The 112,444-nt window shown below is 40.9% G+C and overlaps 3 protein-coding genes and 27 non-coding genes across 30 annotated transcripts; 29 read left to right on the top strand and 1 right to left on the bottom strand.

Annotated features, from left to right (window-relative positions):
- The first annotated feature begins 36,124 nt into the window (after positions 1-36,124).
- Positions 36,125-44,470, top strand: LOC120062800 (28S ribosomal protein S27, mitochondrial-like). The gene is made up of 11 exons (XM_039012872.1): positions 36,125-36,210; positions 36,533-36,610; positions 37,046-37,116; positions 37,532-37,590; positions 37,973-38,087; positions 41,244-41,322; positions 41,868-41,983; positions 42,308-42,410; positions 42,663-42,805; positions 43,536-43,706; positions 43,910-44,470. Exons 1-11 carry the CDS (start codon positions 36,135-36,137, stop codon positions 44,150-44,152), a joined length of 1,254 nt encoding a protein of 417 aa, XP_038868800.1. The 5' UTR covers positions 36,125-36,134; the 3' UTR covers positions 44,153-44,470.
- Positions 44,471-55,533: 11,063 nt separating this feature from the next.
- trnal-caa lies at positions 55,534-55,645 on the top strand. The gene is made up of 2 exons: positions 55,534-55,571; positions 55,600-55,645. It is a non-coding gene; the product is annotated as a tRNA-Leu (tRNA).
- A 348-nt stretch (positions 55,646-55,993) lies between these two features.
- Positions 55,994-56,105, top strand: trnal-caa. The gene is made up of 2 exons: positions 55,994-56,031; positions 56,060-56,105. It is a non-coding gene; the product is annotated as a tRNA-Leu (tRNA).
- Positions 56,106-56,909: 804 nt separating this feature from the next.
- On the top strand, positions 56,910-57,021 carry trnal-caa. Its single transcript has 2 exons — positions 56,910-56,947; positions 56,976-57,021. It is a non-coding gene; the product is annotated as a tRNA-Leu (tRNA).
- Positions 57,022-57,368: 347 nt separating this feature from the next.
- On the top strand, positions 57,369-57,480 carry trnal-caa. Its single transcript has 2 exons — positions 57,369-57,406; positions 57,435-57,480. It is a non-coding gene; the product is annotated as a tRNA-Leu (tRNA).
- Positions 57,481-57,827: 347 nt separating this feature from the next.
- Positions 57,828-57,939, top strand: trnal-caa. The gene is made up of 2 exons: positions 57,828-57,865; positions 57,894-57,939. It is a non-coding gene; the product is annotated as a tRNA-Leu (tRNA).
- An 804-nt stretch (positions 57,940-58,743) lies between these two features.
- trnal-caa lies at positions 58,744-58,855 on the top strand. Its single transcript has 2 exons — positions 58,744-58,781; positions 58,810-58,855. It is a non-coding gene; the product is annotated as a tRNA-Leu (tRNA).
- Positions 58,856-59,202: 347 nt separating this feature from the next.
- Positions 59,203-59,314, top strand: trnal-caa. The gene is made up of 2 exons: positions 59,203-59,240; positions 59,269-59,314. It is a non-coding gene; the product is annotated as a tRNA-Leu (tRNA).
- An 804-nt stretch (positions 59,315-60,118) lies between these two features.
- On the top strand, positions 60,119-60,230 carry trnal-caa. Its single transcript has 2 exons — positions 60,119-60,156; positions 60,185-60,230. It is a non-coding gene; the product is annotated as a tRNA-Leu (tRNA).
- An 804-nt stretch (positions 60,231-61,034) lies between these two features.
- Positions 61,035-61,146, top strand: trnal-caa. The gene is made up of 2 exons: positions 61,035-61,072; positions 61,101-61,146. It is a non-coding gene; the product is annotated as a tRNA-Leu (tRNA).
- Positions 61,147-61,494: 348 nt separating this feature from the next.
- On the top strand, positions 61,495-61,606 carry trnal-caa. The gene is made up of 2 exons: positions 61,495-61,532; positions 61,561-61,606. It is a non-coding gene; the product is annotated as a tRNA-Leu (tRNA).
- An 804-nt stretch (positions 61,607-62,410) lies between these two features.
- On the top strand, positions 62,411-62,522 carry trnal-caa. The gene is made up of 2 exons: positions 62,411-62,448; positions 62,477-62,522. It is a non-coding gene; the product is annotated as a tRNA-Leu (tRNA).
- Positions 62,523-63,333: 811 nt separating this feature from the next.
- On the top strand, positions 63,334-63,445 carry trnal-caa. The gene is made up of 2 exons: positions 63,334-63,371; positions 63,400-63,445. It is a non-coding gene; the product is annotated as a tRNA-Leu (tRNA).
- An 804-nt stretch (positions 63,446-64,249) lies between these two features.
- trnal-caa lies at positions 64,250-64,361 on the top strand. The gene is made up of 2 exons: positions 64,250-64,287; positions 64,316-64,361. It is a non-coding gene; the product is annotated as a tRNA-Leu (tRNA).
- Positions 64,362-65,166: 805 nt separating this feature from the next.
- On the top strand, positions 65,167-65,278 carry trnal-caa. The gene is made up of 2 exons: positions 65,167-65,204; positions 65,233-65,278. It is a non-coding gene; the product is annotated as a tRNA-Leu (tRNA).
- Positions 65,279-66,085: 807 nt separating this feature from the next.
- trnal-caa lies at positions 66,086-66,197 on the top strand. The gene is made up of 2 exons: positions 66,086-66,123; positions 66,152-66,197. It is a non-coding gene; the product is annotated as a tRNA-Leu (tRNA).
- An 807-nt stretch (positions 66,198-67,004) lies between these two features.
- trnal-caa lies at positions 67,005-67,116 on the top strand. The gene is made up of 2 exons: positions 67,005-67,042; positions 67,071-67,116. It is a non-coding gene; the product is annotated as a tRNA-Leu (tRNA).
- An 806-nt stretch (positions 67,117-67,922) lies between these two features.
- On the top strand, positions 67,923-68,034 carry trnal-caa. The gene is made up of 2 exons: positions 67,923-67,960; positions 67,989-68,034. It is a non-coding gene; the product is annotated as a tRNA-Leu (tRNA).
- An 803-nt stretch (positions 68,035-68,837) lies between these two features.
- Positions 68,838-68,949, top strand: trnal-caa. Its single transcript has 2 exons — positions 68,838-68,875; positions 68,904-68,949. It is a non-coding gene; the product is annotated as a tRNA-Leu (tRNA).
- Positions 68,950-69,753: 804 nt separating this feature from the next.
- On the top strand, positions 69,754-69,865 carry trnal-caa. Its single transcript has 2 exons — positions 69,754-69,791; positions 69,820-69,865. It is a non-coding gene; the product is annotated as a tRNA-Leu (tRNA).
- Positions 69,866-70,669: 804 nt separating this feature from the next.
- Positions 70,670-70,781, top strand: trnal-caa. Its single transcript has 2 exons — positions 70,670-70,707; positions 70,736-70,781. It is a non-coding gene; the product is annotated as a tRNA-Leu (tRNA).
- Positions 70,782-71,585: 804 nt separating this feature from the next.
- Positions 71,586-71,697, top strand: trnal-caa. The gene is made up of 2 exons: positions 71,586-71,623; positions 71,652-71,697. It is a non-coding gene; the product is annotated as a tRNA-Leu (tRNA).
- Positions 71,698-72,044: 347 nt separating this feature from the next.
- On the top strand, positions 72,045-72,156 carry trnal-caa. The gene is made up of 2 exons: positions 72,045-72,082; positions 72,111-72,156. It is a non-coding gene; the product is annotated as a tRNA-Leu (tRNA).
- Positions 72,157-72,503: 347 nt separating this feature from the next.
- Positions 72,504-72,615, top strand: trnal-caa. The gene is made up of 2 exons: positions 72,504-72,541; positions 72,570-72,615. It is a non-coding gene; the product is annotated as a tRNA-Leu (tRNA).
- Positions 72,616-73,419: 804 nt separating this feature from the next.
- Positions 73,420-73,532, top strand: trnal-caa. The gene is made up of 2 exons: positions 73,420-73,457; positions 73,487-73,532. It is a non-coding gene; the product is annotated as a tRNA-Leu (tRNA).
- An 805-nt stretch (positions 73,533-74,337) lies between these two features.
- Positions 74,338-74,449, top strand: trnal-caa. Its single transcript has 2 exons — positions 74,338-74,375; positions 74,404-74,449. It is a non-coding gene; the product is annotated as a tRNA-Leu (tRNA).
- Positions 74,450-75,253: 804 nt separating this feature from the next.
- trnal-caa lies at positions 75,254-75,365 on the top strand. The gene is made up of 2 exons: positions 75,254-75,291; positions 75,320-75,365. It is a non-coding gene; the product is annotated as a tRNA-Leu (tRNA).
- Positions 75,366-76,170: 805 nt separating this feature from the next.
- trnal-caa lies at positions 76,171-76,282 on the top strand. The gene is made up of 2 exons: positions 76,171-76,208; positions 76,237-76,282. It is a non-coding gene; the product is annotated as a tRNA-Leu (tRNA).
- Positions 76,283-77,279: 997 nt separating this feature from the next.
- On the top strand, positions 77,280-81,543 carry LOC120063393 (prostaglandin E2 receptor EP4 subtype-like). Its single transcript, XM_039013753.1, has 2 exons — positions 77,280-78,359; positions 79,739-81,543. The coding sequence occupies exons 1-2, from the start codon at positions 77,580-77,582 to the stop codon at positions 80,312-80,314; spliced, it is 1,356 nt and encodes a 451-aa protein (XP_038869681.1). The 5' UTR covers positions 77,280-77,579; the 3' UTR covers positions 80,315-81,543.
- Positions 81,544-91,431: 9,888 nt separating this feature from the next.
- On the bottom strand, positions 91,432-99,891 carry LOC120063392 (60S ribosomal protein L37-like). The gene is made up of 4 exons (XM_039013752.1): positions 99,786-99,891; positions 98,999-99,134; positions 98,540-98,624; positions 91,432-91,535 (listed from the first exon to the last, which is right to left on the bottom strand). The coding sequence occupies exons 1-4, from the start codon at positions 99,786-99,788 to the stop codon at positions 91,469-91,471; spliced, it is 291 nt and encodes a 96-aa protein (XP_038869680.1). The 5' UTR covers positions 99,789-99,891; the 3' UTR covers positions 91,432-91,468.
- Between the last annotated feature and the right edge of the window lie 12,553 nt (positions 99,892-112,444).

Genomic DNA, 112,444 nt, shown 5'->3' with positions numbered 1-112,444 from the left:
GTGAAATGCTAACGAGCCCCTAACCAACAAAGCAGTTTAAAAAAATATGGATAAGAATAAGAAAAAAAGTACAAAGTAATTAAAGAGCAACAGTAAAATAACAATAGTGAGACTATGTACAGGGGGGTACTGGTACAGAGTCAATGTGTGGGGGCACTGGGTTAGTTGAGGTAATATGTACATGAAGGTAGAGTTATTAAAGTGACTATGCATAAATGATAACAACAGAGAGTAACAGCAGTGAAAAGGGGGGGGGGGGGGGAATGCAAATAGTCTGGGTAGCCATTTGATTAGTGGTTCAGGCATCTTATGGCTTGGGAGTAGAAGCTGTTTAGAAGGCTCTTGGACATAGACTTGGCACTCCGGTACCGCTTGCCGTGCGGTAGCAGAGAGAACAGTCTATGACTAGGGTGGCTGGAGTCTTTGACCATTTTTAGGGCCTTCCTCTGACACCGACTGGTCTAGAGGTCCTGGATGGCAGGAAGCTTGGACCCAGTGATGTACTGGGCCGTTCGCGTTACCCTCTGTAGTGCCTTGTGGTCGGAGGCCGAGCAGTTGCCATACCAGGCAGTGATGGAACTGCCAGTAATCTACCAGTAATGTATCCACATTTGCATTCTATAGCAACTACGGTATGGCTGACGATAAAAGAGAAAAATGACAACACTGGAATAATGAATAGTGAATTTCCATTTCTAGCCTGTCATGTGAAACAGCATAAAAATATATACAGTACCAGTCAAATGTTTGGACACACCTACGCATTCAAGGGTTCTTCTTAATTTTTTTACGATTTTCTACATTGTAGAATAATAGTGAAGACATCTAACTATGAAATAACACATATGGAATCATGTAGAAACCAAAAAAGTGTGAAACAAATCAAAATATATTTTATATTTGAGATTCTTCAAAGTAGCCGCCCTTTGCCTTGATGACTGCTTTGCACACTCTTGGCATACTCTCAACCAACTTCACCTGGAATGATTTTCCAACAGTCTTGAAGGAGTTCCCACATATGCTGAGCACTTGTTGGCTGCTTTTCCTTAACTCTGCGGTCCAATTCATCCCAAACCATCTCAATTGGTTTGAGGTCGGGTGATTGTGGAGGCCAGGGCACAGATTCACAAAACACTTCTTATGCAAAAACTTAAGAGAAAAAATAAGAAGTTCATAAGATAGTTCATAAGTGTAATTCCTCAACAATATCTTAAGATTTTTTTGATTTTCTCACTAACTTTTCAAATATCTTCTTACAAATCTTCTTAAGATGTTTGTTGCTAGGCAAACATTTTAGCTAGCTATCTAGCTAGCTATGGCAATCATGTTAGCATATTTCTTACTGAGATTACTGTTCTAAAACATGTTCTTGGGGTTAAAATAATCAATACTTTCAGATTAAGTTTGTGAGTAAATGAACATGTTCAGTTGCTTTCATTAGCTTTTTATCTAACTGCCCTGAGTTTAAAACAAGTGTTTAGCTATCTTGGAATTAAGAACATTTCCAATAACCTTATTTTGAAGAATCTAATTTCTTCTTAACTTTTTTCTTAAGGAGAAACATAAGAAATAGCACAATAAATGTTCAATAACCTTTAGGAATAGCAACTTTGCTTAACTTTCTTCTTAAATCTATAGTTAAGGAAAATATGGCAGTTAAGAAAACATTTCTTCTTAAGAAGGTTTTGTGAATCTGGGGCCGGATTCACAAAACATTACTTACGAAAAAACTTAAGAAGTTTCTTAAGATAGTCCGTAAGTGCAATTCCTCAAAATGTTCTTAGGAACTCATAGTTTTCTTAGGAACTTTGTAAATATCTTTCCTAAGAACTTCGTAAATATCTTCTTAAGTGACATTGACATTGGTGACGTGCTTGAAACCAATAAATAACCCTTTGTGACAGGGATGATAGGATTTGGACCACTACAATAAAGTGTTGATATTTCTATTTGATTACATTTATTTATCTGCTTTATGTCTCAAGATAAAAACAAATGTTTGCTCGCGAACCTTTTATGCACAAAAACAAATGTTATTGTTTCACACATTATAGCCATCAGACTAGCTATGTCAAAAACAGAAATGGAAAAGATTGCTGTGATGGTGGAGGAAATAGCAGCCAGGAAAAGGTTGCTGTTGGGGAGACTCAAAAACTGTGTGGGCACTGCCGGGACCAAAAAGAGAGGATGGGAGCGAGAGTGGCTGAGTTTGTCTCTGCCGTATGGGGTATGGCAAGGGACAGTGACACCATAAAAAATAGTGGTCAAACATCAAGTCGGCTGCTAAGAAGGGCAAACCGGATGGGATGGCGTATCGCTGCAGAATGCTGTGGTAGCCATGCTCGTTAAGTGTGCCTTGAATTATAAATAAATCACAGACAGTGTCACCAGCAAAGCACCCCCACACCCTCACTAATCCTCCTCCATGCTTCACAGAGGGAACCACACATGCGGAGATCATCCGTTCACCTACTCTGTGTCTTACAAAGACACGGAAGTTGGAACCAAAAATCTCAAATTTGGACTAATCAGAACAAAGGACAGATTTCCACTGGTCTAATGTCGATTGCTCGTGTTTCTTGACCCAAGCAAGTCTCTTCTTCTTATTGGTGTCCTTTAGTAGTGGTTCCTTTGCAGTGTGACCATGAAAGCCTGATTCACGCCGTCTCCTCTGAACAGTTGACGTATCTGTTATTTGAACTCTGTGAAGCATTTATTTTGGCTGCAATCTGATCTTCAGTTATTCTAATGAACTTATCCTCTGCAGCAGAGGTAACTCTGGGTCTTCCTTTCCTGTGGAGCTCCTCATGAGAGCTAGTTTCATCGTAACGCTTGATGTTTTTTGCGACTGCACTTTAAGAACCTTTCAAAGTCCTTGACATTTTCTGGATTGACTGACCATCATGTCTTAAAGTAATGATGGACTGTCATTTCTCTTTAGTTATTTGAGCTGTTCTTGCCGTAATATGGACTTGGTCTTTTACCAAATAGGGCTATCTTCTGTATACCACCCCTACCTTGTCACAACACAACTGATTGGCTCAAACGCATTAAGAAGGAAAGAAATTCCACAAATGAACTTTTAACACGGCACACCTGTTAATTGAAATGCATTCCAGGTGACTCCCTCATGAAGCTGGTTGAGAGAATGCCAAGAGTGAGCAAAGCTGTCATCAAGGTAAAAGGTGGCTACTTTGAAGAATCTCAAATATGAAATATATTTTGATTTGTTTAACACTTTTTTGGTTACTACATGATTCCATATGTGTAATTTCATAGTTGTGATGTCTTCAATATTATTCTACAATGTAGAAAATTGTAAAAATAAAGAAAAACCCTGGAATGAGTAGGTATGTCAAAACCGTTGACTGGTACTGTATATATATATACAGTTGAAGTCGGATGTTTACATACACTTAGGTTGGAGTCATTAAAACTTGTTTTATAACCACTCCACCATTTTCTTGTTAACAAACTATAGTTTTGGCAAGACGGTTAGGACATCTACTTTGTGCATGACACAAGTAATTTTTCCAACAATTGCTTCCAGACAGATTATTTCACTTATAATTCACTGTATCACAATTCGAGTGGGTCAGAAGTCTACATACACTTCGTTGACATTGCCTTTAAACAGCTTGGAATATTCCATAAAATGATGTCATGGCTTTAGAAGCTTCTGATAGGCTAATTGACATCATATGAGCCAATTGGAGGTGTACCTGTGGATGTATTTCAAGGCCTACCTTCAAACTCAGTACCTCTTTGCTTGACATCATGTGAAAATCAAAAGAAATCAGCCAAGACCTCAAGAAAAAAATTTGTAGACCTGGATCATCCTTGGGAGCAATTTCCAAATGGCTGAAGGTACCACGTTCATTTGTACAAACAATAGTACGCAAGTATAACACCATGGGACCACGCAGCCGTCACACCGCTCAGGAAGGAGACACGTTCTGTCTCCTAGAGATAAACGTACTTTGGTGCGAAATGTGCAAATCAATCCCAGAACAAAAGCAAAGGACCTTGTGAAGATGCTGGAGGAAACAGGTACAAAAGTATCGATATCCACAGTAAAACGAGTCCTATATCGACATAACCTGAAAGGCCGCTCAGCAAGGAAGGAGCCACTGCTCCAAAACAGCCATAAAAAAGCCAGACTACGGTTTGCAACAAAGATCGTACTTTTTTGAGAAATGTCCTCTGGTCTGATGAAACAAAAATAGAACTGTTTGGCCATAATGACCATATGTTTGGAGGAAAAATGGGGAGGCTTGCAAGCCAAAGAACACCATCCCAACTGTGAAGCACGGGGGGTGGCAGCATCATGTTGTGGGGTGCTTTGCTCCAGGAGGGACTGGTGCACTTCACAAAATACATGGCATCATGAGGTAGGAAAATTATGTGGATATATTGAAGCAACAACTCAAGACATCAGTCAGGAAGTTAAAGCTTGGTCGCAAATGTGTCTACCTAATGGACAATGACCCCAAGCATACTTCCAAAGTTGTGGCAAAATGGCTTAAGGACAACAAAGTCAAGGTATTGGAGTGGCAATCACAAAGCCCTGACCTCAATCCTACAGAAAATGTTTGGGCAGAACTGAAAAAGTGTGTGCGAGCAAGGAGGTCTACAAACCTGACTAAGTTACACCAGCTCTGTCAGGAGGAATGGGCCAAAATTCAACCAACTTATTGTGGAAAGCTTGTGGAAGGTTACCCGAAACGTTTGACCCAAGTTAAACCATTTAAAGGCAATGCTACCAAATACTAATTTAATGTATGTAAGCTTCTGACCCACTGGGAATGTGATGAAAGCAATACAAGCTGAAATAAATAATTCTCTCTACTATTATTCTGACATTTCACATTCTTAAAATAAAGTGGTGATACTAACTGACCTAAGACAGTGAATTTAACTAGGATTAAATGTCAGGAATTGTGAAAAACTGAGTTTAAATGTATTTGGCTAAGGTGTATGTAAACTTCCAACTTCAACTGTGTATATATATATATATATATGTATATATATATATATATGTATATATATATGGGGAAATACTGTCAGTGTGCATATATATATATATACGTATATATATATATATAGATATGCACACTGACAGTATTTCCCCACTTAGGCTTTGCAATGGTGCCAGTTTGTTTCTGCTTTAGACAATTCATAGTTGTATTTATTGGCTAGGCAATAGCGTAGCATTGTGACATCAGAAACAGTGAGACACCCATAATAGGAGGTGTACTTAGGAGACTAACAGACATACGAATGTAAGACTCATGTCTCCTGTTCCCCCCAGGCACTAAGTATCATCCACCTGCCACATTACCTTCTCTCTGAAACTGAACAATACAGAACCAGAGTTGATCACAATGACTTTCAAATTAGTTGCCTTTCTTCTCCGGGAACAGAGATCTCTCACTTCTCTCACAAAGGAGAGGAAGAGGAAGAGAAAACATCTCTTCTCATACCTCTTTTAGGTCCTGATCAAACAATTGTTCACTAGACTCTGTGGGTGTCCCAGACAACACGTCTCCAGAACTCTTACGTGATTCAGAATAAAGCATTTTGTTGTTGATTGTAGGAAAAGGGGAGTGTGTGCATTGTACTTGTGAGTTTAACTTAGTGTTATTTTGAAAGTCAAGGCCAGTTCTTGATCACTAACATGTTGATCATTGGACATTTGGAACAGCCAAACCACCATTTGTGATCTCAGGTCATTTGCTTGACAACGAAGTATGAATGCTTCCCTATTCTATCAAGAGAGACCACCAAATCCCAGGGATGAAACTGCAAATGGTAAGAGGAACTTCTCAGATCCTCCTCTTCTTCTCTTCTCTCTTGACCTAAATGTTTAGATCCCAACCACCAGCTAAACGACACAGAAAGGAAAGGCAGAGAAGGTTCTGGGTAGAAGTTAGTAGGCACAGATCTAGGATCAGCTCAACCTCCCCCAATCTGAACCTTAACCATGAGAGGGAAGATGCTAAACTGACATTACATCAGCAGTTAAAGTAAAGATCCACTCCAAAACTATTTTGTCATTGTTTTCATTAGTCCACTGTTGATACAGTCCCAAAATGTTTTGCATGTCAGCAGTCAAGTTTTCAAGATATTGGACTTTTAAAAAGCAGTGTGACATACCACATCATCATGATGATGTGTTTTGCATCATATGATGCATTTTGCACTTTGCTTCTTGAAAGTCCAAGATCTTGAAAACTTGACTGCTGACATGCAAAACAGTGTGGGGCTGTATCAACAGTGGACTAATGAAATCAAATCCCAAAATATTGTTTTTGAGTGGAGTTTTCCTTTAAGGGCAACTTCTTGCTGGTCCAGATCGACCACAGAGAGAATACCTCTGAAAGAGGTAGTGGGGTTCACTCTAGCTCAGGTTCTGCAGAAGTGAAACTGTTGGGGGAGTCAGGACAAAGGCATTCTGGTAAATGAGTCACTCACTCTGACTGGAAAAGGTGTCCTGTCGTTGAAGAAAAGTTAATGTGGCCGTTAGTGATAGGCCCGAAAGGGTTCTGTTTTGACCTTACCAGGCCTTACCTTACCAGACCTTATGGTGTTTGTCTCATGATCACTAACGGCCACATCAAACCAGGATCAATCAACATAACAAAGCTGAATTCCATTTCAAAGCCAGATATACACACAGTGTACAAAACATTAGGAACACATTCCTAATATTGAGTTGCACCCACCTTTGCCGTCAGAAAAGCCTCAATTAGTCAGGGGATGGACTCTACAAGGTGTCGAAAGTGTTCCACAGGGATGCTAGCCCATGTTGACTCCAATGCTTCCCACAGTTGCATCAAGTTGGCTGGATGTCCTTGAGGTGGTGGACCATTCTTGATACACATGGGAAACTGTTGAGCTTGAAAAACCCAGCAGCGTTGCCGTTCTTGACACACTCAAACCGACACACTCAAACCGCCGTTCTTGACACACTCAAAACTTACCCTCTGAATAGCACACATACACAATCCATGTCTCAATTGTCTCAAGGCTTTAAAATCCTTCTTTAACCTGTCTCCTCCACTTCATCTACACTGATTGAAGTGGATTTAACAAGTGACATCAATAAGGGATCATAGGCTTCACCTGGTCAGTCGATGTAATGGAAAGAGTTCCTAATGTTTTGTACACTGTGTATTTTGGTGAATGTATTGAACCACAGCAGCTAGAGCTGTAGGCAGTTACTGTCACCATTTTGTGTTTTTCTACTTAATGTGTTATCGTTCGATTGCATCTGAAATGATTGATACAACCTCTTCTGTTTTCAAATACAGACACTTCCGCTGCCTTATTCAATGTACATTTCTACCATTCCTTTCTTCTCCCCTGGCCAGACCTTCTGTCTGTTCTCATGGGGAGGATCGTGTCCTTGCAACTTGGTTATAATTGTCATCAGAGCCCCAAACTGGGTTGTAGAGTTCCAAACTGTTATTAGAGTCCTGAGAGTGTTTCAGTGTGCAGTTTAATGTTAAATTTGGACAATATGTAATAATAGATGAGTGTATTATCAGTAAACACCATGAATGGCTCAGTTAAACTATACAGATTGTGGGGATAGATTGTACACACAAATCAGGCTACATTTAGCTTGGAATAAAGAGGAACCAGTTTACGGGATGAAAGCCACTTAAGGTACTGAAAAAGATTACTTCTGGATTCGTATCACTGCCTCACAGTCACGGAGAAAACCTTTTTAGACTTGGAAGGTCAATAAAAAATAAGAGTTTGTGACTTGAATCAATGCATGTGTAGAGATATTTCTCACAGGCCTTTATAAAATGCCGTAAGACATTTAAAGTTGGGTGTGTAGCTTCTCTCCCTCTTTGCATTCACTATTGCCAGGAACACACAAAGTTTCACAGAGGCAATAGTGTTTGTCTCTGGATGAGGGACAGCATTCTGTCTGCAGCCCCACTGTTGTGACCGAAACGGTTCACTTCCTGTGTGTTCTCTTTGGCACGTTTCTCAGGTAAGGACTTCCTGTTTCAGTGGTCACTGGACTAAAGTGTACAGAAATTATTCCCTCTTTTGTTTAATAACAAAGACCCACCCAGGGCACGACCTGTCACCCCCCTAGACCAAGAAGTTCACATACATCGGTCATGGTTTCCCCAAGTAAGAAAACATTCCACTGTTAGTTTACACCTGTTGTTTACAAAGCATGTGACAAATCAAATGTTATTTGATTTTGTTAACAAATAGATTACACTATGTTTTGAATATTAAAACATTGTCTCAAAGTCAAGGACTGTGATCTGACACAAATACCTTAGACTACTTTAGTAGCTATATGGTCTTTGGTTAGAAAGGCCTGCTCTATGCCTTACCTTTGGTAAATTAATTTATTCAATTGATTCAGAGAAGATTAAGCCATTAAAGTTCTCTTGAATTTGAGGTAGCCTATATGTGAGTGGTGGAGTCAGGGTGGGATACATAGCAGTTACACTAACTTGTGTCAACTGCAATTCAGTTAGGGCAATGAACTAACTATTATCCTAAATTGGCTACAATGACTGGCACAGTAAACAGTCAAAAATACTTGCACTTCAGAATCAAGAGGACCATAATAGATGGAAGTACTTTACATGTATTGAATGAAATGGGTTTGTCTCCCTCTCGTTAGCTTCAAGTTTGTGGAGAGGTGGCAACTGCACTTAAATAAGTTAGTACTGATACAACTACCTTCTGGGTCCTTTTTTTTTTGCAGGGGAAGAAAAGTTTTGTTAGGGCAGCTGAGATCCACAGGAGAGCCTGTCGTTTCATTGGCTCATCCGCAGCCACAGTACTTGAACAGGTGACAGAGGGCAAGGTATGACATCAAGATCATAAATAGATCATAAATAGCACACAACGGAACGGAAAAGAAAAACACGCATTTCTTCTTTTTTTTATATTACATTTTTAATTGTGTTTCTCCAAACAAACATCCACATACAAACAACAATTTATTGTATCAGTGTAATGTTTATATAATAGCCATCATATAGAAGTACATTTAGAGTCATGTGATGATATGGTGTGGGGTCCTCCCACTATGACTCAGGAAACCATGCAGTTTATTAGGTTACAGAATAAATAAATACACTTCACAGGGTGCTGAAAGTGCATGGTGATGAGCTTGATGCTGCTTTCCAATAAATATTGAGGGTCTTATTCTGATGACCTGATCGATACTTGACTGCTGTTTGACAAATATTCTCTAATTGGCTATCCATAACAATCTCATGTAGACTAGCCAACCAGCACTGTATATGCGAGCTGTTGGCCAGAGCGCAGGTGCCTATTTAATGCAACGGTGTGACAAAACTATTGGTAGAGTTGAAAATGCGATAGAAACACATTGAACTTTCGATTTTTATTTGGGTACATGAAAACTTAAGCAAAAAAGTACATTGTGTGCACTGTCATCACGCACTGATTTTTATTGCAACAAGTCCGCTTAGTGGGGTTGTTGCAATAAAGGGCAGCCCAAAGGTGGTGAAGGTAGGAAACAACATCTCCACCCCGCTGATCCTCAACACTGGGTCCCACAAGGGTGCGTTCTCAGCCCTCTCTTGTACTCCCTGTTCACCCACGACTGCGTGGCCATGCACGCTTCCAACTCAATCATCAAGTTTGCAGACGACACTACAGTGGTAAGCTTGGTTACCAACAATGATGAGACAGCCTACAGGTAGGAGGTGAGGGCCCTCGGAGTGTGGTGTCAGGAAAATAACCTCTCACTCAACGTCAACAAAACAAAAGGAGATGATCGTGGACTTCAGGAAACAGAGGGAGCTGTTTCGACAGGACAACAGTGAAGAAGGTGGAAAGTTAGGTTCCTCTGCGTACACATCACGGACAAACTGAAATGGTCCACCCACACAGACAGCGTGGTGAAGAAGGTGCAACAGCGCCTCTTCAACCTCAGGAAGCTGAAGAAACTTGGCTTGTCATCTAAAACACAAACTTCTACAGATGCACAATCGAGAGCATCCTGTCGGGCTGTATCAATGCCTGGTACGGCAATTGCACCACCCTCAACCGCAAGGCTCTCCAGAGGGGAGTGAGATCTGCACAACGCATCACCGGGGGCAAACTACCTGCCCTCCAGGACACCTACAGCACCCGATGTCACAGGAAGGCCAAAAAAGATCATCAAGGACAGCAACCAACCGAGCCACTGCCTGTTCACCCCGTTATCATCCATAAGGCGAGGTCAGTACAGGTGCATCAAAGCTGGGACCAAGAGGCTGAAAAACAGCTTCTACCTCAAGGCCATCAGACTGTTAAACAGCCATCCCTAACATAGAGGCTGCTGCCAACATACAGACTCAAATATCTGGCCACTTAAATCAACGGACTTAATAAAGGTACCACTAGTCACTTTAAATAACGCAACTTTAACAATGTTTACATATCCTACATTACTCCTCTCATATGTATATACTGTATTCTACACTATCTATTGCATCGTGCCTATGCCGCACGCCATCATTCATCCATATATTTATATGTACATATTCTTCCCTTTACATTTGTGTGTATAGGGTAGTTGTGAATTTGGTAGATTACTTGTTAGATTTTACTGCATAGTCGGAACTAGAAGCACAAGCATTTCGCTACACTCGCATTAACATCTGCTAACCATGTGTATATGACCAAAAACATTTGATTTAGTGGAAACAGTGTGGAAATGGTGTCACCTGGATTGAAATTTAGCTATAGTCTCCCATCCTAACATTGCAATCGCTTGTCTAAAATTGAAATGGTGTGTATTTTTTTCCAAACATTGCTTTTTTGTGTCAGCAATTAGATTTTACATTTACATTTAAGTCATTTAGCAGACGCTCTTATCCAGAGCGACTTACAAATTGGTGCATTCACCTTATGACATCCAGTGGAACAGCCACTTTACAATAGTGCATCTAAATCTTTTAAGGGGGGGGGGGGGGGGGGGGGGTCAGAAGGATTGCTTTATCCTATCCTAGGTATTCCTTAAAGAGGTGGGGTTTCAGGTGTCTCCGGAAGGTGGTGATTGACTCCGCTGTCCTGGCGTCGTGAGGGAGTTTGTTCCACCATTGGGGTGCCAGAGCAGCGAACAGTTTTGACTGGGCTGAGCGGGAACTGTACTTCCTCAGTGGTAGGGAGGCGAGCAGGCCAGAGGTGGATGAACGCAGTGCCCTTGTTTGGGTGTAGGGCCTGATCAGAGCCTGAAGGTACTGAGGTGCCGTTCCCCTCACAGCTCCGTAGGCAAGCACCATGGTCTTGTAGCGGATGCGAGCTTCAACTGGAAGCCAGTGGAGAGAGCGGAGGAGCGGGGTGACGTGAGAGAACTTGGGAAGGTTGAACACCAGACGGGCTGCGGCGTTCTGGATGAGTTGTAGGGGTTTAATGGCACAGGCAGGGAGCCCAGCCAACAGCGAGTTGCAGTAATCCAGACGGGAGATGACAAGTGCCTGGATTAGGACCTGCGCCGCTTCCTGTGTGAGGCAGGGTCGTACTCTGCGGATGTTGTAGAGCATGAACCTACAGGAACGGGCCACCGCCTTGATGTTAGCTGAGAACGACAGGGTGTTGTCCAGGATCACGCCAAGGTTCTTAGCGCTCTGGGAGGAGGACACAATGGAGTTGTCAACCGTGATGGCGAGATCATGGAACGGGCAGTCCTTCCCCGGGAGGAAGAGCAGCTCCGTCTTGCCGAGGTTCAGCTTGAGGTGGTGATCCGTCATCCACACTGATATGTCTGCCAGACATGCAGAGATGCGATTCGCCACCTGGTCATCAGAAGGGGGAAAGGAGAAGATTAATTGTGTGTCGTCTGCATAGCAATGATAGGAGAGACCATGTGAGGTTATGACAGAGCCAAGTGACTTGGTGTATAGCGAGAATAGGAGAGGGCCTAGAACAGAGCCCTGGGGGACACCAGTGGTGAGAGCGCGTGGTGAGGAGACAGATTCTCGCCACGCCACCTGGTAGGAGCGACCTGTCAGGTAGGACGCAATCCAAGCGTGGGCCGCGCCGGAGATGCCCAACTCGGAGAGGGTGGAGAGGAGGATCTGATGGTTCACAGTATCGAAGGCAGCCGATAGGTCTAGAAGGATGAGAGCAGAGGAGAGAGAGTTAGCTTTAGCAGTGCGGAGCGCCTCCGTGATACAGAGAAGAGCAGTCTCAGTTGAATGACTAGTCTTGAAACCTGACTGATTTGGATCAAGAAGGTCATTCTGAGAGAGATAGCAGGAGAGCTGGCCAAGGACGGCACGTTCAAGAGTTTTGGAGAGAAAAGAAAGAAGGGATACTGGTCTGTAGTTGTTGACATCGGAGGGATCGAGTGTAGGTTTTTTCAGAAGGGGTGCAACTCTCGCTCTCTTGAAGACGGAAGGGACGTAGCCAGCGGTCAAGGATGAGTTGATGAGCGAGGTGAGGTAAGGGAGAAGGTCTCCGGAAATGGTCTGGAGAAGAGAGGAGGGGATAGGGTCAAGCGGGCAGGTTGTTGGGCGGCCGGCCGTCACAAGACGCGAGATTTCATCTGGAGAGAGAGGGGAGAAAGAGGTCAGAGCACAGGGTAGGGCAGTGTGAGCAGAACCAGCGGTGTCGTTTGACTTAGCAAACGAGGATCGGATGTCGTCGACCTTCTTTTCAAAATGGTTGACGAAGTCATCTGCAGAGAGGGAGGAGGGGGGGGGAGGGGGAGGAGGATTCAGGAGGGAGGAGAAGGTGGCAAAGAGCTTCCTAGGGTTAGAGGCAGATGCTTGGAATTTAGAGTGGTAGAAAGTGGCTTTAGCAGCAGAGACAGAAGAGGAAAATGTAGAGAGGAGGGAGTGAAAGAATGCCAGGTCCGCAGGGAGGCGAGTTTTCCTCCATTTCCGCTCGGCTGCCCGGAGCCCTGTTCTGTGAGCTCGCAATGAGTCGTCGAGCCACGGAGCGGGAGGGGAGGACCGAGCCGGCCTGGAGGATAGGGGACATAGAGAGTCAAAGGATGCAGAAAGGGAGGAGAGGAGGGTTGAGGAGGCAGAATCAGGAGATAGGTTGGAGAAGGTTTGAGCAGAGGGAAGAGATGATAGGATGGAAGAGGAGAGAGTAGCGGGGGAGAGAGAGCGAAGGTTGGGACGGCGCGATACCATCCGAGTAGGGGCAGTGTGGGAAGTGTTGGATGAGAGCGAGAGGGAAAAGGATACAAGGTAGTGGTCGGAGACTTGGAGGGGAGTTGCAATGAGGTTAGTGGAAGAACAGCATCTAGTAAAGATGAGGTCAAGCGTATTGCCTGCCTTGTGAGTAGGGGGGGAAGGTGAGAGGGTGAGGTCAAAAGAGGAGAGGAGTGGAAAGAAGGAGGCAGAGAGGAATGAGTCAAAGGTAGACGTGGGGAGGTTAAAGTCACCCAGAACTGTGAGAGGTGAGCCGTCCTCAGGAAAGGAGCTTATCAAGGCATCAAGCTCATTGATGAACTCTCCGAGGGAACCTGGAGGGCGATAAATGATAAGGATGTTAAGCTTGAAAGGGCTGGTAACTGTGACAGCATGGAATTCAAAGGAGGCGATAGACAGATGGGTAAGGGGAGAAAGAGAGAATGACCACTTGGGAGAGATGAGGATCCCGGTGCCACCACCCCGCTGACCAGAAGCTCTCGGGGTGTGCGAGAACACGTGGGCAGACGAAGAGAGAGCAGTAGGAGTAGCAGTGTTATCTGTGGTGATCCATGTTTCCGTCAGTGCCAAGAAGTCGAGGGACTGGAGGGAAGCATAGGCTGAGATGAACTCTGCCTTGTTGGCCGCAGATCGGCAGTTCCAGAGGCTACCGGAGACCTGGAACTCCACGTGGGTCGTGCGGGCTGGGACCACCAGGTTAGGGTGGCCGCGGCCACGCGGTGTGAAGCGTTTGTATGGTCTGTGCAGAGAGGAGAGAACAGGGATAGACAGACACATAGTTGACAGGCTACAGAAGAGGCTACGCTAATGCAAAGGAGATTGGAATGACAAGTGGACTACACGTCTCGAATGTTCAGAAAGTTAAGCTTACGTTGCAAAAATCTTATTGACTAAAATGATTAAAATGATACAGTACTGCTGAAGTAGGCTGGCTAGCAGTGGCTGCGTTGTTGACTTTGTTTGAAAGTGTAGCTGGCTAGGTAACCTCGATAGCTGGCTAGGTAACCTCGGTAACTGGCCAGATAATTAGTCTAACTACACAATTGTCCTAGATACAAGGACAGCAAAGACAACTATGTAGCTAGCTAACACTAGCCAGCTAACACTACACTAATCAAATCGTTCCGTTGTAATGTAATAGTTTCTACAGTGCTGCTATTCGGTAGAAGTTGGCTAGCTAGCAGTGTTAGCAGTGTTAGCAGTGTTGACTAGCAGTAGTAGTTAATAGTAGATAATAGTTATTAGGGGGGCTAGTTAACCCCTAGTACACAATATGAGACGTTGGCTAGAGCCTACAGTATGAAGATGGGCAGAAACTTCTTCTCCAATAGAAATCCCCGATCACATTTGTAGGCATCGTCATGGCGACATTGGCTAGCTAAACTCATGCGCAGAAACAGCTAATCGGATCCAATGGTTGTCTCGCGCCAAACTGTGCATGTGCAGGTCGTCAAGTGCACTCTGTATAACGTTGTTTACGAAAATGACAGTGTCAGTTTGTCACTTTCATGTTCAACTACATAAGACTGGCTTGAATCTAGGGTGCGATATTTGGAAGAGCACCACTATTTCCTCCCTTAGCTATATTGGCATCGAACACATCCTCCCTAGGAGGGGGTGACCTTGACAATTTGTTAAAATTAGGGGCTGTCTGGATCTTTAATTTAAAGACCCGTGTTCCCTTCGGTCTCAATATAGAGTTAGAGCTGAAGCCATTTTTGTGATTGTGTTTTTTGCTATCCATTGTAAATAATGTGTAACGGTTGTCCTCCTCCTCTTCGTCCGAAGAGGAGGAGTAGGGATTGGACCAAAGCGCAGCGTTGTGATATGACATAATGATTATTTATTAAGGAAAAAATGAATACGGAAAACACTCGGAAAATACAAAACAACAAAACGAACGTAGACAGACCTGAACTAGAGAACTTACATATACACGAAGAACGCATGAACAGGTACAGACTACACAAACGAACGAACAAACGAAACAGTCCCGTGTGGTGCACAGACACAAACACGGAAGACAACCACCCACAAACAAACAGTGTGAACAACCTACCTTAATATGGTTCTCAATAAGAGGAAACGTAAAACACCTGTCCCTGATTGAGAACCATATCAGGCTAAATGACAATGAACCTAAACATAGAAACACATAACATAGAATGCCCACCCCAACTCACGCCCTGACCAACTAAACACATACAAAAACAAGAGAAAACAGGTCAGGAACGTGACATAATGTTTGTAGGCCTATGTAGCAATTCATGCTTTTTATAGCCTATGTTCTATTTATAAACTCAGCAAAAAAAGAAATGTCCCTTTTTCAGGACCCTGTCTTTCTAAGATCATTCGTAAAAATCCAAATAACTTCAGATTTTCATTGTAAAGGGTTTTAACACTGTTTCGCATGTTTGTTCAATGAACCATGAACATGCACCTGTGGAATGGTTGTTAAGACACTAACAGCTTACAGACGGTAGGCAATTAAGGTCACAGGTATGAAAACTTAGGACACTAAAGAGGCCAATCTACTCACTGAAAAACACCAAAAGAAAGATGCCCAGGGTCCCTGCTCATCTGCGTGAACCTGCCTTAGACATGCTGCAAGGAGGCATGAGGACTGCAGATGTGGCCAGGGCAATAAATTGCAATGTCCGTACTGTGAGACGCCTAAGACAGCGCTACAGGGAGACAGGACGGACAGCTGATTGTCCTCACAGTGGCAGACCACGTGTAACATCTGCACAAGATCGGTACATCCGAACATCACACCTGCGGGACAGGTACAGGATGGCAACAACAACTGCCCGAGTTACACCAGGAATGCACAATCCCTCCATCAGTGCTCAGACTGTCCGCAATAGGCTGAGAGAGGCTGGACTGAGGGCTTGTAGGCCTGTTGTAAGGCAGGTCCTCACCAGACATCACCGGCAACAGCATCGCCTATGGGCACAAACCCACCATCGCTGGACTAGACAGGACTGGCAAAAAGTGATCTTCACTGACGAGTCATGGTTTTGTCTCACCAGGGGGGATGGTCGGATTCGCGTTTATCATCGAAGGAATGAGCGTTACACCGAGACATGTACTCTGGAGCGGGATCAATTTGGAGGTGGCGGGTCCGTCATGGTCTGGGGCGGTGTGTTACAGCATCATCGGACTGAGCTTGTTGTCATTGCAGGCAATCTCAACGCTGTGCGTTACAGGGAAGACATCCTCCTCCCTCATGTGGTACCCTTCCTGCAGGCTCATCCTGACATGACCCTACAGCATGACAATGCCACCAGCCATACTGCTCGTTCTGTGCGTGATTTCCTGCAAGACAGGAATGTCAGTGTTCTGCCATGGCCAGCGAAGAGCCCGGATCTCAATCCCATTGAGTACATCTGGGACCTGTTGGATCGGAGGGTGAAGGCTTGGGCCATTCCCCCCAGAAATGTCAGGGAAATTGCTGGTGCCTTGGTGGAAGAGTGTGGTAACATCTCACCGCAAGAACTGGCAAATCTGATGCAGTCCATGAGGAGATGCACTGCAGTACTTAATGCAACTGGTGGCCACACCAGATACTGACTGTTACTTTTGATTTTGACCCCACCTTTGTTGAGGGACACATTATTCCATTTATGTTAGTCACATGTCTGTGGAACTTGTTCAGTTTATGTCTCAGTTGTTGAATCTTGTTAAGCTCATACAAATACTTACACGTTAAGTTTGCTGAAAATGAACACAGTTGACAGTGAGAGGACGTTTCTTTTTTTGCTGAGTTTAGCTGTAAATAGACCAATGAAAACAGACATCTGTGTGTGTCCTTTAAAACTATAGGCCAATATCTAGTGACCGGCGGTGCTTGTCATTATACGCTGAGGAAGAGAGGTTTGCTGTCAAAGCGTTAGTATTAAATTACTGCATCTCAGCACCTAGTGTGCGGCTCTCTTTTTCTTTTTGGAATCTAGTGTGTGCCTTCAGATTGAGAAAATTAACAAAGTTAGAATTTCTCACCTCTCCCATTGAATTCCCAAACCAGGGCCTGGTCTGCTTAGTCTGATTCACAAGCGTTCCCAGAGGTTTCGCAATGTTGCCGCTCGGGTTAGATGCTGGTTTAGGGTTTCCCCAATTCTGTTTGATTCAGTAGGGTTATGGATCAATGTTGCCATCTACTGGAAGAGCCATACATTACACAGGAGTGAAGCCATAAATCTTAGACTCAAAATAGCTAGACTTTGATTTCATTAAATTATACTGAACGAAATATAAAACATATGTAAAGTGATAAAATAAAGATCCCAGAAATGCTCCATAGGCATGAAAAGCGTATTTGTCAAATTCTTTGCGCAAATGTTTACATCCCTGTTTGTAAGCATTCCTCCTCTGCCAAGATAATCCATCCACCTGATTGATGTGAAAATAAAAGGCCACAAAATTAGCGGGGTGGTCAAGGCCACAGATGTCTCAAATTGAGGGAGTGTGCAATTGGCATGCTGACCGCAGGAATGCCAATCAGAGCTGTTGCCAGATAATTTAATGTTAATTTCTCTACCATAAGCCTTTGCCATCAATTCGATAATTTGGCAGTACGTCCAACCGGCCTCAACTGCAGACCACACGTAACCAAGCCAGCCCAGGATCTCCACATCCAGCTGCGTCACCTGTGGGATCATCTGAGACCAGCCACCCACACAGCTGATGAAACTGGGTGTGCACAACGGAAGAATTTCTGCATAAACTGTCTCAGGTAGGCGCATCGTCCTTACCAGGATCTTGACCTGACTACAGTTTGGCGTCGTAACAGACTTCAGTGGGCAAGTGGTCACCTTCAATGGCCACTGGCATGGTGAAGCGTGCTCATCATGGATGACTCCCAGTTTCAACAGGCAGATCGTATGTCATGCGGGCGAGCGGTTTGCTGATGTCAACGTTGTGAACAGAGTGGCTTTGGCATGGGCAAGCATTAGCTACAGACAAGTATTTTAAATCAATGTCAATTTAAATGCAGTGATCCTTTGAGATTTTGAGGTCCATTTATGTCATCCATCCACCACCATCACCTCATGTTGCAACAATGCACAGCCCCATGTCATAAGGATCTGTACACAATTCCAGGAAGCTGAAAATATCCCAGTTATGCCATGGCCTTACAGATGTCACCCATTGAACATGTTTGGAATGCTCTGGATCAGTGTAAGACAGCGCATTCCAGTTCCCACCAATATCCAACAACGTCGCACAGCCATTGAAGAGTGGTACAACATTCCACAATCAGCCTGAGCAACTCAATGCATAGGTGTCGCACTGCATTATGCAAATGGTTGTCACACCAGATACTGACTTTGCTGCTCCATGCCCCTACGTTTAAGTTATCTGACCAACGGTCATGCAAAATCCATAAATTAGAGCCTGATGAATTTATTTGACTGATTTCCTTATAACTCACTCAGTAAAATCTTTGTTACATTTATATTTTTGTTCAGTCTAAATTCATTGGATTTTCACATTTTGCTTCCAGTCTTAGACCAAGCTGCAACATTTTATCACCAAATGTTCAAACAAGGTAAGATATTACATTTAACTCACAGGAAGGTGTAGTTCAGTGGATTATTTCTTACTTTTATTGACATGTGTCAATAATCTGTGTTCATTAGATTTCTCTCCTATTGCGTGTGCGGGACTGTCGCCATTGTTGCTGACCAGGGGGCTGGAACTAGCTATGTTGCGCAGGTTCACCTCCTTGGTCCCCCTACTTTTGCCATGGTAGCCGATGTCATCCGTTTTCCTGTAGGCATAGATCAGCTTCAATGGACTGTCCTATGAGAAGGGGAACGAACAAAACATACAAGAGAAAAGTACAGGAAAAAAACAGGTTAAGGACTGTTTAGAAAAGTCCTAGTAAGCACTAAGTAGCGCCTACATCAGGCGTCATCAACTAGATTCAGCCAAGGGCCGATTTCTCGAGTGGATGATCAGGGGACGGAACATCACAAATAATCTGCATGTTGACCGCATGAAGCCCAAACAGATGTTTGACTAAACCACACATTTCAAACCTTGCTTACATTTATATACGATCTCATGCGTCTATGCGTGGGAACAGATTATTTAAATTAGTCAGTTGGAACTGATTTCCCAGCGTTTAATCTTATGTTCAATGAAAATATATATTTTTTTTTCTCTGAACTTGAGGCCAAATAAAACCAACCCGGGCCAAATTTGTCCTGCTAGTGGGGGAACCGTGTCCTACAGTACATAATGTTGTCATTGACATTATGACACCATCGTCATTAATAATGCCATTTTAAATGCTTAGTGAATCCCTGTGAACCATGTAGGGTTACAACAGCCTCTGTGTTTATGCAGTTTGTGGTGAACTACTCAATAAAATAACTAGTAAATGGATGTAAACAGATGTCTAGCGCAGGGTTTCAAACTTAAATCACGGTCATGTGGAAGTCATTCTTGTCACATGTCTGGATGGCCCTCCAGAAGGTCATGGTGGTTTGACAGTCTGCCTCAGTCAGGAGGGTGTAGTTCTGTTTCTCATCCATCAACTACCACTACTACTACTACCAACACCAAAAGGTCCTGAATGCCACCGGTCAGGTTGCTTGAAGAAACTGCACTAAAACCATATTTGCATGACTCCCAGTGCATTCCAGGTGCCAGGGAAATAAATGGGGAAATTCTGGTCACAGCTTCGTTTACACAGGAAGCCCATTTTTTTCATCTTTTCCAATCAGATTTTCCCCAGGTCTTTTTCAGAGGTGATCTGATCAGTCAAAAGACCGATTAGTGAACAAAGACCAGAATTGAGCAGTATGTGTAAAAGCAGAAAACTTCATCTTCAACTGTTTCCGCTAGAAACCCCATTCAAACTTTAATGTGCAAACCAGTCTGGAATACTGTGCTTGTATACTGGCCACAACCAGAACTACCATACCTTTTCTAGTTATATTTAAAATTTTGTGGAGTTTTCATTTCTTGTCTAAAACTTGACCAGGTGCAACACATTCACGTGCAACTTAGTCATAGTTTGCCAAATGTTTGAGGTGTTGAAAACCACTACACTACTCAGTCACAGTAGCCCATTGCTAACACCTACAATAGAACTACCAATACCTAATAGCTAGGATGCAGGGTCATATATTGGGCAACACCTACAAGAAAAATTACTACATTACCACTGATACTTGTCTAATTGTAATGACTACAAATTGGGTAATTATAACAGTTTAATGATTTCAATAATTTGAAGTAGTTGGCTTTTGGTCCGACCCCTCCGATAACAAAATCCGATCCAGCCATGTCTCCATTTGGGCTGAACCCAAAACCCACCCAGCCAGTGGTCTTGAAGGTCAGCTGGAACGTGATGGCGCCCTGGACCTCACTGAACCCCCACTTCAGGATGACATTGTTGTCCGTGTCAAGGTGCTCCATGAAGGGCATATGGATGTTCGGCTGTGCCTCGGTCACTGGAGTCCATGTCAGGAGGAGTAGAAGGATCATCCTGTTTGTCACCCACAGACCCTGAGAACTCAACCAGCTTAGAGACAAACACTCCAGTCAAACAAACAGTTATCTAGATACGGAGCACCGCTAAGATTCTGATACACACTCACTGCTTGTGTCCGAATACCCGTACATACGTTCTAAAAAGTTCGTAAGCTTTTTGAGTACACGCAATTACAACGTTTTATAGTATGTGAAATTCCATGACTTTAGATCCAGTTGTGTTTGACAGCAGCTGATAATCAGAGAAAGGGGAAGCAATTGCGTTATCTCCCACTATAAGTTCATTTAGGCAGTCTCCTTCTCTGATTATCAGCTGTTGTCAAACACACCCAGGGTTCATTCAGTTCAATTCAACATTTGCTAATTTGTAGGGCTACTGAAAAACAACCTCAATTCCTTCGGCATGGACTCTACAAGGTGTCGAAAGCGGTCCACGGGGATGCTGGCCCATGTTGATTCCAATGCTTCCCACAGTTGTGTCAACTTGTTGCAGCGTTGCAGTTCTTGGCACACTCAAATTGGTGTGCCTGGCACTACCATAACCCATTAAAAGGCACTTAAATCTTGTGTCTTCCCCATTCACCCTCTGAATGGCACAGCTACATAATCCATGTCTGAATTATCTCAAGGCTTAAAAACCCTCTTTAACCTGTCTCCTCCCCTTCATCTACACTGATTGAACAAGTGACATCAGTTAGGGATCATAGCTTTCACCTGGATTCACCTGGTCAGTCTATATCATGGAAAGAGCAGGTGTTCCTAATGTTTATGCACTCAGTGTACGCTGTCTTTCTCTCTATCCCTCTCCTATGAGCTATGGGCCAAGGCACAAGCTATGGATTATTTGTCTTTCTCGCCCTGTCTGGTCATGCTTAGATGCTTAATGTTTTGTATACTCAGTGTGTATGTACAGTATATACTGTATATATATATATACTGAACAAAAATATAAACACAACATGTAAAGCGTTGGTCCCATGTTTCATGAGCTGAAATAAAATATCCCAGAAATGTTCCAGACACACAAAAATATTATTTCTCTCAAATTTTGTGCACAAATTTGTTAATAACATCCCTGTTTGTGAGCATTTGTCATTTGCCAATTATTTGTTTATGGCTTTAATTAAATCAGGTTTTAGAATTGGGTGTGGTACCTCCGTTACCTCTATCTCCATTACTGAAAAACAACAAAAGTTTATTTTTGGAAAAAGTATCCAACCTAAAAACATCAAAATATCTACAAATAAATTATATTACTATGTACTTTAATATTACTGGTAACATAGCTACAAAATGTTCTCAACATAAGAATGTGAAAAGTTTTAGAATTGTAGGTTTCTGCTAATGCTTTTAAAATAGGCAGGTATACACAAGGGTAATTTGACATAATATGAATAATGAAAGGTAGACTCAGCGACATGATGTTGCCAGGAGCAGCACCGCAGATATTGAGATGAGTGAGAAGCAATATTTGCTGTCACACAGTGTCTGAGCATGTGCACAGGTTCGCTTTACGCTGTTCACAGAGTGGCAGCCACAGGACCAAAACAGAGGAGAAGTTGTGCATCACGCTTCAACGCTCTTAGTTGTTGCAGAAATTGACCTACTATGCTGTTTACTTTCTGCATCTACTTCATATTGCGTAATCTACCTTTATTATAAATAATATCAAGCTTGCGGTGAACATAGCTAAGCCCAGGAGCAGTATCCCTCTCTGGACTTCCCCCACAGATATAAATACATATATACAGTGCGGTCTAAAATTGACACCTAGATGAGCAATAATGACTGTATAAAATAAATAATTCAAATACTGAGCTACAGTGACTTCAGAAAGTACTCACACCCCTTGAATTTAAAATGCACAATACAGCATAAGGTGAAAAAGGAATTATGTTTTTTGAAATGTTTACAAATGAATTAATGAAAAGCTGAAATGTCTTAAGTCAATAAGTATTCCAACCCTTTGTTATGGTATGCCTAAATAAGTTCAGGAGTAAAAATTTGCTTAACAAGTCAATGAAGTTGCATGGACTGACTCTGTATGCGATAATAGTGTTTAACATGTTTTTAAATGACTACCTCATCTCTGTACCCCACACATAAAATAAACTGTAAGGTCCCTCAGTCGAGCAATGAATTTCATTCAACCACAAAGTCCAGGGAGGTTTTCCATTGTCTTGCAAAGAAGGACACCTATTGGTAGATGGGTAAAAAACAGACATTCAATATCCCTTTGAGCATGGTGAAGATATTAATTACACTTTGGATGGTGTATCAATACACCCAGTCACTACAAAGATAAAGGTGTCCTTCCTAACTCAGTTGCCGGAGAGGAAGGAAACCACTTAGGGATTTCACCATGAGGCCAATGTTGACTTTAAAACAGTTACAGAGTTTAGTGACTGTGATAGGAGAAAATTAAGGATGGAGCAACAACATTGTATTTACTCCACAATAATAACCTAATTAACAGAGTGAAAAGAAGGAAAACTGTAAAGAATAAAAAATATTCCAAAATATGCATCCTGTTCGCAACAAGGCACTAATGTAATACCGCAAAGAAAATTTGCCAAAGCAATTAACTTTTTTGTCCTGAATACAATGTGTTATGTTTGGGACAAATCCAATACAAACCATTACTGCGTATCACTCTCCACATGTTCAAGCACAGTGGTGGCTGCATGATGTTATGGGCATGCTTGTAAACGTTAAGGACTGGGGAGTTTTTCAGGATAAAAAAGAAACGGAACGGAGCGAAGCACAGGCAAAAATCCTACAGGAAAACCTGGTTCAGTCTACTATCCGCTAGACACTGGGAGATTAATTCATCTTTCAGCAAGACAATACCCTAAAACACAAGGCCAAATATACACTGGAGTTACTTCCTGAGTGGCCGAGTTATAGTTTTGACTTAAATCTGCTTGAAAATCTATTGCAAGAACTGAAACGGGTTATCTAGCCATGAATAAAACAACCAATTTGAAAGAGGTTGAAGAATTTTCAAAAGAATAATTGGCAAATGTTGCACAATCCAGGTGTGGAAAGCTCTTAGAGACTTACCCAGAAAGACTTACAATTGTAATCGCTGCCAAAGGTGATTCTAACATACAGTATATTTACTAAGGGGGTTGAATACTTATCTAATCAAGATATTAGTATTTTATTGTTCATATTTGTTTTGACAATATACAGTATTTTGTGTAGATCATTGACCAAAAATTGTAATCCCGCTTTGTAACACAACAAAATGTGGAAAAAAGTCAAGGGGTGTGAATAATTTCTGAAGGCACTGTATATTGTATACTAAAATAAATTGGGAAATTATATTATTTTATACTAATACAAATGCTCAGAGAAATAGATTTTGTTTAACATGTACATATTTTTTCTCAAAGGTAGGATAAAAATGATTGACACCCGTAAAGATTCTTATGAATAAAGTAGTCAAAGGTTTAGTATTTTGTCCATATTCCTAGCATAAAATGACTACATCAAGCTTGTGACTCTACAAACTTGTTGGATGCATTTGTCGTCGTTTTGGTTGTGTTTCAGATTATTTTGTGCCCAATGGAAAGGAATGGTAAATAACGATGTATTGTGTCATTTAAATAATTTTGGAGTATCTAAACACTTCCACATTAATGTGGATGCTACCATGATTACGGACCATCCTGAATGAATCGTGAATAATGATAAGTGAGAAAGTTAGAGGGTCAAAGATCATACCCCCAAGACATGCTAACCTCCCCTGTCATTTTTAATGATGAGAGGTTAGCGTTTGCAAACTTGGTAGAATCTTATTCCAAATGATTCACAGCTTAAATAGCTGACAAAGCTGCTTCCACCAAGTATTAACTCTGGGGTGTTAATACTGGTACTGAAAAAGATTACTTCTGGATTCTTTATCACCACCTCACAGTCATGGAGATTAAACATTTTTAGACTTGGAAGGTCAATTTTTATTTAAAGAGTTTGTGACATGGAATGGTACAAATGAACTGGTAATATATCAAACTCCAAGGATACATCGTATACTGAACGCAACATGCTACAATTTCTACGATTTTACTGAGTTACATTTCATATAAGGAAATCGCTCAAACGAAATAAATTCATTCGCCCCTAATCCCCTCAAACTCAACTCTGGACCTCAAAGTCAGTTCCACTGCATTTTTTCATTGTTCCCCTCTAATCAGCAACTGACTTAGACCTGGGACAACAGGTGTGTGCAATTAATGATCAGGTAGAACAGAAAACCAGCAGGCTCCAGACCTCATAGCTCATAGGGTAGGAGTTGAGTAACCTTGCCCTAATCTATGGATTTCACGTGACTGGGCAGGGGCGCAGCCATGAGTAGGACTTGGGAGCCAGGCCCAGCCTATCAGAATTAGTTTTTCCCTTACAAAAGGGATTTATATACAGAAATACTCCGTTTCATCAGCTGTCCAGTTGGGCTGGTCTCAGATGATCCCGCAGGTGAAGAAGCCAGATGTGGAGGTTCTGGCGTGGCTTCACGTGGTCTGCGGTTGTGAGGCCAGTTGGCTGTACTGCCAAATTCTCTAAAACAACTTACGGTAGAGAAATTAACATTTAATTATCTTGCAACAGCTCTGGTGGTGTCACGACTTCCGCCGAAGTCGGTCAATCTCCTTGTTTCGGGCGGTGTTCGGCGGTCGACGTCACCGGCCTTCTAGCCATCACTGATCCAGTTTTTCATTTTCCATTGGTTTTGTCTTGTCTTCCTTCACACCTGGTTTCAATCCCATCAATTACATGTTGTGTATTTAACCCTCTGTTTCCCCTCATGTCCTTGTCGGAGATTGTTTGATTGTGCTAGTATGTGTTGGTGTGCGTTGTTTTGTATGTTTTGGTTTTTGTAGTTTGGTCAGCACTTATTAAACGACTCCGTTTTCTACCAAGTTCGTTCTCCTGCACCTCTGCACCTGACTTCCCTGCCACCAACACGCACCCATTACAGGTGAACATTCCTGCAGTCAGTATTCCAATTACACGCTCCCTCAAAACTCGAGACATCTGTGGCATTGTGTTGTGACAAAACTATACATTTTAGAATGGCCTTTTATTGTCCCCAGCATAAGGTGAACCTGTGTAATGATCATGCTGTTTAATCAGCTTCTTAATATGCCACACCTGTCATGTGGATGGATTATCTTGGCAAAAAAATAAATGCTCACTAACAGGGAAGTAAACAAATTTGTACACAAAATCTGAGAGAAATAAGCTTTTGTGCATATGAAACGTTTCAGAGATCTTTTATTTTAGCTCATGAAACCAACACTTCACATATTGCGTTAATATTTTTGTTCTGTATATGTCTGCCTGAATCAATGCATAATGTGTAGACTGCCGTCATGCTTTTATATAAAATGCTGTAAGACTATTGAAGTTGGGTGTGTAGCCTCACCCTTCACTATTGCCAGGAACACACAGCTCTCCATGCTAAGTTTCACAGAGGTACTAGTGTCCATCTCTGGATGAAGGACAGCGTTCTGTCAGCAGCCCCAGTGTTGAGACTAAAATGGTTCACTTCCTGCACATTCCCTTTGGCACGGTTCTCAGGTAAGGACTTCCTGTTTTGGTGGTCAGTGGGCTAAAGGGTGCAGAAATTCTTCCCGCTTTTGTTTAATAAAAGACCCACCCAGGGCACAACCTTTCACCTCACTTGAGAGAAGAATTTCACATAAAATTGGTCAAGGACTGTCCTCAAGTAAGGGAGCATTTCACTGTTAGTCTACACCTGTTTACAAAGCATGTGACAAATAAAATTTGATTTATTAAACATATTACACTGTTTTGTATATAAAAACTTTGGCTCAAAGTGAAGAACTAAAATCTGACAAGTAAATTGGACTACTCTCATTGCCATATGATCTGGTTAAACTTCTTGACACTAGGGGGGCGCCATTTCGACTTTGTAAAAATTCGTTCCCAAATTAAACTGCCTCGTACTCAATTCTTGCTCGTACAATATGCATATTATTATTACTATTGGATAGAAAACACTCTCTAGTTTCTAAAACCGTTTGAATTATTTCTCTGAGTGAAACAGAACTCAATTCTGCAGCACATTTCCTGTCAGGGAGTGAGATTTCAGAAATCGAGGTCCCTGTTCTGAGGTCAGTTTATAAGTCCCCATGTAAGCCATCGGGCTACATGCACTGCATACGCCTTCCTCTAGATGTCAGTAAGCGGGGAGAATTTGAATGGAGTGGATTGCGCAATCTGGGGCCCTATATAAGACCGTGAAACGGAAGTACCGTTCTTTTCAACGGTGCGCCTGGCGCATCAGGGACATCACAATGGCCTCCTGCAAAGCTTTCGTTTTAGCAGTTCTGTATCTCCGGTCATGTTTTTATTCGTTATAGTTGTTAAAGACATCATAAGGTAGTTAATTTAAACCGACTTATAGCAGTTTATATCAGTTTATTGCGATTTTCCTGGATTTCTTTGTGATGCGCTTTCACGAGTTGGACACCTCTCCAGTGGGTGGCTATCGTTAGCTGCTTTTTCCACATGAGAAGAGGACATCTTTCAACCAAAAGACGATTGTTCTGGAGAAAGGACACCTTGCCAAAGATTCTGATGGAAGCTCGGCAAATAGTAAGCAATCTTTATGTTGTTAATTCGTATTTATGTTGACAAATGTCAAATAATAATTCCGCCATGAATTTCGGTGCGGTCTCGCTTTAGCGCACGCTGTATGCTTGAAGTAACGTTAATTTTAAACGTTAATTTTAAATGTAACACAGCGATTGCATTAAGAACTAATTTGTCTTTCATTTGCTGTCCAACTTGTATTTTTTAGTCAAGTTTATGAATAGTTTTCGATTAGAATAGGTGCCTCTCCAAGATGGCGCCGGACAGATTGCTTGAAGTTTTGGCCACTAATCACATTGTATAACCACGATTTGTGCCGCTAAATATGCACATTTTCGAACAAACTCTATATGCATTGTGTAATATGATGTTATAGGACTGTCATCTGAAGAATTCTGAGAAGGTTAGTGAAAAGATTAATATATTTTGGTGGTTTATACGTTATCGCTATTTTTGCCTTGAATCAATGCTGTTGTGATGTTTGCTATTGTGGTAAGCTAATATAACGCTATATTGTGTTTTCGCTGTAAAACACTTAGAAAATCTGAAATATTGGCTGGATTCACAAGATCTGTGTCTTTCATCTGCTGTACGCTGTGTATTTTTAAGAAATGTTTTATGATGAGTAATTAGGTAATACACGATGGTCTCTGTAGTTATTCTAGTCGCTTTGGTGAGAGTTGTGATGGTGGCTGCAATGGTAAACTATGATTTATACCTGAAATATGCACATTTTTCTAACAAAACATATGCTATACAATAAATATGTTATCAGACTGTCATCTGATGAAGTTGTTTCTTGGTTAGTGGCTATTTATATCTTTATTTGGTCGAATTTGTGATAGCTACTGATGGAGTAAAAAAATGGTGGAGTAAAAAAGTGGTGTCTTTTGCTAACGTGGTTAGCTAATAGATTTACATATTGTGTCTTCCCTGTAAAACATTTTAAAAATCAGAAATGATGGCTGGATTCACAAGATGTGTATCTTTCATTTGGTGTCTTGGACTTGTGATTTCATGAACACTTTATTATATGATATCCCTGTGGCTTTAGGCTAGGCTATGCTAGTCAGCTTTTTTGATGGGGGGGATCCCGGATCCGGGTTTGGGAGGTGTTAGAGGTTAAAAAGGCCTGCCCTATGCATTACCTTCAATAAATTAGTTCAAATGACTCAAAGACTAAGCCATTATAGGGAGATTTCTTATGGATTTGAGGTAGCCTATGTGAGTGGTGGAGTCAGGGTGGGATACAGTTACAGTAACTCTATTGCCCTTACTACCATCCTAAGCTGGCTACAATTACTGGCACAGTAAATTGTCAAAACTGCTTTATACACAGCAATTAGACCCTAATAACTGCATCAGTCTCCAATCCTAACATTAACATGGCATGTATTTCTCCCCAAAGTTTAGTTTCCTCATTTTGTTTGAATCAGCAGGGTGATGCCATAAGTCTGCATGCCCATAATAGCTAGACTTTATAGTCTAGTTAAATTCATTGATGGTTTTGTTCAGACAAGCCCATATAAAGAAACTATTGATTCTGTCTCGATAAAACCAAGGTCCAGTTGACCTAGCGGGTTTTGTAGACTTGAGCTGCAACAGATTTATAAGATTCACATTTTGCTTCCAATCTAAGACCAAAATGATACATCTGTCAGTGTATAATGTTCAAACATGGTAAGACATGTAATATCTTACTATTATTATTATTATTATTATTCCTTACATTTATTGACCAATATTTTCATTTTGAATAAATACAGATTTACACTTCTCCTATCACGTGATCTGGGCATGAAGTTTAGCAGGTTTACCTCCTTGGTCCCCGTACTTTTACAATGGCAGCCAATGGCAGTTTTCCCATAGGCATAGTTCAGCTTCACTGGACTGTCCTATGAGAGGGGATAGAACTAAACATCAAATCAAAAACACATACAAGATAAAACAAAAATCAAATCAAATCAAATGTATTTGTGACATGGGCCAAATACAACAAGTGTAGACCTTACTGTGAAATGCTGACTTAAAAGCCATTAACCAACAGTGCAGTTCAAGAAGAGTTAAGAAAATGTTTACCAAATAAACTAAAGTAAAAAATACAAATAAAAAAATTATAAAAGTAACACAATAACACAATAACACTGACTCTGTACCGGTACCCCCTGTATATAGCCTCATTATTGAGGCTATATATTATTGACTATATACTATATATATATATATTATTGAGCCTCATAATGAGGCTATATACAGGGGGTACCGGTACAGAGTCAGTGTGCAGGGGTACAGGTTGGTTGAGGTAATTTGTACATGTAGGTAGGGGTGAAGTGACTATACATAGATAAACAGTGAGCAATGTACAAAACAAATGGGGGGGACAATGTAATAGTCAGGTGTCAATTTGATTAATTGTTCAGCAGTCTTATGGCTTGGGGGTAGAAGCTGTTGAGGAGCCGTTTGGTCCTACACTTGGCACTTCGGTACTGCTTGCCGTGTGGTAGCAGAGAAAACAGTTTATGACTTGGGTGACTGGAGTCTCTGACAATTTTATGGGCTTTCCTCTGACACCGCCTATTATATAGGTCCCGGATGTCAGGAAGCTTGGCCCCAGTGATGTACTGGGCCGTACGCACTACACTCTGTAGTGACTTACGGTCAGATAACGAGCAGTTGCCAGACCAGGCGGTGAGGCAACCAGTCAGGATGCTCTCGATGGTGCAGCTGTAGAACTGTTTGAGGATCTGGGGACCCATGCCAAATCTTTTCAGTGTCCTGAGGTGGAAAAGGTTTTGTCGTGCCCTCTTCACAACTGTCTTGGTGTGTTTGAACCATAATAGTTTGTTGGTGATGTGGACACCAAGAAACGTGAGACTCTCGACCCGCTCCTCTACAGCCCCATTGATGTTAATGGGGGCCTGTTCGGCCCGCCTTTTCGGCCTGCCTTTTCCTGTAGTCCACAATCAGCTCCTTTGTCTTGCTCACATTGAGGGAGAGGTTGTTGTCCTGGCACTACACTGCCAGTTCTCTGACCTCCTCCCTATAGGCTGTCTCATCGTTGTCAGTGATCAGGCCTACCACTGTGGTGTCATCAGCAAACTTAATGATAGTGTTGGAGTCGTGTTTGGCCACGCACTCGTGAGTGAACAGGGAGTACAGGAGGGGACTACGTACACACCCCTGAGGGGCCCTAGTGTTGAGGATCAGCGTGGCAGACGTGTTGTTGCCTACCCTTACCACCTGGGGGCGGCCCGTCCGGAAGTGCAGGATCCAGTTGCAGAGGGAGATGTTTAGTCCCAGGGTCATATTCAGCCTTTCAAAGCACTTCATGACTACAGATGTGAGTGCTACGGGTCGGTAGTCATTTAGGCAGGTTACCTTGTTGTTCTTAGGCACAGGGTCTATGGTGGTCTGCTTGAAACATGTAGGTATTACAGACTCAGTCAGGGACAGGTTTAAAATGTCAGTGAAGACACTTGCCAGTTGGTCCGCGCATGCTTGAGTACACGTCCTGGTAATCCATCTGGCCCAGCGGCTTTGTGAATGTTGACCTGTTTAAAGGTCTTGCTCACTTTGGCTACCGAGAGCGTTATCACAGTCATCCAGAACAGCTGGTACTCTCGTGCATGCTTCAGTGTTGCTTGCCTCGAAGCGAGCATGAAAGGCATTTAGCTTGTCTGGTAGGCTCACGTCACTGGGCAGCTCGTGTCTGGGTTTCCTTTTGTTTCCCTTTGTTAAGGACCATTTAGAAAATTCCTAGTAGTGTCTACATAATGTTGAGTCATTGAAGTTATGACGCCACCGTCTTTAATAAGGCCATTTAAACTGCATAGATTTCTGAATACCTCGGGAACTATGTAGGGTTACAACAGCTCACTTTTGAGAATGTTTGCAAGCGTCCCTGTGTTCATGCTGTCGTTTTTGGCAAATTACTACAAATAAAATAACCAGTAGGTCGATGCAACACTAGCACAGTCCCCCCCTCAAACTCAGTCCTGTGTCCCAGTTTTTACCCTAGCACTACAGCCGATTCAAATAGTCTAAGCTTGATTAGTTGGTTATTTGAATCAGTTGTGGATTTCTAGGGCAAAAATCTAAACGTGAACCCAGGAAACAATGGTCCAGCGCAGGGCTCTCCAACACTGTTCCTGGAGAGTACCCTCCTATAGGGTCACTCCAACACTGTTCCTGGAAAACTACCCACCTTTAGGGTCACTCCAACCTCTTATAACTCACCCGATTTACCTTACCAAACAGCTGATTAAAAATGCATGATGGATAAGGGTTGGAGTGAAAAACACTACAGAACGGTAGCTCTGTAGGAAAAGGGTTGGAGATCCATGGTCTAGTATAAAAGGCCATGCCATTATTACCGTGGAACAAATTTCCTCCTGGGGAAGGATATTTTGGTCCATCCTCCCTTGAGAAACTTATCTAACTTCGTTCTGCAGAATACATGCATTTAGGTAAAAGGGCAACTACTCAGCAGGCTTTAGGTTGAGTCGATATTAGCAAACCTTTTCTGAATAGAAAGTCAATGATAAGGGAACATGATGTTCCGCTTTAATACTTTTAGCACTGTTGTGGAAATTCTTACACAAGGACACTTGAAGTCAATCTTGGTTATAAGAACAGCACATGAGTAGAACACAGAAATTAGTTATAAGAAAAGCACAAACATTACAATTCCCATTACAGCGCTTTCAGTTCGCTTTACTTTTTAACAGTTTGTCTGCGAAACAGTTGACTCGCAGTGATGCGGAAGTTTTCCTCGTCACATGATTGGATGGTCCTCCAGAAGGTCAATGTGGTTTGACCATCTGCCTCAGTCAGGAGGGTGTAGTTCTGTTTCTCATCCACCAAGGGGAATCCATTGCTTGTGGCATGATAATCCTGAAGGAGAGAAAATAAATACTGATGTTATCTGGAGTATGTATAAATAGAGCCTACCAGAGTTCTGTGTTATAAGGTGTGCTTGGTGAAAGCAAAGCACAACTTTAGACAGGCCACAATCAACAGCCTGACCAACTCTGTGTGAGGCAAATGGTGGTCACACAAGATTCTGATTGGTTTTCTGATCCACACCCCTACCTTGGTTTTATGGTGTCTGTGACCAACAGATGCATATCTGTATTTATTTCAATTGATGATTTCCTTATATAACTGTAACTCAGTAAAATCTTTCAAATTGTTTCATGTTGCATTTATATTTTGTGTTCAGTGTATACAATGAGAAACTGCTTTTTACCATTAATTTTTTTTTAATGATTTGACCTTTATTTAACTAGGCAAGTCAGTTAAAAACAATTTCTTATTTACAATGACGGCCTACACCGGCCAAACTCAGACGACGCTGGGCCAATTGTGCGCCGCCCTATGGGACTCCCAATCACGGCCGGTTGTGATACAGTCTGGAGTACACCTAATTTTGTTTGTAACTGGATCCTATCAAAAGTTATGATGGTTTGTTTAAACAGTGTTACTTTGTACAACATAAAGCATGACTGTTGTAAGTTTTCCCCTTTTTTCTACAGCAAATGGCATCTCCAGTATGTACATTAGAAACATTATTATCGCTTATACTTTATGATTGGACATTACTTTAAAATATTGAATGTGTACAAATTATTCGTTCATGGGTTTAATTAAAGTAAATCAGGATTTAGAATTTGATTTGTGGTACTTCCGTTACCTGTACCTCCATTATCAACAAAAGTACTTAAAAAAAGCATCCTACCTAAAAACCTGGAAAAATATTAAATAAAGCATATTTGTATGTAGTTTAATTCTGATACTTTTTTCAATTATTTGTGTTTTTCCTGTAATTGGTCTTTTGACCATTCAGATCTAATGTGATAGATCTAATGTGAAAAGATCTGATGTGATTGGTCAAAAGACCACTTAGTGGAAAAAACATCAGAAGTGGGGTGCATGTAAATGCAGCCTATGTCAGTTTCTTTTCAAGTACCTACATTATTTAACATAAGAATGTTAGCAGTTCTAGGTTTCTGCAAATGCTTTTAAATCAGGCAGGTTTACACAAGGTGAACAATACAAGATAATTAACATGAATTAGTCTACCTTTAACATTGATCAGATCAAGCTTGCAGGGAACATAGCTCAGGCCAGCAACTGCCTTCCTTTCTGGACATCCTTGGCTGCTTTTACGCAGGCAGCCCAATTTTGATCTTTTTTCCACCATTTTTTTTTTTTTTTTTTTTATATAGAAAAACGTATTTCCACTTTGACATTATAGTGTATTGTGTGTTGGCCAGTGACAAAAAATATATATAAATGTAATCAATTTTAAATTCAGGCTGTAACACAACAAAATATAGAAAATGTCAAGGGGTGTGAATACTTTCTAAAGGCACTGTATCTAAATACCGAATACCGACCGGTATGTGCTCAGAGGCCCTGACCTCCAGGGGGCCCCCATTGATTTTCTTAGTCATTCTCACTCAGATATCATATCAACATGGCATAAGTCATTAGAAAATATGTAGAATTGCAGGAAATTAACTTTAAAATAGCAAACATTTCACTTAACCCCATGGCAAAATGTGTAGAATTGTAGAAATCTTGCTTTAAAAGGCAACATTTTCTCTACACCCGCATGGAAAAATTATTATATCGCAGGAAATTAACTTTAAAACTAATTTTAGGGCCACTAACATTTTTGGCGTGAGGTGGGGCAACCAAATCTCACTTAAGGCCCCCAAAAGGCTAGAACCTAATCATGAAGATTGGAGCAGGGTAAGCACGATGATCCTATATCAGTGGTTTGGAAAATGTTTCTTATTACCAGCTAGTAGCTAGTGAAATGGGTTGTTGGGCTGGGTTGCTGTAGTAAATTACCAGCCTGTAGAAGTCATCATAATCCTGTCCTCCAATAGGGATGCCAGCGAATTTCTGGAAGATCGAAAGCCTGGAATGGAGAAGACACTGAAGAGACAGAGCTCAGACAACATGCGTGTGGATGTGTGTTTATGCATGCATGTGTGTATGTATTAATGTCCCCATAACGGGGCAGTCTCTTACCCCTCCTCCCACACCCCAGGCAAACACCACTCTGAAGCATTCGTCCGCTGGTCCCCCCGTGAAGCATTTCTGCACGTAGGTCTGGTTCAAAGACAAGGGGCAGCCATAGACCAGCATGTGGTGGACCAGGTCCAGGTGCTCAATCTGAGATCGATAGAGAGAGAGGGAAACATGGGAAGGAGCAGGGAAAGGTAAGAGATTTCAGAAATCTTTAGGGATAAACGTATGACATAATTGTAAATTGCTTAGACCATAAAATGAAAGAGGGGTAATTTACACAAATGATGTGATTTTTCCTGTTGAGCTTTGGCACCTTTGTGACCTTGCAGTGGTAGTATGTACTGTATGTTCGACAGGGACAGTAACTGGCAATGGAAGAGGAAGTACTGTGTTAATACTATGTGTTGCCAGTCCATTCTGTTCCAGTCACATGTTGTAAGCTAAGGATACCACCACCCAATACCAATATCAAATCAATTCCATTTCATTCATGTTTGACCCGTTCCTGCCCAAGAGTAAAGTAAAATACAGTACTTTACTTCAAACTAAAAGTCCTGCTGTGGCTGACCTAGAGGGACAACATGATCCTTTTACAGGACATCATGTGCGTGAGGTCATTCTTACATTCTCCCCAACAAATTCCAGATAATTGATGTCCAGGAGCCTGTATCTGGGTATGAACTTGAGCAGGTTCACCTCCTTGGTCCCCCTTTTGTCATCAGTTTCCCCAAAGGCATTGATCAGCTTCACTTAGGGTTGCCAACTTTCTCACTACCAAATAAGGGCCAAAAGGTGGCGTGCCAGTGCACGGTGACACGGCGGTGTGGGTATGGTGTTATGGGAATTAATATACAGTGTATATTCATAGTCTTATTCAATTGGAAAGGCAAAAGGCATTATGAGTTATGTGAGCTGGGCAATTAGCTTTCAGAATGCGCAGATATTGCTAGCACCTTTAGCTAGCGTGGCCTTGTGCATTTCTGTGGATGCATGCTGAGTTTGGTCACTCTCCCCTCCATGGCCAATTGAGAATTCCTGACGGCATAAAGTACAGAAAGCTGTCGTCGAGTCACCACTGACAGCCTTAACCCACGTCTTTTTTGCTTCCCATTGTTTGCTCAAGTTCATACCCAGATACAGGCTCCTGGACTTTTCTTTTTTGCAGGTGTATCCATATTTCCTTGATATGCCAAACAGACCGAACAACAGAAATTACTTTGCAGGAATTGGCGCGTTTACGCTATTACTGTGATTGGATGAATATACTGGACAAGGGAGATCCCGTATGGGACAAACCAATTTAGCCCAATATAATGGACATCCCGGCTAGTACGGGACAGTTGGCAACACTAGCGTCACTGGACTTTCCAATAAGAGGAGGGGGGATAGAACAATTTACATAAACATACAAGAGCATAGAAGAACAAAAGACACAGATTGACGACTATGTGTGAAGAAAAAGACTAGTAGACAGAAGGCACTAAGTAGGGCCTACAAACTGCTGCTACACACTTGATATTACCAATGAATTAGCCACTGGGGCAATTGACATTGGATGTTCACGACAACAGGCGCTTGAGGCCGTACCAATACATAGAAAGGTGTTCATTCAAATGTTATGTTTGATATCTTAAATTAAACGTACATAATTACAGTATTTAGAAATATTAACGTAGTTTCTATTTCATTATTATATATTCCGTTTTTTATGGTGTTACAAATGTATTACAAATGTATTTGAGCACGGCTCTTTCTCTCACTCAAAATTGTTGCCCCCCTCTGTCATGGTGGTATCGTCCCAAGATGGCAGCCTCCCTGTTGCAACGCTGTTTAGGAGCTGTCAAAGTGATCCATAAATGTGGGACTTACAGTTTTATAGGTACATATTTGTATATGTAAAATATAAGTATTTAAATCAGTAACATTTGCTATCATTGATTCATTCATTTTTCCCCGAACTATTTTTATTTTTCCAAGTGAGTAGCTATATGGCTAGCCAGCTAATGCTAGCTTCCTAAAATTAATCCATTCTGACATAACTCATAACTGTCTAAATAAGATGCATCTTCTCCCGTTTGTTCAATGATTGACCTTAGTATTTGCTTGTACTGAAATCGCAATTAATTGCATTGTGCTTGTTACCTTCAGTTCCAGCAAGTTACCCAATGTAACTTGTAATCATTATTGTTTATATCCTACAGACAGAAGATGTCTACTTTCAGCAGCATACACAGACACCAAATTATGGGAGGAGAGAGAGAAAGATCATCAAAATCTGGGTAAGCTGGGTAACCCAATACACTCATTACCAATTATGTATTGTTCATTACTAACCATCCCCTTTGTCACTACCCATCACAACTAATAAAAAGTGGATCTCAAACACATCTGTCACACATTAGCTGTCAAGTAAGTGGACATGCCATCAGTTGTGTTTTAGTTTTCTGAAACCCATCTGAATATAGAATAGACATTCTGTGCATAAGTACCCGAAGACATAACAACTGTAAGTCGATGACAATGTCTGTGAGTGTCTGCACCAAATGAACACAGGAGGGCAGTGTTAGCTAGCTACATATTGACAGTTACTATACTGTGTCATTCATACTGTAAAATGTTTCAAGGGTTGAAATCATATTTTTAAATGGCAGAGAGTTTGAACTTGGACTAGTTGTTGTGAAAGTAAAGCTTAATGTGAGTATGCTATTCTACAGCATTGATGGCCGCCTTGATGGACAGGATTTATGACCGAAATTTCCCTGTCAGCTCTCTGACAATATCACGGGTAAGAGCATGTTAGAGTGCAGAGAGATTACACCCTTCTAGCCCAGATGTCAGCCTGTTTCTCCTTTAGAAAACTGCTTCATTGTCATATCTAGTACATTTAGGCTAAAACAGAATCCGATATGTTGGCTAAAACTAGGGTTGCAAAATTTCAGAAACTTTCAATAAATTCTGTCTTTTTCCCGAAATCCAGGTTGGAGGATTCCTGGAATAAGGGGGGAATAAGAAAGAAATCTGAAATCCTCCCAACTAGAATTTCTGGAAAACCAATTTATTGAAAGTTCCTGGAATTGTGCAACCCTTGCCAAAACAGAATCTAGTGGGCACCCTAGCTAATATGATTTATGTTCTGATCAACCTGTAGTCAAATTAGTGAAATATTAATCCATAATTTCTCTGTGTATTTTCTTTTTCAGTTTGTTGACAACATATCGTCAAGAGAAGAGGTTGATCAAGCAGAGTACTATCTTTATAAGTAAGCCTCATTTGCACGCCCTGTAAAATTATTTATTTGTTAGGGTGTTCACTTTCTGGTCTAAATTGCTGGCTAATCCTCTATGTTCAGACCTCTGTTTTGTCCTAGTCTTTTTGGGCGTGTTTATGTTCAGTCACATGCATGTTTCTTTGTTCTGTGCTGTGTTAGAGCTTTCCTGTTTTCCACTTCTCTGGAATCTGTTTCTTATGTGATTAAAAGATTTACATGAATATTGTGTTGCAAGCCTATGGATTAAGAAGCAATTACACTTGACTTGACCCATCTATCATAAAGGCATCATAATAATTACATAACAGAAGTCATAAACATTCATGTCTTGTTTGTTGTTGTTTTTTAATGTTTGAACATTTCTCTCCTGTAGATTTCGCCACAGCCCAAACTGTTGGTACCTCAGAGACTGGACCGTCCACAGCTGGGTGAGACAGTGTCTCAGATATGGGGCCAGAGACAAGGCCTTACACACCCTCAAGAACAAGGTAGTTCTACATTATGCCGAGCAGAGCCATAGAAACAAGGTTCCACAAACTGTCCTCCATTGTGGCACACAACCTTCCATGTGTAACGGATGTGAAATGGCTAGTTAGTTAGCGGTGCTGCGCGCTAATAGCGTTTCAATTGGTGACGTCACTCGCTTTGAGACCCTGAAGTAGTGGTTCCCCTTGCTCTGCAAGGGCCGTGGCTTTTGTGGAGCGATGGGTAACGATGCTTTGTGGGTGACTGTTGTTGATGTGTGCAGAGGGTCCCTGGTTCGCGCCCGGGTCTGGGCGAGGGGACGGACGTAAAGTTATACTGTTACATTGATGCTGTTGACCCGGATCACTGGTTGCTGCGGAAAAGGAGGAGGTCGAAAGGGGGGTGAGTGTAACGGATGTGAAATGGCTAGCTAGTTAGCGGTGCTGCGCACTAATAGCGTTTCAATCGGTGACGTCACTCGCTTTGAGACCCTGAAGTAGTGGTTCCCCTTGCTCTGCAAGGGCCGCGGCTTTTGTGGAGCGATGGGTAACGATACTTCGTGGGTGACTGTTGTTGATGTGTGCAGAGGGTCCCTGGTTCGCGCCGGGGCGAGGGGACGGACGTAAAGTTATACTGTTACACATGGCCATACCATTCTTTAAAAAATATATATATATTTAGCCTTTATTTAAACAGGGAGTCACATTGAGATTAAAAATCTATTTTACAAGAGAGCCCTGTATACATTACAATAAAAACAGAGTAATAAAACATACACTTCAATATGTGTATTTATTTATTTATTTCACCTTTATTTAACAAGGTAAGCCAGTTGAGAACAAGATCTCATTTACAACTGCGACCTGGCCAAGATAAAGCAAAGCAGTGCGACAAAAACAACAACACAGAGATACACATAAACAAACGTACAGTCAATAACACAATAGAAGAATCTATGTACAGTGTGTGCAAATGGAGAAGAGTAGGGAGGTAGGCAATAAATAGGCCATAGAGGCGAAATAATGACAATTTAGCATTAACACTGGAGTGATAGATGTGCAGATGATGATGTGCAAGTAGAACAATGTATAAAACAATGTAATTCAGCACACAATAACAAAATAAACATATTTAATAAAAGCAAACACATTCAACTACATAATCAATAATGTAAACTGCCTGAGTGACACCAGCACATCTAACTGCAGTGAACTCTGCAGATTATTCCACAAATTAGGGGCAAAAAAACTAAATGCAGATTTTCCTGAATCTGTGGGGACTGAAGCGATCTCTAATATTGTCCATTCCTGAGAACGGGTTTGGTAACTTATGAGTCTTAACTTAATTAAGGAAGTTACATATGTTTGGGGGTGGCAGGTAGCCTAGTGGTTAGAGCGTTGGACCAGTAACCGAAAGGTGCTAGATTGAATCCCCGAGCTGACAAGGTAAAAATCTGTTGTTCTGCCCCTGAACAAGGCAGTTAACCCACTGTTCCTAGGCCGTCATTGTAAATAAGAATTTGTTCTTAACTGACTTGTCTAGTTAAATAAAGGTTAAATAAAAAAAATATGGAGGCAATTTCTGTAAGATTGATTTGTAAATAAATAAAAGAGAATGTAGCTCTCTTCTTACAGACATTTTTATACAGACTAAAATGAGTCCTAAAATTGTCCCCTGTGATAAAACGTATTGCGGAATGGTAGACTGCGTCCAAGGGTTTCAAAACAGAGGTTGCCGCATGCATGTAAACAATATCACCAACATCCAATACAGGGAGAAGCGTTGTTTGAACAATCTTTCTCCTATTTTCAATACTGAGGCAGGATTTATTTCCATATAAAAAAACTATCTTGGATCTAAGCTTCTTAGTCAGATTTTCATATGCGTTACCAAGGACAACTTGTCATCAATCCAGACACCCAGGTACTTTGGGTTAGAGCCAATTTGGGCACCATTTGTTGCGCAAATATGCAGGTCCTCAGGGTCAACATTTCGTGACCTAGAGAACAGCATGAGCTTGATTTTACTTGTATTTAACACTAATTTATGATCTGTAAGCAATTTCTGAATTGAATCAAGTCATGCTGAAGTTCACGAATGGCCTCCTGCACCAAGGTGGCACAGGACCACAAAACTGTGTCATCTGCATAGAGATAAATGTTACAAGTATTAACAGTGTTTCCTATGTCATTAATATACAAGGTGAACAATAATGGACCAAAAATCGAACCCTGAGTTACACCTTTTTGAATCTCAAGAAATTCAGATTTAACTCCATCTGTCAAGATGGCCTGAGGTCTGTCGCTAAGATCATTTTGAAACCATGAACAGGCTGTATATCCCAGGTCTATTTTTGATAACTTCTTCAGCAAAACAGAATGATCAACAGTGTTGAACGCCTTTGGCAGGTCAATGAACAAGGCAGCACAGATCTTTTTAGCATCCAAGGCATTGACAAGATCATTAACAACTAGCGTGGTTGCTGTGGTAGCACTATGCCCAGGCCTAAACCCTGATTGGTTTATATTAAAAATACAATTATCAGATAAAAAGGAACAAAGTTGTACATTAACCAAGGATTCAAGAATCTCAGCTAAAGAAGGTAGTCTTGAAATGGGGCGATAGTTGTCAAGATAATTTTTCCCCCACCCTTATGGAGTGGTAGCACATATGCGGATTTCCATGCTTTTGGAATACTTCCTGATTACAATGTTAAATAAAACATGTGGGCTACTGAGCCAGCAATAAAGGGAGCTGCACGCTTAAGCAGACCATGCTTCAAATGATCAGCCCCTGTGGATTTTATTTTGTCTAGTGTTAGCGAAGCATCCAGGACTTCATTATCAATGAATTTCCCAAAAGAGAACTCCTGACCAGCATGTTCAGTATCATTCAATAGATTTTCACCATCAACATCCAAACTACACTTTTAAAGAGCTGGCTTTGAAATACATTCAAATATATAGCCTGCAGAGATAAAATGGTGATTAAACGCATTAATGAACATAAAATCATTTGTATTCTAACTACAGTTGTATTGTCCAATACATGGTGCCTGTTGAAAACCTACATTCTAAAGAGTTTGACAACCTCCATTTCTGAGGTGGACTATAATATTGCCGGGGGTATTTTTATTTATTGATTTTTTTTAAATTAACATTCTCTGTTTCTGTATTTAGGTGCAATATGGAATGTTCCCAGATGATTTCACATTCAACCTGCTGATAGATTCATTCATTAAAGATGAAGACTTCAAAGGTGAAGAGTCTATGACATCTGAAATTAGTATTTGTCAAACTGTAAAGTTATCCCAGGACCCCTTTGGAAAAACTCAGTTAAACTCAACGAAACCAATAATGTACACTAGCGTTCAAAAGTTTGGGGTCACTTAGAAATGTCCTTGTTTTTGAAAGAAAAGCTATTTTTTTGTCCATTAAAATAACATCAAATTGAGCAGAAATACAGTATAGACATTATTAATGTTGTAAATGACTATTGTAGCTGGAAACGGCAGATTTTTTACATGGAATATCTACATAGGCTTACGGAGACCCATTATTAGCAACCATCACTCCTGTGTTCCAATGGCACGTTGTGTTAATTAACTAATCCAAATTTATAATTTTAAAAGGCTAATTGATCATTAGAAAACCCTTTTGCAATGATGTTAGCACAGCTGAAAACTGTGGTGCTGATTTAAAGATGCAATAAGTGACCCCAAACTTTTGAACGGTTGTGTATATTCTATATTCACACACATAATATCTACCTTAAAACCTAAAAAGGTTGGTCCTCTTCTGTAGGTGCCTGTTCTGTCGTGGAAGAGGTGATGCTTCAGGAGTCTTTTGATCTACCATCAACACAGATCCTGTCCATGTATGCACTGAGCAGTTACCTAGCAACCAAACCAGAGCTCAGTGTAAGTAAAGTAGAATTCGCTGCTTGGTACTGTGTGTGTACCAACATGTTTGGAGAAGTTATCGTGCCAAAGTACATTTGGAATGTTTGAATTGTGTAGAACTGAACGATTGTTGGAAACTTAAGGAGGACATAATCCTATTTGTGTAGAGAAGTTAAGTCTGATCCCAGCACAACATCATTCCCATAAAAAAATATGCATATGCCGGAGTTTGAATTCAGCAGCCACAGTTTTTTTCTGTATAAATTAGTAATTATGCTTTTTGTAAACGTTGTGCTAGTGCTGTCTGAAGTGTGTGTGTGTGTGTGTGTTGGTTCACTACAGGTGTCAGAGCAGAGGGCTCTGGGAGCAGCACTGCTGATATGTGGTCTGAAGCAGGACAACTCTACAGGCCTCAGCGCTCAACTGTTGGGTTGTGCTCTGCTAGGTATGTGTTCCTCCAGTCATACCACAGACCTGGGCCTAAATCAAGCCCTTCCTCATGTTCCTAACCCTTTGGTGATGGCAGGAGGAGGTTTTTTCTCCATTTCTCAAGAATCCCTTCTCTTCATCTTCTTGTCAAACATCATTGAAATCAACCTCTCTCTCTCTCCATGCCACATGGTCTTTGCCTCATGTTGTGCTGATCAAGTCTCTGATAGCTTCCTCTCCCTGCTCCTCTCTCTTTGTCTGTCTCTAGGTAAGGTGGAGATGGCGGCTGGGATCCATGCTGTGTTCAGGGGCATGCCTCTGATGTGGAACCCAGGGTATCTGGGCCGGGCCCTGGCCATTATGGAGAGAGTAGCTGCCGCTCCTGGAGATAGCAAACTATCAAAGGATGCCGTACGTTGCCTACTTACCAATACATGTCTCAGTGCTGTACTTTCTGCAATTGTTCAATTACTGTCTCACACTAACAACATTGTTAGTAACACATTACATTATAATAGTAACTCTTTGTAAAGCATGCACCACGAGTAAGAAGCATGCAGTTTATACTGCTACAGAGCTTATCGTTAGCAATTTCAGTTAACTCATCAAATAACACAGTTACCATATGACACAAACATGGTGGCAGTGGAAAGCTGTTACTGTCCAGGTATGATGTATGACGCAGTCTGAGTCTTTCTCTGCAGGGCTTAGTGTTGAGATGGAGCGACACTGTCATGTCTGTGTTATTTATACCCTGACACACGTCAGTGCAGCACTCTTCTAGCCCTGTCTAGTTAAATAGTTCAACTCTGAACAAAGTAATATGATTTATGGGAGTCTGGAGCCCAGGGGAAATCTGTAAGAATCTGTCCTTTGGGCACCAAACCAGGTTTGCTAGAAAGCAGGACAGTGTCAGACCTGATGCCTCTGTGTAGGTCAGGACAGACAGGACCTATTAATTGTGTGTCATTGTCTGTTTGCGTTTGTTTGTTTTTATGTCTGTCTTTTGTCCTGATGGACTTCTGAGAGGATGCTCCAGTGTGGCTTCGCTTCGCAAGTTATTGTGTCTGTCTGAGTGCAGGTCTGGCGGTCCCAGTTGTGTTTTTCCTTACATCTCTGTGTGTGTGTGTGTTTCTCTTAGGTTGATTACCTGGAGGGCCTGCTACAGGACCTCTCCTCTGCCTTGGACTCCAAGTCCTCCTCTGGTAAGGACGAGTTAGGAGGAGAGGAGGAGGAGGGGAAGAAGGAGGAGGAGGATGAAGACGACCAGGAAGAGAGAGAAAAACTACCGCTCTATGCCAGCAGGTTCAAGGTAGGCAAAGATCAATCAGTCAAACAGGGAAAGAGTGTGTATGGACAGTACATGTATGTTGTGTTATGATTACAGATTTCTCATTTTGAGAAGGTGAATATATTGCTATTAAGCACTCTTAGTCTATAACAACAGTTACACTTAATCGCTCCTTTTCCCTAGACCCCATTTCTAACCACCTCCTCTCCTCTGACCGTGTGTAGGAGCTGAGTGGGCAGCTCCAGTCTCGGGGTAAGGTGGACCCCAGTCCCCTGCAGGTGCTGGTCTCCAGCCTGGTCCAGCAGGGCCTGGCCTCAGCAGAGGGCCCTGACATGGAGCAGTACCAGAGGAAGGTAGGGGAGTGGGAGGCAGAGAGGCAGCAGCTCATCAGAAGAGAGAAGGAGATGAGGGAGAGGGCTGAGGAAGAGAGACAGGCCCGTCAGGCAGCCAAGGCAGCCGCACAATAGCGCTGAACACACAGCTAGAGGGTGTTCATGGTGCATTCCTTGCCGTGTATACCACCACAAAGCATCAATACATATTACTGGTACTTTTTCATAACCTGTGGGGTCCCTACATCGTCTGCAGTGAAACATACATGAAAAGTGAGGGTCGTTTTTGAAATATATAATATAATCTGTTGTCTCCTGAAATCAGTTTATTTCATGTAACCTTTTTGTTTGTGTCTTTTGTACAAATGCCATTCACAGTTTAGCAATGTACCGTGAACAAGATGTCAACTCCCCATGATAGAATTTTGTCTGTATTAAATTATCATGATCAACAAATAATGATGATTCTTGACTTGCTTTATACTCAAATATGAACAAATCAGAGAGCTTAGTTTATAGTTACATGCATTGTTACACATAAGACTCGTAACCTCTATTTCATCCTTAGCTTAGGTTTCTTAAGATTTCTGAGTTTTCTTTGAAAATATGTTGTATTTCCTGTTGTGGACAGCAACTTGATGTTTTTGGTCTAGCTCCAGTCTAGTGATTGTTAAGCCTGATGGCCACTATGACCTCATGTAAGCAGAAAAGGAGGAAAGCGGGGGAAATCATGGCTTCACATCCTCCCACTCCCTTTCCTCTCTTCTCTCAGAAGGAGGTGTTTGTGAGAGCACATGTAGACCTTTGTGTGTGTGGGGGGGGTGTTATACAATCCTAGGGGAGCTGATGACTGATCTAGGGAAAACAAAGTTTGTTCTTTACACGTGCATGAATACAGTTGAATTTCTTAGCCTTATCCTGTCGGCCATTGCCACAAAGAAAAACACACCGTCACAGATCCAGATCGGAGGTGAATTGCTTGGCCCTTGTTTAGAAGTTGACAGGTCTTTCTTTATGTGTCGTCTGGAAATCGACAGTATCAACAGTGGCATAACAGTATAGTAAGAAGACTAAAGTATCTTAGTAAACTTTAATAGACATCAACTAACTGCAACAGGCTACTCAAATACCACAGGTGTAAATATCTCAGGCTAGCCTATCACTGTTATTTTTTGTTTGAGGGAGATAAGTAATCAATGAGGAAAAAGATGTGGCTCACAATGTGTTCATTCCACATTTAGCTATTGCCCATTCATGGCATGGGCTTGGGAAACTGCCTGCTATGCAGACTAAGATGAATATAAGGCACAAATACTTTGTCACAAACAAGAGCCATTGTTGTCTTGAGGCTGTTGTTTTGAGGCTCCACATTGACTCCCAGAGAGTTGGAATGTCTCTAGTTAGAATGATCTTTATTTGCTAAAAATAGTTATATTCTACTAGAGCAGAATTTGCCATTTGTAAATGGCCATGTCTCGGATCTGTTCAATTTAAGTTAAATAGAAAAGTAGAAAGCAGACTTGCTTTTATTGAGAGCTGAGAGAATCTGAAAATGTATACTAAATATTCTACTAGGTTTTCAATGTATCTTACAAAAAAAATACAAATCTGCACTTTCTCATATATGCTAAATAGATCACCCATGAATGTAAACCTTGTCCCAAGCATCCCTCATCTCTATCAGAGTATATATTGATCTTTAGATTTCACCCTTCCTACGTGCAATATGTGCTCTCACATTTAGCCCTTTTCACAAAAACAGTGTTACATCTAATCATGTTGAAATGTCCAGATGACCCTGTCTTCATGTGATAGGGTTAGGCATAATCAATACAGTGAGAATAGAGACCTCACTGATTTCCTGGCAATGTACAATTTCTGCTTTGATCACCATGACTTTAGAGGGAAATTATGGCCAGGTCATCATGGTTAGTTGATGGTTCATTATATTTTAGTGAGGATGACTAATATTCTATCATAGCTTATCTTATCTCACAATGATACCATTTCTTCCTAACCTAAGGCCTACAAAAGACTCCTTTTGGGAGCATCCGTCATTTCTGTTTAGAAGTCTTTTGTATTTAAAAAAAAAAAGATTTTGGCTCAAAGTATAGGCCTACTATGCAACAATATTTTTTTTAACTAATACTTGTCAAACACAATTTCCAAAATAAATGTGACATTTGGGTCTCGGACTGTCCTTCCACCAGGTGTGCAAGCAGCGAGTGAAATGAAGCCAATCAGCATGTCTGATAGTCAGGAAGTTTCTTATTCAGGTCACTGGTTATTGGAAGCTCTGACTGCGATGGTTAAAGTGCACTAAAAGCCTCAGGTTTGGGGTTGTGTCTAATTTGGAACGGTAATGTAGTCCCAAATAACAGGCCGTACGTGGCTCAAACTCTGTCATGGTCTGTTTGAGATCACTAACAGCAAATTAAGTAGAGAGGATTGCCTAGGAAGGAGTAACCATCAATAATGTTCCATGTTTGAAGTGTGACGCTGATATACAGTACCAATCAAAAGTTTGGACACACCTACTCATTCAAGTATTTTTCTTTATTTTTACTATTTTCTACATTCTAGAAAAATAGTGAAGACATCAAAATTATGAAATAACACGTGAAATCATGTAGTATCATGAAGAGCTCCCGAGTGGTGCGGTGGTCTAAGGCACTGCATCTCTTTGCTAGAAGCGTATTACAGACCTTGGTTCGAGTCCAGGCTGTATTACGATTGGCCCCGTGTCGGCCGTAAATGTGAATTTGTTCTTAACTGACTTGTCTGGAAATTTAAAGTGTTAAACAAACTAAAATAATTTTTGATTCTTCAAAGTAGACACCCTTTACCTTGATGACAGCTTTGCACACTCTTGGAATTCTCTTAACCAACTTCATGAGATAGTCACCTGGAATGCATTTCAATAAACAGGTGTGCCTTTTAAAAGTTCATTTGTGGAATTGTTTTCCTTCTTAATTAATGCGTTTGAAACAATCAGTTGTGTTGTGACAAGGTAGGGGTGGTATACAGAAGATAGCCCTATTTGGTAAATGACCAAGTCCATATTATGTTATGAACGGTTCAAATAAGCAAAGAGAAATTACAGTCCATCATCACTTTTAAGACAGGAAGGTCAGTCAATCCAAGTGCAGTCGCAAAAACCATCAAGCGATATGATGAATCTGGCTCTCATGAGGACCACCACAGGAAAGGAAGACACAGAGTTACCTCTGCTGCAGAGGATAAGTTCATTAGAGTTACCAGCCTCAGAAATTGCAGCCCAAATAAATGCTTCACAGAGTTCAAGTAACAGACACATCTCAACATCAACTGTTCAGAGGAGACTGTGAATCAGGCCATCATGGTTGAAATGCTGCAAAGAAATCACTACTAAAGGACACAAAAAGAAGAAGAGACTTGCTTGGGCCAAGAAACATGAGAAATGGAAATTAGACTGGTGGAAATCTGTCCTTTGGTCTGATGAGTTCAAATTTGAGAGTTTTAGTTCCAACCACCGTGTATTTGTGAAACGCAGAGTAGGTGAATGGATGATCTCCGCATGTGTGGTTCCCACCGTGAAGCACAGAGGAGGTGTGATGTTGTGGGGGGTGCTTTGCTTTTTAGATTTCAAGGAACACATAACCAGCATGGCTACCACAGCATTCACCACTGGGCTCCCGAGTGGCGCAGTGGTCTAAGGCACTGCATCTCAGTGCAAGAAGCATCACTGCAGTCCCTGGTTTGAATCCAGGCTGCATCACATCAGGCTGTGATTGGGAGTCCCAAAGGGCGGCGCACAATTGGCCCAGCATTGTCCGGGTTTTGCCGGGGTAGGCCGTCATTGTAAATAAGAATTTGTTCTTACCTGACTTGCGATACTCCATCCCATCTGGTTTGCACTTAGTGGGACTATCATTTGTTTTTTGACAGGACAATGACCCAACACACCTCCAGGCTGTGTTAAGGCTATTTGACCAAGAAGAAGAGTGATGGAGTGCTGCATCAGATGACCTCGCCTCCTCAATCACCCGACCTCAACCCAATTGAGATGGTTTGGGATGAGTTGGACCACAGAGTGAAGGAAAAGCAGCCAGTAAGTGCTCAGCATATGTGGGAACTCCTTCAAGACTGTTGGAAAAGCATTCCAGGTGAATCTGGTTGAGAGAATGCCAAGAGTGTTCAAAGCTGTCATCAAGGCAAAGTATGGCTACTTTGAAGAATCTAAAATAGAACATTTATTTTTTGTTTGTTTAACACTTTTTGGGTTACTACATGATTCCATATGTTATTTCACAGTTTTGATGTCTTCACGACTATTCTAGAATGTATAAAATTGTAAAAAATAAAGAAAAACCCTTGAATGAGTAGGTGTGTCCAAACTTTTGACTGGTACTGTATTTCCAGTGGGGTTTTAGAACAATGCAGATAAAAATGTAATAAATGAGGTGTCAAAATGCTCTATAGCACACAACATAAGATCATCCATGTTCTATTAAATACATTTCTACTGTATCTGAACTAATATACATTATAAAACATACTGTACATTAACTGCTTGTCTAAAGGAATGTTATATGTCATCCTGTTTAAATATGTTTTCTGATATGACACATTAATGAGTGATGGCTATTTAGAAACTGTGAGAAAACCTCTTGACTTCAGAAGAGTGTTCCATCACCCCTGTAGAAAACTCAGTGTTCCCTCAAACGACTGTAGTGCGGGTCCTCAAAAATGCTTGATCAACAAATGCTCATGTTATTCTATTCCTCCCCTGTGCTGCTTGTTTTCTGGAATTACAAGTTGAAGTTCCCAGAACTCTTCTCTATCTTGATTTCTAGATGTGACGTACAGATTTGTATTTGTATTTACTAAGGATCCCCATTAGCTGACTTGGCAGCAGCTACTCTTCTTGGGGTCCAGATGTAATGGGAAGAGAACATTTTCTGCAGCTTGTGACATGACAGCATCTCCCCTGTGTGTGCTGTGTCTGTAAATACTTTAGGATAAGATGCTGCAAGGGTATGTTTTTGTTGGCTCATCATCTCGCAGCACTGGTGTCTCTGGAGAGAAGTGTTTATTAATCTAAAGTAATTCATCAAGAAAAATGCTGCATATTTAACCAATTAAAGCCTGCTAAAAGATTCATGAGAGCAAATAAGATCAAATTGATTTGTTTTGAGGGTTTGCAGACGTGTTATGTTTTTACAGAATATTGCACAAACATGGCAAACGTGAAAAAATACAATCTGCATTTACAAATGAGATTACTCTCATTGCTCTCTAATTTCTCTCTATATTCACTTTCTTCCAAAAACAGTAGCCTACATAAACAGTATCTCCTGACTGGTAGTAGGATCTGACAGAAGTTCCTTCAGCTTCCAGACATGGCTTGAAATTAAACACATACCTTTGAAGTCATTCAATTCAAACCAATGAATAACCTACTACTTCTAAGCCTGTATAGCTATAGCTTTAATAACTGGATATACAAACAATGGTGTGAAAGTTGTGAAGAGAGAGCTTTGATGTAGATACTGTCTGAGTGACCCTACAGTAAGTATCAGTTACGAGGGAGCCCTCAGACTCTGTGGACACAGCAATTCTACTGCCCTCCTGACATGGTCATGATATACAGTACCAGTCAAAAGTTTGTACACACCTACTGATTACAGGATTTTTTCTTTATTTTTACTATTTTCTACATTTTATAATAATAGTAAAGACATCAAAACTATGAAATAACACATATGGCATTATGTAGTAACCAAAAAAGTATTAAACAAATCAAAATATATTTTATATTTGAGATTATTCAAAGTAGCTACCCTTTGCCTTGATGACATCTTTGCACACTCTCACTGGGCAACATTGAGAGAGAGAGGTAGGGCTACAGTACCGTAGCAGTATGTAAACAAATTAACCTTTTTACGTTTGATGAAGTAGAGTATAATCACAACACTCAACCTGACTAAGAGTGGAACTAGCAAATATAGTTGAATGAAATAATCATAAAATGATTTATAGACAAACTAGACATACTGTACAACCTGTGAGATGGGAATGAAAGGGAGGTAGTGCTGGGTCTAGATAAGAGACTTTATTGAAAAGGCTTACTTACTTAACCTGATTAATGGGTTTATTAAACTAAATGATTCACATATTAGAATGGCGCCGAAGGAGATTGTTGCCGTTTTACGATCCCGTAACCAATTGTGCTATTGTGTATGTTTTTCACGTTATTTGTAACTTACTATGTACATAACGTTTCTTCCACTGTGTCTTATGACCGAAAAGAGCTTTTAGATATCAGGACAGCGATTATCCACCCTGTACTGGAGGAATACATTTTCTTCAACGAGTCGGACAGATGGGAAGGATTTACTTCAGTCGCCCGACAAGGCCCTCGTCCCCGTCATTCGCAGGAGAAAGAGACGGAGGTATCGGGGACGAAGGTCCGGGTGCCTTGTAAGGATCCTTTGCCGAGAGGGTAATCTACCGTTACCATCGGTCCTATTAGCCAACATACAAACAATCGATAATAAAAATAGTCAAACTATAATCACGTATATCCGACCAACGGGACATTAAAAACTGTAATATCTTATGTTTCATCGAGTCGTGACTGAATGACATGAATACCATACAGCTGGTGGGTTTTAAGCTTGTTCGGCAGGATAGAACAGTCTATGTATATTTGTAAACGACAGCTGGTGTACGAAATCTAAGGAAGTCTCGAGGTTTTGCTCACCTGAGGTAGAGTATCTCATGATAAGCTGTAGACCACACTATTTTCCAAGAGAGTTTTCATCTGTATTTTTCATAGCTGTCTATATACCACCACAAACCGATGCTGGCACTAAGACCGCACTCAATGAGCTGTATACGGCCATAAGCAAACAGGAAAACGCTCATCCAGAGGCGGCACTCCTAGTGGCCGGGGACTTTAATGCAGGGAAAATCTCATCCGTTTTATTTCATTTCTATCCATCATGTTAAATGTGCAACCAGAGGGGAAAAAAAACTCTAGACCACCTTTACTCCACACACAGAGACGTGTAAAAAGCTCTCCCTCGCGCTCCATTTGGAAAATCTGACCATAATTCTATCCTCCTGATTCCTGCTTACAGCAGAAAGCACCAGTGACTCTGTCAATAAGAAAGTGGTCAGATGAAGCAGATGCTAAGGTACAGGATTGTATGGTTAGCACAGACTGGGAATATGTTCCGACATTCTTCCAATGTCATTGAGGAGTACACCACATCAGTCACTGGCTTCATCAAAAAGTGCATCGATGACGTCGTCCCCACAGAAACTGTACATACATACCCCAACCAGAAGCCATGAATTACAAGCAACACCCGCACTGAGCTAAAGAGTAGAGCTGCAGCTTTCAAGGAGCGGGACTCCAACCCGGAAGCTTACAAGAAATCCCTCTATGCCCTCCGACGAACCATCAAACAGGCAAAGCATCAATACAGGACTGAGATCGAATCGTACTACACCGGTTCCGACACTCGTCGGATGTGGCAGTGCTTGCAAACTATTACAGCCTAAAAAGGGAAGCACAGCTAAATTACTTCTATGCGCGCTTTGAGGAGAGCAACACTGAAACATGCATGAAAACGTCAGCTGTTCCGGACGACTGTGTGATCATGCTCTCCGTAGCCGATATGAGTAATACCTTTAAACATGTCAACATTCACAAGACCGCAGGGCCAGAGGGATTCCCAGGACGTGTATTCCGAGCATGCGCTGACCAACTGGCAAGTGTCTTCACTGACATTTTCAACCTGTCCCTGACTGAGTCTGTAATACCAACATGTTTCAAGACCACCATAGTCCCTGTGCCCAGGAACACTAAGTTAACCTGCCTAAATGACTACTGACCCGTAGCATTCACGTCTGTAGCCATGAAGTGCTTTGAAAGGCTGGTCATGGCTCACATCAACACCATTATCCCAGAAATCCTAGACCCACACCAATTTGCATACCGCCCCAACAGATCCACAGATGATGCACTCTCTATTGCACTCCACACTGCCCTTTCCCACCTGGACAAAAGGAACACCTATGTGAGAATGCTATTCATTGACTACAGCTCAGGGTTCAACACCATAGTGCCCTCAAACCTCATTACCTAGCTAAGGACCCTGGGACTAAACACCTCCCTCTGCAACTGGATCCTGGACTTCCTGACGGGCCGCCCCCAGGTGGTAAGGGTAGGTAACAAACACATCCGCCACGCTGATCGTCAACGTGTTCAGTGATGACTGCATGGCCAGTCACGACTCCAACACCATCATCAAGTTTGCCGATGACACAACAGTGGTAGGCCTGGTCACCAACAATGATGAGACAGTCTATAGGGAGGAGGTCAGAGACCTGGCCGTGTGGTGCCAGGACAGCAACCTCTCCCTCAACATGAAAAAGAGAGGATTGTGGACTACAGGAAAAGGAGGATCGAGCATGCCCCCATTCTCATCGACGGGGCTGCAGTGGAGCAGGTTGAGTGCTTCAAGTTCCTATGTGTCCACATCACCAACAAACTGTCATGGTCCAAACACACTAAGACAGTCGTGAAGAGGGCTCGACCACACCTATTCCCCCTCAGGAGACTGAAAAAATGTGTCATGTGTCCTCAGATCCTAAAAATGTTCCACAGCTGCACCATCGAGAGTATCCTGACTGGTTGCATCACTGCTTGGTATGGCAACTGCTCGGCCTCCAACTGCAAGGCACTAATTAGGGTAGTGCGTATGGTCCAGTACATCACTGGGACCAAGCTTCCTGCCATCCAGGACCTCTATACCAGGCGGTGTCAAAGGAAGGTCCTAAAATTTGTCAACGACTCCAGCCACCAATTACCGGAGCGCCGGGTCTAGGTCCAAAAGGCTTCTTAACAGCGTCTACCCCCAAGCCATAAGACACCTGAACAGCTAATCAAAGGGCTACCCAGTCCCCTCTTTTACGCTTCTGCTACTCTCTGTTTATTATCTATGCATAATCACTTTAACTCTACCTACATGTACATATTACCTCAATTACCTCGACTATCCGGCGCATATGACAAATAAAATGTAAAAAACAATATAAAACCCCAAAAATGAGGCCATATCACCTGTTTTCCATTAACACCTAAACATCATCAACTTCACAGACAAATTCAGTATGTTATACATTGGTTCCTAAAACACTCAACTAAATATATGCCTCCACAGGGTGATACCACAAGCACCTGTTTCCACTGTGTGCCAGTGAGTGGTCAGGAAAGTGAGACATAAATGTTCCTGATGGCTGTCCAAGGACCTTGGGCACTAACTACTATGTTAATAATTACGCTTCATGCACTTGTTTACATGTTTAATGATTCACAGAAAAGGCTGCTCATTCCTCAGAATATAAACAAGGTGGCTGGATCCTAGCTTGAGATGCCCATGTGAAACTAAAATGTTAATGTAAATCTCCCATTAACGTCGGTGCATAATTTACAAGAGTCTGAGTTACCTGTGAATAACCAGAGTGAACACTCCAGATTCAACGTGCAGAGCCACAATCACTGAAGGAGATTGTGTGACAACCGTGTGAATGGAACCTATAGGTTTACTCTGCCATCGTGACTATATAAATAGCTGGTAATATACACAGAGAATTTCTCCAAATGGTGAAAGGAAAACACATGAACAGTGATGAATAGTTTGATACACGTCACCAATTGCGAAAAGAAAACATGAATCGGGAATAATCGTTTGATACAGGTCATCATTTGCCTAGATTAGAATTCACTCACTTATGTCCTTTACTTAAAAAATTTTTTTTTACTATGTGTTGTATTAGGTTTCAGCATTTTTTTGTTTTCAGTTCTTTATAGCTTAAGTCCTGTCTGCATCCTACCTACAGATCAAATCAAATCAAATTTATTTATATAGCCCTTCGTACATCAGCTGATATCTCAAAGTGCTGTACAGAAACCCAGCCTAAAACCCCAAACAGCAAGCAATGCAGGTGTAGAAGCACGGTGGCTAGGAAAAACTCCCTAGAAAGGCCAAAACCTAGGAAGAAACCAGGCTATGAGGGGTGGCCAGTCCTCTTCTGGCTGTGCCGGGTGGAGATTATAACAGAACATGGCCAAGATGTTCAAATGTTCATAAATGACCAGCATGGTCAAATAATAATAATCACAGTAGTTATCGAGGGTGCAGCAAGTCAGCATCTCAGGAGTAAATGTCAGTTGGCTTTTTTAGCACGTCCAGTGAACAGGTCAGGGTTCCATAGCTGCAGGCAGAACAGTTGAAACTGAAGCAGCAGCAAGGCCAGGTGGACTGGGGACAGCAAGGAGTCATCATGCCAGGTAATACTGACGCATGGTCCTAGGGCTCAGGTCCTCCGAGAGAGAGAAAGAAAGAGAGAGGGAGAGAATTAGAGAGAGCATACTTAAATTCACACAGGACACCGGATAAGACAGGACAAATCCACCAGATATAACAAACTGACCCTAGCCCCCCGACACATTAACTACTGCAGCATAAATACTGGAGGCTGAGACAGGATCAGACTTTATGTTACAGAATAGTGAAAAACATAAGAATTTGAAGAATTTATAGTTGTCAGAATGGCTGTGTTGTCTTAGGCGCCAGACTCAAGGTGAGAAACCTTCCTGGTTATAAGGGTATTCTGGTCTCCGACTGGAGCCGAGGGTTCAAATCCCTCTTCTGACATATCTTTTGCCTAAAAAAGTAGCTTTTGGTCAACACCGAGAAATTCTCCAAATGGTGAAAGGAAAACGCATGAACAGTGATTAAGAGTTTATAGATGTCATAATTTGAGAACAGAAAACACATGAAACGGGAATAATGGTTCGATACAGGTCATCATATGCCTAGTTTAGAATTCAAAAAGTTACTCAATTCCTTTAAAAAAATGTTTTTTACTATATCTTTCATTACCTTTTAACATTTTTTTCTTTTCCGTTCTTTGTATCTTAAGATCTGCATGTTTCCATCAGACATATCAGACTTTATGTAACAGAATCGTGAAAGATGTGAATTTCAAAGCTTCAGAGTTGTCATGATGTGCGAGTGTCTAAAGAGCCAGACTCAAGGTGAGAAGCATTCCTGGCTATAGGGGTATTCTGGTGTCCGATTGGAGGCGAGGGTTCAAATCCCTCTTCTGACAGAGCACTTGCCTAAAAAAGTATATTTTTGTCAACACCGAGAATTTCTCCAAAGGTTGAAAGGAAAACACATGAACAGTGATTAAGAGTTTATAGATGTCATAATTTGAGAACAGAAAACACATGAAACGTGAATAATCGTTCGATACAGGTCATCATATGCCTAGCTTAGAATTCACTCACTTCTTCAATTTCCTTAAAAAATGTTTTTTACTCTATCTTTCATTTGCTTTTGGCATTTTTTTGTTGTCTGTTCTTTGTATCTTCAGTTCTGCATGTTTCCATCAGACAAATCAGACTTTATGTTACAGAATCCTGAAAAACATATTAATATTATGGTTTTATAGTTGTCAGGATGGCCGAGTGGTCTAAGGCGCCAGACTCAAGGTGAGAAACCTTCCTGGTTATAAGGGTATTCTGGTCTCCGACTGGAGGCGAGGGTTCAAATCCTTCTTCTGACACAGCTTTTGCCTAAAAAAGTATATTTTTGTCAACACCGAGAAATTCTCCAAAGGTTGAAAGGAAAACACATGAACAGTGATTAATAGTTTGATAGATGTCACAATTTGAGAACAGAAAACACATGAAACGTGAATAATCATTCGATACAGGTCATCATATGCCTAGCTTAGAATTTACTAACTTTTTCAATTTCCTTAAAAAATGTTTTTTACTCTATCTTTCATTTGCTTTTGGCATTTTTTTGTTGTCTGTTCTTTGTATCTTCAGTTCTGCATGTTTCCATCAGACAAATCAGACTTTATGTTACAGAATCCTGAAAAACATATTAATATTATGGTTTTATAGTTGTCAGGATGGCCGAGTGGTCTAAGGCGCCACACTCAAGGTGAGAAACCTTCCTGGTTATAAGGGTATTCTGGTCTCCGACTGGAGGCGAGGGTTCAAATCCCTCTTCTGACATATCTTTTGCCTAAAAAAGTAGCTTTTGGTCAACACCGAGAAATTCTCCAAATGGTGAAAGGAAAACGCATGAACAGTGATTAAGAGTTTATAGATGTCATAATTTGAGAACAGAAAACACATGAAACGGGAATAATGGTTCGATACAGGTCATCATATGCCTAGTTTAGAATTCAAAAAGTTACTCAATTCCTTTAAAAAAATGTTTTTTACTATATCTTTCATTACCTTTTAACATTTTTTTCTTTTCCGTTCTTTGTATCTTAAGATCTGCATGTTTCCATCAGACATATCAGACTTTATGTAACAGAATCGTGAAAGATGTGAATTTCAAAGCTTCAGAGTTGTCATGATGTGCGAGTGTCTAAAGAGCCAGACTCAAGGTGAGAAGCATTCCTGGCTATAGGAGTATTCTGGTGTCCGATTGGAGGCGAGGGTTCAAATCCCTCTTCTGACAGAGCACTTGCCTAAAAAAGTATATTTTTGTCAACACCGAGAATTTCTCCAAAGGTTGAAAGGAAAACACATGAACAGTGATTAAGAGTTTATAGATGTCATAATTTGAGAACAGAAAACACATGAAACGTGAATAATCGTTCGATACAGGTCATCATATGCCTAGCTTAGAATTCACTCACTTCTTCAATTTCCTTAAAAAATGTTTTTTACTCTATCTTTCATTTGCTTTTGGCATTTTTTTGTTGTCTGTTCTTTGTATCTTCAGTTCTGCATGTTTCCATCAGACAAATCAGACTTTATGTTACAGAATCCTGAAAAACATATTAATATTATGGTTTTATAGTTGTCAGGATGGACGAGTGGTCTAAGGCGCCAGACTCAAGGTGAGAAACCTTCCTGGTTATAAGGGTATTCTGGTCACCGACTGGAGGCGAGGGTTCAAATCCCTCTTCTGACATATCTTTTGCCTAAAAAAGTAGCTTTTGGTCAACACCGAGAAATTCTCCAAATGGTGAAAGGAAAACGCATGAACAGTGATTAAGAGTTTATAGATGTCATAATTTGAGAACAGAAAACACATGAAACGGGAATAATGGTTCGATACAGGTCATCATATGCCTAGTTTAGAATTCAAAAAGTTACTCAATTCCTTTAAAAAAATGTTTTTTACTATATCTTTCATTACCTTTTAACATTTTTTTCTTTTCCGTTCTTTGTATCTTAAGATCTGCAATTTTCCATCAGACATATCAGACTTTATGTTACAGAATCGTGAAAAAATATGAATTTTACGGCTTCATAGTTGTCAGGATGGCCGAGTGGTCTAAGGTGCCAGACTCAAGGCGAGAAACCTTCCTGGTTGTAAGGGTATTCTGGTCTACGACTGGAGGCGAGGGTTCAAATCCCTCTTCTGACACAGCTCTTGCCTAAAAAAGTATATTTTTGTCAACACCGAGAATTTCTCCAAAGGTTGAAAGGGAAACACATGAACAGTGATTAATAGTTTGATAGATGTCATAATTTGAGAACAGAAAACACATGAAACGTGAATAATCGTTCGATACAGGTCATCATATGCCTAGCTTAGAATTCACTCACTTCTTCAATTTCCTTGAAAAAAGTTTTTACTCTATCTTTCATTTGCTTTTGGCATTTTTTTGTTGTCTGTTCTTTGTATCTTCAGTTCTGCATGTTTCCATCAGACATATCAGACTTTATGTTACAGAATCCTGAAAAACATATTAATATTAAGGGTTCATAGTTGTCAGGATGGCCGAGTGGTCTAAGGCGCCAGACTCAAGGTGAGAAACCTTCCTGGTTGTAAGGGTATTCTGGTCTCCGACTGGAGGCGAGGGTTCAAATCCCTCTTCTGACACAGCTCTTGCCTAAAAAAGTAGCTTTTGGTCAACACCGAGAAATTCTCCAAATGGTGAAAGGAAAACGCATGAACAGTGATTAAGAGTTTATAGATGTCATAATTTGAGAACAGAAAACACATGAAACGGGAATAATGGTTCGATACAGGTCAGCATATGCCTAGTTTACAATTCAAAAAGTTACTCAATTCCTTTAAAAAAATGTTTTTTACTATATCTTTCATTACCTTTTAACATTTTTTTCTTTTCCGTTCTTTGTATCTTAAGATCTGCATGTTTCCATCAGACATATCAGACTTTATGTAACAGAATCGTGAAAGATGTGAATTTCAAAGCTTCAGAGTTGTCATGATGTGCGAGTGTCTAAAGAGCCAGACTCAAGGTGAGAAGCTTTCCTGGCTATAGGAGTATTCTGGTGTCCGATTGGAGGCGAGGGTTCAAATCCCTCTTCTGACACAGCTTTTGCCTAAAAAAGTAGCTTTTGGTCAACACCGAGAAATTCTCCAAATGGTGAAAGGAAAACGCATGAACAGTGATTAAGAGTTTATAGATGTCATAATTTGAGAACAGAAAACACATGAAACGGGAATAATGGTTCGATACAGGTCATCATATGCCTAGTTTAGAATTCAAAAAGTTACTCAATTCCTTTAAAAAAATGTTTTTTACTATATCTTTCATTACCTTTTAACATTTTTTTCTTTTCCGTTCTTTGTATCTTAAGATCTGCAATTTTCCATCAGACATATCAGACTTTATGTTACAGAATCGTGAAAAAATATGAATTTTACGGCTTCATAGTTGTCAGGATGGCCGAGTGGTCTAAGGTGCCAGACTCAAGGTGAGAAACCTTCCTGGTTGTAAGGGTATTCTGGTCTACGACTGGAGGCGAGGGTTCAAATCCCTCTTCTGACACAGCTCTTGCCTAAAAAAGTATATTTTTGTCAACACCGAGAATTTCTCCAAAGGTTGAAAGGGAAACACATGAACAGTGATTAATAGTTTGATAGATGTCATAATTTGAGAACAGAAAACACATGAAACGTGAATAATCGTTCGATACAGGTCATCATATGCCTAGCTTAGAATTCACTCACTTCTTCAATTTCCTTGAAAAAAGTTTTTACTCTATCTTTCATTTGCTTTTGGCATTTTTTTGTTGTCTGTTCTTTGTATCTTCAGTTCTGCATGTTTCCATCAGACATATCAGACTTTATGTTACAGAATCCTGAAAAACATATTAATATTAAGGGTTCATAGTTGTCAGGATGGCCGAGTGGTCTAAGGCGCCAGACTCAAGGTGAGAAACCTTCCTGGTTATAAGGGTATTCTGGTCTCCGACTGGAGGCGAGGGTTCAAATCCCTCTTCTGACATAGCTTTTGCCTAAAAAAGTAGCTTTTGGTCAACACCGAGAAATTCTCCAAATGGTGAAAGGAAAACGCATGAACAGTGATTAAGAGTTTATAGATGTCATAATTTGAGAACAGAAAACACATGAAACGGGAATAATGGTTCGATACAGGTCATCATATGCCTAGTTTACAATTCAAAAAGTTACTCAATTCCTTTAAAAAAATGTTTTTTACTATATCTTTCATTACCTTTTAAAAAAAAATTATTTTCCGTTCTTTGTATCTTAAGATCTGCATGTTTCCATCAGACATATCAGACTTTATGTAACAGAATCGTGAAAGATGTGAATTTCAAAGCTTCAGAGTTGTCATGATGTGCGAGTGTCTAAAGAGCCAGACTCAAGGTGAGAAGCTTTCTTGGCTATAGGGGTATTCTGGTGTCTGATTGGAGGCGAGGGTTCAAATCCCTCTTCTGACACAGCTTTTGCCTAAAAAAGTAGCTTTTGGTCAACACCGAGAATTTCTCCAAAGGTTGAAAGGGAAACACATGAACAGTGATTAATAGTTTGATAGATGTCATAATTTGAGAACAGAAAACACATGAAACGTGAATAATCGTTCGATACAGGTCATCATATGCCTAGCTTAGAATTCACTCACTTCTTCAATTTCCTTAAAAAATGTTTTTACTCTATCTTTCATTTGCTTTTGGCATTTTTTTGTTGTCTGTTCTTTGTATCTTCAGTTCTGCATGTTTCCATCAGACATATCAGACTTTATGTTACAGAATCCTGAAAAACATATTAATATTAAGGTTTCATAGTTGTCAGGATGGCCGAGTGGTCTAAGGCGCCAGACTCAAGGTGAGAAACCTTCCTGGTTATAAGGGTATTCTGGTCTCTGACTGGAGGCGAGGGTTCAAATCCCTCTTCTGACACAGCTTTTGCCTAAAAAAGTAGCTTTTGGTCAACACCGAGAAATTCTCCAAATGGTGAAAGGAAAACGCATGAACAGTGATTAAGAGTTTATAGATGTCATAATTTGAGAACAGAAAACACATGAAACGGGAATAATGGTTCGATACAGGTCATCATATGCCTAGTTTAGAATTCAAAAAGTTACTCAATTCCTTTAAAAAAATGTTTTTTACTATATCTTTCATTACCTTTTAACATTTTTTTCTTTTCCATTCTTTGTATCTTAAGATCTGCATGTTTCCATCAGACATATCAGACTTTATGTAACAGAATCGTGAAAGATGTGAATTTCAAAGCTTCAGAGTTGTCATGATGTGCGAGTGTCTAAAGAGCCAGACTCAAGGTGAGAAGCTTTCTTGGCTATAGGGGTATTCTGGTGTCTGATTGGAGGCGAGGGTTCAAATCCCTCTTCTGACACAGCTTTTGCCTAAAAAAGTAGCTTTTGGTCAACACCGAGAATTTCTCCAAAGGTTGAAAGGGAAACACATGAACAGTGATTAATAGTTTGATAGATGTCATAATTTGAGAACAGAAAACACATGAAACGTGAATAATCGTTCGATACAGGTCATCATATGCCTAGCTTAGAATTCACTCACTTCTTCAATCTCCTTAAAAAATGTTTTTACTCTATCTTTCATTTGCTTTTGGCATTTTTTTGTTGTCTGTTCTTTGTATCTTCAGTTCTGCATGTTTCCATCAGACATATCAGACTTTATGTTACAGAATCCTGAAAAACATATTAATATTAAGGTTTCATAGTTGTCAGGATGGCCGAGTGGTCTAAGGCGCCAGACTCAAGGTGAGAAACCTTCCTGGTTATAAGGGTATTCTGGTCTCCGACTGGAGGCGAGGGTTCAAATCCTTCTTCTGACACAGCTTTTGCCTAAAAAAGTATATTTTTGTCAACACCGAGAAATTCTCCAAAGGTTGAAAGGAAAACACATGAACAGTGATTAATAGTTTGATAGATGTCACAATTTGAGAACAGAAAACACATGAAACGTGAATAATCATTCGATACAGGTCATCATATGCCTAGCTTAGAATTTACTAACTTTTTCAATTTCCTTAAAAAATGTTTTTTACTCTATCTTTCATTTGCTTTTGGCATTTTTTTGTTGTCTGTTCTTTGTATCTTCAGTTCTGCATGTTTCCATCAGACATATCAGACTTTATGTTACAGAATCCTGAAAAACATATTAATATTAAGGTTTCATAGTTGTCAGGATGGCCGAGTGGTCTAAGGCGCCAGACTCAAGGTGAGAAACCTTCCTGGTTATAAGGGTATTCTGGTCTCCGACTGGAGGCGAGGGTTCAAATCCCTCTTCTGACATAGCTTTTGCCTAAAAAAGTAGCTTTTGGTCAACACCGAGAAATTCTCCAAATGGTGAAAGGAAAACGCATGAACAGTGATTAAGAGTTTATAGATGTCATAATTTGAGAACAGAAAACACATGAAACGGGAATAATGGTTCGATACAGGTCATCATATGCCTAGTTTAGAATTCAAAAAGTTACTCAATTCCTTTAAAAAAATGTTTTTTACTATATCTTTCATTACCTTTTAACATTTTTTTCTTTTCCGTTCTTTGTATCTTAAGATCTGCATGTTTCCATCAGACATATCAGACTTTATGTAACAGAATCGTGAAAGATGTGAATTTCAAAGCTTCAGAGTTGTCATGATGTGCGAGTGTCTAAAGAGCCAGACTCAAGGTGAGAAGCTTTCCTGGCTATAGGGGTATTCTGGTGTCCGATTGGAGGCGAGGGTTCAAATCCCTCTTCTGACACAGCTTTTGCCTAAAAAAGTAGCTTTTGGTCAACACCGAGAATTTCTCCAAAGGTTGAAAGGGAAACACATGAACAGTGATTAATAGTTTGATAGATGTCATAATTTGAGAACAGAAAACACATGAAACGTGAATAATCGTTCGATACAGGTCATCATATGCCTAGCTTAGAATTCACTCACTTCTTCAATTTCCTTAAAAAATGTTTTTACTCTATCTTTCATTTGCTTTTGGCATTTTTTTGTTGTCTGTTCTTTGTATCTTCAGTTCTGCATGTTTCCATCAGACATATCAGACTTTATGTTACAGAATCCTGAAAAACATATTAATATTAAGGTTTCATAGTTGTCAGGATGGCCGAGTGGTCTAAGGCGCCAGACTCAAGGTGAGAAACCTTCCTGGTTATAAGGGTATTCTGGTCTCCGACTGGAGGCGAGGGTTCAAATCCCTCTTCTGACACAGCTTTTGCCTAAAAAAGTAGCTTTTGGTCAACACCGAGAAATTCTCCAAATGGTGAAAGGAAAACGCATGAACAGTGATTAAGAGTTTATAGATGTCATAATTTGAGAACAGAAAACACATGAAACGGGAATAATGGTTCGATACAGGTCATCATATGCCTAGTTTAGAATTCAAAAAGTTACTCAATTCCTTTAAAAAAATGTTTTTTACTATATCTTTCATTACCTTTTAACATTTTTTTCTTTTCCGTTCTTTGTATCTTAAGATCTGCATGTTTCCATCAGACATATCAGACTTTATGTTAACAGAATCGTGAAAAGATAGTGAATTTCAAAGCTTCAGAGTTGTCATGATGTGCCGAGTGGTCTAAGATGCCAGACTCAAGGTGAGAAGCTTCCTGGTTATAGGGGTATTCTGGTGTCTACGACTGGAGGCGAGGGTTCAAATCCCTCTTCTGACACAGCTCTTGCCTAAAAAAGTATATTTTTGTCAACACCGAGAATTTCTCCAAAGGTTGAAAGGGAAACACATGAACAGTGATTAATAGTTTGATAGATGTCATAATTTGAGAACAGAAAACACATGAAACGTGAATAATCGTTCGATACAGGTCATCATATGCCTAGCTTAGAATTCACTCACTTCTTCAATTTCCTTAAAAAAAAGTTTTTACTCTATCTTTCATTTGCTTTTGGCATTTTTTTGTTGTCTGTTCTTTGTATCTTCAGTTCTGCATGTTTCCATCAGACATATCAGACTTTATGTTACAGAATCCTGAAAAACATATTAATATTAAGGTTTCATAGTTGTCAGGATGGCCGAGTGGTCTAAGGCGCCAGACTCAAGGTGAGAAACCTTCCTGGTTATAAGGGTATTCTGGTCTCCGACTGGAGGCGAGGGTTCAAATCCCTCTTCTGACATAGCTTTTGCCTAAAAAAGTAGCTTTTGGTCAACACCGAGAAATTCTCCAAATGGTGAAAGGAAAACGCATGAACAGTGATTAAGAGTTTATAGATGTCATAATTTGAGAACAGAAAACACATGAAACGGGAATAATGGTTCGATACAGGTCATCATATGCCTAGTTTACAATTCAAAAAGTTACTCAATTCCTTTAAAAAAATGTTTTTTACTATATCTTTCATTACCTTTTAACATTTTTTTCTTTTCCGTTCTTTGTATCTTAAGATCTGCATGTTTCCATCAGACATATCAGACTTTATGTAACAGAATCGTGAAAGATGTGAATTTCAAAGCTTCAGAGTTGTCATGATGTGCGAGTGTCTAAAGAGCCAGACTCAAGGTGAGAAGCTTTCCTGGCTATAGGGGTATTCTGGTGTCTGATTGGAGGCGAGGGTTCAAATCCCTCTTCTGACACAGCTTTTGCCTAAAAAAGTAGCTTTTGGTCAACACCGAGAATTTCTCCAAAGGTTGAAAGGGAAACACATGAACAGTGATTAATAGTTTGATAGATGTCATAATTTGAGAACAGAAAACACATGAAACGTGAATAATCGTTCGATACAGGTCATCATATGCCTAGCTTAGAATTCACTCACTTCTTCAATTTCCTTAAAAAATGTTTTTACTCTATCTTTCATTTGCTTTTGGCATTTTTTTGTTGTCTGTTCTTTGTATCTTCAGTTCTGCATGTTTCCATCAGACATATCAGACTTTATGTTACAGAATCCTGAAAAACATATTAATATTAAGGTTTCATAGTTGTCAGGATGGCCGAGTGGTCTAAGGCGCCAGACTCAAGGTGAGAAACCTTCCTGGTTATAAGGGTATTCTGGTCTCCGACTGGAGGCGAGGGTTCAAATCCCTCTTCTGACACAGCTTTTGCCTAAAAAAGTAGCTTTTGGTCAACACCGAGAAATTCTCCAAATGGTGAAAGGAAAACGCATGAACAGTGATTAAGAGTTTATAGATGTCATAATTTGAGAACAGAAAACACATGAAACGGGAATAATGGTTCGATACAGGTCATCATATGCCTAGTTTAGAATTCAAAAAGTTACTCAATTCCTTTAAAAAAATGTTTTTTACTATATCTTTCATTACCTTTTAACATTTTTTTCTTTTCCGTTCTTTGTATCTTAAGATCTGCATGTTTCCATCAGACATATCAGACTTTATGTAACAGAATCGTGAAAGATGTGAATTTCAAAGCTTCAGAGTTGTCATGATGTGCGAGTGTCTAAAGAGCCAGACTCAAGGTGAGAAGCTTTCCTTGGCTATAGGGGTATTCTGGTGTCTGATTGGAGGCGAGGGTTCAAATCCCTCTTCTGACACAGCTTTTGCCTAAAAAAGTAGCTTTTGTCAACACCGAGAATTTCTCCAAAGGTTGAAAGGGAAACACATGAACAGTGATTAATAGTTTGATAGATGTCATAATTTGAGAACAGAAAACACATGAAACGTGAATAATCAGTTCGATACAGGTCATCATATGCCTAGCTTAGAATTCACTCACTTCTTCAATTTCCTTAAAAAATGTTTTTACTCTATCTTTCATTTGCTTTTGGCATTTTTTTGTTGTCTGTTCTTTGTATCTTCAGTTCTGCATGTTTCCATCAGACATATCAGACTTTATGTTACAGAATCCTGAAAAACATATTAATATTAAGGTTTCATAGTTGTCAGGATGGCCGAGTGGTCTAAGGCGCCAGACTCAAGGTGAGAAACCTTCCTGGTTATAAGGGTATTCTGGTCTCCGACTGGAGGCGAGGGTTCAAATCCCTCTTCTGACACTAGCTTTTGCCTAAAAAAGTAGCTTTTGGTCAACACCGAGAAATTCTCCAAATGGTGAAAGGAAAACGCATGAACAGTGATTAAGAGTTTATAGATGTCATAATTTGAGAACAGAAAACACATGAAACGGGAATAATGGTTCGATACAGGTCATCATATGCCTAGTTTAGAATTCAAAAAGTTACTCAATTCCTTTAAAAAAATGTTTTTTACTATATCTTTCATTACCTTTTAACATTTTTTTCTTTTCCGTTCTTTGTATCTTAAGATCTGCATGTTTCCATCAGACATATCAGACTTTATGTAACAGAATCGTGAAAGATGTGAATTTCAAAGCTTCAGAGTTGTCATGATGTGCGAGTGTCTAAAGAGCCAGACTCAAGGTGAGAAGCTTTCCTGGCTATAGGGGTATTCTGGTGTCCGATTGGAGGCGAGGGTTCAAATCCTTCTTCTGACACAGCTTTTGCCTAAAAAAGTATATTTTTGTCAACACCGAGAAATTCTCCAAAGGTTGAAAGGAAAACACATGAACAGTGATTAATAGTTTGATAGATGTCACAATTTGAGAACAGAAAACACATGAAACGTGAATAATCGTTCGATACAGGTCATCATATGCCTAGCTTAGAATTCACTCACTTCTTCAATTTCCTTAAAAAATGTTTTTTACTCTATCTTTCATTTGCTTTTAGGCATTTTTTTGTTGTCTGTTCTTTGTATCTTCAGTTCTGCATGTTTCCATCAGACATATCAGACTTTATGTTACAGAATCCTGAAAAACATATTAATATTAAGGTTTCATAGTTGTCAGGATGGCCGAGTGGTCTAAGGCGCCAGACTCAAGGTGAGAAACCTTCCTGGTTATAAGGGTATTCTGGTCTCCGACTGGAGGCGAGGGTTCAAATCCCTCTTCTGACATAGCTTTTGCCTAAAAAAGTAGCTTTTGGTCAACACCGAGAAATTCTCCAAATGGTGAAAGGAAAACGCATGAACAGTGATTAAGAGTTTATAGATGTCATAATTTGAGAACAGAAAACACATGAAACGGGAATAATGGTTCGATACAGGTCATCATATGCCTAGTTTAGCAATTCAAAAAGTTACTCAATTCCTTTAAAAAAATGTTTTTTACTATATCTTTCATTACCTTTTAACATTTTTTTCTTTTCCGTTCTTTGTATCTTAAGATCTGCATGTTTCCATCAGACATATCAGACTTTATGTAACAGAATCGTGAAAGATGTGAATTTCAAAGCTTCAGAGTTGTCATGATGTGCGAGTGTCTAAAGAGCCAGACTCAAGGTGAGAAGCTTTCCTGGCTATAGGGGTATTCTGGTGTCTGATTGGCGGCGAGGGTTCAAATCCCTCTTCTGACACAGCTTTTGCCTAAAAAAGTATATTTTTGTCAACACCGAGAATTTCTCCAAAGGTTGAAAAGGAAAACACATGAACAGTGATTAATAGTTTGATAGATGTCATAATTTGAGAACAGAAAACACATGAAACGTGAATAATCGTTCGATACAGGTCATCATATGCCTAGCTTAGAATTCACTCACTTCTTCAATTTCCTTAAAAAATGTTTTTACTCTATCTTTCATTTGCTTTTAGGCATTTTTTTGTTGTCTGTTCTTTGTATCTTCAGTTCTGCATGTTTCCATCAGACATATCAGACTTTATGTTACAGAATCCTGAAAAACATATTAATATTAAGGTTTCATAGTTGTCAGGATGGCCGAGTGGTCTAAGGCGCCAGACTCAAGGTGAGAAACCTTCCTGGTTATAAGGGTATTCTGGTCTCCGACTGGAGGCGAGGGTTCAAATCCCTCTTCTGACACAGCTTTTGCCTAAAAAAGTAGCTTTTGGTCAACACCGAGAAATTCTCCAAATGGTGAAAGGAAAACGCATGAACAGTGATTAAGAGTTTATAGATGTCATAATTTGAGAACAGAAAACACATGAAACGGGAATAATGGTTCGATACAGGTCATCATATGCCTAGTTTACAATTCAAAAAGTTACTCAATTCCTTTAAAAAAATGTTTTTTACTATATCTTTCATTACCTTTTAACATTTTTTTCTTTTCCGTTCTTTGTATCTTAAGATCTGCAATTTTCCATCAGACATATCAGACTTTATGTTACAGAATCGTGAAAAAATATGAATTTTAAGGCTTCATAGTTGTCAGGATGGCCGAGTGGTCTAAAGAGCCAGACTCAAGGTGAGAAGCTTTCTTGCCTATAGGGGTATTCTGGTCTACGACTGGAGGCGAGGGTTCAAATCCCTCTTCTGACACAGCTTTTGCCTAAAAAAGTATATTTTTGTCAACACCGAGAATTTCTCCAAAGGTTGAAAGGGAAACACATGAACAGTGATTAATAGTTTGATAGATGTCATAATTTGAGAACAGAAAACACATGAAACGTGAATAATCGTTCGATACAGGTCATCATATGCCTAGCTTAGAATTCACTCACTTCTTCAATTTCCTTAAAAAATGTTTTTACTCTATCTTTCATTTGCTTTTGGCATTTTTTTGTTGTCTGTTCTTTGTATCTTCAGTTCTGCATGTTTCCATCAGACATATCAGACTTTATGTTACAGAATCCTGAAAAACATATTAATATTAAGGTTTCATAGTTGTCAGGATGGCCGAGTGGTCTAAGGCGCCAGACTCAAGGTGAGAAACCTTCCTGGTTATAAGGGTATTCTGGTCTCCGACTGGAGGCGAGGGTTCAAATCCCTCTTCTGACATAGCTTTTGCCTAAAAAAGTAGCTTTTGGTCAACACCGAGAAATTCTCCAAATGGTGAAAGGAAAACGCATGAACAGTGATTAAGAGTTTATAGATGTCATAATTTGAGAACAGAAAACACATGAAACGGGAATAATGGTTCGATACAGGTCATCATATGCCTAGTTTACAATTCAAAAAGTTACTCAATTCCTTTAAAAAAATGTTTTTTACTATATCTTTCATTACCTTTTAACATTTTTTTCTTTTCCGTTCTTTGTATCTTAAGATCTGCATGTTTCCATCAGACATATCAGACTTTATGTAACAGAATCGTGAAAGATGTGAATTTCAAAGCTTCAGAGTTGTCATGATGTGCGAGTGTCTAAAGAGCCAGACTCAAGGTGAGAAGCTTTCCTGGCTATAGGGGTATTCTGGTGTCCTGATTGGAGGCGAGGGTTCAAATCCCTCTTCTGACACAGCTTTTGCCTAAAAAAGTATATTTTGTCAACACCGAGAATTCTCCAAAGGTTGAAAGGGAAACACATGAACAGTGATTAATAGTTTGATAGATGTCATAATTTGAGAACAGAAAACACATGAAACGTGAATAATCGTTCGATACAGGTCATCATATGCCTAGCTTAGAATTCACTCACTTCTTCAATTTCCTTAAAAAATGTTTTTACTCTATCTTTCATTTGCTTTTGGCATTTTTTTGTTGTCTGTTCTTTGTATCTTCAGTTCTGCATGTTTCCATCAGACATATCAGACTTTATGTTACAGAATCCTGAAAAACATATTAATATTAAGGTTTCATAGTTGTCAGGATGGCCGAGTGGTCTAAGGCGCCAGACTCAAGGTGAGAAACCTTCCTGGTTATAAGGGTATTCTGGTCTCCGACTGGAGGCGAGGGTTCAAATCCCTCTTCTGACATAGCTTTTGCCTAAAAAAGTAGCTTTTGGTCAACACCGAGAAATTCTCCAAATGGTGAAAGGAAAACGCATGAACAGTGATTAAGAGTTTATAGATGTCATAATTTGAGAACAGAAAACACATGAAACGGGAATAATGGTTCGATACAGGTCATCATATGCCTAGTTTACAATTCAAAAAGTTACTCAATTCCTTTAAAAAAATGTTTTTTACTATATCTTTCATTACCTTTTAACATTTTTTTCTTTTCCGTTCTTTGTATCTTAAGATCTGCATGTTTCCATCAGACATATCAGACTTTATGTAACAGAATCGTGAAAGATGTGAATTTCAAAGCTTCAGAGTTGTCATGATGTGCGAGTGTCTAAAGAGCCAGACTCAAGGTGAGAAGCTTTCCTGGCTATAGGGGTATTCTGGTGTCGGATTGGAGGCGAGGGTTCAAATCCTTCTTCTGACACAGCTTTTGCCTAAAAAAGTATATTTTTGTCAACACCGAGAAATTCTCCAAAGGTTGAAAGGAAAACACATGAACAGTGATTAATAGTTTGATAGATGTCACAATTTGAGAACAGAAAACACATGAAACGTGAATAATCATTCGATACAGGTCATCATATGCCTAGCTTAGAATTTACTAACTTTTTCAATTTCCTTAAAAAATGTTTTTTACTCTATCTTTCACTTGCTTTTAGCATTTTTTTGTTGTCTGTTCTTTGTATCTTAAGTTCTGCAATTTTCCATCAGACATATCAGACTTTATGTTACAGAATCGTGAAAAAATATGAATTTTAAGGCTTCATAGTTGTCAGGATGGCCGAGTGGTCTAAGGCGCCAGACTCAAGGTGAGAAACCTTCCTGGTTATAAGGGTATTCTGGTCTCCGACTGGAGGCGAGGGTTCAAATCCCTCTTCTGACACAGCTTTTGCCTAAAAAAGTAGCTTTTGGTCAACACCGAGAAATTCTCCAAATGGTGAAAGGAAAACGCATGAACAGTGATTAAGAGTTTATAGATGTCATAATTTGAGAACAGAAAACACATGAAACGGGAATAATGGTTCGATACAGGTCATCATATGCCTAGTTTAGAATTCAAAAAGTTACTCAATTCCTTTAAAAAAATGTTTTTTACTATATCTTTCATTACCTTTTAACATTTTTTTCTTTTCCGTTCTTTGTATCTTAAGATCTGCATGTTTCCATCAGACATATCAGACTTTATGTAACAGAATCGTGAAAGATGTGAATTTCAAAGCTTCAGAGTTGTCATGATGTGCGAGTGTCTAAAGAGCCAGACTCAAGGTGAGAAGCTTTCCTGGCTATAGGGGTATTCTGGTGTCCGATTGGAGGCGAGGGTTCAAATCCTTCTTCTGACACAGCTTTTGCCTAAAAAAGTATATTTTTGTCAACACCGAGAATTTCTCCAAAGGTTGAAAGGGAAACACATGAACAGTGATTAATAGTTTGATAGATGTCATAATTTGAGAACAGAAAACACATGAAACGTGAATAATCGTTCGATACAGGTCATCATATGCCTAGCTTAGAATTCACTCACTTCTTCAATTTCCTTAAAAAATGTTTTTACTCTATCTTTCATTTGCTTTTGGCATTTTTTTGTTGTCTGTTCTTTGTATCTTCAGTTCTGCATGTTTCCATCAGACATATCAGACTTTATGTTACAGAATCCTGAAAAACATATTAATATTAAGGTTTCATAGTTGTCAGGATGGCCGAGTGGTCTAAGGCGCCAGACTCAAGGTGAGAAACCTTCCTGGTTATAAGGGTATTCTGGTCTCCGACTGGAGGCGAGGGTTCAAATCCCTCTTCTGACATAGCTTTTGCCTAAAAAAGTAGCTTTTGGTCAACACCGAGAAATTCTCCAAATGGTGAAAGGAAAACGCATGAACAGTGATTAAGAGTTTATAGATGTCATAATTTGAGAACAGAAAACACATGAAACGGGAATAATGGTTCGATACAGGTCATCATATGCCTAGTTTACAATTCAAAAAGTTACTCAATTCCTTTAAAAAAATGTTTTTTACTATATCTTTCATTACCTTTTAACATTTTTTTCTTTTCCGTTCTTTGTATCTTAAGATCTGCATGTTTCCATCAGACATATCAGACTTTATGTAACAGAATCGTGAAAGATGTGAATTTCAAAGCTTCAGAGTTGTCATGATGTGCGAGTGTCTAAAGAGCCAGACTCAAGGTGAGAAGCTTTCCTGGCTATAGGGGTATTCTGGTGTCTGATTGGCGGCGAGGGTTCAAATCCCTCTTCTGACACAGCTTTTGCCTAAAAAAGTATATTTTGTCAACACCGAGAATTTCTCCAAAGGTTGAAAGGGAAACACATGAACAGTGATTAATAGTTTGATAGATGTCATAATTTGAGAACAGAAAACACATGAAACGTGAATAATCGTTCGATACAGGTCATCATATGCCTAGCTTAGAATTCACTCACTTCTTCAATTTCCTTAAAAAATGTTTTTTACTCTATCTTTCATTTGCTTTTGGCATTTTTTTGTTGTCTGTTCTTTGTATCTTCAGTTCTGCATGTTTCCATCAGACATATCAGACTTTATGTTACAGAATCCTGAAAAACATATTAATATTAAGGCTTCATAGTTGTCAGGATGGCCGAGTGGTCTAAGGCGCCAGACTCAAGGTGAGAAACCTTCCTGGTTATAAGGGTATTCTGGTCTCCGACTGGAGGCGAGGGTTCAAATCCCTCTTCTGACACAGCTTTTGCCTAAAAAAGTAGCTTTTGGTCAACACCGAGAAATTCTCCAAATGGTGAAAGGAAAACGCATGAACAGTGATTAAGAGTTTATAGATGTCATAATTTGAGAACAGAAAACACATGAAACGGGAATAATGGTTCGATACAGGTCATCATATGCCTAGTTTACAATTCAAAAAGTTACTCAATTCCTTTAAAAAAATGTTTTTTACTATATCTTTCATTACCTTTTAACATTTTTTTCTTTTCCGTTCTTTGTATCTTAAGATCTGCATGTTTCCATCAGACATATCAGACTTTATGTAACAGAATCGTGAAAAAATATGAATTTTACGGCTTCATAGTTGTCAGGATGGCCGAGTGGTCTAAGGAGCCAGACTCAAGGTGAGAAGCTTTCTTGGCTATAGGGGTATTCTGGTGTCTGATTGGAGGCGAGGGTTCAAATCCCTCTTCTGACACAGCTCTTGCCTAAAAAAGTATATTTTTGTCAACACCGAGAATTTCTCCAAAGGTTGAAAGGGAAACACATGAACAGTGATTAATAGTTTGATAGATGTCATAATTTGAGAACAGAAAACACATGAAACGTGAATAATCGTTCGATACAGGTCATCATATGCCTAGCTTAGAATTCACTCACTTCTTCAATTTCCTTAAAAAATGTTTTTACTCTATCTTTCATTTGCTTTTGGCATTTTTTTGTTGTCTGTTCTTTGTATCTTCAGTTCTGCATGTTTCCATCAGACATATCAGACTTTATGTTACAGAATCCTGAAAAACATATTAATATTAAGGTTTCATAGTTGTCAGGATGGCCGAGTGGTCTAAGGCGCCAGACTCAAGGTGAGAAACCTTCCTGGTTATAAGGGTATTCTGGTCTCCGACTGGAGGCGAGGGTTCAAATCCCTCTTCTGACATAGCTTTTGCCTAAAAAAGTAGCTTTTGGTCAACACCGAGAAATTCTCCAAATGGTGAAAGGAAAACGCATGAACAGTGATTAAGAGTTTATAGATGTCATAATTTGAGAACAGAAAACACATGAAACGGGAATAATGGTTCGATACAGGTCATCATATGCCTAGTTTACAATTCAAAAAGTTACTCAATTCCTTTAAAAAAATGTTTTTTACTATATCTTTCATTACCTTTTAACATTTTTTTCTTTTCCGTTCTTTGTATCTTAAGATCTGCATGTTTCCATCAGACATATCAGACTTTATGTAACAGAATCGTGAAAGATGTGAATTTCAAAGCTTCAGAGTTGTCATGATGTGCGAGTGTCTAAAGAGCCAGACTCAAGGTGAGAAGCTTTCTTGGCTATAGGGGTATTCTGGTGTCTGATTGGAGGCGAGGGTTCAAATCCCTCTTCTGACACAGCTCTTGCCTAAAAAAGTATATTTTTGTCAACACCGAGAATTTCTCCAAAGGTTGAAAGGGAAACACATGAACAGTGATTAATAGTTTGATAGATGTCATAATTTGAGAACAGAAAACACATGAAACGTGAATAATCGTTCGATACAGGTCATCATATGCCTAGCTTAGAATTCACTCACTTCTTCAATTTCCTTAAAAAATGTTTTTACTCTATCTTTCATTTGCTTTTGGCATTTTTTTGTTGTCTGTTCTTTGTATCTTCAGTTCTGCATGTTTCCATCAGACATATCAGACTTTATGTTACAGAATCCTGAAAAACATATTGATATTAAGGTTTCATAGTTGTCAGGATGGCCGAGTGGTCTAAGGCGCCAGACTCAAGGTGAGTAAACCTTCCTGGTTATAAGGGTATTCTGGTCTCCGACTGGAGGCGAGGGTTCAAATCCCTCTTCTGACATAGCTTTTGCCTAAAAAAGTAGCTTTTGGTCAACACCGAGAAATTCTCCAAATGGTGAAAGGAAAACGCATGAACAGTGATTAAGAGTTTATAGATGTCATAATTTGAGAACAGAAAACACATGAAACGGGAATAATGGTTCGATACAGGTCATCATATGCCTAGTTTACAATTCAAAAAGTTACTCAATTCCTTTAAAAAAATGTTTTTTACTATATCTTTCATTACCTTTTAACATTTTTTTCTTTTCCGTTCTTTGTATCTTAAGATCTGCAATTTTCCATCAGACATATCAGACTTTATGTTACAGAATCGTGAAAAAATATGAATTTCAAAGCTTCAGAGTTGTCATGATGTGCGAGTGTCTAAAGAGCCAGACTCAAGGTGAGAAGCTTTCCTGGTTGTAAGGGTATTCTGGTCTACGACTGGAGGCGAGGGTTCAAATCCCTCTTCTGAAAAAGCTCTTGCCTAAAAAAGTATATTTTTGTCAACACCGAGAATTTCTCCAAAGGTTGAAAGGGAAACACATGAACAGTGATTAATAGTTTGATAGATGTCATAATTTGAGAACAGAAAACACATGAAACGTGAATAATCGTTCGATACAGGTCATCATATGCCTAGCTTAGAATTCACTCACTTCTTCAATTTCCTTAAAAAATGTTTTTACTCTATCTTTCATTTGCTTTTGGCATTTTTTTGTTGTCTGTTCTTTGTATCTTCAGTTCTGCATGTTTCCATCAGACATATCAGACTTTATGTTACAGAATCCTGAAAAACATATTAATATTAAGGTTTCATAGTTGTCAGGATGGCCGAGTGGTCTAAGGCGCCAGACTCAAGGTGAGAAACCTTCCTGGTTATAAGGGTATTCTGGTCTCCGACTGGAGGCGAGGGTTCAAATCCCTCTTCTGACATAGCTTTTGCCTAAAAAAGTAGCTTTTGGTCAACACCGAGAAATTCTCCAAATGGTGAAAGGAAAACGCATGAACAGTGATTAAGAGTTTATAGATGTCATAATTTGAGAACAGAAAACACATGAAACGGGAATAATGGTTCGATACAGGTCATCATATGCCTAGTTTACAATTCAAAAAGTTACTCAATTCCTTTAAAAAAATGTTTTTTACTATATCTTTCATTACCTTTTAACATTTTTTTCTTTTCCGTTCTTTGTATCTTAAGATCTGCATGTTTCCATCAGACATATCAGACTTTATGTAACAGAATCGTGAAAGATGTGAATTTCAAAGCTTCAGAGTTGTCATGATGTGCGAGTGTCTAAAGAGCCAGACTCAAGGTGAGAAGCTTTCCTGGCTATAGGGGTATTCTGGTGTCTGATTGGAGGCGAGGGTTCAAATCCCTCTTCTGACACAGCTTTTGCCTAAAAAAGTATATTTTTGTCAACACCGAGAATTTCTCCAAAGGTTGAAAGGGAAACACATGAACAGTGATTAATAGTTTGATAGATGTCATAATTTGAGAACAGAAAACACATGAAACGTGAATAATCGTTCGATACAGGTCATCATATGCCTAGCTTAGAATTCACTCACTTCTTCAATTTCCTTAAAAAATGTTTTTACTCTATCTTTCATTTGCTTTTGGCATTTTTTTGTTGTCTGTTCTTTGTATCTTCAGTTCTGCATGTTTCCATCAGACATATCAGACTTTATGTTACAGAATCCTGAAAAACATATTAATATTAAGGTTTCATAGTTGTCAGGATGGCCGAGTGGTCTAAGGCGCCAGACTCAAGGTGAGAAACCTTCCTGGTTATAAGGGTATTCTGGTCTCCGACTGGAGGCGAGGGTTCAAATCCCTCTTCTGACACAGCTTTTGCCTAAAAAAGTAGCTTTTGGTCAACACCGAGAAATTCTCCAAATGGTGAAAGGAAAACGCATGAACAGTGATTAAGAGTTTATAGATGTCATAATTTGAGAACAGAAAACACATGAAACGGGAATAATGGTTCGATACAGGTCATCATATGCCTAGTTTAGAATTCAAAAAGTTACTCAATTCCTTTAAAAAAATGTTTTTTACTATATCTTTCATTACCTTTTAACATTTTTTTCTTTTCCGTTCTTTGTATCTTAAGATCTGCATGTTTCCATCAGACATATCAGACTTTATGTAACAGAATCGTGAAAGATGTGAATTTCAAAGCTTCAGAGTTGTCATGATGTGCGAGTGTCTAAAGAGCCAGACTCAAGGTGAGAAGCTTTCCTGGCTATAGGGGTATTCTGGTGTCTCGATTGGAGGCGAGGGTTCAAATCCCTCTTCTGACACAGCTTTTGCCTAAAAAAGTATATTTTTGTCAACACCGAGAATTTCTCCAAAGGTTGAAAGGGAAACACATGAACAGTGATTAATAGTTTGATAGATGTCATAATTTGAGAACAGAAAACACATGAAACGTGAATAATCGTTCGATACAGGTCATCATATGCCTAGCTTAGAATTCACTCACTTCTTCAATTTCCTTAAAAAATGTTTTTACTCTATCTTTCATTTGCTTTTGGCATTTTTTTGTTGTCTGTTCTTTGTATCTTCAGTTCTGCATGTTTCCATCAGACATATCAGACTTTATGTTACAGAATCCTGAAAAACATATTAATATTAAGGTTTCATAGTTGTCAGGATGGCCGAGTGGTCTAAGGCGCCAGACTCAAGGTGAGAAACCTTCCTGGTTATAAGGGTATTCTGGTCTCCGACTGGAGGCGAGGGTTCAAATCCCTCTTCTGACATAGCTTTTGCCTAAAAAAGTAGCTTTTGGTCAACACCGAGAAATTCTCCAAATGGTGAAAGGAAAACGCATGAACAGTGATTAAGAGTTTATAGATGTCATAATTTGAGAACAGAAAACACATGAAACGGGAATAATGGTTCGATACAGGTCATCATATGCCTAGTTTACAATTCAAAAAGTTACTCAATTCCTTTAAAAAAATGTTTTTTACTATATCTTTCATTACCTTTTAACATTTTTTTCTTTTCCGTTCTTTGTATCTTAAGATCTGCATGTTTCCATCAGACATATCAGACTTTATGTTACAGAATCGTGAAAAAATATGAATTTTAAGGCTTCATAGTTGTCAGGATGGCCGAGTGGTCTAAGGCACCAGACACAAGGTGAGAAATCTTCCTGGTTTGAAAGGTATTCTGGTCTCCCCCCCTCCCCCCCCACACACATACACATACTTACACGCAAACAACTATGTTTCAGCAAACACCCTATCTGTATGCAGAGAAAACATAAGCTTCCAGGATGAACCTCAAACAGTGTCAGAGAAAGCAGGGTCAGTCCATCCTGCTGAGCCTCTGACCGATTCTGTTTTAGGAAGCCGTTGATAGGCCTAATATGTTGAAACCACACAATAATATAAATTATACCTGTCTACTGTAACGGGCCTTCCCTCCACTGACTTTTGCTTACATAGCGTGTTATTTCTGTTTCTGCTGCAATAATGTTACTGACGAGCTGTACTGAAATATTATATTTTAATAATTATATCAATCTCAGATATGCAGAGAGCATCCAGGAAGTTCTGTGGGCATAGCCTAATCATTGAAAGTGAGGAACTCTAAACCTTTGTGCGTTTAAGCAGCAAACTACATCTAAGAGGTATTGACAGCTGGAAGCTTGGAGCAGGGGGCGGGGCAGTGCTCATGCAGAGGGGAATCTAAAAAGCGCACAGACACACACTCAATCATATCAGTGAACTGTAGATTATACAGGCAGACGAGTGAGCACGAATCTTAAACATGGATCAGTCATTTGTAAACGTCAATGGACAGGGGATAAGGCAATGACGTCGACGGGTTACAGATACTTGGACAAAATCAACTGAACATCGAAACAACAGTTTTAAAGGCGTTCTAACTTCTGTTGTGAATATATTGATTCAGCTCACATTCAGGATGAAGATTTCAATCATGTTTGATACGCTTCATTTTTGTAGATACCATGCCTAATGCATCTACTGTATTTCTTATTGGGAAATATTAACGACAGCCTATAATGTGACTAAATATTTGTTTAAAATGAGTAACAACACTGTGACCGGGAGGACCATGGTCCCGACTATACCGTCCATCATGTTTATTTTCGGGGTGGTGGGAAATGTGATTGCCATCGTGGTGCTCTGCAAGTCCAGGAAGGAACAGAAGGAGACCACGTTCTACACGCTGGTATGCGGTCTGGCGGTTACAGACCTTTTGGGGACACTCCTGGCCAGTCCCGTCACCATCGCAACCTATGTGAAAGGCTCGTGGCCAGGCGGGGAACCACTGTGCCAATATTTTGGATTCATCATGCTTTTCTTCTCTCTAGCGGGGCTCAGCATTATATGCGCCATGTCCGTGGAGAGATACTTGGCGATAAACCACGCGTATTTCTACAACGACTATGTGGATCAGAGACTGGCGGGCATGACGCTTCTGGCTATCTACATCTCCAACGTGCTTTTCTGCGCTCTACCTAGCATGGGTCTGGGACAAGTCAAAAAGCAGTACCCACAAACCTGGTGCTTCATAGAGTGGCGGAGCAACGTGAGTACCGATGCCGCCTTTTCATATATGTACGCGGGGTTCAGTTCGATTCTAATTCTAGCCACAGTGATCTGTAACGTTCTGGTATGCGGTGCTCTGATTCGAATGCACCGGCGGTTTGTTCGGAAGATGTCATTGTGGACAGACCCCGGACGAAACACAGACCGGAGAAGGAGACGCAGCTTCGGGCATCTGGCCGGCGCAGAGATCCAGATGGTGATTGTACTCATATGCACCTCAGCGGTGGTGCTTATATGCTCCATTCCACTTGTTGTAAGTTTCTCTTCTCACTTTGTGAACCATTTTATTTATTTTTCCTATTCGCAGAAAGACCATTTAAAAACTTTATGCGCACGATTTAAATGTACGCACGGGTTGATATTTTACGCACATTGTGAATGTAAGTTAGAGTCCGTTGTTTTCTCATAGTTTATGTACATAGTAGTGTAATACGTGTTCTGAGTGAACAAAACAATAGGAACACCTGATCGTTCCATGACATAGACTGGGCCAGCATCCCTGTGGAATGCTTTCGACACCTTGTAGAATGAATGCCTCGACGAATTGAGGCTGTTCTGATGACAAAGGGGGTGCAACTCAATATTAGGAAGGTGTTCCTAATGTTCGTACACTCTGTGTACACTGAGTGTACAAAACATTAAGGACACCTTCCTAATATTGAATTGCACTCGCCCCTTTTGTCCTCAGAACAGCCTCAATTCGTCGAGGCATTCATTCTACAAGGTGTCGAAAGCATTCCACAGGGATGCTGGCCCATGTTGACTTCAAGTTGGCTGAATGTCCTTTGGTTGGTGGACCATTCTTGATACACACGGGAAACTGTTGAGCATGAAAAACCCATCAGCATTGCAGTTCTTTACACAGACCGGTGCACCTGGCACCTACTACCATACCCAGTTCAAAGGCATTTAAATATTGTGTCTTGCCCATTCACCCTCTGAATGACACCCATACACAATCCATGTCTCAATTGTCTCAAGGCTTAAAAATCCTTTAACCTGTCTCCTCCCCTTCATCTACAAATTGTATAACTGACTTAATTTTGCTGAGCCCCAAGAAGGCAGCAGCTAATGGGGATCCATAATAAATACAAATACAACTCTACACTGATTGAAGTGACATCAATAAAGCATCATAGCTTTCACCTGGATTCATCTGGTCAGTCTGTCATGGAAAGATCAGGTGTTCCTAATGTTTTGCACACTCATTTTATTCTGCTTTGTGTACTAGCACTGACTTAGCTGATAAATACTTTGTTGAGGGAAAATGTACTTGATAAGATATGTGATATGTTGTTGTCTCACCTAGCTATCTGAAGATGAATGCACTAATTGTAAGTCGCTTTGGTTAAGAGTGTCTTCTAAATGACTGAAAAGTCAAATATCACACACGGTCGCACACACACATGCGCACCACACAAATAAGCATCATTAGTTGTGTGTGGTGTGTTAGTTGTGTATGTTTTTACTGTGTGCCACACCTGGTGTTCCCCTTGGGCAGAATTCAATCAGATTAAATTCAATTTCTCTTGCAGATGTAGGTGTCAAAAAGCTGTATAAAAACATAAGCATCAATGTCAATTAAATTCAGCAGGGCAAAACAAAATTCCCTTTATTCCCTCTCCTTTGCAGGTGCAAGTGTTTCTGAACCAGATTTATAAGACTCCGGTGGAGCTGAGACTGGAGAAGAACCCAGATCTACGGGCGATCCGCTTCGCCTCATTCAACCCCATCCTGGACCCCTGGATCTACATCCTCCTCCGCAAGGCCGTGCTCCTCAAGCTCATTGAGCAGATCAAGTGTCTGTTCTGTAAGATAGGAGCACGGAGGCAGCAGAGACAGGGAGCACATAACTGCCACTGCATTGATGAACACCAGCTCCACTCCATCATCTCTTCACAAGAGTTCCCGTCCTTGGTGTCCCGCGAACTGAAGGAGGTGTCCAGCACCTCTCAGGTCGTCCTCTACCTTCCTGATGGAAGCTGTCATCACACAGGAGAGCAGGTTGGGCTCCGCAATTCCTCTGTCCAAGACCCCCAAAGTTCTTATTTGTCAGAACAGAGAAGTCCAGAGGATGGGAGGAGAGAGGTGACAAACCTAACCAGGGACCACTCTGGTGTGGGAGGAAAGACCACTCAATCATGTGTGAAAGACCAGGCTCTTCATGTGTTGCTAAGTAATGAGACGGTACAGGAGAAATGCATATAGATCTTGTTTATTTGGAATCCCATGAACGGTTACTTCAACAGCTTCTCTAAGACTCCTCATAGTATTGTGAAGTGTCTGTGAGTCAGAGGGATGTCCACACATACATTGACGGCACTGCCTTCAAACTGCCCAAGATGCCTTTTCAGACAGATTCTGCTCTCCTAAGGGACTTATTCGGTTAGCGGAAGTGTTAGTGCCAACAGAAATAGATTGGCTCCCAGGATGACTCATTTGACATCCTCTAAAGACGAGGAATGGCACATTTAGACAATGTTGAAAAGCTTTTGGTAAGCCAGACAGGAGGAAGGACAAACAAGAGAGAGAAGATGTCTGCTCCACTTTGATGTCAAGCTACCTCGACCAGAAACATCAATGTTTGTTTGTTTGTTTTTCCTGTCTTCTCGCACAGGTCAGAGAGCAAGGCTGTAAGAGCAGAGCAGCTTCTCCATGGCCTAAAGGGGCATTGGCTGTACACTGTAGCTAAACAGTTTAAACACTAGCTTCTTTCAATCATTGTGCAAACTGAGTTAGTATTTAGAGTATTTAAGCTACAATGATTGAGATGTACAGAATTGTTATTATGATTCATTGAAAGGAATGTAGTATAGGGCCTGTCATTATGTGCCAAACTGCCATGATAACGCCAAGGAAAAGTCAGTTCTCACAAAACCATTTGTCTGTAGAAGGTTTGCTGTTCAGAGATACACTTCACTTGACTGTTTTGCATCACATAATAGCTTTAGAGAGTTAATGTATAGTGCAGTATTGTGTGTAATAACATTATCCATGTGTTGTCCTTCAGGTGAGGAGTATGTCAAATTGCGAATTAGAAGGCTTTTTAGAATGCCTTAGTCATGGAATGAGTTGTGCCAACATGCAGGGTAGTTTGCCAAACTCTGTATATGTATTTCTATTACGCTGGTACCAGTTTTTGAACGTTTATCAGATTATCAGTGATTCACCTAAGTATTGTCATTGTCATTATTTAGTGACTTACGCAATCAGCCTGGTCTCATATACTAGCATACATAAATCAGGGACACCAGATTAGTGTGACATGTTACGTTTGGTATGATTACGTCAGACAGAAGGTTACTTAAGGAAAAATGAAAGGAGGGCGGTTAGTCGGCGTATTACGCAAACGTCTAGCGCGAACGTCTAGCAACCCAAAGGTTGCGCGTGCGAATCTCATCACGGACAACTTTAGCATTTTAGATAATTAGCAACTTTGTAACTACTTAGTATGTTAGCTAACCTTTCCCCTAACCCTAACCCTTTAACCTAACTCATAAGCTTAACCCCTAGCCTAGCTAACATTAGCCAGCTAGCTAACATTAGCCAGCTACCTACGTTAGCCACAACAAATTGGAATTTGTAACATTTCATACGTTTTGCAAATTCATAACATATTGTACATTTTGTAATTCGTAACATATCACATGAAATGGATGATGGACATCCACAAATTAATACATACAATACGAAACGTAACATATCATCCTAAATGGAGTGTCTCGGATTTATGTACAGAATAATACGAAATGCTCTGAGACCAGGTTGATGCAATTTCTTCTCTGTGAGAAGTTTCAAGTTATTCAATCCCACCATGAAATGTTACAATAGCATAATATGAAAGGTCCTTATCAATTTTGAAATATTATGTTCTGCCATATCTGTAAACCCCCTAAAATGACAGATGTTTTTCATTTTAAATCCAATAAGCTTATGTTGTATCCACCCTATAGAATATTAATTTAAGCAATACATTCTAAAAATGAATTCAATTGATTAACAGTAACTGATACCCACCTTTTGGTTTCAAGGATTTGTGCATGACTCCATTTCCTTTGGACCACCTATGAGACTGAACGTGTGTATGTGCAAAACATCACGCACATGAGTCAGTGTCAGGCAGTGTGTGTGTGTGTCATTAAACTACATGTCATCTAAGAACAAGCGGAAATCATTTATGTAAGCAGGAAGGTTCTCAGACTCAGATTCCTGACAGAGTTTAGAGGTCATATTGTGACCCTGTTAGCACACAGATGTTACTGAAAGGTACAGGCCACTGCTTTCCAAGTTTACACAAGTATAATTGGCTAAACAAACCCTAACGAACTTGGGTCCAAGGCCGTTAACGATGAATTCAGGTTCAAACACGCAAAAAGAATCCCAGATCTACTAGTTAGTAACTGAGCACACACACACACACACACCACACACACACACAATATTGTGATGAGCAGAAGGCAGACTTCCCATAACTTGACTGAGGCAGCATCTTTCATAAAACAACAAGCGTCTATGGCTCCTATTCAGCATGATTCAAGGTCCAGTGCAGTCAAAATTGAGTTTTTCCTTATATCATAGTGTACAACACCTGATGAAATTAACACTGTAAAAGGTGTGATTTTTTTATCAGTGTAATTTACTGATAGTTGCTGGTTGAAAATCCAATCTACACAGGACCTTCTAATCAGCAGGTTTGCATGGGTGGGAGTTTCGACTTTCCATGGTGACATTACTATGCGGCAAATTGGTTAATTGACCAATAACAAAGAGCGTTCCAAACCTCTCTGCCAATAATAGCTAGTCTTCAGTTTTCCTCTCCCTACTCTGCATTGCTGGTTAAGGGCTTGTAAGTAAGAACTTCACGGTAAGGTCTACACCTGTTGTATTCGGGCGCATGTGACAAATAACATTTGATTTGACTCAGACCACTCCCAGACAGTCCCAGCAAAATTCTTGCTTGAGAAATAGTTTTTTGCTAAAAATATATTTTTGTCCTTAATGGAAATCTATTACAGTAAGGTACTTAATTACTACCCATGAATTATTTGATATTGATATAGAAACGACTGCAGTGGGCCTTTAAGCTTGAACTAGCAATGCTTTGACAAATATGCTGAGAATGGGATATCAACACAGAGTGTGTGAGAGCAACCAACCTCAACATGAGTAACCACAACAGCCACGCGATGTGTGGTGGAGAGAGCAGATAAACTGTGAAAGGCTGTAATTTATCAAAACACGCTGTTGCATGGAGTACTTCCAAAGAGACAATAGGGCTGTTCACCGCAGTAATTGTCTTGTATATTGACCCAGGTCTGATTGCAACCTTACGTGACACACACTTTTACCAAATGTGTTTATGCCTCTTCCACAAACTACACTTTCATAAGATAGAGCCAGTATATGCTCATGGACACTCTTAATGGGCAAAAATGGGCATAGAGTTGGCGAGCAAGTTCATAAGCTATTAGGTTTCAGGGTCTGGGTTGAGCTAGTGGCCACACTTCCGCCCAGTCTACATTTCCATCCATTCTCCTGTAACATGGCCATATAATCTCAGTAACTACACATACGTTGCCGTTCTGTGCATCACATTACAGTAACAAGGAAACATAAAGCTGCTTTAAGTCAATAGGATGCACGCCAACATCAATTATCTGTCCTGTGTCTCCTGGGAGCTATGACACCGACTGCTCAGCATCAGGGCACATCTGCTGTCAGCTACAGATGAACAGGACAGTAGACCACTACGTCATGATTATTATAGCATTATACATGACAGAGACCAGAAACTATGGGATGGTAGAGATGATAAACCCTCAGTGATGTGCATAAGCTGTTTTTCTCAGGTAGTGGGGAGAAAAGACAAATCTAATGTAAAGAGGAAGACCAGGCAATGGTTGAAACCTTGTAAAAACAACACTTTTTTCTCAGGGTACAGGTGGTAATGGTTTATAACAGTGTCATTCATTTTAGGCACGTAAAATCTGTAAATAATGAGTATTTCACTAATTGAGGCACTCATTCAGTGCTGTAGCCGAAGCCATACAGTGTTAGCAGACCAGGGGTCTAAGGCACTGCATCTCAGTGCTGTAGCCAAAGCCATACAGTGTTGGCAGACCAGGGGTCTAAGGCACTGCATCTCAGTGCTGTAGTCGAAGCCATACAGTGTTGGCAGACCAGGGGTCTAAGGCACTGCATCTCAGTGCTGTAGTCGAAGCCATACAGTGTTAGCAAACCAGGGAGGGAGAAGATGATCTAAAAAGCTTCAGGAATTAATCAACCTTCTGACTCTGTTAAGCCCTACACAAACATAGTTAGGACTCAGAATACAGGCTTAATTCATGGGGTTCAGAACAGTATTAAACACAGCCCGTTCCCACGAAACCAGTTATTAATTACACGTTACACGTTGATCCTCATTGTTGTGTAACATCAACCAAAGCAAATAGGAAAGTCTTAGGCGCTCAAGATGACCTGCATAGAATCAGAAAGTAAAGCCCATCAGATATGATTCAAACAAAACAATGTGCTAAAGATCTTGCTTCAGCAAGATGTGAACGCATTTACCTCCATATAAGAAAAACATATTCAGCAATGGAGATGCACCCAAGGGAACAGAGGGAACGTGCAGAAGTGCCCATCGAGTCGAATACACACATTGAGGACAAGAAACCAAGAGGCCAAAAATGTACATCTGTTGTTGAGGTTCCAAGAAAAAGGACAGGGTAGAAACCTTTTGATGAAAGCCATGAATTAATTGGTGTCATTCTTGTTATCGAGGTCAATGGAGTTGAAAGGTAGAACAGGTTCAGCTCATATAAATCCATGATAACGGACCTTTAAACTGCTTAGGCTTCAGACCTCTTCAGCGGACACATAATAAAGCAATGGATAATATTATATTACAGTCAGTAGATGGATAAATCTTTATTATTACTGACATCCACTTCCCTGTCCCAAAATTAGGGAAGTACTGTCAGTGGTCATAATTACAGAGTATACATTCTTTGTTTGTTTGTTTGCCTGTAGTTCAAGACAAAATGTCAAAGAAAATATATTGCATACATACTTATGCACCACAGCGAGCAAAGAGGAGTAAGTAAGGCTATATTAGACCTCTAGAAAAGTACAGCAATACAGTCATGTGACTAATATACTGGAAACACACAAGCATTTCCCAGCTAAAAGCTAGTGTACCAGCCAACTCCGGTCTCCACTCAGTGATTTTTGGAGACGATTTCAGACTTTCACAAGAGCCCAATTTGAGTATGTTTTCGTTCATTTTTCATCATGATTATTCACAGACGTTACCTAGCAACCAGAGTGCAGAATTCCCCCATTTTCCCCAAATGATTAATCACCCATTACAAACTTTATCAATGAATATAACCACTGAGCCTTTCCAGATACTCTGGGATGCTGCTTTACTCTGGTCAGATTTCATATGAACTCTTGGAAGTGCCTGGGAAGTTGTCTGGACCATATTGTATGTTTATATAGTGCCCATGTTGTATCTTAGCATGGTGTCCTGGCTCTCTATATGAGAGTGCCCAGTATCCTATAATACCAAACTCTGGCCATGCCCAGGGCCAGCCAGCACTGACTGCAGTCTGGTTCCCAACTGTGTATCTGTTTTAATTGCGGGTTCTCAGAAGACTGATGTGAAACAGTATTGTTGGGGAATAATATTTAACATGGCTTCCCTCCCTTCAGGTGTGTGATTGAATGAGTGATGTAAATGTCTGACAGCCAATGGGAAGCGTGGGAACCTTATAGTAAGCAGTGAACATGGGGAACTGGATCTAGGAAAATGGTCACCCTGGAAGACATAGCAAAACAACAACTGGTCATAAATTCATCAGCTTTCAGACACCCTGACGTGTTTTACGAGTTAACATGAACTCAGTGACTTACCAAGAAGCAAAAGAGAACATTTCTGACTTTTTGATATATATGGGAACAGGGACTTATTGTACAATCAAACTATTATGTGTGTGTGTTTTAATGTACTCTTTGCAAGCTATTTCAGAACTTGGTACTGTAAAGCTTCAAACACTAATGTACTGTATTATTGTGAAATAATGAATTGAATAATTGATCAAATGTCATAATTTGGATAAAGCTCTGCCATATCTGTCTATGGCTGAAGTCAGCTGTCAGCTGTGATGCCTTTGTAACGCTTCTCGTGGGCTGAAGGAAGAGTGGACCAAGGTGCAACGTTTAAAGTGTTCATGATTTAATCCAAAAACCCAAATCGAACAAAAACAACAAACAGGAGAACGAAAGCGAAACAGTTCTGTCTGGTGCAGACACAAAAACAGAAAACAACTACCCACAAAACACAGGTGGGAAAAGGCTACCTAAGTATAGTTCTCAATCAGAGACAACGATAGACAGCTGCCTCTGATTGAGAACCACACCCAAATAGGTTTGATCATTCTGAACTTTGCACTAATAACAACCCCAGACCTTCTGTGCCAATGGTTTCTTTATTCAACAATTTCAAAGGACAAACATCTAGGGCCCACATCCTATGTAGCAACATTCACTTGTTTCCTTTCAGTGAAATTCCAAACTGCAACGACCTTGTCCCAAGCTGTTATGCATCTGAGTGGTTGGCTTATCTTCTCCCTTTTCTATCACACACGTCAGAGGTAAACCATCTTCTGAAGATTTCAAATAGAACTCAATGCAGGATGCAGAACTCAATGAGGAGTTTCTACCGGAATTAAGATGGCCATAACAGCTAGGTCTAAGTGTTTGGGTAGAACTCTGAGTTTTAAACCATTCGGTTGTGTAAACACTCCCAGAACACTTGAATCAGAGTGGAAACTAAAGGAGTAGCCTAAATAAAAAAACATGTGTTAGGTTCTGAATGAACCGAGTAGAAACTCTCGGGTGATTAGTAAAGCTCAAACCAAGTTTATTCACCCAAATGGTCAGACAGCTGAACAGACAAAGACATGTTCCCACCAGCACAAGTATATACATCCCAATTTAGGTGAAGTCTCCTCCTTCCTTGTAAACAATACATCTGTATTGCTAGGCAGGAAGTTAAGTGATGCGGGTATTAAACTGTTCCTTCTCCCTTAACGTGACCGAACCTTTGAAGTTTAGAAGTCAGAACTCGTCATGAGTTTGGACATATCAGGCTGTTTGATATGGATCCATTGGTAGGCTATATAACCCTTCTACAAAGGGACCTCTGAAGTCCAGCTACCTTTTGTACTTAGTTGATGCTGACATACTGTTAGGTTCTAAATGAACCTAATAAAACTCATGGACACTTAATAAAGCTCAAACCAAGTTTATTCACCCATTGGGTCATACAGCTGCATAAGACAAAGACATGGTTCCACAAGTGGTAGTATATATACACCACAATTTGGGGTGGAATCTCCTCCTCTCCTTCCTTCTCCCTTAATGTGACCAGACCTCGGCCCCTTTCCTCACTAAACCACATCTCTCCACCCCTATCAGTGCCTGCCAGCATGTGATCGTATTCCCTTCACTCTGTACAGTCCAAGCTTAATTGCCGCCACCATATACATTCCTCCTACAGACTTTAACTTCTGGTGTAGGCCCTAGACTATAGCACTCAATATTTCAACAGGATACCTGATTATTAACACTATTACAAGTTTAGGAGTCAGAACCCAGAATCCATCAACACCAACAGACTACATTGGAGTAAAATCCCTCACGTTTTATGCACTTTGTATCAAGTTTAGTCTTTTAAAAAGTGTTGTCTTCTTGCAACACTGTCAGTGAGAAAAACAAACGCAGGTAAAGTTCCTCCTAAGTGCTGACAGACACACGCCATCATGATGCTTATCATTCTCTCTCCTCACCCGTGACCTCTAGTTTGAAAATGTTCCAGAATAAATAAACAATTTACCCTGACCTGAGAAACCACATCAACTGTCATAGCTGTCATAGCTGTCATAGCTGTCACTATCAAGGGCTTTTACCCAAACCTTAAACCCTATCTGGCCGACATGACTGACAGGGCTGATACGTTCGTCTCCTTTCCTGCTATGATAAACTATCTTCATTTCCGCCTCTACATCCTGTATGGACTAACCACAGTGTTTATTTTTGAATGTCTTTTTAGAGTCTTCACTTTAAAGACGACCAGCTACTTTGTTATGATGAAGCTCCTTCTGGATTCTGATAGAAAACAAGCATATACAGCCATGGAAATCCAATTAAGTTGAAGATCTACTATGCCATGGGCTAATAGGAAACTGGATAAGATGGAGAGAGAACTTTCACTGTAAAGCAAAACACCACTCCCACCTTATACAGCTACTAATATCAGGGACCCATATTCCAATTCGACATTTTCTGTCAAGCGTCTCCAAAACAGTCACATGGACATGTTCAAATGTAATAACACTCCACTACCACCTACAGTTGAAGTCGGAAGTTTACATACACTTAGGTTGGAGTCATTAAAACTTGTTTTTCAACCACTTCACAAATTTCTTGTTATCAAACTATAGTTTTGGCAAGTCGGTTAGTACATCTACTTTGTGCGTGACACAAGTAATTTTTCCAACAATTGTTTACAGATTATTTCACTTATAATTCACTGTATCACAATTCCAGTGGGTCAGAAGTTTACATACACTTAGTTGACATTGCCTTTAAACAGCTTGGAGAATTCCAGAAAAGGATGTCATAGCATTAGAAGCTTCTGATAGGCTAATTGACCTCATTTGAGCCAATTGGAGGTGTACATGTGGATGTATTTCAAGGCCTACCTTCAAACTCAGTGCCTCTTTGCTTGACATCATTGGAAGAAGAAAAGAAATCAGCCAAGACCTCAGAAACAAAATTGGAGACCTCCACAAGTCTCGTTCATCCTTGGGAGCAATTTCCAAACGCCTGAAGGTACCACATTAATCTGTACAAACAATAGTACGCAAGTATAAACATCATGGGACCACACAGCCGTCATACCGCTCAGGAAGGAGACACGTTCTGTCTCCTAGAGATGAACGTACTATGGTGCTCAAAGTGCAAATCAATCGCAAACAGCAAAGGACCTTGTGATGATGCTGGAGGAAACAGGTACAAAAGTATCTATATCCAAAGTAAAACGGGCCCTATATCGACATAACCTGAAAGACCGCACAGCAAGGAAGAAGCCACGGTTCCAAAACCGCCATAAAAAAGCCAGACTACGGTTTGCAACTGCACATGGAGACAAAGATGGTACTTTTTGGATAAATGTCCTCTGGTCTGATGAAACAAAAATAGAACTGTTTGGCCATAATGAACATTGTTGTTTGGAGGAAAAAGGGGGAAGCTTGCAAGCCAAAGAACACCATCCCAACCATGAAGCACGGGGATGGCAGCATCATGTTGTGGGTGTGCTTTGCTGCAGGAGGGACTGGTGCACTTCACAAAATAGATGGCATCACGAGAAAGGAACATTTGGTGGATATATTGAAGAAACATCAAAAGACATCAGTCAGGAAGTTAAAGCTTGGTCGCAAATGGGTCTTCCAACTGGACAATGACCCCAAGCATACTTCCAAAGTTGTGGCAAAATGGCTTAAGGACAACAAAGTCAAGGTATTGGAGTGGCCATCACAAAGCCAATCCTCAATCCTATAGAACATCTGTGGGCAGAACTGAAAAAGCATGTGTGAGCAAGGAGGACTACAAACCTGACCCAGTTACACCAGCTCTGTCAGGAGGAATGGGCCAAAATTCACCCAACTTATTGTGGGAAGCTTGTGGAAGGCTACCCGAAACGTTTGACCCAAGTTAAACAATTTAAAGGCAATGCTACCAAATACTAATTGAGTGTATGTAAACTTCTGACCCACTGGGATTGTGATGAAATAAATAAAACGCTGGAATAAATCATTCTCTCTACTATTATTCTGACATTTCACATTCTTAAAATAAAGTGGTGATCCTAACTGACCTAAAACAGGGAATTTTTACTTGGATTAAATGTCAGGAATTGTGAAAAACTGAGTTTAAATGTATTTGGCTAAGGTGTATGTAAACTTCCGACTTCAACTCTACCTTTACACTAAAACACTGTTGATATGTAGATATGAAAAGAGCCATTAAGGTTGGCTTCATCTATGATAAATGAAAGCCAAATAAATGTCTTGTTACATGGACTTAATTTCTTCTAGTGATCATGTTCAGTGAAAGGAAGAGGCCATAAACATTGCTTTGAGACACTCACCCGAGTGGCCATGCAGGAAAACCTAATGGACATCTGCTCTGGCAAACTGACAATGTCACCTGTGAGCTATAGAGCAAGGAAATGCAACTCTAGCCCTCAGGGGCCGAAGAGGTTTCACTTTTATCCCCCATCCATAGCAAAACACCGCTGATTAAACTAACTGCATTCTAAACTGAAGATCATGATTAGTTGAATATTGGAGTCAGGTGTGTTAGCTGGGGCTCAGGCAAAAGTGTGACACCAATCAGGCCCCAGAGGACAGGAGCTGCCCATCCTTGCTATAGAGCAGGGGTGTCAAACTCATTCCACGGAGGGCCTAGTGTCTGCAGGTTTTTGGTTTTTCCTTTCAATAAAGCCCTAGACAACCAGGTGTGGGGAGTTCCTAACTAATTAGTGATGTTAATTCATCAATCAAGTACAAGGGAGGAGCGAAAACCCGCAGACACTCGGCCCCCCGTGGAATGAGTTTGACACCTGTGCTATAGAGGATGTATAGGTTTGGGCCTATTGAAAATGGACACAGCATAATGTTTGGTTAACCACAAGGATCACCGTCTGGATAGCAGCCATAGTGAAACTCTTTGAATTTACTGACAAACATAGTGATTTGTAATAAATGTATTGAATCAGACTACTGGTTACCATAGGAGTTAGTCTCTCTCCATGGAGTCACTGAGACCCATGTCATTTTTACATCTCATCTAGTAGTTTGAGTTGTGGGAAATATATTTCTTGATAGAACTGCTAAATATCTATGTTTTTTCCATCCCTCGTGTCTCCTTTGTCAAATCACAATATTGTGACTCCCTAAAAAAAATTCTGCTTTTAACTGTTATACTTCAAAAGGCAGAAAATTGTTTAGTATAACAGTGGATTATTTCAGATGTTTTTGTGTTTTGTTGATCTTCTAGAAACAAAGAACCATGGAGAAATGTGTCCCTCTGCTGGTTGCAGGAAAACCCTTCCATCAAACAAGTTCTAGTGATACAACTGAAAGTCCTATGACTTACTGGTTGCTGCTAGGGTTATTGTCAGAGATAACATTTCAATGTTGTTTATGTTCATTGTATAACTTATAACTGACCAAAGAGGACGAGAGGCGATGAAGTTGTCATTTTATGATGACTTTATTTCAGACTCAGAGTCTAAGAGCTGGAGGCAGCCACTGCTGCTCTCTTGGGCTTGGGGACAGTTCCCTCACGGAATCCATTCCTGGAAAAGACCAGAGAAAACACATTGAGGAAGGATGACAATGAATTGTAAACTATACTAAACAAAATATAGAAAACGCAACATATGAAGTGTTGGTCCCATGTTTCATGAGCTGAAATAAAAGATCCCAGAAATTTCCCATTCGCACAAAAAAAGCATACTTTTCGCTCAGATTTGTTTACATCCCTGTTAGTGAGCATTTCTCCTTTGCTAAAATAATCCATCCACCTGACAGGTGCGGCATATCAAGAAGTTGATTAAACAGAATGATCATTACACAGGTGCACCTTTACTTTTTATTTAACTAGGCAAGTCAGTTAAGAAGAAATTCTTGTGTTTACAATGACGGCCTCCCAAAAGGAAAAAGGCCACCTGCGGGGACAGGATTAAAAGTAAAAATACATTAAATAAAAATAAGACAAAACACACATCACAAAAAGAGACAACACTACATAAAGAGAGACCTAAGAAAACATAGCATGGCAGTAACACAACATGACAACATGGTAGCAACCTTGTGGTGGGGACAATAAACGACCACACTAAAATGTGCAGTTTTGTCACAACACAATGCCACAGATGTCTCAAGTTGAGGAAACATGCAATTGGCATGCTGACTGAAGGAATGTTCACCAGAGCTGTTGCCAGAGAATTGAATGTTTTTCTTTACCATAAGCCACATCCAACGTTGTTTTGGAGAAACTGATGAAACCGAGTTTGCATAACCGAAGAATGTCTGCAAACTGTCAAAAAACATCTCAGGTTAACTCATCTGCGTGTTCTTCGTCCTCACCTTCGATGGCCACTGGCATGCTGGAGAAGTGTGCGCTTCATGGATTAATCCTGATTTCAACTGTACCGGGCAGATGGCATGGGCACGCATAAGCTACGGAAAACGAACACAACTGCATTTTAATCGATGACAAGTTGAATGCACAGAGATACCGTGATGAAATCCTGAGGCCCATTGTCGTGCCATTCCTCTGTCGCCATCACGTCATGTTTCAGGATGATAATGCATGGCTCCATGTCGCAAGGATCTGTACACAATTCCTGGAAGCTGAAAATTTCCCAGTTCTTCCATGGCCTGCATACTCACCAGACATGTCCCCCATTGAGCTTGTTTGGGATGCTCTGGATCAATGTGTACGACAGCGTGTTCCAGTTCCCGCCAATATCCAGCAACTTCGTACAGCCATTAAAGAGGAGTGGGACGACATTCCACAAGCCACAATCAACATCCTGATCAACTCTATGCGAAAGATGTGTCGCACTGCATGAGGCAAATGGTGGTCACACCAGATACTGACTGGTTTTCTGATCCACGGCTCAACCTTTTATTATTTTAAGATATCTGTGACCAACAGATGCATATCTGTATTCCCAGTCATGTGAAATCCATAGATTAGGGCCTAATGAATTTATTTCAATTGACTGCTTTCCTTATATGAACTGTAACTCAATAAAATCTTTTAAATTGATGCGTTTATACTTTTGTTCAGTGTACACACACAGTGCCCCTTACTAGGTCTCAAATGTTTAACAGGTAGGTAACGCCATCCATTACGAACATGTACCACATGCTAGGAAGATTGTAATATTCCTTTCTCCCAAGTGGCGCAGCCTGGTTCGATCCCGGGCTGTATCACAACTGGCCGCGATCGGGAGTCACATAGGGCGGCGCACAATTGGCCCAGCGTCAAACGGATTAGGGGAGGGTTTGGCCGGGGTAGGCCGTCATTGTAAATAAGAATTTGTTCTTAACTGACTTGCCAAGTTAAATAAAAAATATGATATTTGATACTCTGCACCTTTAAAATCTTCAGATCAATATCCAAATATTTTTTCAAATAACTAGCCTACCACATCGGAAATAACCTGGAACGTTCAACTTCTGCATGAATTAACACTGGTCATAGGAGGATATACTACGTTCCCAATCCAGTATCTGTGCACATTGTAAATATGATATTGGAACTGACCCTGTATAGAGCTTACTTACATTCTCCTGTTTGTATATCTATTTCTTGTGTGTTTTTGTTCTATTCACTTTATAGTATAACATTTTTATTAGAGGCCGACCGGTTAATCGGAATGGACGATTAATTTGTGCCGATTTCAAGTTTTCATAACAATCGGAAATCGATATTTTTGGACACCGATTTAAAAATATTTTTTCTTATTTTTTTTACACCTTTATTTAACTAGGTAAGTCAGTTAAGAACACATTCTTATTTTCAATGACGGCCTATGAACGGTGGGTTAACTGCCTTGTTCAGGGGCAGAACGACAGCCTTTTACCTTGTCAGCTCGGGGATTCGTTTTTGCAACCTTCCGGTTACTATTCCAACGCTCTAACCACCTGCCTTACACTGCACTCCAAGAGGAGCCTGCGTGGCAGGCTGACTACCTGTTACGCGAGGGCAGCAAGAAGCCAATGTAAGTTGCTAGCTAGCATTAAACTTATAAAAAACAATCAATCTTCACTAGTTAACTACACATGGTTGATGATATTACTAGTTTATCTAGCGTGTCCTGCGTTGCATATAAATCGACGCGGTGCCCGTTAATTTCTCATCGAATCACAGCCTACTTCGCCAAACGGGTGATGAATTGGCACTGTCGTTGCACCAAACCTAACCATAAACATCAATGCCTTTCTTTAAAATCAATACACAAGTATATATTTTTAAACCTGCATATTTAGTTAATATTGCCCGCTAACACAAATATCTTATAATTAGGGAAATTGTGTCACTTCTCTTGCGTTCCGTGCAAGCAGTCAGGGTATATGCAGCAGTTTGGGCCGCCTGGCTCGTTGCGAACTGTGCGAAGTCCATTTTTTCCTAACAAAAGCCGTAATTAATTTGCCAGAATTGTACATAATTATGACATAACATTGAAGGTTGTGCAATGTAACAGCAATATTTAGACTTAGGGATGCCACCCGTTAGATAAAATACGTAACGGTTCCGTATGTCACTGAAAGAATAAACTATTTGTTTTCGAAATTTTAGTTTCCGGATTCGACCATATTAATGACCAAAGGCTTGTATTTCTGTGTGTTATTATGTTATAATTAAGTCTATGATTTGATATTTGATAGAGCAGCCTGACTGAGCGATGGTAGGCAGCAGCAGGCTCGTAAGCATTCATTCAAACAGCACTTTCGTGCGTTTGCCAGCAGCTCTTCGCAATGCTTCAAGCATTGAGCTGTTTATGACTTCAAGCCTATCAACTCCCGAGATTAGGCTGGTGTAACCGATGTGAAATGGCTAGCTAGTTAGCGGGGTGCCCGCTAATAGCGTTTCAATCGGTGACGTCACTCGCTCTGAGACTTGGAGTAGTTGTTCCCCTTGCTCTGCAAGGGCCGCGGCTCTTGTGGAGCGATGGATAACGATGCTTCGAGGGTTGCTGTTGTCGATGTGTTCCTGGTTCAAGCCCAGGTAGGGGCGAGGAGAGGGACGGAAGCTATACACTGGCAATACTAAAGTGCCTATAAGAAGATCCAATAGTCAAAGGTATATGAAATACAAATGGTATAGAGAGAAATAGTCCTATAATTCCTATAATAACTACAACCTAAAACTTCTTACCTGGGAATATTGAAGACTCATGTTAAAAGGAACCACCAGCTTTCATATGTTCTCATGTTCTAATAATTGGTATCGGTGTTGAAAAATCATAATTGGTTGACCTCTAATTATTACTACTGATATTGATTAGTGTATTGTTGGGAAAGAGCTTGCAAGAAAGGCATTTCACTGTACATGACAAAACTTGAACTGAATCTAACATCAAGTCTGAGTAATGTGATGAGAGTCTGGTATTTCACTAGCAACATACATAGCAACATCTACTCGTGCCAGGTACAGTGCATTTGGGAAAGTATTCAGACCCCTAGACTTTTTCCACATTTTGTAACACAACAGCCTTATTCTAAAATGGATTCAACAGTTTTTTCCCCTCATCAATCTACAGACAATACCATATAATGACAAAGCAAAAACATGGTGAGAAGTTTTTGCAAAAAAATTAATAAATATCACATTTACATAAGTATTCAGACCCTTTACTCAGTACTTTGTTGAAGCACCTTTGGCAGCAATTATAGCTTCGAGTCTTCTTGGGTATGATGCTACAAGCTTGGCACACCTGTATTTGGGGAGTTTCTCCCATTCTTCTCTGCTGATGGGGAGCACCGCTGTACAGCTATTTTCAGGTCTCTCCAGAGATGTTAGATCGGGTTCAAGTCCGGGCTCTGGCTGGGCCACTCAAGGATATTCAGAGACTTGTCGTGAAGCCACTCCTGCGTTGTCTTGGCTGTGTGCTTAGGGTCGTTGTTCTGTTGGAAGGTGAACCGTCACCCCATTCTGAGGTCCTGAGCGCTCTGGAGCAGGTTTCACCAAGGATCTCTCTGTACTTTGCTCCCTGACCAAGACCCTTCTACCCCGATTGCTCAGTTTGGCTGGGCAGCCAGCTCTACGAAGGGTCTTAGTGGTTCCAAACTTCTTCCATTTAAGAATGATGGAGGACACTGTTCTTGGGGACCTTAAATGCAAAATACATTTTTTGGTACCCGTCCCCAGATCTGTGCCTCGACACAATCCTGTCTCGGAGCCCTACGGTCAATTCCTTCAACCTCATGGCTTGGTTTTTGCTCTGACAAGCACTGTCAACTGAGGGACCTTATTTAGAATAAGGCTGCAATTAGGGAAGCACGATATTTCGGTGAGCATATCTGAATCGGACGATATTAGCTAAAAATGCCAACATCAGCATCAGCCTGATTGTTTTGCCGATGTGCAAAACCGATTTCAAAGCTGACGTGGATACGTATATAATGTAAGTAGATGACGTAATGACGCCACGAAAAATACAGCACTAGACAGAACAAAAGTAGAAAAACAGTAAGAGCACACTCGCAACAACTAAACAAGTTCAAGTTGAGCAGTCATTTGAAAGAGTAAGAACATTTCAGCGTGACAACTCAAAGGTGTAAATCTGTTAACACCAAAAGATAATGGAATTCATTATGCTACTTGCTATGGGCGTCACAACTGACATTTGGGCCAGCGATGTCAGCCACATGAGCATGCTGAGTCTGACAGCACAGTGGGTCGATGAGGATTTCGTACTGAGGAATGCCGTATTGCATGCTCAAGAATGTGCTGGTTCTCATACCGTTGCTGCCATTTCAATGGTATTTCAGAACACGTTTGAAACTTGGAAACATGAACACACTCGCGCCATTCAAACTAGCGCCACTCAAACAACTGACTGGAGAAATAAACTCATCAACTGCGTCTGCAGAAGACGTGATACCCTCTGTCATGGCATTGAAACGCCTGCTCAACAAAACTGCTGACACAGACCGTGGGGTTAAAACTTTAAAAAGTACTCCAGGCTGTGAACAAGCGATTCTGTGGCATTCTCTTTGAGCCTCTTCACTGTGTCGCCACCATGCTAGGTACAAGGACCGATACTTCTATGCAGTCAAGAAACAGGGTTTACGTGAAATGTTACATACACAGCTGGACAAGATGGAAACAGACACAGTGACAGTGCGCACCGAGAAAGAGAGGCCACGGACAGACAGAGCTGAAACTTCACTGCTTGACATGTGTGATGAAATCCTGGTTGAGACTGAACAAATGAACAACAAAACAGCACAGCAGGTAAGTGAAAGAAATAGTTTTTGATTATGTTTTACTGGTAATGGGGACATACGTAAATGCCAACAAAATAACTTTCTGGTCAGTGTGGTGTGTGTAACCTTTATTTATTTAACTAGGCAAGTCAGTTAAGAACAAATATGTTCTGTCCGGGGTAGGCCGTTATTTACAATGACGGCCTATCCCGGACCAATTGTGCGCCGCCCTATGGGACTCCAAATCATGGCCGGATGTGATACAGCCTGGATTCGAACCTTGGTCTGTAGTGACGCCTCTTGCACTGAGATGCAGTGCCTTAGACCGCTGCATCCATGTGTGCAAGCCTCCCCCTTTTTCCTCCAAACATAACAATGTTCATTATGGCCAAACAGTTCTATATTTGTTTCATCAGACCAGAGGACATTACTCCAAAAAGTATGATCTTTGTCCCCATGTGCAGTTGCAAACCGTAGTCTGGCTTTTTTAATGGCGGTTTTGGAGCAGTGGATTCTTCCTTGTTGAGCGGCCTTTCAGGTTATGTCGATATATAACTTGTTTTACTCTTGTGTTAACTATTTAACTGTACTAGAATGCTTAAATGGCCACTAAAATTTAAAATATCTGTTATCGATATCTTTTTATTTGGCAAGGAAAATATTGGTTATCGGTATCGGCCAAAAAGGTAATATCAGTGCATCCCTAGCTGCAATGTAACAAAATGTAGAAAAAGTCAAGGGATCTGAATACTTTCTGAATGCACTGCAAGTTAAATAAGCATTCCAATTTGGGATTCACGATATCAAAAGTAAAATGTGAAGTCAGCAAGCACTTCAGTTACTCACAGCAATGGGCACTTGTCAAATCATGGCAGTGACATTTATAACGCAGAAAAACACATTTCATGAGTAGTTTAAGTCACCAACTCCAAAAAAAACTAACATCACCTTCCTTCCTGGTGTATCATAAGACAATCATATCTCAACATCAACAAAACTAAGAGGGTTCAACCCAGCACTAAAAAGCATCTGTGCAGAGCAACCTAATCCACCTTGGCAAAACTAGCTAGCGATATCACATTGGTTACATTGCATAGGGCCAACTAAGGACAGACAAGATTAGTCTCAACTGATTCCGCAGGTCAGAAAAGGGGGGCAAATTAGGTGCTTCTCTGCAGTTAAAAATGATACCAATTTCACATTCAACAGACAAAAATAGCAAGCTTTGGAGAAATGGAGGTACATACTCCTGCCTAAAGAACAGCTCATCTTTCTATTCCGAGGAAACATTTTGCACCTGATGTATTGTGCAAATCAGCCCTGAAATTCATTGCAGGGAGGATGTTGGACTCACCTGAATCTGCGGTAGACAACCCTCAGGTGTCTGATACGGCCAGACCCGGTGGTGTTGCGTCTCTTGGCCTTAGCACTCCAGTTATCTGCAAAAGTTTAAGGATGAGCGTGTGTTATAGAATCAATGATGAGCAAAACCGCTGTACAGACACATACATCAGCATGACAACAAGGTCAGCTTGACCAAACCCCCACAAAACAAAAGTCTGGAAGTGCAAAACGTCACTATTGCATGTGAGGACATCTGGAATATTTCAGCTTGTTTGACATATGCATCACTGGAAACTTGTGACAGGTTGAGCTCTGGTAAGATCGCTGGTAGGATGACCTGGAGCATCCATCTAGCTAGTGTGACTGATGATGGTCCCTATTGGTAACATGAATGGACTGCACTGACTGATCAAATTGACTGATCAAATTTGACTAAACTATCTGCCAAGACAACAGCAGAGCCACTCACACTTTCTCTTGCGCTTTTCGGGGTAGCCACACTTTCCGCAGGAGGACTTTTGAAGGTGATATGCCTTGGAGCCGCACCGACGACACAGGGCATGCGTCTTGTTGCGACGTTTACCAAATGATGACGTTCCCTTCGTCTGTGAAACAGGTGAAAACACATTTATGGTGACCAATTAGAATTGACAGTTCATTCAAAACATTACATCTGATACGAAGGCTGTATACTGTAATGAAACAGCAGAGAGCAGGTCTCGAACCCTCGACCTTCTAGTCCGAAGTCCGGGGCGCTATCGACTGTGCCGCAAAAGCATGCTCAAGCGGCAGAGTCGATTTCCGCGCTTATAAACCCAGGGTCGTTACAATACTTAACTACATGCTAACTTTAACAGGCTAATGTTGAAAGATGCTAGCTGTTTCCACCTGAGAAAACTTGCTACTTTCCTTGTTTTGCAGGATGACATGGACATTCTAATGAATGCTCTTGTCAAAATTGTTTCCTTTATGGGGACCAAAATAATAGCAGTCAATTTGAGATGCTGTTTGAAAATATTTGGAAGATACACATCTACTTTCAGCGTCTGCGACATACAGTAGCTAACGTTAAGTGTTTGTTACGTTACAGTTCATTAATCGGGTTTGTAGCGATTATGAAACTAACACCATGAAATACTGAGGTCTGCCATAATTCAAAGCTTTCATCTTCACAACAAACATGTAGTTGATCAAATGAAAACGTTAATTAAAGCGGATGATTTCAGATTTTCAGGTTACACTGCATTCGCGCTTACCATCTTCTTGCCGAAGTAGACACGATAGAGGACGGAAAAGGTTATTGAGTTGCACTAAATTCAGTCCGTACTTATTCCGGTGCAGCACTCTGGTATGCTGTAGCGACACAAGAGCAGCCAATATTTGTTCCTTTTACTAGGAATTGAAGTCACTAAATTAATACTGTATGTTTAAATGTAAGTAGCATATTATGTTATACAAGTTGTATTGTATTATAAACTGGTTACCAACATAATTAGAGCAGTAAAAATATATGTTTGGTCATACCCGTGGTATAGGTCTGTTATAAACTAGGTGGTTGGAGCCCTGAATGCTGATTGGCTGAAAGCTGTGGTATATTAGACCGTATACCACGATATGACAAAACATAGATTTTTACGGCTCTAATTATGTTGATCACCAGTTTCTAAAAGCAAAAAGGACACCTCAAGGGTTTGTTGTACAGTTGAAGTAGGAAGTTTACATACACCTTAGCCAAATACATTTAAACTCAGTTTTTCACAATTCCTGACATTTAATCCTAGTAAAAATTCCCTGTCTTAGGTCAGTTAGGATCAACACTTTATTTTAAGAATGTGAAATGTCAGAATAATAGTCTAAATGCTCGACCCAGGAGTTTGTGCAGCTCTGGTCCCATCCTGCCGGCGCCGGTGGTTCACTACGTTGTCAGAACGGGTGACACGTACGGAGGAGTGGCCGACAGAAAAGTGTTTCTCACCAGCTACAGAGACCTGGGAGACACGGGAATGCAAACTCAGCAAGTCAGAGCAACAGCAAAAAGTTTGAAAGAGTATGTGTGTTATTATTTGGTCACACTTTACATCAAGTTGCAAAGATACCATGTAGGTACCGTGTCTTTTCATGGAATACTAAAACCAAAGACAGTACAGTATTGCTAAAACCGTGTAATTTCACAAGATTAACTAATTAATGTGTCCGTTTCTGAATTCCCTAAAGCCTCTCTCAGTCCATCATAGTGATTAAGAGCAGTCAGGTTGATTTTACTTCACTACATGGGTCCCTTTCCTATTTGTCTCGCCCTAGTGAATAAGTTCTCCATCGAGGTGGTGGATCTCGGGCCAGGTGTTTAAGATCTGTATCCGCCACGACAACTCAGACTGGATGGGAGTCGACTTGTACTGGACCAGGTAGAGGTGGTGGACGTGGAAACAGAGGTGTATGTTCCTGTGTGAGGGTTGGCTCTCCAAGAAGAACGAGGACAAACGCTTCGAGAGAACCTACTACGTCAAGGTACAGTAGCACTGTCTATCTTAGGTTTTTTCACGGTCGGGATGTAAAGGGACCCAACGACATCAAGACAGAGCGGCTGTGACTGGACGGTTAGTGGTATCCGGAATCCTTGGGACGTCCCTACCCTAAACGCTAACCATAACCCCTACCCTTACCCTAACCTTAACCCTTACTTCAATGGGGTGATGTCAGAGTTGGGGCGTTCCAAGGATCCCGTTTAGATTTTTGCCGGAGAGGAAGAAGAGCTTTTGTGGTAGTCTACCTCTCACTCTGTCTCTTTTTCTCTCCCACGGCTGGGTGATAATAGCGTCACCCCAGAGAGCTGCTGGTTGGTGGATGAGCTGTCGTTTGCCGTGCCGACAGAAGGCATCAAGTACATCTTCCAGTGTACGTGCTTGTTGGCCAAGGACAGAGGCAGACTGTCATCACAGACTGTTCAACATACTAGACACCAACATCATCCGGAAGGTGAGTTTGTTAGGGCAATAACACACTAAATACCACTATATTACTGAGAGGAGCTTTCAGTTTGTCCACGTACTTGTGCTTGTGATGCTCCTTCAAATCAAATCAAAGTTTATTTGTCACGTGCGCCGAATACAACAGGTGTAGAGCTTACAGTGAAATGCTTACTTACAGGCTCTAACCAATAGTGCAAAAAAGGTGTTAGGTGAACAATAGGTAAGTAAAGAAATAAAACAACAGTAAAAAGACAGGCTATATACAGTAGCGAGGCCATAAAAGTAGCGAGGCTACATACAAACACCGGTTAGTCAGGCTGATTGAGGTAGTATGTACATGTAGATATGGTTAAAGTGACTATGCATATATGATGAACAGAGAGTAGCAGTAGCGTAAAGAGGGGCTGGCGGGTGGTGGGTGGCGGGACACAATGCAGATAGCCCGGTTAGCCAATGTGCGGGAGCACTGGTTGGTCGGTCCAATTGAGGTAGTATGTACATGAATGTATAGTTAAAGTGACTATGCATATATGATAAACAGAGAGTAGCAGCAGCGTAAAAAGAGTGGTCGGGGGGGGGGGGGGGGGGGGGGGCACAGAATGCAAATAGTCCGGGTAGCCATTTGATTACCTGTTCAGGAGTCTTATGGCTTGGGGGAAAAAACTGTTGAGAAGCCTTTTTGTTCTAGACTTGGCACTCCAGTACCGCTTGCCATGCGGTAGTAGAGAGAACAGTCTATGACTGGGGTGGCTGGGGTCTTTGACAATTTTTAGGGCCTTCCTCTGACACCGCCTGGTGTAGAGGTCCTGGATGGCAGGAAGCTTAGCCCCAGTGATGTACTGGGCCGGTCGCACTACCCTCTGTAGTGCCTTGCGGTCAGAGGCCGAGCAATTGCCGTACCAGGCAGTGATGCAACCAGTCAGGATGCTCTCAATGGTGCAGCTGTAGAACATTTTGAGGACCTCAGGACTCATGCCAAATCTTTTTTGTTTCCTGAGGGGGAATAGGCTTTGTCGTGCCCTCTTCACGACTGTCTTGGTGTGTTTGGGCCATTCTAGTTTGTTGTTGATGTGGACACCGAGGAACTTGAAGCTCTCAACCTGCTCCACTACAGCCCCGTCGATGAGAATGGGGGAGTGCTCGGTCCTCCTTTTCCTGTAGTCCACAATCATCTCCTTAGTCTTGGTTACGTTGAGGGATAGGTTGTTATTCTGGCACCACACGTCCAGGTCTCTGACCTCCTCCCTATAGGCTGTCTCGTCGTTGTCGGTGATCAGGCCTACCACTGTTGTGTCGTCTGCAAACTTAATGATGGTGTTGGAGTCGTGCCTGGCCATGCAGTCGTGGGTGAACAGGGAGTACAGGAGGGGACTGAGCATGCACCCCTGTGGAGCTCTAGTGTTGAGGATCAGCGTGGCAGATGTGTTGCTTCCTTCCCGCACCACCTGGGGGCAGCACATCAGGAAGTCCAGGATCCAGTTGCAGAGGGAGGTGTTTAGTCTCAGGATCCTTAGCTTAGTGATGAGCTTTGAGGGTACTATGGTGTTGAACGCTGAGCTGTAGTCAATGAATAGCATTCTCACATAAGTGTTCCTTTTGTCCAGGTGGGAAAGGGCAGTGTGGAGTGCAATAGAGATTGCATCATCTGTGGATCTGTTTGGGCGGTATGCAAATTGGAGTGGGTCTAGGGTTTCTGGGATAATGGTGTTGATGTGAGCCATGACCAACCTTTCGAAGCACTTCATGGCTACGGACGTGAGTGCTATGGGTCTGTAGTCATTTAGGCAGGTTGCCTTTGTGTTCTTTGGCACAGAGACTATGGTGGTCTGCTTGAAACAGGTTGGTATTACAGACTCAATCAGGGACATGTTGAAAATGTCAGTGAAGACACCTTCCAGTTGGTCAGCACATGCCCGGAGCACACGTCCTGGTAATACGTCTGGCCCCGCAGCCTTGTGAATGTTGACCTGTTTAAAGGTCTTACTCATGTCGGCTACGGAGAGCGTGATCACACAGTCGTCCGGAACAGCTGATGCTCTCATGCACGCTTCAATGTTGCTTGCCTCGAAGCTAACATAGAAGTGATTTAGCTCGTCTGGTAGGGTCGTGTCACTGGGCAGCTCATGGCTGTGCTTCCCTTTGTAGTCTGTAATAGTTTGCAAGCCCTGCCACATAAGACGAGCGCCGGAGCCGGTGTAGTATGAGTCAATCTTAGCCCTGTATTGACGCTTTGCCTGTTTCATGGTTCATCGGAGGGCATAGCAGGATTTCTTGTAAGCTTCCGGGTTAGAGTCCCACACCTTGAAAGCGGCAGCTCTACCCTTTAGCTCAGTGCGAATGTTGCCTGTAATCCATGGCTTCTGGTTGGGGTATGTACGTACAGTCACTGTGGGGACGACGTCCTCGATGCACTTATTGATAAAGCCAGTGACTGATGTGGTGTACTCCTCAATGCCATCGGAAGAATCCCGGAACATGTTCCAGTCTGTGATAGCAAAACATTCCTTTAGTTTAGCATCTGCTTCATCTGACCACTTTTTTTATAGACCGAGTCACTGGTGCCTCCTGCATTAATTTTTGCTTGTAAGCAGGAATCAGGAGGATAGAGTTGTGGTCGGATTTACAAAATGGAGGGCAAGGGAGAGCTTTGTACGCGTCTCTGTGTATGGAGTACAGGTGATCTAGAATTTTTTTCCTTCTGGTTGCACATTTAACATGTTGATAGAAATTTGGTAGACCTGATTTCAGTTTCCCTGCTTTAAAGCCTCCGCCCACTAGGAGCGCCGCCTCTGGGTGAGTGGTTTCCTGTTTGCTTATTTCCTTATACAGCTGACTGAGTGCGGTCTTAGTGCCAGCATCTGTCTGTGGTGGTAAATAAACAGCCACGAAAAGTATAACTGAAACTCTTTAGGCAAGTAGTGTGGTCTGCAATTTATCACAATATACTCTACTTCAGGCGAGCAAAATCTAGAGACTTCCTAAGATTTTGTGCACCAGCTGTTGTTTACAAATATGCATAGACCACCCCCCCTCGTCTTACCGGAGTGTGCTGTTCTATCTTGCCGGTGCAGCGTATATCCTGCTAGCTGAATGGTGAGGGCTTCCTTGAAATGGATTCCACTATCTCAATGGGACTTCAATACAGGATACATAGAAGCATGTTTCCCCTCCAGATCATCTACAGTGCATTCTGAAAGTACTCAGACCCCTTGACTTTTTCCACATTTTGTTACGTTACAGCCTTATTCTAAAATAGATTTTTTTTAAATCACTCATCAATCTTCACACAATACCCCATAATGACAAAGTGAAAACAGGTTTTAAGATTGTTTTGCAAATGTATAAAGTAAAAAAAACAGAAATACCTTATTTACATAAGTATTCACATCCTTTGCTATAAGACTCGAAATTGAGCTCAAGTGCATCCTGTTTCCATTGATAATCCTTGAGATGTTTCTACAACTTTATTGGTGTCAACCTGTGGTAAATTCAATTAATTGGACATGATTTGGAAAGGCACACATCTGTCTATATAAGGTCCCACAGTTGACAGTGCATGTCAGAGCAAAACCAAGCCAAGAAGTCGAAGGAATTGTTCGTAGAGCTCCGAGACAGGATTGTGTCGAGGCACAGATCTGGGGAAGGGTACCAAAAACAATTCTGCAGCATTGAAGGTCCCCAAGATCACAGTGGCCTCCATCATTCTTAAATGGAAGACATTTGGAACCACCAAGCCTCAGGGGAGAAGGGCCTTGGTCAGGGACGTGACCAAGAACCCGATGGTCACTCTGACAGAGCTCCAGACTTCCTCTGTGGAGATGGGAGAACCTTCCAGAAGGACAACCATCTCTGCAGCACTCCAGCAATCAGGGGCGTTTAACTTCTTTGGGATAGGGGGTAGTATTTTCACGTCTGGATGAAAAGCGTGCCCAAAGTAAACTGCCTGTTACTCAGGCCCAGAGGATATGCATATGCATGGTAGTGTTGGATAGAAAACACTCTAAAGTTTCTAAAACTGTTAAAATAATGTCTGTGAGTATAACAGAAATGATTTGGCAGGCAAAACCCCAAGCACAATCCATCCAGGTTTTTTTTTTTGTTGAGGTCATTGTGTTTTCCAATGCTTTTCTATGGGAAACCTGATTTATTAGGGCCCAGATTGCAGTTCCTATGGCTTCCACTAAATGTCAACAGTCTTTAGAAATTGTTCGATGTTTTTCTTTTGAGAAATTAAGAAGTAGTCCTATTCTTTCCATGTGTCACTCAGATGGACTCAAGTCTTTTGGTGCGCGTGAACAGGAACGCGCTCCTCATTATTTTTCTCCGGTATTGGAAACTGTTTATTCTGTCTTAAATTGTATCGATTATTTACATTTTAGGGTACCTGAGGTTGGATTAGAAACGTTGTTTGAAATGTTTGTACCAAGTTTACAGGTAACTTATTAGATACTTTGTAGTCATGTTGGGTGAGTTGGAACCGGTGTATTTCTGAATCAAACGCGCCAAATAAATGGACATTTTGGGGATATAAAGAAGGAATTTATTGAACAAAACGACCATTCATTGTGTCACTGAGACATTTGGGATTGCAAAAAGATGAAGATCTTCAAAGGTAAGGCATTTATTATATCGCTATTTCTGACTTTCGTGTCGCATTAGCCTGGTTAAAAATGGTTTTCATGTTTTTGTTTGCGGGGCGCTGTCCACCAATCAGGGGCCTTTAAGGTAGAGTGGCCAGACGGAAGCCACTCCTCAGTAAAAGGCACATGACAGCCCGCTTGGAGTTTGCCAAAAGGCACCTAAAGGACTCTCAGACCATGAGAAACAAGATTCTCTGGTCTGATGATACCAAGATTGAGCTATTTGTCCTGATTGCTAAACATCACGTCTGAAGGAAACCTGCCACCATCCCTACAGTGAAGCATGGTGGTGGAAACATCATGCTGTGGGGATGTTTTTCAGCGGCAGGGACTGGAAGACTAGTCAGGATCAAGGGAAAGATGAGCGGAGCAAAGTACAGAGAGATCCTTGATGAAAACCTGCTCCAGAGCGTTCGGGACCTCAGAACGGGGCGAAGGTTCACCTTCCAACAGGACAATGACCCTAAGCACACAGCCAAGACAACGCAGGAGTGGCTTCACGACAGTCTAATTGAGTGGCCCAACCATAGCCCGGACTTAAACTCGATCAAACATCTCTGGAGAGACCTGAAAATAGCTGTGCAGCAACGCTCCCCATCCAACCTGACAGAGCTTGAGAGGATCTGCAGAGATGAATGGGAGAAACTCCCCAAATACATGTGTGCCAAGCTTGTAGCGTCATACCCAAGAAGACTCGAGGCTGTAGTTGCTGCCAAAGGTGCTTCAACAAAGTACTGAGTAAAGGGTCTGAATACTTATGCTAATGTGATATTTCAGCTTTTAAAAAAATGTATACATTTGATTTTTTTCTAAAAAACTGTTTTTGCTTTGTCATTGTGGGGTATTGTGTGCAGATTGATGAGAAAGAAAAAAATGTAATCAATTTTTTAATAAGGCTGTAACATACTGTCATTCAGTAGAGTGCCTATAGTCTTTACACTTTAGTCATTTAGCAGATGCTCTTATCCAGAGCAAATTACAGGAGCAATTCAATTTTTCACCTAGTTGGCTCAGGGATTCAAACCAGCGACCTTTTGGTTACTGGCCCAACGCTCTAAACCGCTGGGCTACCTGCAGCCAATGTTGTCTGGATTGACTCGTATTGGGCTGTACCAACATTAAGGGACAAACATTGGGGGATGTCCACATTATGATTATGATGGGTACACTACCCTAGTTTGTTATTGACACCACCATCATTCAAACCTTGGGGGAGCCCTTGTCCTTTTCTATCCAGAATGACAGCCATGTATCCCTCCCCCAATGTTTGAGAGAGGTCAAGAAGGCACGTGGAGATAGATGGGCACCTGGAGATAGATGACATCGCTCCTCTGTTTGCATTGACGGCTCTGGCAGTTGCTCCGACTGGTTCCTCAACCGTGTTGGGATTCAAACTTACCATGCTTATACTGTATCATTATGTGTTCATTTGCAGCCTCTTTATCTCAAAACAGTTACTGTAAGTTGCTATGAGAGTCTGCTAATTTACTAAAATAACAATGTAAATGTCTGGGATACGTGTGTTACCTAGATCCTGATGTGTAACCTGATTACAGAGGATGTTTTATTTATTTAACCAGGCAAGTCAGTTAAGAACAAATTCGTATTTACAATGACCGCCTACCCCAGTCAAATCCGGACGACGTTGGGCCAATTGTGCGCCTCCCTATGGGACTCCCAATCACGGCCGGATGAGAGACCAGGGAACCAGGGACTGTAGTGACACCTCTTGCACTGAGATGCAGTGCCTTAGACTGCTGCGTCACTCGGGAGCCGGAGTGTCTGTGTTTACCTATGAGAACTGGCTGTCGAAGACCAAAGGGCCCAAAAGGACTAAGATCTGTGAGCTGGCAGCGGTGGTGGATGAGATAATAATAATTTGGTGGTATGTTTGTCCTATTGGTGGAGAAGTGGAGAGGACCACCTACATCATCCAGGTCCAGACAAGTGACATCAAAGGTAGGTCACAACAGCTCCACATGGGAACAAAACTCCACATGGGGAACAACTCCTGCACCCACCAGGCACCCCCTAGTTCTACCTTTAATCTCCCCTATCCACCTTTGTTCCAGGCACAGGCACTGATGCCAACTTGTTCCAGATGGTATTTGGGAATTACGGGGACACTGGTACGCTGGCACTGAAGGAGGGTGGTAGCAGATACAAGTTTGAGTGGAAGTCGAAAGATGTGTTCCGCTTCCCAGACATCCTCATCCTTGGAAAGTAGTCCAAGATCCGCGTGTGGCACGACAACAAGGGTAAGGAGCAGGTTTTCATATGCCATGCCACTTAGTTTCATCACTAACGGTGATGGTGGTGTAACAGTGGCTAAATGGACTGAGACAGTACACAAGAGGATCTTTCTCACTTTTCATTGATTGATTTATTCGCAACTGCAGTTCTGTACACAGGATTTCCAGCAAGGGAAAACAAAACTAAGTCTTGAAGTAGCTGATTGGTGATGATTGGTATAGAGGCAAGAACATAATCCATTCTTACCTGTATTTTTCTCAGGTTCTGCCCCAGGTTGGCACCTGGAGTACATCAATGTGTTAGATGAGACCATGGACCAGAATTTCCGTTTCCCATGTGACCACTGGCTGGCCAAGCATGTCGACGACAGGCCGATCATGAGAGAGCTGGCCTGGGCCAACAACGACATCCTGGACTTCAGTGACAAGACCAATGAGTTAACCTCTGACCCTGATGTAGGCTAGTGATGACATGACCAAAGATGTTATATGAATGAAGATGTCCCACTGTGCACAATTGTCAGTTCAATACCTCGTTTTGATTTACATTTGTTTGTCAACTAACGTGAATTCAACATGAAATCCCTCCCAAAATTCACCATGTCATTGGATTTAGGTTAAAAGTTGGGCAAAAAAAGACGAAATGCCCTAACATTGATGACTTTTTGCTAATCCAATTAGTTTTACAAGTTGATTCAACGTTGGGGTGAAGTAATGTGGAAACAATGTTGATTCAACCAGTTTATGTCCATTGGGGTAATACCGTTTACCATTGAACAACAATTGTCTGCTTCCCCCCCCCCCCTCCTTGAAAGCGGCAGCTCTACCCTTTAGCTCAGTGTGAATGTTGCCTGTAATCCATGGCTTCTGGTTGGGGTATGTACATACAGTCACTGTGGGGACGAGGTCCTCGATGCACTTATTGATAAAGCCAGTGACTGATGGGGTGTACTCCTCAGTGTTTCCTCCGACACATTGGTGTGGCTGGCTTCCGGGTTGGATGGGCGTTGTGTCAAGAAGCAGTGCGGCTTGGTTGGGTTGTGTTTCAGAGAACGCATGGATCTCGACCTTCGCCTCTCCCGAGTCCGTACGGGAGTTGCAGCGATGAGACAAGACTGTAACAACTACCAATTGGATACCATGAAATTGGGGAGGAAAACAGGGTGAAAAATACAAAAAAAGAAAAGAAAAGAAGAAATGAGGTATAACTGATTTAAGTTTCCCTGCATTAAAGTCCCCGGCCACTAGGAGCGCCGCATCTGGATGAGCGTTTTCCTGTTTGCTTATGGCAGAATACAGCTCATTGAGTGCGGTATTACTGCCAGCCTCGTCTGTGGTGGTATGTAGTCAGCTACGAAAAATACAGATGAAAACTCTCTAGGTAGATACGTTTAAAAAAAAATGTAATCATCCTTAAACAGGTCTTTTCAGCATTTTAGGGAGTTTATTTGAAAAACACATAGAAAAAGATCATATACAATCAGACAATAAATAAAACAGGAGACAGAACAGTTTGGGTTAAGCTATGCAACTTTTTGCATCCTCATTAGTAATAAATACAGTACAAAATCCATCAAAAGTGAACCTAAAGATTTTCCACAACATTCAGTGATCCATGTTATTCTTCATTATAATGTAGCTATTGCTTTTCATATTATTGGTAAATACTTCTAGTGTCTATAAAATACTCCAGCTCATAAAACATTGCGCAGTTACAGCAAAACAGCAGTGTGTTGTACAAAGATGGCCACTTCCCTTTAATCACTGGCAGGTTAGTTTAAACAACAGTTTATCAGCAGCAAAGAAACATATGTCATATTCAAGAAGGTACAGCCTCATATTAAACATGTCTACAGCTTCACCCATGTGCACATATGAAAACCTGAGGAGGACATGCATTAGAAAGCTTGTGCTTTAGGATTCTACTGTTCATTCCCCTTCACCAGCTTGAGTTATTATACTATACAGTTTTCCTCTGCAGTAACAACCCAGTATACGGTCTGCAGAGGACAAAGGTAAGGCCAGGTTGTCACTATTTACCACATCCAAAGTCATAAAAACTCTGTCTACTTCTACAATTTCTCATATTCTGATGATGGTCGACTGACCAAAAGCTCAGCTAAAATTAAAATACATTTGCATCTGACTGGAAGTGTGCAGAGACTTTTCCTGTTTCTACAATTTATCTTTTAAAATGTGATTCTAAACTTTACCCGGTCCACACTGCTAACCTTATGCCAAACCTTAAATGAATACCAAAAATATAATTTTTGTTTTCATACATTTTTATGATATAGCCAATTTTGACTTTGTGGCTGTGGTAACTAGAGACAACCATAAGGCCAGGAGTTTTTTCCTGACCATGTGACCTGACCAGGAAGTAAACATGGGGTAAGGTCAGTGACAGCAGGAAAAATTAAAATAAGACCAGTCAGCTTCATTCCAATGAGATATATGTAAGATGAATACATTGTTATTATTAAGAAAAAGCACACATAAAAACAGGTGGTTGGCTTATTATACCCAGGTGTAAAACTACTACCTAGAGTATCACACCAGAAAAACACAAGATCAATAGCTCAAGTTTATCATGTTAGCCACCTTCCTAACCTAACCACACAAACACAGCATTTGCCAGCAATACAAAGTACCTAATAATGCAGTTATTAATTCATATGGGAAGAGTTAACATAGCTGGACAGAGAAACGTATGCTCTGAATGGAGACACCGAATATCCAGATATAATATGGTGACATATACAAACGAGGTCAAACAAACTGTGAAACTGGTAATGATCCGGGATAAATATGAAAAACAAAAGTATCATATTTCCTCTATGCCAGTGAGGGGTTTAGCCATGCTAGGAGTGCAATGACGGAGGTTTACATGCTGAAACATTTGCACCTGGTCAGTCTGTTCACTAGATTAAAGCAGAGTGTGGGAATCTTCTAAATTGAATGGAATGGAATGAAGATCAACAGCACCACGTTGGCTATAGACAGAGCCCGTTACACCTAGTCACCCTTCCAAATGACAATTCTTCTTCTGAAAAACACAACTTGCATGCAAAGCATCCCCACCAACCTATGCATAATGAGGTATCCCCCAACATTTTGTGTTATTTCTAGGTAAATAGATTTATTCAATTACGGAATCATGAGAGAAAATACATTAAATATGCCACCACAAATTATTGTGAAATACTTAATGCATTTCAACTCAGAGCATCCTATGTGAAATAGCAACCCTCCTTGTCTGTCTGTAGTTTTTTGGGGATGGAGGGGTTTGGACAAAGGGAAATAAAAAACGCAACACACAGTCAAGTCAACCTCCAAAAGTACACAAGGAAGCATGAAGATACGTGTAACCGAACACAAGCTAAGCTAGTACAAGGAGACCCCACACCACCAAATCTATTTCAGACACGCCATATAGTGCATTAACAAAACAAGCTAGATTATTCCAACAATAAATGTTTTCTGCAGCATTGCAGCCATTTCTTCAAAATGGTAAGAAATGGACAAGGACTTGGTCCAATGTCCAAATTAGCATGAGTGCTCAAAACAAATTGATAGAAAGAAAACTGAAATGAAGAAAGGACTAATAACAAATCAAATAAATCTAAATACTAAGAATAATTGTTTGGTATTTTTAAATAAATGGCTTTTTCTCCCTTTAACCCTCTTTCAAGTGAACTACACCAACATGATTCATGCACGATATAGGGAAAACAGCTTCCATCACTGAACAGTTTACAGTTGCTCTAGCAATACCATACGACTACCATCATGGGGGACCATCTTACACATTCCAGAACACAGAACAAAGGCTTACAAGTTGGATCTCTCCCTGGAACACCAGCTGTATTCTTGTATCAAAAAACAGGAGCAACTGAGATTGAAAGGAAGGGAACCGAAACACAATGGAGGTTGTTTGCTATGTACTGTATAAATCACATGGTCTTGTTCTGTAGGCAATAAGGTCCTGGTATACACTATCATTCAAAAGTTTGGGGTCACTTAGAAATGTCCTTGTTTTTGAAAAAAAGGGGGA

The sequence above is a fragment of the Salvelinus namaycush genome, chromosome 18, assembly GCF_016432855.1.
Source record: "Salvelinus namaycush isolate Seneca chromosome 18, SaNama_1.0, whole genome shotgun sequence".
Classification (NCBI taxonomy): Eukaryota; Metazoa; Chordata; class Actinopteri; order Salmoniformes; family Salmonidae; genus Salvelinus; species Salvelinus namaycush.
Note: the sequence above shows the minus strand (reverse complement) of the source record. Positions and strands in the feature narration are given on the sequence as shown.

What these genes read in the sequence shown, in the direction of transcription:
- LOC120062800 (XM_039012872.1), top strand. Translation starts at nt 36,135, where the DNA reads ATGGCAGCCTCCCTGTTGCAACGCTGTTTAGGAGCTGTCAAAGTGATC. An exon ending in TACACACCCTCAAGAACAAG is followed by an intron (nt 38,088 to 41,243) that starts GTAGTTCTACAT and finishes TTCTGTATTTAG; the next exon opens with GTGCAATATGGAATGTTCCC. An exon ending in CAACCAAACCAGAGCTCAGT is followed by an intron (nt 41,984 to 42,307) that starts GTAAGTAAAGTA and finishes GGTTCACTACAG; the next exon opens with GTGTCAGAGCAGAGGGCTCT.
- LOC120063393 (XM_039013753.1), top strand. Translation starts at nt 77,580, where the DNA reads ATGAGTAACAACACTGTGACCGGGAGGACCATGGTCCCGACTATACCG. An exon ending in TATGCTCCATTCCACTTGTT is followed by an intron (nt 78,360 to 79,738) that starts GTAAGTTTCTCT and finishes TCTCCTTTGCAG; the next exon opens with GTGCAAGTGTTTCTGAACCA.
- LOC120063392 (XM_039013752.1), bottom strand. An exon ending in CGAAAAGCGCAAGAGAAAGT is followed by an intron (nt 98,625 to 98,998) that starts GTGAGTGGCTCT and finishes AAACTTTTGCAG; the next exon opens with ATAACTGGAGTGCTAAGGCC. An exon ending in GTTGTCTACCGCAGATTCAG is followed by an intron (nt 91,536 to 98,539) that starts GTGAGTCCAACA and finishes GGTCTTTTCCAG; the next exon opens with GAATGGATTCCGTGAGGGAA.